The sequence below is a fragment of the Temnothorax nylanderi genome, unplaced genomic scaffold (genome assembly GCF_030848795.1).
Source record: "Temnothorax nylanderi isolate EJ_2023f unplaced genomic scaffold, tnyl_v1.0 TNYL_tig0037_pilon, whole genome shotgun sequence".
Classification (NCBI taxonomy): domain Eukaryota; kingdom Metazoa; phylum Arthropoda; class Insecta; order Hymenoptera; family Formicidae; genus Temnothorax; species Temnothorax nylanderi.
Window position 1 is genome coordinate 1 of NW_027249099.1, and position 130,482 is coordinate 130,482.

At 42.4% G+C, this 130,482-nt stretch overlaps 16 protein-coding genes and 1 long non-coding RNA gene across 39 annotated transcripts; 10 read left to right on the forward strand and 7 right to left on the reverse strand.

The window, feature by feature from the left end:
* The first annotated feature begins 1,569 nt into the window (after window positions 1–1,569).
* On the forward strand, window positions 1,570–3,103 carry LOC139771198 (uncharacterized). Its single transcript, XM_071703776.1, has 4 exons — window positions 1,570–1,877; window positions 1,985–2,144; window positions 2,231–2,415; window positions 2,495–3,103. The coding sequence occupies exons 1-4, from the start codon at window positions 1,592–1,594 to the stop codon at window positions 2,890–2,892; spliced, it is 1,029 nt and encodes a 342-aa protein (XP_071559877.1). The 5' UTR covers window positions 1,570–1,591; the 3' UTR covers window positions 2,893–3,103.
* A 12-nt stretch (window positions 3,104–3,115) lies between these two features.
* On the reverse strand, window positions 3,116–5,414 carry LOC139771197 (putative nuclease HARBI1). Of its 2 annotated transcripts, XM_071703775.1 has the most exons (4): window positions 4,245–5,414; window positions 3,810–4,162; window positions 3,580–3,733; window positions 3,116–3,513 (listed from the first exon to the last, which is right to left on the reverse strand). In XM_071703775.1, exons 1-4 carry the CDS (start codon window positions 4,574–4,576, stop codon window positions 3,132–3,134), a joined length of 1,221 nt encoding a protein of 406 aa, XP_071559876.1. In that variant the 5' UTR covers window positions 4,577–5,414; the 3' UTR covers window positions 3,116–3,131. The 2 variants fall into 2 exon arrangements, with proteins under 2 accessions (XP_071559876.1, XP_071559875.1); XM_071703774.1 differs by having other exon boundaries at window positions 3,116–3,733.
* Window positions 5,415–13,194: 7,780 nt separating this feature from the next.
* LOC139771217 (U3 small nucleolar ribonucleoprotein protein IMP3-like) lies at window positions 13,195–14,462 on the reverse strand. The gene is made up of 4 exons (XM_071703830.1): window positions 14,071–14,462; window positions 13,577–13,891; window positions 13,423–13,495; window positions 13,195–13,335 (listed from the first exon to the last, which is right to left on the reverse strand). Exons 1-4 carry the CDS (start codon window positions 14,205–14,207, stop codon window positions 13,312–13,314), a joined length of 549 nt encoding a protein of 182 aa, XP_071559931.1. The 5' UTR covers window positions 14,208–14,462; the 3' UTR covers window positions 13,195–13,311.
* Window positions 14,463–14,644: 182 nt separating this feature from the next.
* Window positions 14,645–24,946, forward strand: Htt (huntingtin). 2 transcript variants are annotated; one of them, XM_071703791.1, is made up of 15 exons: window positions 14,645–14,951; window positions 15,026–15,209; window positions 15,367–15,645; window positions 15,721–15,862; window positions 15,934–16,506; window positions 16,579–17,177; window positions 17,257–17,570; window positions 17,652–18,959; window positions 19,036–23,074; window positions 23,143–23,348; window positions 23,460–23,634; window positions 23,714–24,127; window positions 24,224–24,384; window positions 24,469–24,556; window positions 24,624–24,946. In XM_071703791.1, exons 1-15 carry the CDS (start codon window positions 14,866–14,868, stop codon window positions 24,720–24,722), a joined length of 8,667 nt encoding a protein of 2,888 aa, XP_071559892.1. In that variant the 5' UTR covers window positions 14,645–14,865; the 3' UTR covers window positions 24,723–24,946. The 2 variants fall into 2 exon arrangements, with proteins under 2 accessions (XP_071559892.1, XP_071559894.1); XM_071703793.1 differs by having other exon boundaries at window positions 15,029–15,209.
* Window positions 24,947–25,594: 648 nt separating this feature from the next.
* On the forward strand, window positions 25,595–28,566 carry LOC139771212 (uncharacterized). 2 transcript variants are annotated; one of them, XM_071703810.1, is made up of 5 exons: window positions 25,595–25,790; window positions 25,860–26,059; window positions 26,472–26,811; window positions 26,955–27,470; window positions 27,920–28,566. In XM_071703810.1, the coding sequence occupies exons 1-5, from the start codon at window positions 25,767–25,769 to the stop codon at window positions 28,238–28,240; spliced, it is 1,401 nt and encodes a 466-aa protein (XP_071559911.1). In that variant the 5' UTR covers window positions 25,595–25,766; the 3' UTR covers window positions 28,241–28,566. The 2 variants fall into 2 exon arrangements, with proteins under 2 accessions (XP_071559911.1, XP_071559910.1); XM_071703809.1 differs by having other exon boundaries at window positions 25,595–26,059.
* Window positions 28,567–29,658: 1,092 nt separating this feature from the next.
* Window positions 29,659–41,484, reverse strand: LOC139771210 (probable sodium/potassium/calcium exchanger CG1090). 2 transcript variants are annotated; one of them, XM_071703806.1, is made up of 9 exons: window positions 40,772–41,480; window positions 36,359–36,766; window positions 35,427–35,658; window positions 34,946–35,058; window positions 34,508–34,683; window positions 34,193–34,419; window positions 33,797–34,114; window positions 33,488–33,721; window positions 29,659–33,393 (listed from the first exon to the last, which is right to left on the reverse strand). In XM_071703806.1, the coding sequence occupies exons 1-9, from the start codon at window positions 40,790–40,792 to the stop codon at window positions 33,194–33,196; spliced, it is 1,929 nt and encodes a 642-aa protein (XP_071559907.1). In that variant the 5' UTR covers window positions 40,793–41,480; the 3' UTR covers window positions 29,659–33,193. The 2 variants fall into 2 exon arrangements, with proteins under 2 accessions (XP_071559907.1, XP_071559906.1); XM_071703805.1 differs by having other exon boundaries at window positions 33,797–34,419; window positions 40,772–41,484.
* Window positions 41,485–42,693: 1,209 nt separating this feature from the next.
* On the reverse strand, window positions 42,694–44,555 carry Ttc1 (Tetratricopeptide repeat domain 1). Its single transcript, XM_071703829.1, has 4 exons — window positions 44,012–44,555; window positions 43,661–43,837; window positions 43,398–43,583; window positions 42,694–42,961 (listed from the first exon to the last, which is right to left on the reverse strand). The coding sequence occupies exons 1-4, from the start codon at window positions 44,306–44,308 to the stop codon at window positions 42,782–42,784; spliced, it is 840 nt and encodes a 279-aa protein (XP_071559930.1). The 5' UTR covers window positions 44,309–44,555; the 3' UTR covers window positions 42,694–42,781.
* A 2,518-nt stretch (window positions 44,556–47,073) lies between these two features.
* On the forward strand, window positions 47,074–55,213 carry LOC139771209 (endoplasmic reticulum metallopeptidase 1). Its single transcript, XM_071703804.1, has 14 exons — window positions 47,074–47,872; window positions 48,059–48,611; window positions 48,692–48,819; window positions 48,928–49,059; window positions 49,140–49,260; window positions 49,356–49,661; window positions 49,778–50,011; window positions 50,129–50,305; window positions 50,438–50,622; window positions 50,729–50,884; window positions 50,980–51,185; window positions 51,256–51,368; window positions 51,557–51,732; window positions 51,812–55,213. The coding sequence occupies exons 1-14, from the start codon at window positions 47,870–47,872 to the stop codon at window positions 51,974–51,976; spliced, it is 2,655 nt and encodes an 884-aa protein (XP_071559905.1). The 5' UTR covers window positions 47,074–47,869; the 3' UTR covers window positions 51,977–55,213.
* A 4,936-nt stretch (window positions 55,214–60,149) lies between these two features.
* On the reverse strand, window positions 60,150–64,252 carry LOC139771219 (uncharacterized). The gene is made up of 3 exons (XR_011717885.1): window positions 64,112–64,252; window positions 62,584–62,822; window positions 60,150–62,444 (listed from the first exon to the last, which is right to left on the reverse strand). It is a non-coding gene; the product is annotated as an uncharacterized lncRNA (long non-coding RNA).
* LOC139771213 (EF-hand calcium-binding domain-containing protein 14) lies at window positions 64,131–74,217 on the forward strand. Of its 12 annotated transcripts, none has more exons than XM_071703818.1 (10): window positions 65,799–65,927; window positions 69,318–69,353; window positions 69,897–70,432; window positions 70,905–71,127; window positions 71,429–71,565; window positions 71,655–71,876; window positions 72,111–72,293; window positions 72,384–72,512; window positions 72,581–72,782; window positions 72,869–74,217. In XM_071703818.1, exons 3-10 carry the CDS (start codon window positions 70,304–70,306, stop codon window positions 72,940–72,942), a joined length of 1,299 nt encoding a protein of 432 aa, XP_071559919.1. In that variant the 5' UTR covers window positions 65,799–65,927; window positions 69,318–69,353; window positions 69,897–70,303; the 3' UTR covers window positions 72,943–74,217. The 12 variants fall into 12 exon arrangements, with proteins under 12 accessions (XP_071559925.1, XP_071559915.1, XP_071559921.1 ...); XM_071703819.1 differs by having other exon boundaries at window positions 69,926–70,432; XM_071703814.1 differs by lacking the exon at window positions 69,318–69,353 and having other exon boundaries at window positions 65,782–65,927; window positions 69,926–70,432.
* A 424-nt stretch (window positions 74,218–74,641) lies between these two features.
* LOC139771214 (zinc finger TRAF-type-containing protein 1 homolog) lies at window positions 74,642–82,661 on the forward strand. 3 transcript variants are annotated; one of them, XM_071703826.1, is made up of 7 exons: window positions 74,642–74,791; window positions 77,095–77,378; window positions 80,342–80,580; window positions 80,888–81,099; window positions 81,365–81,525; window positions 81,705–81,907; window positions 82,032–82,661. In XM_071703826.1, exons 2-7 carry the CDS (start codon window positions 77,118–77,120, stop codon window positions 82,057–82,059), a joined length of 1,104 nt encoding a protein of 367 aa, XP_071559927.1. In that variant the 5' UTR covers window positions 74,642–74,791; window positions 77,095–77,117; the 3' UTR covers window positions 82,060–82,661. The 3 variants fall into 3 exon arrangements, with proteins under 3 accessions (XP_071559927.1, XP_071559928.1, XP_071559926.1); XM_071703825.1 differs by lacking the exon at window positions 74,642–74,791 and adding an exon at window positions 76,166–76,631; XM_071703827.1 differs by lacking the exons at window positions 74,642–74,791; window positions 81,705–81,907; window positions 82,032–82,661 and adding an exon at window positions 76,122–76,631 and having other exon boundaries at window positions 80,888–81,507.
* On the reverse strand, window positions 82,651–94,438 carry LOC139771208 (atrial natriuretic peptide receptor 1). 3 transcript variants are annotated; one of them, XM_071703800.1, is made up of 19 exons: window positions 93,633–94,438; window positions 91,819–91,987; window positions 88,912–89,077; window positions 88,482–88,556; window positions 87,751–88,030; window positions 87,430–87,539; window positions 87,121–87,309; window positions 86,719–86,939; window positions 86,154–86,393; window positions 85,820–85,946; window positions 85,527–85,735; window positions 85,193–85,349; window positions 84,848–85,007; window positions 84,611–84,771; window positions 84,364–84,530; window positions 84,024–84,170; window positions 83,754–83,946; window positions 83,325–83,598; window positions 82,651–83,161 (listed from the first exon to the last, which is right to left on the reverse strand). In XM_071703800.1, exons 1-19 carry the CDS (start codon window positions 93,700–93,702, stop codon window positions 82,878–82,880), a joined length of 3,399 nt encoding a protein of 1,132 aa, XP_071559901.1. In that variant the 5' UTR covers window positions 93,703–94,438; the 3' UTR covers window positions 82,651–82,877. The 3 variants fall into 3 exon arrangements, with proteins under 3 accessions (XP_071559901.1, XP_071559902.1, XP_071559904.1); XM_071703801.1 differs by having other exon boundaries at window positions 85,199–85,349; window positions 93,633–94,437; XM_071703803.1 differs by lacking the exon at window positions 88,482–88,556.
* Window positions 94,439–96,951: 2,513 nt separating this feature from the next.
* On the forward strand, window positions 96,952–102,888 carry LOC139771199 (calcium-independent phospholipase A2-gamma). 4 transcript variants are annotated; one of them, XM_071703777.1, is made up of 9 exons: window positions 96,952–97,691; window positions 99,459–99,879; window positions 99,958–100,327; window positions 100,421–100,633; window positions 100,815–100,838; window positions 100,955–101,163; window positions 101,276–101,474; window positions 101,703–101,903; window positions 102,031–102,888. In XM_071703777.1, the coding sequence occupies exons 1-9, from the start codon at window positions 97,639–97,641 to the stop codon at window positions 102,282–102,284; spliced, it is 1,944 nt and encodes a 647-aa protein (XP_071559878.1). In that variant the 5' UTR covers window positions 96,952–97,638; the 3' UTR covers window positions 102,285–102,888. The 4 variants fall into 4 exon arrangements, with proteins under 4 accessions (XP_071559878.1, XP_071559879.1, XP_071559881.1 ...); XM_071703780.1 differs by lacking the exon at window positions 96,952–97,691 and adding an exon at window positions 98,765–99,180; XM_071703779.1 differs by lacking the exon at window positions 96,952–97,691 and adding an exon at window positions 98,766–99,100.
* Window positions 102,889–103,145: 257 nt separating this feature from the next.
* Window positions 103,146–104,225, forward strand: Rpl29 (ribosomal protein L29). Its single transcript, XM_071703785.1, has 4 exons — window positions 103,146–103,243; window positions 103,484–103,543; window positions 103,756–103,820; window positions 104,058–104,225. Exons 2-4 carry the CDS (start codon window positions 103,507–103,509, stop codon window positions 104,175–104,177), a joined length of 222 nt encoding a protein of 73 aa, XP_071559886.1. The 5' UTR covers window positions 103,146–103,243; window positions 103,484–103,506; the 3' UTR covers window positions 104,178–104,225.
* Window positions 104,226–104,243: 18 nt separating this feature from the next.
* Pmvk (Phosphomevalonate kinase) lies at window positions 104,244–105,509 on the forward strand. Its single transcript, XM_071703784.1, has 4 exons — window positions 104,244–104,569; window positions 104,821–105,026; window positions 105,113–105,262; window positions 105,335–105,509. The coding sequence occupies exons 1-4, from the start codon at window positions 104,436–104,438 to the stop codon at window positions 105,457–105,459; spliced, it is 615 nt and encodes a 204-aa protein (XP_071559885.1). The 5' UTR covers window positions 104,244–104,435; the 3' UTR covers window positions 105,460–105,509.
* Window positions 105,510–105,642: 133 nt separating this feature from the next.
* Window positions 105,643–110,007, forward strand: Dcp2 (decapping protein 2). The gene is made up of 7 exons (XM_071703781.1): window positions 105,643–105,806; window positions 105,885–105,989; window positions 106,107–106,254; window positions 106,388–107,035; window positions 107,136–107,298; window positions 107,388–107,658; window positions 107,876–110,007. The coding sequence occupies exons 3-7, from the start codon at window positions 106,211–106,213 to the stop codon at window positions 108,106–108,108; spliced, it is 1,359 nt and encodes a 452-aa protein (XP_071559882.1). The 5' UTR covers window positions 105,643–105,806; window positions 105,885–105,989; window positions 106,107–106,210; the 3' UTR covers window positions 108,109–110,007.
* Window positions 107,050–110,986, reverse strand: Ho (heme oxygenase). Its single transcript, XM_071703783.1, has 3 exons — window positions 110,671–110,986; window positions 110,045–110,243; window positions 107,050–109,871 (listed from the first exon to the last, which is right to left on the reverse strand). The coding sequence occupies exons 1-3, from the start codon at window positions 110,768–110,770 to the stop codon at window positions 109,412–109,414; spliced, it is 759 nt and encodes a 252-aa protein (XP_071559884.1). The 5' UTR covers window positions 110,771–110,986; the 3' UTR covers window positions 107,050–109,411.
* Between the last annotated feature and the right edge of the window lie 19,496 nt (window positions 110,987–130,482).

Sequence of the window (130,482 nt, forward strand, 5' to 3'; positions counted from 1 at the left end):
TATATTTTTCTCGTACTTGAAAAACACACTTACCTTAATGGGATTCGAACTCGGGACCTCTGGATCGTGAGCCAACCGTCTTACGTGGTAGACTACTTCTTAATTTGATGTAAGTGTTATATATAGTCTACATGTGTCATAACCAGCACAAATATATAATTTTTCAAAAATTCTTAAGAAACAAATTTAGTTTTAAAAAAGTAATAAAATTTCAAATCGGATATACGAATATAATTTTTTCTTAATGTCGGGTGAATGTCAGAAACCAGTGCCGGCTCATTACAAATAGGCCTATTGACAAAATAATAGAATAATGACAGTCTTGATGTGTGTATTAACCATACTCACGACATGAAATTGCACTCGAAACATATTCAGAGCGCGTGCTCCGTCTCTAACTAGTGGGAAATAGTAATCGAATCGATGTCGAAACTATGTCAAATTGATGTCAAAGAGTTCAAATCGACATCGATTCGACATCGTTTCAACAACGATTTGATTGCGTAGGGGAGACCGGGGCTAAACCGCCAGTTTTTTTTCGGAGCCGATTTTTAACAACAAAATAAATAATTGAAGTTAAATGTGGTATACCACTGTAAAGAGTGAACCTTTAGCTACAAAATTTATTAAGGAAATTTTTATCTACGTCGCTTTGTTTAACCGGTATAGAGCAAAAACGACAACGGTGCAAAAATTGAAATCTCAAAAATGCCGGGGTTGAACCGCCACCCCCCCGGGGTTTATCCGCCACACTGCATTTTCAATACATATACGTACATGTAATCCTGAAAAATGATAGGATACATTTTAATAATTGTTTTTTAAGAGAAAAATATAAAAATTTATTAAAAATTTTTATGCAAAACATTAAAAAATAATTGTTTTACCTATTCCATAAAACAATTTAGGCACGTGAATACAGAGGTTAACCAAATCGTAAACTCCCCAACGGCACGTCACATTGTCAACGCGGGCAACCACGGGGAATACGCGTGACGGCGTTCCGGTGCCATAGGATCAGCGCGGACCCTCGAGCAACCTAACCAAGCCGCGTTTCTCGCGGGGGAGCGATACATAGCGACAGGGGGGTTAGAAAAGCTCGCGGTGGAGCGCGACCATTTTACCGACTCGACGGCGTCCTCGCGCCGATTCCTCGACGCGCCGACGACGACGACGACGACGGCCATGACCACCACGACGACGACGGCCACGACCACCACGACGACGACGGCCACGACCACCATGACGACGACGGCCACGACCACCACGACGACAACGGCCACGACCACCACGACGACGACGACGACGACGACGACGACGATGACCACCACCGACACCACCACCACTACAACGGCGGCGACAATGACGCCGAGACGATGCGGCGAACGCTGGACGATGCGGTCGCACGCGCGACTGTCACTGACACAACGACCAACAACGACGATTTACCGCGGCCGGGAGTCGGGACGATCTACAGCGCGCGCGGCATGTCAACTCTCGCGCGGAAATCGCGGGATCTCAGAGCCGTGCCGTGCCTCGCCGTACAGCCCCGTCTACAATCAGTCGGAAGACGTAGTCGGATGTCGCGCGCATGCGCACAACCGTGATTTTTACGTGTCGGCTGTCGTCGAAAGTCGGGCGTCGTTGTCGCTCGGAAGATGGCCAAGTCCCATCTTTTACGACAACGACATCAGTTTTAACCTCCAAGATGACGGAAGAAAATATTACTGTTGATGAGGTTATTATCAATATTGTGCGAGATAATAAATGTATTTATGATAAAACGGACGCTTATTATAAAAACAGTAATAAAAAAAAGGATATATGGAAAATGATTGCTTTTCAATTAAAAGATGTTTATAACGTGGATATGTCAGGTAAATATATATTATCAAAATAAATCAACCTGTTCTCTCAAATATATTAGTTATACATTATTTATCTATAATAAAACAATACCAAACCATGTATCTTTTTATATAAGCTGAAAATGTCGAGAAACGATGGTCAGCACTTCGAGACATGTTTGGCCGCGAAGAAAGGAAAAAAAAACTGCCACCATCAGGATCAGGATATAGCGAAAGTAAAGAGTGGCATCTGTACCGACCACTACTCTTCTTATCATCGCATATTGCTCATAGAAAGTAAATAATTAACCAATAAATTATTCTTTATGTATCATATCTTGTGCATCATATTTGTGTTATAAACTATTTTACTTTATTCCTAGGACACAGGGATCGCTCATAAGAAAACCGATAGAAGGTTCGAGCTCTCAGCCAGTACGCTTGCAGCAAGTTTGTTCCCAGCTTGAGTCATCAAAAGAGTATGAAGCTATTCTGGAAGAAGAGATATCTCAGGATATGTGTAGTTCTCCAATAATTGATCACGCTTACGGTGAACCACAAATCATCGGTAAAATGATTTCTTTTTAATTTGTTAATCGTGAAACACATAAAAAGACATTATTTGACATTATTATTTTTAATTTTAGATAATAATGCTCAATATCGTCCAGAGTCCGTAACAAGACCACTATCTAGTTGCAGTAGTACCAGCTCGTTTTCGTCAACTCCCACAAGTTCAAGAGCAATGATTTCATGTATGAAGCCAACACCAAAAAAAATTGTGCCTCCAATGGACGATTTCGCAAAGAGAAAAAAAATGAAAAGTACTCAGTTAGACGAACAACTTTCAGAGGCAGGTACTGTAATATCTGATGCGATGAATACCGTATCAACACTGATTACAAGTACAGTAAATAAAAATAAAGAAAAGGATGGGTATATGCTTGCAATAGAAGAAGGATTAAAACATGTGCCCGGAAAATGTAGAACCCAATGCATCATCGAGGTGCTTCAGGTTATCCAAAAATATGAAATTAGAGAGTAAGATTACTAACAAATTAGAAACTAAAGTTTTGTCACAAAACATTTATACCAAAAAGTACAAAATTAGAAAGTATGATTGTCAATAATGATAAGATTGTTAAGGGAGAGAGAGAAATTATAGAATAAGTTTTTTTTACCAAAAAGTATATACAATTTTATTAAAGATTTATGTACTATTTTTAAAGACGCAATAAAGATATGTGCAATGAGAAGATTAAAGTTGTAAGCCAAGGAATTTGTTTATATCATTTCCCACTGCCATGGAATGCTACCGTCATCAGAAACAAAGTATTGGGCTAAGATGTCACGTTGCCTCATTGCTGCAACCGAACCAATATTCGCACCAACTCGTCCTACTCGATTAATTGCAGAATGTTGTATCGAACTTCGCCAAACTCCTTCGATAAGTTCACCATTAGGACCTTCCCGATCTATAAAATCTTCTTGTATGTAGCGATTGTTTAAATAATTTGTGCTTATAATAAAATTATGAAGACAACATGTGGCTTGTACAATTGCTTCAACAGTTTCTAGTTTGAAACAAATTGATCCTTGGAAAATTTGCCATCTTGCGACAAGAATTCCAAAGGCATTTTCAATTATTCGTCGTACTCTTGATAATCTGTAATTAAATATACGCTGTTGATTATCAACTAAATTTCTCCTTGCATACGGTCGCATCAAATACTTTTTTAGAGGAAATCCTTCATCACCAACAAGAGCAAAGGGTACAGCAATGTTAGTATGTGGCAAATAAAGTTCTGGTGGTAAAGACACAGTATTATTCTCCAATGCGGTACTCATTTCAGTGTTAGACCAGATGCCGGCATCGTTCAGTGAGCCTAAAGAACAAGTATGTATATAATTATGAGCTAAATATATAATTTTAATTAATTTCAAATAGTTTAATCAATTTACCGTAATCGCCAATATCCAACCATGTAAAACGATAGTGAGCATCACAAATAGCCATTAATACAATGCTGAAACTGCCTTTATAATTATAAAAAGCGCTACCAGATCTTGGAGGAGCTTTAATTCGTATATGCTTGCCGTCAATAGCCCCTATGCAATTTGGAAAATTCCAAAGAGAATTGAAGTCATTCGCTATTTGCAACCACTCATTTTCTTCATTTGGGCATCTCAGATACAGTGGTTGTAAAACATCCCATATTGCCTTACACACTTCAGGAATAATACTGTACATGGTTGATTTTCCTACACGAAAATGCCATGCTGTGGTTGCAGCACTATCTCCATGAGCAAGATAACTAAAAATAAGAAATAATTATTGAATAAAATGCGCCCTGATATTATTTACAAAAAATATATTACAAAATTTAATATTATAACCTCAATGTAAGAGCGAGACGAAGTTCTGTCGCCAAAGGAGTTCTGTGACTCCTCTTTTCGAGCTTCGGTTTCAATAAATTGTGCAACATGTCGAATTGTTCAACAGACATCCTTGTGAACTTGAATAGCTCTTCGTGATCACTTGCTTTGAAATATTTAAATAAATTCTGATGAGCTCCAAAATTGTGTCTCATTTCTACGGAAAGATGAGGTTTTACCCACCATCTTCGAGAGAGCTTATGTTTTTTCTTTAAAATTGTTCGTATTCTTTGAATTTGTGTCCAAGCCAATAATAAATTATTATAAACCGCAACCAATTTAGTAATATCCATTATGATGTCCACAATTTCGACTCCAACCAAGCATTAACCTATAAACCTCCTATCTCGAACTGATAAACCACCGTAACGACTAACGACACCCAACTCGATTGTAGATTGGTATGTCGAACAAGCGGCTACGACATACGGCTAGCGACATCCGACAAGCGTCTTCCGACTGATTGTAGACGGGGCTTACCTCGCCGACGTGCCGTGAGCGTAAGCGATCTCGAAAACAACGGTCCGCCATCTTTTCGGTCGGCCAAAACACCCAAAAACACCCGTTTTGCGACGATACGTGCGTACCATTTCCCTCCTACACAAACTGACGCACGTGCAAGGGAAGACAGAATCACGCTCGAGGGAAACCTAACCTGAAATCGCCGTGAGCTGAAGTCGTGCGCCCGGCGCGCCACAGTGACGAGACTGGCGGACCAACCCCGGGTGCTTACTGGCGGATAAGCCCCAAACATAAGTTTCAGGTTTGATCGCCCACGAAATATTAGACATCAACGATAATGAAAAAACTACACTGGATTCGTGTTCAGCATGCATTACTCTTTATAATCACGTACCGCGAGATTTGGAGAGCAAATATTATTGCAGATATTACAATATTTCCACGCGCAGAAAATTTCACTTTCACCTTCCGAAAACACGTTTGCCCTCGTAAAAATCATAACACGGCAGGTAACCTGCCGAAACTCCGTTGGTCACATGGGTACCATAAGCAGCGTTTACAATGTTAATAGCGAGTTCGCACAATATACAGGTTCCGAGATATTTGATTTGGCGGTTCAACCCCGCTGGCGGTTTAGCCCCGGTCTCCCCTACATCATGCATGATTCTTAATTATTCGGCGAAGTTGTCCCAATATATTTTAAGAATATGTTATATTAATATATTTTAAATGTTTATAATATTTTTAAAATAAATTTATAATTAATTAATAATATAATAATAATCATTATTCTCACTAAAAAAAGTAACTTATCGTTACCATAACTCGTTTTTCTCATTAAAAAACGTAATCCCCGGCAACAAATTTTTCATATAACATCATATATATATAAATGTATATAATCCTTTTCTAAAATGGACATTATATGATATATATATATATATATATATATATATATATATATATGTATATATAATTTATATAAATTTATATAAATTATATATAAATATATATATAAATATATATATTAGACCGCATACTTGGTTAATGTATAATTTAAAACACAATAATTTTCAGTTTTCTTCGATTCAGGAAACAATTTAGTTCTTTTCATCTCATAAGTCGAATCGATATCGAACCGATATCGAATCGTTGATAATGGACAAACATGAAAAACATTGAAAATCTTGAAAGAAAATATTATATTATATTGCTACATGCTACCAAAACAGATTGTTTGCAAAGTTATCATAACATCGAAATAACCTCGAAATATTTGAAACTATCGATGTTCAACAACCTGCAGAACCGCATCGATGAGATCTGATAGGATCGATATCGAATCGACGTCGATCCGATGTATCGTTTCTCACTGGGCAGGGGCCGGTCTATCTATATAAGTCTATGGGCACAGATTAATAGATCTGTGGTTGTGGTAAATACATCGGAATCCTCTTGGCCCTGCCTGCACGTGTATAGTTAGATTGTAATAATTCGAGCGCTATATAAAAGCATCAGTTTGCCATTCCACACATTGGGCCATTTATAAACAGGTTTATTCGTATTTTCCTATTTCTAATATATACGTAATATATACATTTCACGTGATTTGACGAATACCTTCAGCGTAAATTCTAACGATCGATATTTGTGAGTGAGTGGATGTGTGAGCGAGGGGATGTATGTAAGCGGTATCATCAGAAAATAGTACATCTTGTGAGTATTGACTTGTCTATCTACAGCCAGCTTCTCGCTTGCAAAGAATACACGCGTGTCTTTGTGGAGTAATATACACAAAAGTATATTACAAAAATGGCCCCTAAACCAAAATTTACTGTCGATGAAATTTTCGAGAAATTACAAGATTTGAATTTCTTTGATGATCGAGGCCAGGTTTTTGGATTATCTAATTCGATCTGGAAAATTGCTGAGAAAATTTTTAATGGAGAGATGCAAAAGAAATATATATATCAATACGTGTCGCAAGACAGAAATGGTCTTTGCGAACGATTTCGCAAAAAATATAATATCATTGAAGATATATTATCAAAAAATTTAAAAAAAAATAAAAAATTACTTACAAAAATTCACACTTCCACGAATGACCCGACATTCGTGCACAAAAAAAAAGTAATAAATAAGCGTGCAACTTCTCCGTACAACCTGCGGAGCAAAAAACCAAAGCAAATAATATGTAATGATGAAATTCATGATAATTTTCGTTTTCCAAAATGAAAATTATGTATTGTTTTACTTTCCTTGGCAGAATATTCGCCATTTTCCTTGCATGTCAAAAAAGTTATAACTTCTGCATTCCCTTTTTTCATAATATAATATTTAACTTTAATCCGTTTTCCAAAATGAAAATTATGTATTGTTTTACTTTCCTTGGCAGAATATTCGCCATTTTCCTTGCATGTCAAAAAAGTTATAACTTCTGCATTCCCTTTTTTCATAATATAATATTTAACTTTAATCCGTTTTCCAAAATGAAAATTATGTATTTTTTTACTTTCGTTGGCAGAATATTCGCCATTTTCCTTGCATGTCAAAAAAGTTATAACTTCTGCATTCCCTTTTTTCATAATATAATATTTAACTTTAATCCGTTTTCCAAAATGAAAATTATGTATTGTTTTACTTTTTTTGGCAGAATATTCGCCATTTTCCTTGCATGTCAAAAAAGTTATAACTTCTGCATTCCCTTTTTTCATAATATAATATTTAACTTTAATCCGTTTTCCAAAATGAAAATTATGTATTGTTTTACTTTCCTTGGCAGAATATTCGTCATTTTCCTTGCATGTCAAAAAAGTTATAACTTCTGCATTCCCTTTTTTCATAATATAATATTTAACTTTAATTCCGTTTTCCAAAATAAAAATTATGTATTTTTTTACTTTCGTTGGCAGAATATTCGCCATTTTCCTTGCATGTCAAAAAAGTTATAACTTCTGCATTCCCTTTTTTCATAATATAATATTTAACTTTAATCCGTTTTTCAAAATAAAAATTATGTATTGTTTTACTTTTTTTGGCAGAATATTCGCCATTTTCCTTGCATGTCAAAAAAGTTATAACTTCTGCATTCCCTTTTTTCATAATATAATATTTAACTTTAATCCGTTTTCCAAAATGAAAATTATGTATTGTTTTACTTTCCTTGGCAGAATATTCGTCATTTTCCTTGCATGTCAAAAAAGTTATAACTTCTGCATTCCCTTTTTTCATAATATAATATTTAACTTTAATCCGTTTCCAAAATAAAAATTATGTATTTTTTTACTTTCGTTGGCAGAATATTCGCCATTTTCCTTGCATGTCAAAAAAGTTATAACTTCTGCATTCCCTTTTTTCATAATATAATATTTAACTTTAATCCGTTTTCAAAATGAAAATTATGTATTGTTTTACTTTTTTTGGCAGAATATTCGCCATTTTCCTTGCATGTCAAAAAAGTTATAACTTCTGCATTCCCTTTTTTCATAATATAATATTTAACTTTAATCCGTTTTCCAAATGAAAATTATGTATTGTTTTACTTTCCTTGGCAGAATATTCGTCATTTTCCTTGCATGTCAAAAAAGTTATAACTTCTGCATTCCCTTTTTTCATAATATAATATTTAACTTTAATCCGTTTTCCAAAATAAAAATTATGTATTGTTTTACTTTCGTTGGCAGAATATTCGCCATTTTCCTTGCATGTCAAAAAAGTTATAACTTCTGCATTCCCTTTTTTCATAATATAATATTTAACTTTAATCCGTTTTCAAAATGAAAATTATGTATTGTTTTACTTTTTTTGGCAGAATATTCGCCATTTTCCTTGCATGTCAAAAAAGTTATAACTTCTGCATTCCCTTTTTTCATAATATAATATTTAACTTTAATCCGTTTTCCAAAATGAAAATTATGTATTGTTTTACTTTCCTTGGCAGAATATTCGCCATTTTCCTTGCATGTCAAAAAAGTTATAACTTTTGCATTCCCTTTTTTCATAATATAATATTTAACTTTAATCCGTTTTCCAAAATGAAAATTATGTATTGTTTTACTTTCCTTGGCAGAATATTCGTCATTTTCCTTGCATGTCAAAAAAGTTATAACTTCTGCATTCCCTTTTTTCATAATATAATATTTAACTTTAATCCGTTTTCCAAAATAAAAATTATGTATTTTTTTACTTTCGTTGGCAGAATATTCGCCATTTTCCTTGCATGTCAAAAAAGTTATAACTTCTGCATTCCCTTTTTTCATAATATAATATTTAACTTTAATCCGTTTTTCAAAATGAAAATTATGTATTGTTTTACTTTTTTTGGCAGAATATTCGCCATTTTCCTTGCATGTCAAAAAAGTTATAACTTCTGCATTCCCTTTTTTCATAATATAATATTTAACTTTAATCCGTTTTCCAAAATGAAAATTATGTATTGTTTTACTTTCCTTGGCAGAATATTCGTCATTTTCCTTGCATGTCAAAAAAGTTATAACTTCTGCATTCCCTTTTTTCATAATATAATATTTAACTTTAATCCGTTTTTCAAAATGAAAATTATGTATTGTTTTACTTTTTTTGGCAGAATATTCGCCATTTTCCTTGCATGTCAAAAAAGTTATAACTTCTGCATTCCCTTTTTTCATAATATAATATTTAACTTTAATCCGTTTTCCAAAATGAAAATTATGTATTGTTTTACTTTCCTTGGCAGAATATTCGCCATTTTCCTTGCATGTCAAAAAAGTTATAACTTTTGCATTCCCTTTTTTCATAATATAATATTTAACTTTAATCCGTTTTCCAAAATGAAAATTATGTATTGTTTTACTTTCCTTGGCAGAATATTCGCCATTTTCCTTGCATGTCAAAAAAGTTATAACTTCTGCATTCCCTTTTTGCTTCCTCATAGAGGAAACTTTGTTTTCGTAAATTCGTATATGAACCTTTGATTGCGTATAAAGTTGGATCTAGTCAACCAAATTAAATTCTGCGCGAAGCGCAGTAAAATTATGAAAATGCATTCTGCGCGGAGCGTAGTAAAATTGTGAAAATGCATTCTGCGCTAAGTGCACCCTTATAGAAAAATACACTCAACCCATAGAAAAACCCTTAAAGTTGGGTGTGATTTCGGACCGCCAATAGAAGGTTAAATGATGGTTAACCTTCTATTGGCGGTCCGAAATCACACCCAACTTTAAGGGTTTTTCTATGGGTTGAGTGTATTTTTCTATAAGGGCAGTAATTATTATGAAAATGCATTCTGCGTTAAACGCAGTATACAATAAAATGTATCTATTATAATCAGTTTAAATAACAAACAGAAATCAACAAAAAATATGCTCCGTTCAACAACCTGTATTATATTATTTTTTAGTGGACTAGGCCTACAGGGGAAACCACTTAAAAAAAAACGCGTCAACAATAGTACCTCATGGGTGACGAGGAAATCTATTGTCGTGATTTTACAAACATAAGTTAACTTTAAACCTTAGTTTACTCACTATTCATCTCTTTCTAAGGGGGACAGTTAGAACATCTCAAGTCTCAATAATTAAGACTTCAAAAAATGATGTTTTAGGACAATAAAAAAGTGTGCAAGTAGAAACTTGCACATTGCTTCCTCATAGCTTTTAAGTGTGCAAGTAGAAACTTGCACATTGCTTCCTTTTTTAATTGTGCAAGTAGAAACTTGCACATTGCTTCCTCATAGTTTTTAAGTGTGCAAGTAGAAACTTGAACATTGTTTTCTCATAATTTTTTAGAGTGCAAGTAGAAACTTGCACATTGCTTCCTCATAGCTTTTAAGTGTGTAAGTAGAAACTTGCACATTGCTTCTTCATAGTTGCTTCCTCATATTTTTAATTGTGCAAATAGAAACTTGAACATTGTTTTCTCATAATTTTTTAGAGTGCAAGTAGAAACTTGCACATTGCTTCTTCATAGTTGCTTCCTCATATTTTTAATTGTGCAAATAGAAACTTGCACATTGATTCCTCATAGTTTTTAAGTGTGCAAGTAGAAATCTGCACATTGCTTCCTCAAAGTTTTTAAGTGTGCACGGACCCTCGATAATTAACAATAAAAATTAAATCTGGCCAAATAACATGCGTTATTTATACGTGATAAATCAAAATTCGTCCGGACGAAGATGTAAGAAGAATTAATAAATAAATTTTGATTTTTTTACGCACAAATAACCGCATTGACTCTCGGTCAGATTTAATTTTTATTGTTCTAATTAATAATTCATTTATAATAAAATATCTCTGCGATAATTCCGCAGAAATGGATATGTGGATAACATGTGGATATCTAATGGATATCACTGGTGGCTATTTGATAGATATGGATATGTGGATCACACGTGGATATTTAATGGATATCGCTGGTGGCTATTTGATAGATATGGATATTTTTATATTTAATAGATATCTATTAAATATCCACCATAGATATGGACTTATATGGATATATGTAGATCTCCAGTGGATATCTATTAAATGTTATGCTCTGGTGTGGGTTACGGGGGGGGGGGAATTCATATATCTGCATTTTGTTGCACGATATATGTTTCGTTTCAAGGTTGTACGGACAACTTAATTCACTGAGTATCTCGTTAAGATTAATCGATAGAATAGAATACGTTAACGAACTTGTACAAAGAACAGTAGGACTATCAGAAAAAAAAGAATTGAATTTTTCTTTCGAAGAGGGAACAAAGTCGCGAATAGCCAGTCGGTGCGAAATTCTGTATGTAACAGTATATCTCCACGTAAGACGAATTGAACAATAGATAGTAATACGAGTATCACATGTTTGATAGGTATGAGAGGCACATTATTATATCTCGCGAGTAATGGATTGCGAGTTAATGGATGTCTCGGCTATTGATAATTAACAGCCGCGCAAATGTATTATATTACTCGTTTCCCTTTCGTTTTTCTTTTCGTTTCGTCTTTGCTACTTTCTTTTGTACGATATTTCACTGCGAGCCTTCTATACATCGGAAATATCACGTAAGCGCGTTTTGTACTGCAAAAAAAAACGTGCAATCACGACTCACGTTTCATTTCGAACGAATTGAATAAAAATTTCACGAGGCCGGTGTGGCGGATACGCCGCGAAGATAGATAAGAATTCGGAGCAAAAGCAAACGTAAACGTTTCCGTTTTTCTTTTCCTTCCGTGAATAAATGCAGCGTGTTATACGGAGAGATTTCGCAAGGCAATTATGTAAATAGTTGACGGTGGAGGAGGAGAAGGAGAAGGAGGAGGAGGAGGAGATACTTAGGGACCTGAGCCGACACATGCCCCCGTTTGATCTGTCAATTACGTTCTAGAAAAGTGCGAGGGAGAAAAAAAAAGGGAAGAAAGAAAAAAAATAGTGAGAATGCTCCGAGTGCTCTCTATAACGTAATAAACGATTATTTAACGCGGCGGCGATGTCACAGAGACCAGCACAGAGACTGCCGATTACTATAAAGATATTAACATGTAACATTTGTATCATAATCATAATAAATACTAATTATCATTATAAGTATATGAATGAGTGGCTGCTCGGAATGCACGTGGTATGATTCATCGATGCTCCATCGTTTTTCTTCGTCGTTCGACGACACCGCGTCTCCTAAATGCCGATTCTGAAGTGTTCCTGATACCATCATATCAATTCCGAGACATGTGTTCTGTTTATCAATTAATCGAATCTTATCTCTCTAGTGTCAGCGAATTATGTAAAAATGCATATTATTGTACTCTTGTTCCTTTTTGCCGACTAGCGCTAGATGTGACCATCTTGATTTTCAATTCCACATACATCTTAAATGCGGTATCTTCGTATTATAAGCAAAGACTGAACACCGAAATGCGAAGACTAAATAGTAAAACTACATTATAAATCCGATTGGTTCGATCGGTTTTTATCTCAGTTATTATAACTTGGCGACGCCAAGTTGGCGTGAGACACTGCCGTGTCTCTTGATACTGGTGTATAGCCGGTAGTTTTTATACAGTTTGTAAAATTCCTGGTTATAAATAAAAATCGCGAGTCGGATGTGTCGCATCTGCGTTAAACCGAAGTAGCAAGACCCTTCGCGTTTACGATTACGCGAACGCGTTCTTCGAGCGTTTACGTTTAAGCGATTATTATGTTCAAGCAACTCGTACAAAAAGTGGTGACGACTAATCCGACTTTTAATCAACTTTATCTCATTACAACGAATCTATGCGTACTTTATTATTTCAAGGTAAAGCATGTGTGTATTCGTATCCTTTTGTCAAAATCCTGATAACGAGAAGAAAACGACCTCTTATCTATGAAACAACGATACGAAAAAAGAAAACCTTCCTTTTTACGAACAAAGACGATGCTGTTCAAGCCCATGTTGAAACCAATATTCCTTGAGATATGTCTATATACAATCAATACGTTTACGAACAAAAAATGAAGAATAATTAGTCTCTTTATTAATAGATTTATATATATTGCTGCACAAATAAATTTCTTTTTTTTATAAAAAACGTAGAATTTTACTAGCAAGAGCATTCAGTCGACGTGTAGATTATACTATATCAAAGTCATCCCTCTGTAAAACAAAAATACGTGTATATATAATTACCAAATTATAATTTAATTATAATAACATATAAGAAAAGCTAACAGGAATTCTCACCTCATTGTTGTACTCCAATACGTGTTTCTTAATAGCAGACGTGTCTACCCATGTCACAAAGTCCTCTAAATTTCTGTAAAACATACGATCGACATTCGTTTCATTCATTTCTCCAATATTTGCGTGATGCGAGTGGAGAGTACAAAATGTTTACCTTGTTACCAAGAACGCAGGGTCTTTCACGACTTCCACCCCGACTCGAACATGGCCCTGCTCTATCAATTTCGTCGCCATCGGTATCGTCTGGCTCATCTTGCTGCGCACCATAACGACCGGGAGCCTCCGTCTGCAGAAGCAACTGGCGGTTACCTTCTGGGTCTGCGACAAGTCCCATTTCGTGGAGATCAGGCCCATCATGTACAGCTTCTCCAGCAGCACTGCGCCCTGCTCGATGCGGAAGGGATGGTCAGGCTCGACTTCCTTAATCTTCCTACCCAACTCCCGTATGTCCCGCGACAGTTTGTTGTATCTACAATCATTTCGATAAATATCAATGCATTTACATTACATTTTTATTGTATTTATTACATTGATAGTATTTTATATAATTTATATTCTACTGTATGCTACTACATATTTTTTTATGTTTTGAATTTTAGAATTTTTACATCACGTCATGATATATTTATAAATAACAATCCCACGTACACCGTATAGTCCGATCTTTTCTGAATGCAATAACGCTTCAGGATCTTAACCTCGTGGAGATTGTGGTCGGCCTGCCACGACAAGAAGTCCACCTTCTTCAGCAGCTTCTGCTCGTGATATTTCAGTTTTCGCACCATCGCGATCGATCACCGCGGAAGCCTCCTCGCAGAGCAATCCTAACTTTATTTAAAGGGAAATCTTCAGACCCCCGGAGCTGGCACCCGATTTGTTTTTGACAAGCAAACAAACACGTGGAGTGGAGTGGATGACCCAGATTGAGGGAGATCCTGCGCACGCGCGGCCGATTTTACACGAGGCCGCCTACAGACCGACGATCTATAATTCGCATCACGGATTTCTGAGTCCTATTTACAATATAATTTTATATGCCGTCTATTTTGACGTATATATGATATATGTATTACATTCATGAATATGTGACCTCTCCCCTCCTCTTTCTCGCCGAGGTAAAGGTTAAGGAGAGAGAGGGCAAACCCGTCGGAGCTTCCTTGTTCTTTCTATAGCGCGTAAACGGAGCTCGCAACAGTCTGCACTTCATACCTTCCATGGTTTATGATGATGGTCATCAGCCTGATCAGCCAGCACGTAGCACTCACTCGTAGTCTGATCAGCCAGTACGTAGTGATGTAGTTCGCGGTATTTGCGATGTGTGTCCGTCACGATCTGTCATAGACCAGCGGCCAGGAGCGGCAGCAGGATGTCATTCACCGGTCGCACGGTGATTTGAGGCGGCCCCCTCGAAGAAGCCGGGAAAGGTCCGTTCCAGGATCCGGCATGGCTCACCTGAACGGGGTGCTGAAGGCTGTGGAGACGCTCAACGCGCTACGGGAGTCGGATGCTCCGTCGGATCCCGGGGCGAGGTATGAGCGGTAAACACATCTCCGGCGACATGAGAGAGATCGTTCCTTAAACATGAGTTTTCGCTCTTGAACAGTAGGAAGGAGAAGGTCTCCTGTTGCGCGATCATCGTCGAGGGGATATGCTCGCCGACTGTCAGGCAGAACACCAAGTTCCCACAGATTCTAAGTGCCACTATCGAAACGCTGCTGGCACTCTGCAACGATGAGGAATCCGACGTCAGGATGGTCGCGGACGAGTCTCTCAACAAGATTATAAGGGTACGACACTTTGCGCCTTCCCATTTCGTACCTGTTATTAACCGGAGATTGCAGATGTTCACGGACGAAGCACGAAAGCGAGCATATGTGGAGAAATTAAACACTTAAGAGCGATCTATTGGGCAGATAGATATATTATTGATACGTTCTTTGCCAGGCGATGGTCGACAGTAACATCGTTAAGATCCAGATAGAGCTTTACAATGAGATAAAGAGAAACGGACCTGCACGCATACTGAGGGCTGCGCTTTGGAGATTTGGCCTGCTGAGTCACATGATACGCCCTTCGAGGGGTAAAGCTTACGTGGCAAATCTGATCCCATGTATAGTGATCATCGCCCATCGGTCAGAGGATACTGTGATTGAAACATTATCGCAGTCGTTACCATTAATTTTCAAAGTATTAGGACCATTTATGACAGACAAGGATGTCAAGGTAAGAGTCTCGACATTGTATAATTATACCGGAGCTACTTCCATGAGCTTGGGAGAACATTAAATCTTGTTTCAGAATTTACTGAGGGCGTTCTTTGAAAATATCTCCTCTCCTCAAGCAGCTTTTCGTAGGGCGGCAGCTAATATGATTCTGACAACGTGCATAAATTGCAGGAAGCCACAGTTCTTTTTAAATTATGTGATGGATTATACGTTAGGTACGCGCTAAGTAATTACGCGCTGCATGATGCAGAAACGTTCATTTATTAATAATATTTATCTTATCTAGATATAATAACGTCAGGAAGAAACGCCGACGATCATTCCTCTGCTGTTATAGGCGTCTTTGGATGCCTGAGAGTGATTTTACCTTACATATGTAAACCCTCGGAGCCCCAAGATAGCGAGACACAACAGATAGATAACTTGTTACACATTTATGAATTGTGTTTGCACTATACAAAATGGCATTCTGATCATAATGTCATAAATGCAGCTTTAGAGACTTTGGGGCAACTCCTGAAAATGCCGCCAAAGCCGTTGGTGTCTGTTTTATTGTCTTCGAAGGGTATAACGCAAAGCAGAATAATGTCGAATCAAAACGCATGCATTCCATCGCTGGGTCACATGAGCATTTCCAGCGCAAGTACTGCCCATGGCGGAAATTCGGATTCCATTTTAAACTTGCACGAGCCTGATATTCCGGAAATTACTCCAAATGCAGAGTGGATCGCAGATACGGAAACGACATTACCAGATACGTGTAATCCACAAACGCAGATCGAGTGTACGAGCGACGTGACGGAGACGAAAGAAAAGATGTTAGAGAGTTATTGTCATCTGAAAATCGAAACCACTGACAGTAAGAATGAGCATGTAAACTCACAACTCGCGTAACAATTTTACATTTTATTAGCTTTCAATGTTTTTTTAGACGATATTGCGGGAGAAGGTAGCGATGCCGAAAGCGAGATCGAAAAGTCCGAAAAAGCGCCGTATCCAAGCCTGCAAAGTGAACACTCGAAGGAGGAAGATTACTCCGAAGAGACTACTTTCTCGTTCGCTTCCCCTAAGAAATCCTCTCTGGATTTCGCGTTGTACGAAGCTGATGTCGGGAGTTTTACCGACTCGGATATGCCCGTTAAGTTTTGCTGCCGTTACTTGGTGTCGTCCTTTTTGTTGGCGGGCAAACCCGGGCAATTAGTATCGGACAAGTTATTTCGCGTTAGCGTAAAGTCTCTCGCTCTGACATGCGTGGGTTACATTCTCAAACTTTATCCGCACTTGTTCACTATGACTGTGGCCAAAGAATCGAGCTGCAATGAGACAAACCAATTGATTGCAGACATTTTGCTATTTGCCAATCACCCAGATCCTCAGATCAGAGGTAATGTAGCAGTGGTGGTTGGAATCTTTTTAAAGTCTATATTTGTTCAGTACGGCGGCTCCTTTCGCAACTTTGAGACGGAATGTCTAGCTCAACAAGGGCATGGAAATATATTGTTGGAAGACATGATAAAGTTACTTTTAAAAGTGAGTCTATACGTTTTATAAAGGACGACACCAGTCTCGAGAGTTTTTAACTTACCATCTGTTTCTGTCGAATGTACAGGGCTTGAACGATGATTCCGCGACAACTTGCCGTCAAACGTTGGACGCGTTGAACCTCTGCTTGCCAGAGTTACTAGATTCCATCAACAATGAACACGGTCTTACCATCTTAACTGCGTTGCCAAAACTTATGAAAAGTCCATATTTTCTCGTGAAAGTAAAATTAGCGGACTTGTTGAGCAAGTTATCGTATATTACAATAGAACACATAACGGGACAATCGTTATTCCAAGAACACTTTATCGACGTTATAATAGCGTTATTAGGTGATCAAGACCAAAGGGTGAGACACGCCGCATCAGACGCGATTGTTAAGTAAGATACACATTTCTAGTTGTACAATTAATTATTTACTCGATTTACAATATCGTTTCACGTTTCTTTTTGTTAATTCAGGAGTATTTCGCGTTTATATTTCCGACACCCTCAAGAGGATACCATTACGAGGAAGGCCACGCAATACACTCAACAGTTTTTAAGCGCGGTAACGTCAAGTATCTCGGAACTGTCGTCGTACCAAGATAAACATAAGCCGTTCGTGAACACGTCCATCAAGCCCTTTGTATTTCTGAATTATTATAACGGGACGAATTACGATTCTAGTCTGGAATACTCTCTATCCCGTATAGTTAATATCCTAACGGAGATACTGACGGTGCATTCGTCGAAGTATCTAATATACGGATGTTGCGAGACCCTCTTCTGTTTGAGCGAGGCATATCCTACTACGGTTTACGTCAGAGGATGGGACTGTATCCTACCAAAGACGTTGCTGAAAAAATCTAAGAAGAACAGCGACCGATCGGACACTAATGACGTTAGTTTCGTGAATGAGATGGTTTCCTCCCCGATGTGCAGCGGTCTCTTGTCACTGGCATTACCGCTATTAACGTCGTCGGCCATTAGCTTAGATTTGTCCACACATCGACACTTGATCCTCCTCGCTGGCAATCTGACTTCCGGGTTAGCCGTCTGCAACTTTAAGACCGGCAGTGATCCGATGAAACTTTGGAACATGTGTAAGGACAGATACATGGAACTGCTGATGACGCACATCACGAGAGTTCTCAATATCTTCGTTCACGTCATCGACGAGGTGCAGCTAATGCAGGCAAGCGCCAAGCCCGTGTTGCCGTCCTTGTCCACGCAAACGTTGTCGCCCAGGAAGAAAATCATGTCGGAGCAAAAATCGAAGGAGAAGGGAGAAAAGATCGGCGTCTTGAAGAGCGGGAAGGAGCAAACGGGAACGTTCATCGGCATGCCGCATTATATGAGGATATATGATATTCTTAAGGCGGCGCATTCCAATTATTCGGTCACTCTGCAGCACGAGGCCAGCGAGATGTACATTTCCCTGCTGAACGCGACGCTGGACGTTCTCTCGCAGATCCTTGAAATCGCGTCCGTCAACGATGCAGGTAGAATAGCGGAAGAGGTATTATGTTACCTAAAAACCACCGTCGTATTGTCACCAACAGCAACGGTTCAATGTGTGCAGCAACTGCTGAAATGCTTGTTCGGCACGAACGTGTGCGCGCAGTGGAGCGAGCTGGACGTGCAGAAGAATGTGGAACGATGCGGCACGCTGCAAGATGATGCCAGGGGTTTTTATAATCAGTGCTTTCAACACCCCGCCAGACAAATGGCGAACACGATCAAATGCATCGGGAATAATTGCAGGGGCGAAAATGAGCCGGATAACGGGTAAGTATTATCCCGACACTTCGATAGTTGTACCGCACGCAAGTTGACACGTTGATGTCTTCTCTTTCGCTTCCAGGTGGATAGGATTGCTGCGCAGAAAAAGCGACCGTAAATTTTCGTCGGTGTTTAAGACCTTGGCGCGATCCTCGGACCAGAAAACGTCCGTCGCGTCCTTTATCCGGCTCTTCGAACCGATGGTTATAAAGTCTCTGAAGCAGTACACTGTTACGAGTAACATCGCGCTGCAGTGCCAGGTTCTGATGCTGCTGAGTCAGTTGGTCCAACTGAAGGTCAATTATTGTCTGCTGGACTCCGACAAAATATTCATCGGATTCGTGTTAAAACAGTTTGAATTTATCGAGGAGGGCCACGTACAACAAACCGAGGATCTGTTGCCGAGAATGTTCAATTTCTTGGTGCACCTGTCGTACGAGAAGAATCATTCCAAGGTGATAATAGGCGTACCGAAGATAATTCAGTTATGCGACGGTCTGATGGCGAGCGGACAGCCGGCAATCTCGCACTGTATACCCGCGCTCGCGCCCGTCATCGAGGATATCTTCCTTATTCGTAATGGGAGCTCGAGCGTGGTCGAGCAGCGGGAGTTGGAAACAACGAGGGACGTGCTAATAGCCATGCTGCTGCGTTTGGTGGAATATCACGAGATAGTCGAACTCTTGGCGCTATGTTTGGCCGAGTCCAGATTTAGCGGGGACGGTAATGGCGAGGAGAAATGGCGAAGATGGTCCAGACTAACAATGGACACTGTGCTTCCAATACTGGCCGCCGGGAAGCTCAGAGTAGAATCCGAGAAGGCTCACGTCGCGTTGGTGAAACTATTCGCGGCAATCTCGCCCACAGTCTTCCGGCCGGTGGATCCGCTCCTGAAGATACTGTTCACCGCGTCAATATCCGCGACCGCTCCAATCCTCAAACTGCAGCGCTGGCTAGGCATGATCAACGTCGTACTGCTCTCGTTGATCTCCTGCGCGAAGGAAGAGGCGATGCTGGCGCGTCTCTCGGACCTAAGCGTATGCGTATCGGACGTGTCGCATCTGTGGTCGCCACTTCGGAGCTCTTCCTCCCGCGAATGTGCGGATCCGTTGAACGCCTCGAGCGTCCAGTCGCGCCAAATGCCACCCGAGCAGGTATTAGCCAGATTTATATTCAAGGTGATCAATCTGATAAGCACAAAGGTGTTCAGTCTGCTCGGTCTGATAAATCACAAGTCCGCGGATCCCTTCGTCGACTTCTCCGATTACACGGCGGACGACAATTACCTCGTCCATCAGTTCGCGTTCTTCCTGCAATTGTGCATTCATATGTTCGAGTCCGGCAGTCATTGCAAAGTGGCGAATGCAACGATGCAGATGATTCAGGGGCGCAACGTGTCGGATGAGGAGAAGTTGCTCATTGACGACTTGAACTATTTGATGCTCAGCATCGGGAACGTGTGCCCGACGGTGACGTGCCAATGGGCGTATTTGATGATCCTGTTAGGATATAACGAGATGTCCTTCTGGTCGAAGGTATTGGGCACCAACAAGTCCGATCATGTCCGGGCGAACGAGAGGAAGATGCGCGATTGCATCAATACCAGTACAAACATTCAAATTATTAGAAGAGGCGGGATTATATTATTCTGTGATTACATATGCGAGAATCTCAACGACGTGGAACCGCTAACGTGGCTGTTGGTGAATCACATAGAGGAGGCGATAAACATCGCCGTCGAATCTCCGGTGAGGGATCTGTTGACCACGGCGATACACAGGAATCCGTCGGCCAGCGGGCTGTTGGTGCAAGCCGTGGCGACGAAGTGCACGGATTTGTCGCAGCCCAGTTTCATAAAGCGCCTGCTGCAGTGTATCGAGGGCGCGCATCACTCGCAAAGCGGCGCGGTTATAATGACCCTGATACCGCGGCTATTGTCCACCAAGTATCTCGCTCTGTCGAGAATGGCAGCGAAGATCGCCAGTCGCCGAGTAGAGATACTGTTGACCACCAGCGCGGAGGATGTAAAGGACCAGTTATCGAAGGACGACATCGTGAAGATCATGGACATCTTGCAGACCACCAAGCTGGCGAGGAAGCACGGCGGCTTGGTCAGCCTACTGAACAAGCTGGCTGTACAATATTACGATCTGTCACCGTTGGAGCTCGACCAATGCAGACCGTTCAATCCATCCACCGTGAAGAGCATTCAGTTGGATCGGAATTGGTTCCTGTCTCAAGTAAGACTGCGATGCTGCCACGCGAGCGCCGGCAACAATCCCATGGAATTAGCGCAACTATTGAAGGATCTGGACTTGGACGATTGCCTGAGTATTCTCTCTTGTAAAGAATTCAATCTGAAGATCTTGAAGCACTGCGTGATATTGGGAGCTCGACTCACCGTCGAGAAGTGCCAAAAGTTGGAATTCGGAAAAGCGCAGAGCGAGAAGGATTTTGATTTCGATGCTAACCCTCTGTACGTCGCTGCCAAGCAGTGTTTGTTGGAGCATATTCATTATATCTGCGAGTTCGTGCCGAAACCACATCAAATTTACAATCCGGAGGCGGATAACAGCAGCGGAAAGGAACTGAAGTACGCTACGAGATTCTCCGAGCTGCTGAGCGACGCTCTCTATTGGGAGATCCTCTTCACGATAATCCCAACTGTCAAGATTTACATGAAGACGTTACCGAAACTGGCCAAATATAACGTGGCGAAGATTGACATGAAATTCGAAGAGGATATCGCAAAGTTCTCTATCCTGTGCCTCGAACTGGCGCATTGGATGATCTATTCGGACAGGAAGGGTACTCATAGATTGCGGCCGCACGACATGGAGCTCGCGCTGAGTTGCGCGGCCGAAATCCTGCGGCACGCCGCTCCAAGTAAGATTTTCGGTGAGAAGAACGCGCGTCACACTTGGGTTTGTTCCGCGGCGATCTCTCTGACGAGAGTCGTGGAGAGTATTCTGACGACGGTGGACCCCTTGCCGACTATGGATTGCCAAGCGCTGGAGCCGGCTCTCCAGGACGAGGATACGAAGGACTACGCCCGGGCGTGCATTCAAATGGCGTCGATAGTGGCCTGGCTCGAGAAGTGTCAGGCGGATGGCACCACGAGGAACATACCACCGTATCTGTTTAACACGATAAAATCGCTGGTTATCAGCATAAGTCGCCAGGCATTAGTAAATTCTTACATCTTGACGCCTCCGCTGGTGTGGAAACGCGGCTGTCACATCGTCGGCTCGGGTCCCACCAAGTGCTACTTTCCACTGATGTCGTCCGAATCCAATCTGCTGCAGGAGGTGGACGTCTTGGAGCAGTTTATCTACCGGGTAAATCTACTGGGTTGGACGTCCAGGTCGCAGTTCGAGGAGATTTGGATGGCGTATCTGAGCGTGCTTAACTTCCTGCAAAACGAGAACACGCCCTCGGACGAGATCGCGGCTTTGATCCAAGCGAGCAGCCTGGCGATTCAAGCGATAACGAGATTATTGCTGGAAACCCTGCTGCTACCGTGTCCCGGCAATCCCGGCGCCAGCACCCTGATCCACCATCCGAGAGATCCCCAGCTTTCCGTGCATAAGACCAGTTCCCAGAAGCTGTTCGCGGTACAGGAGCTGCTCCTGTGGAAGTATGAATACATGAACGACGCGGAAAATAAAAATGGCTTGAAATTGGACCACATATTCCAGCGGGGCAACGTAGAGAGAACCGCGGTTTTCGACAGATATATGTACAGCCAACTGTCGGTCTCTTATTTGTGGTCCCTGTGCAATCTATACGAGGACAAGTTGAACGCCTCCGTTCTCGACTTGAAGAACAGACGGAACGACGCGCTGATGTCGGCCTCCCTCGATCTAGACTCCTGCTTGCGCTTTCTGATCGAGCACTACACCATCTGGACGTCACCGCAGGCTGACACGCCCGTACAGCTGCTGACGGAAATCGTCAAGTCGATTCTAGCGATCTCGGAACTCTTCCTCGAGAGATCGCAGTACCAGTGGATGCTGGACGTGTGCCTGGAAGTTTCGAGGGTTCATCCAACGGAAAATGCGATCTTGCATCAATACCTGGCCGTCTCTGTGTGTAAAGCCGCCGCCGTTCTAACGCCTTTGGTACGCGCAAGAAATTTCATTTACTAAAGAGAGATCTTTCTTGTTTTTAACTAACATTATATTCGCAGGACTTGGACACGTTGGATAAAGTGAAGCGCATAGTGGATGTTAATTTGAAGTCGGTATTCCTAGCTTCCAGAGTATCCGCGCTTCACGGTTCTTTATACCTGCTACAAAGTGCAGTGCTGGCCAAATGCGAGGAGACGATGAATATTATACATCCCCTAGCCATTGAATACATACAGAAGCACATTGACTCGCAGGATTCGAATAGGTAATTCGAGATGAGGTCTAATTTAACTTTATTTTCTGAGAAAATATTGAACACATCTATTAATTTGTCCGATACTATTTTGTGGCCTAATTCGTTGTCGTTTCGACGCAGCATTCTAAGTCAGAGCGAGGAGCATCAGGGTGTAATGTGGGCTCTGGTGTTCTTCCTGTTGGAGCATGCGGAAGATACACCGCCGGACACGGAAGCGCCGGCCGTGTTGGAATTAGTCCTCTCTCTAGTCACATCCCAAAATATTTCATACGGTTTACATCAAACTCTACTGCAGGTGTGTCACGGCATTCCTCGCCTTTTGATTAATGTATAAGTAACGCAAATATACGGAGAGTATCAATTTGTTTTGATAGGGTCTTGAGAGGCTTGTGGCGACGAAGAGCGTCGTCGGCAAGGTCGCCGAGCAGATCGTGAAAGTCGCGATGGACCGGCTGAAGCAACCCAGCCCCCTGCTTGCGTTACCGGCGTTGCAACTTCTGCTGACGTGCATGTACACGGAGGCGGCTGATCGATTGAATCAGCCTGGCGTCGAGGAACCGTTGCCGGATGTGGAACCGGAGACGCTGGTCCGATCTATCGAGCGTACCTCCGCGATATTCGACAAGATCCGCAAGGGACATTCCATGGAAGTGGAGGTGCTGTGCACAGTTCTGTCCTGCCTCCTCGGAGACTTCTTCCCGCCGTCGGAGATCCTCACCAAAGTCATAGGGGAATTCCTGTCCCCGCAGCAGCCGCATCCGAGATTACTCTCGGCCGTTGTCTTCAAAGTTCGTAAATTTGATCGAAGATCTCGAATTATAGCGCGATCGAACTGCGAGATAAAAGCGAATGCGAATGTATGATCCGATCTGATTTTGCGCCAGGTCTGTGAGAAAGCGTGTACCTGCACGGAAATGGAGCTCCTTCAAGATTGGGTGGTCTTCAGTTTACCGAATTTCATTCAAAGCTTACCGATGGCAATGTCGACTTGGTGCTTATCCTGTTTCTTCATAAGCGCGTCAACAAACCATTGGTTGAGAGCTTTGTATCCTTTTCTCGCCGACGTAACTTTATAATTTTCTTTAGGGAAGTAGGGAAGTAACACGATTCCTTAGCTATAACATGGTAGATTTCCGTACGTCCAGTCAAGGATAGGAAAATACGAATATGAAGACAAGAAAATACTGTGTATAGCGGCTTCGGATTTTTACCACAAGGTAGGTTACCTAAATGTTATTTATCTACTTTGGGCATCTATTTTATTTAATGATCTATCGATTTCAGCTATCCAAGGAATCTCAAAAGAAAGCATTCGTCGAGACTTTCGAGGCTGCCGCGAAGGAACCTGGAACTCCGTTTAGTGATATTCTAGCCTCCTTTTAGATAAGTGCCGTAGTCAGGAGATACTCAAAAGAGAAGAGAAATCCTATCGTACAGAATATTAAACTCAGACTGTAAAAAAAAATCGATGTACAATCACTGGTGCGTTGGCGCGCTACGTCACGCGTGTACATTTGTATGTATAATGATATTTATTTTACATTATGTCCCGTCAAAAGAGAGATATGCAACTTGTTTTACAATAAACAGTATTTTTTAAGCAAAAATCGTGTTGCATAAATGTTCACATAATACATCCTTTTCGACGATCATCCACAGAAGCATCACGTTTTGCATATCGTCGAATTGAGAGAAGGTACTTGTTGATTTCAAATTTCAAACAAGGTACTTTTTGGAATGTTTTCTCTTATATAAATAATACTACTTTTTTCCTGCAACAGATCGTTATTTTCTTGGTCACGAGTTTCTGCCGAAAATTAATCGCGCAAGTTTTATGTCATCCATTATAATCGAAAATACACGCGAAAGATGCACATATAGATGTATTATTTATATTGCGGTTTTTTAGCTCTGTGATATTTTTATCAATGCAATAAACCAATCGTTTGTATAGAATTAATGCGACATGTCGCAGCGTATGTTAATATTTTAAAGGCAACGAATTTTAATTGATTATTTGTAGAGCTTGAGCACGTGCAATAATAATTAATAAATAGCGGCGTTCCGCTTTTCCAAATGGATTTAAAAAATACTCCACCCCCAGCATTAAATTTCCTCGGATCTCAAATTTTTGTGATGAACCCGAATCAAAACACATTCGCATCGAAACGCGTTCGTTTCTTTTTTTCTATGTGTCACGTGTGTGATATACAATCTTTCGTATGAGCTATATAATTTTTTTTACATTTCTTTGCGCTCGCAATTTTAAACTTGCGAAGATATTAGTAATCAAGGGAGCGGAATTTATTATACGATCTTCGAGAAATGGAAATTATGTGCTGGTGATGGTATTACGAGTCCAGTTCGAGCTTTCCCGGTGGAATTTCAGTGTCATCGGATGCAAGAGTCCTTGGCGGAGCTCGGATTATGCCACTGAATACGGCGGATACGGTAAGTTTTAAGAGGCTCAAGTTTCCGACGGTTCTCGCAACTCGGTCTCGACTACAACTTTTATTTCAGGAAACTATGGAGCTGTACAAGAGAATGCCCGGATCGTATCGTCACGGTGAGTTCTGCTCTAATTGTGGACAAAACGAACGCGAGGACGTGCCGCGCAGTATCGCGATGCACAAGAGGAGAACGAGGAATTATGAGAAGCATTGTCCCTCGTGTCACTGCCCGCCTGAGAGGCGAAGATTTTCTTCACCTGGAAGACTAAGGTGAAGATATTCCCTCTTCTGGTGCTCGGCTGATTAATAAAGAATAGCTGTAAATTAGTGATTAACTATAAATTTGACATAAAATCTGCCTTACCTCTGCAATTTTGTTCTTCACGCACGAGGTAGATTTCTTTATTTAGTGTCCTCGATATTTTGGTCTTTATATCTTTTCTCATTAGACAGTGACCCCGAATGAACTATTCTGAGCGGAAAAAATGCATTCCTTTTTATTATTCAAGAATCTGCACTCATTTTTAACGTTGCAATCATCATGGCTTTATTGGGTTTTTAATTCCATTGTTATAGATACTTGCAAAAATAATTAAGCTTTATTAATTGAAAAAAAACAGTGCTTTCTCCAATTATTAATTTTCAATGAGAGAATGAATAACTCTTTCTAATTGGGTACGAGGTTGCCTTCAAGAACTTCGGAAAACGTGGAAGCGATGATAAATCGATGCGAACGCGTCTTCGCGGAGCCGATCAGTTCGGCTATTAAAAAGTCGCAGAGCAGTCCTTTGTCGCAGAAGCTATGCTGGCGCGAGTGTCAAGCGGATGTTCATCCTTGTTATCCCAGAAGACCGCCGCAGGCCCGCCATCAGCGAAGAATCGACCACGACAGACACCTGTTCAAGATGAAGGGAGACGCCGCGAACTTGGAACTGACCAACGAAGATATCGCAGCTTGCTCCAAGTACGCGATACCCGTCAAGAGTTCGCTGAAGAAACACAACCGTTGCAGACAGCCTGAGGTAACGTTCACTCTTCGATAAAGAATTATTCTAGTAGTCTATATAATTCCAGAGAAAAGGAAAAGTATAATTTATTATAAAAAATGACCGAAGGGGATGTTCCGTCGTCTCGATCGTTTTCAACTTTAGCTGATATCTTCTAGAGATCGCCAGACGAGCAGGAATGCTCCGAGAGCGAGGCGTCGATGAAGTATACCCCGCACGTTCTCCAGTCGAGGAAGTCGCGCGTGCCGGATCCCGGACCGAGGCGTCGCTACGTCGGCATCGGGGACGGCGAGTACATCGCGGAGGTGAGAAACGAGAGCGACGTCGAGTCTCAGGAGATGAGGAAGCTCGTTCTGGGCCTCGAGGACCTGGAGAGGCTGAAGCGAGGCGACGGCGAGGCGACGGTGACGATGAGCGAGGACGACAAGAGACTCGAAACCCGGAGACGGAGACCCGACGTTGCGAGAACGACGAGATCGAGAAAGCCCGGGGACGTTGCCTCTCGTTGCGCAGCGAGCAAGTCATCCGCGCTGATCGAACAGTCAATTAATGGACCCACGAAGGAATCCGAACTTGATGGACCCGCGCATCAAACGAAGCTGGATCTCCACACCGCGAAAACCCGCCTTTTGGAATCGATCGACCGTATGCTCGGTACCATGGACAACGCGAAAGTACGTATTTAACGATATGCATCTTAACTTATTCGTCAATCTTGCACATACGCGTAGAACATGCACTTATCTTTTACTCGTTTATATCGGGAAAGATATGCAGAGTGAGGAAAATTCCCAAATATAAAATTCGGAAACAAAACGTAAGAAAAATAGATAAAGATTGATTTTAGGAGAAAATATAATGAATGTAACAAATTTTTTTTATAAATATCAATGCCGATAATTTTTTAACGATATTTTATAAAGATATTTTATAAAAATATTTTATAAAGATATTTTATAAAGATAATTTTTTAAAGAAGTTTATGATTTTTTACACGATTTAATTTCTAACTTTGGTTTTTCGCTTCACCTTCTGCATATCTTTTTCTCTTAATTTTACAAAGAAGATATTACGACGGTCGAATATGCCTGCATCGGTGCGATAAAATGTTTTCTGTTGTCAGAACGACGCGCCTGTGCAGCAGCAGGAACAAACGGAGCAAGAGACCGTCGAGAAGATAACTCGCGAACTCCAGGAGAACGGCTGGCAGTTATTGCTCAACGGTTTGACGATCCGTAGAGACTCAGTGGACACGAGCAGGCGAATCGTTCGTTTGGAATGTCTGAATCACATTCGGCAGCAACTCGACAAACTTTACGCTCTCGAGTCAACTTTGGACAATTGCCCGCCTAAGCTGCAGCCACTGTCGAGCCGCGATATGCCGCGCGACGAGGAACGTCAACAGTTGCAGCATCAATTGGAGCAGAAAACTACGGATTCTTGAGCATGCCGAGAACCCGCACGCATGCTTTGTTCAAGTCTATCTAAGCACCATCACAAATTCCGAGGACCCACGATTTCGTCGATTATGCACAAAAAATGACATATATTATATTTTATATACATATATATATTTTTTTTATGTATCGTGGGTGTTTATAGAATGCTGGGACGAAATAATCGGAAAAGGGCGAATATCGTTGCGCCGTTAAAGGTGCAGAAGTATATTAAAATGTCTACGAGCGCATGTGAATTAATTTAAACGTATGAAATTTGATAAAACAAATACCAACGCAATTCATAAAATCCGGCGTTATTGCTCACTCATAATTTTCAGAGTTAAAACCATGGCTAGCCGTTCCCTTCGGATCGGAGATTTTAATTGGTAGCAATAGCTTTATTGTTGAAACGTTTTAAGTACATTAGAGTACATAACTAGTCTACCTTCCTCTCGCTTTCAAGCTAAACAAGGTATGTGTAATATTAAATCGTTTCCATTCGGTACATAGCTCTCCTTGCGAAAGGTGGCGCATAAATTTATTATGTATAACATATATATAGATATATATGTACTTTAGGCTCTCTCTATCTCCCTCTGCGTTCACTACGTACGTATACTCTCAATATACATACATATATATGTATATATAGTTGTCAAATTTGTATGTTGTGTGTATGTGTATATATATATATGTATATTTAAATATATAAATATATATAATACTTATATATATATTTATATATGCGACACTGGTAGAACAATTATTTACATAACATTGTAATAAGCTATGACTAGATATATATATGTATATTGACGCGTTAGGATATAGTTCTGGAAACTTGAATAACGATGGAAAGAGACACAGGTCGGAGAGATCCCGGTAATGTTTGTTTTTTTTTGCACTTTGTACGACAACGCGTGAACAGCGCGGAAAGGGAGAAGGAAATCAGGAAACTTCCCTCGACTAGCTGAAAAGCGGTATGGGCAAAATAGCGAGGCTATCACAGCGGCAGCCGATATCGTTGTATTCGTTGTACATCTACTTTCTTCATACTGTATACAGTTCTTTTTTTCTTTAAATATGTCTTATGTGCCTATATAATTATGTGTCTCGTTACAATTATGAATATACTTTCGAAGCTGCCATCGGCCGGCTGCGTCTGCCGCTTGCGTCCTGACTGCAAAGAAGAGAGGCAGGATCGAAATGCGAAAAGCGAGGCGTCAAGTAAGATCACGGAGAAGAAACTCATCTGAGAGACAACTTATCGTACGATGGGGGGGGGGAGAGGGGTGGGCTCTCTCCTTCGCGATTTAACAGGTACGAACGTATTCGAACGTATATACGCGACGAAGACTGGGATAATACTGCGGGTAGAGGAGAAACGGCTGTATAAACTTAATTAATCAGGTAATAATGTATATATCGGTAATATATATATATATATAGTCTTCTAAGTACACAATATCGTGATATAAAATCTACGTATTACATCCCGGTATATGCCTATCGTTAACGTCGCCTGACGTTATCCTGCCCTGCTGCGTTTTGTACAAGTGTACTCGATGTGTGTGTGTACGTGTCTGTGTGTAAGGATAGATATATCGTCGTCGGCCTCCCCGTGCGATCCTCCGGGAACCGCTGGAGGTAATGGGGAACATCGTAGAGGACGGGCGCGATTCACGGGAATTACAATTATAAGAGAGAAACGTCTAAAAAGGTACGTTATTGACTTCGATTACACGCTATTAAGGACACCCTCGAATTGATCGACGTTCGGACGCGTCTCCCGAGAAGCGGGAGACAGGGAGAGGGAACGCGCGCGCGCCCCCCCCCTTCTTCCCGTCCTCCAAGTCGCCCCGCGCTCTTCTAATTACTACTAATAATTGCCACAGGTGAATTGACTCTAAACGACACACCGGTTCCCCGAGCGATCGTCGAGCGTTTTTCGGGCCGACGGTTTCGGGCTGCACGGTAGAAAAGAAAGTCACCGGAAATTAGACGGGTAGACTCCCCCTAGCAAACTCTAAGTCCTTAACGTTTTTTCATTCGTTGATGCTCGAGGTGCGGACCCGCGGGGTCCTCGCGCGGCTCTCCACGTCAGGGGCCGTCGCGCGACGCCAGGTGTTTTCACCTCCTTAAGATTTCCCCGTGAATTTTGTGTCACCGCTAGCCGTTCGTGAAACCTAAGGGTAACTATATAGTACGCCTCCGGGCACACGGAGGCCAAAGAAATCCCTAAAGCGCACCCCTGACGATCCTCCCTCTCGCTTCTCCGTGCGCGCGAAGCTCGTTCGCCAGGTTCGCTGGTTACCCCCCCCCCCCTCGAATTATGCGACCGACGCCGCGGTACGGAACCCGCGAAATCGACGGCGAGACTGGTCCGCTTTTAATGAAGATCTAAGGCGCCTTTTTTTTTACTGTCGGTCGGCGCTTCCTAAATCCTGGAAGCCGTGCGTCGATGCGTCCGACGCCGAGACGCTCGTAGAGTTCGGGCTACACTTCCGGTCTCGTCTCGGGGTCAAATAAAGCAGGCCTCGAAGTACAGCCCAGTCACTTCGCCATCGGCACCGAACGCATCGCGAATATAGTATATATATTATTACATATTATAATAATAGTATTTATATGCATAAAATCGCTCTAATGCGCTAACAATAACGGACAAACGTAGTGAACAAACACGTTGAACGGTCAATAGTCATTACGATCTAAGCTTCTTCGCATTATATTATATTATATATATATATATATTATATGTATGCTAAATTTATATAATCACACTAAAGCGTCTGCGCGATCCTTGCGATTTCTTACAGATTTCATACCTGCGATCGTTTAATCCCGATTAAGCAAACAGCCGATTAAGGATGCAACCCAACGAGCTGCATCGACAGAATGTTTGCTCGCAGGATTCTCAAATATGAACATATACGAAAAAGAGAATTTTTTTTATTGACTATTCATTCATATTGACCTAAGTTTTCCGTTTTGTCATTCAAATGAATTTTAATATCTTAGGCGATATTTTCACTTTTAACATCTCCACCGTATATTTAATATTGACACTTTAATTTATATATTGCTATAATATTCGATTTTTTTTTCGATGCAGCCTCATCTCTTGCTATTCCTGCGGGAATTCCGTCGGCTCGTCATCGATACCGATTCCGGCGCGCTCGAAAGATCAAAGGATCCCGGAAGCGGAGGTACGCCGATTGTTACCGTGGGTGGAGGTTCCTCTTGCCCGTCTAGCGATTTTACAGGTGACCCTTTTCGCGAATCGGTCTCAAGGAACGCGCAGTATAATAGTGCTGGTTGTAGATACTTTCATTCGGATAAGGCTGCGTTAATTATTGTCACTTTCAGCGCTCGTTCGCCATCGTGGAGAACCGAATTCTCTCGCTCCCTCCCCCTTCCTTCCTCCGGCTCCTTTGGTCGCGGAAATGAAATTTCGCTTGCTCCATCCGTTCTCGCGATTTTTCCGCGCGCGTCGAGGAATGTGAACTTACTCCCGGTCACTCGGGAGGGATAATTCGCTCGGTTCTTTCTTCGCGTGGCGCTTCAAGACATTTTTCTTTCCCTTTCCTTTTATTTTTGCTGCTCTTTTGGAAAAAAAGTGATTTTACGTTTACACTCACGCTAACAAGGGATCTCCTTTGATCTCGCGAAGTCTCGTCTCTTCCGGTTACTTGGATGGCGGCAAAAGTACATTTTTAACGAAACCCGAATTAAATATATCATAATCACCTTGCGTAGTCTACCTCTCGCGTCTTAAGAAGCGCGCGAAAATATTTCCTCTTATCTCACACATTTTACGCAGTACGTCGCGCTCCGATATCGCGATAGAAAATACATTTAAAAAATATACAAGTAGGTGTGTTATATCCATCGTGTCGGACAATATAAGGATCGCGCGTAACGTTGCGACAACAGTCCCAGAGAGATAATTCTCTCGCCCGCTCTCGTTAAATATTTCACGTTCGTAACAGCTTCGCAGTGATATTGATTTCCGACGATTCGCACAGCACCGTTAACAGTCTTAACATTTAGCTGCAGATATGACGCTCCTAAGATCTATTCTAACAAGCCACACCTCTACTCTGGATCTTTTTACTCTAATGTTTAGGATATAAAACGATTAATTGTCAAGACGCATTCCTCTTCCATGGTACTCAGGCATTTGCGCGATATGGCTGATATAAAACGTATCACATCTTCTTTTCTATATCGATTCGAACAAGTCTCGCGCGACGTACAACGAGGTCTGCGACTAAGAGTTGAGATTTCAGAAGCTTGGAACTTTGCGACGATCGTTTTTAATGACCGATTTCTGATTTTAGTGAACAACTGTCGCGACATTGCCGCCAATACGTCATCGAACGGTAATTACAATTTAATACTAATATTCGTATTGTCTGTCCGAAAACATAGTTGCTTGGGAAAATTCATAAACTTCCTGTACTTTCACCCGAATTGTGGAAAATTGATCGGGGACTCGTTAGTCGAACGGAAGCAAGCAAAATACTCTTTTGTCACTTTCGGTAGCACCAATAGGATACAATGCCTGTGTACTCACGCGCGAGCACATATTGTCTAGATTTTCTACAACAGCCTAGAAAGAAAGAAAGCTCAACGACAAGCCCTTTGCTCTTACCTAAAATCTCGAACGGTCGCTTCAACAATTTCACAGCAAGCTAAAAATCGTGCTTCTTTCCGACATGCAGCTACCCAGCTACCTTCTAAGCTCTTCTGTCTCTCGCTGTCTCTTCGTTATCGAGTAGGAAGAAGAAGAAGGGAGGAAAGGGACGTTCGAACGAGGTCGCTGAGCGTTTTACGACGATTTACGACCGTGCGTGCGTCATCGTTCGCGAGCCAATCGGCCGGAAACTCTTGCTCCGGACGATCGTTCCGCGTTGAGCAAAGCAAAGGTCGGAAACGAACGAGGCGTCTTTGCATTAAAACTTGCTGGGGCATACTGGCGGATTCATCTCGCCGAAGACGTTGAGCTCATAGAGCGACGCGAACATGATGAATATCAAGTACCAGACCATCAGGACCATGCCGTATCGTCGGTCCAGCTTCCAGCCGTTCAGGTGTGTCGCCACCACTAGGAATAGCACTGTCGATAGCAGGGAAACGGTGGAATATGTCAAACCTGATAAGAACGAGATGTACAAATAATATAGGATACAAATATGTACATTCTGTAGATAAAGAGATTTAAAAAATATATAGATAAATCCGCGTACCTCTGCTGGTGACGTTTACGTGCGAGCCAGGCTGTATCATAGCGGTCTGTATGAACCACGGAAGACCGAGGCATACTAGGATGTCGAAGACGTTGCTGCCTACGGCGTTACTGACCGCCATATCGCCCAGACCCTCCTTGATGACCGCCAGCGAGGAAAGAGCGTCTGGCACGCTCACACCAGCGGCAACGAAAGTCAACCCCATCACAGTGTCGGGAATGCCCAGAGTGCTGCCTGTAAAGTCGGCCACTTTGCTAAAACTGCACTCGAAAAAAAAATAGCCGCTCGAGGTTCGAACGATAACGTTACCTATGATCGTGATCATCCACACCATTATGTAACTGTAGAAACTGATCCAGATCATCGATATGCAGAACGTGAAGGGATACCAGCTTCGCCACTTTTCTTGTCGGCAGTCCGGCATTGTCGCCCGGCACATGAAATGGATAGGGTACACAAGGCCCCAGGTAAACATGGTCCACTTGCTACCGTCCATCGGCATCACGAGAGGCGACACTTCGTTGGGATTGTGCTCCTTCGCTTTGTAATACTCGGGCTGCCTCGGTGCTGGCGGCTGCTGTTGCTGCTGGCGTGGCTGTTGCTCGATCGTTTCTTGAATGCCGTTTCCTGGAAGAGAGATGAACGATGCATTCAGATTTCTAGAGAATACACGAAAGATATGAATTGACAAGATTATTTGATTACCTTCCTGATTCTTCATTTGCTCGGTGACCGGCGAGTTGGGACCGGTATACGATAATCGATCCTCCTGTAAGGATCTGTAGCTAACCAGGGCGCTCTCCTCGGCGGGTTCATCGTCTTTCGGCAGGAACGGAATATTGTACGATTTCGCCCAACGTTCCAACTTAACATTGAACGAGAGCGCCACGCAATAGACCGCGTACATGAATAACATGAAGAGAGACTCCATCCTGAAAGGCATTTTTATTTCGTCTGTGAGATTCCGCCGGTCGGTTTCCATCTGCGATCGGACGCATGCAGGTGTGTAACGATGCTCACCAGGATATGGAGTCGTTGTAAATCGTGCCGAGCATCACGAGGATCGAGATGGCGTAGAAAAAACAGTCTCGGCAGAGAGGCCACCAGTTCAACTTGGAGGCCGTCGCAGTGCATAGGCCGCAGATCGATATAACGAACATTATATTGAAAACGGCGCTGCCGATAACGCCGCTGACCTGAAACGCGACAAAGAAAGATTTGATTGCCGAACTCTGCACCGTTAGTCAACGAGGACGTCCGGCTCGCTGCCGAGGCCAGATCCACGTAATGCGATAACGAGAGTGGTTCCCTTCACAATGAAGGAAAAACAAATAAAATTTACTCGCACATCGGATTACATAATGTAATTTATATGATTCACGATTCAGGATGTTTAATAAACGCAGCGAAGCGTACGAGGCGCGATTAGACGACCGCGATTGCGACCACGATACTCACTCCGATATCGTCCTTGGCGAAGAACACGCCGATGATGACCGTCGCCAATTCGGGCGCGGAAGAGCCGGCCGCCATGAAAGTGGCACCGGCGACGTCGGGAGACAGTCTCAATTCTGAAAAAAGAAAGAGGCAATATGTTAACATGTTTAAAAAATATATTAATATGTTTAAAAAAGAGGCTCAACCTATTAATAAATTAATTGAAAACAAAGCCATCAAGTCATGGCTCTAAGTCCCTTTGTTTTCAATTAATGCATTTAAAATAAAATTGCAAAGAACGTCTCCTCTGTCTCGTGAACGCGTCGAACGCATAGGGAATCCAAAGCGACCGTCTCTTAATAACAAATCTCGCGGCAGATCCGCGCGATGAAATACGATCCTCTTATGCAAAACTATCTACGCGTAATGCTGTAACCAGATGCGAGTCAGTGGTATTATTGATTTCAACACGTTCGCCGGAGGGGATTTTCACTCGCCTCACCTTCGCAGATCCTGTCCAAGCTCGAGACGAAGTAATCGTCGCAGACAATCGCGAGGCCCAGGAAAGTGTAGATAGCGGCCAGGATGTGTATTATGAGACCGCCGTGTTTTCTGGCCTCGGGGCCCATCAACGGCCGCGGAAATTGCTCTATGGCGGGCGCCGAACAGTTGGTCCTTCGCGGTCTCACCGTCGGATACGGATACCTCGTAGTCATCTGGGTGGTTGGGGTGGCCTGGGCCATTCGTGGCGAAAGAAGATTAAAAAAAAAAAAGAAACATTCGTTATTAATCTTCATCACTTAACATCATCATTCATTATTAATACAGATTGATCATGTCTTTATAATTCTTTCGAACGATCGAGATGTATCTTCGCGGATAAAGCCATCGTAATGTCGGCACGTTAATCCGCAATTATATGCAGTATCACGCCTGACGCAGGTGTTATGCAATCCTGCATCACGCACCGTGTATCGCGTATCTGGATTCTGATCCGGGCGACAGCTTCTAATCTTGTTTTCTCAAGACGTTACCATCCATCTGCGCCACGAGATATACAGGGTGCCTCCGCCGGAATGTACAAACCGCCAGTAAGCGAATTATAGAAATCGATTGGAGATCACGGAAGATTAGCATCGGATTGCACCCATGATATAGCTTCACAGAGCTTGCAAGCGTAACGCAACGAAATTATGTCACAAAGTCTTTCGACTTCTGCGGTTAATCTACCGTCGCATTTTGTTAACAATTGTATTGTACAATATTTCGGCGTGCTGTCGATAGAAATGCAATAAAGCATATTGCGCACAGCAAGTCTTATAGTCTATGTCTATGAGTTTCTTTCGCCAACAAGATCTGTAGCTTCGCAGAATCCACGTTCTCCACTTGACTGTCCGGCTGTATCGCGACCGGGAGGCCTGCGGGAGCACTCACCGTGGTGGTGTCGTTTCGACCGTGCCTCGGCGGTGGGGTCTCGGGACTCTTCTTCTCGGGCTCCTTGTTTTTCGCGGATCCGTTCGACGCGTTGGCTTTCGCGCGTCCGTGCTCCTTCGGCGGCGCCTCAGTTTTGGATCCCTCCGTCGTCCTCCTCGGCTCCTTCCCAGCGACCGTCGTCGTTTTCTGTATCGTTTCCTCCTCCTCGGTAGTGTCGATCGTAGACACCGGCGGTTCCAACGTCCACTGCGCGGTGCTCGTTAACATCGTCGTCGTCTCGGCCGACGTAGGCGCTTTCGAGGAGGAGACGTACTGCACGAGGACGTAGATCAGGAAGAGGCCCAGTCGCAGAGGCCACCTCCTGCGGCGCGCCTGCAGATTTCGCGGCCTGCATCTCACTGCCTGCAACTGGAACGAATTAGTCGTAGATTAGCGCACTGTTAAATTCGCAGTGTCAAATTGTACTCAATTTGAATCATTTTTTAAGCATTCCTATAAGCCACTGTTCCTGCCACTCAATATGCTCGTCAATTTAACTAAACCAGTGAAGTTAAAATAATACTGGTTTTGTGTTAAGATAATAAATTTCGACACACGTGGTAGTTGAAAATAACAAAATGTTATTTAACTCAAGATACTGATTTTAATTTCATCCTTTAATATTCAACAGTGCGTCTCTCCCCTTTACTTTCATATATACTTTCGCCGATCGTGTATTTGGTAACAAACAATCTTAAATCGGAGCGATCCAGGCGCAATCTGGACCATCATCGTTCCCCTATCGATTCCGCTTCTTTTTCTTTTCATATTTTTTTCCCCCTTACACACGCAGTTACGAGGGGCTGAGGTCTTCGAGCTAATTAGAGAAAAAACGAGCCCTACATAAACGCCGATATGAGGGGCAATTTAGAGATCGTATCGGTCGTAAGTTTTTATTCCACGTCACATCGAGTTAGCTCGCGCGAGGACACGAACGACCTTCGGCGACGCGATGTCCCGTCGCGTGGAACGGCAACCCCCGTCGCGAAAGAAAGCGCCCTATCGGCTTTATCCCGCGTTTCGTACCTTCGCCGGGGAGGTCTTTACATCGCTCACCCTCCTTCCCGGAGTCCCCGGCTCGGCTTATATCGACGTCTCTCTTTAAGTGGCTTGTTTTCAAGCCAGCCCGATCTGGCCGCGGCCGTGTTTAGAAACACAGTTCCACCTGTGCCGCATATTATTTCATTAGTCCCAGTCTACAATAGGTGTTTTAAGCCCTGAGTCTCCTAAGAAATTGACCAATCACAGTCAATTATTCACCTCAAATTCAACTGTGATTGAACAATTTCTTAAAAGGCTTAGGGCTTAAAACACCTATTGTAGACCGGGACTTGCGATTATCGATGTCGCGTGGGTCGCGTGCCCCGGCTCGAGGGGGATTTGCGGCGCGGCGCGGCGTGGGCGTCACACACGCACATACGTGGGTGACATATGACACGGCACCCACCGTTTAGGCATGTGTGTGCGTTTGTGTACACATATACGGCGCCTCTAAGTAACAAAACTGCCGTGTGCGCGCGTACTGTCATCAAATACAACGCGGCTGAATAAATCGATGATACCCTCTCTCGCATGCGTAAACTATACCCCTCTAAGAAAAGCATCGCCCGCGGGGGTTCTCCGTTTCGATCGCTCGTAAAGCAAATTCCCGACATATCCGCGATATACGATCACTCCCCCCCGCCTCTCGGACGCGTTTATTAAAAGAGAATCGCCGTGGAAATATGAAATCGCGCGTGTTTACATACCACGTTTTCCCATCCCGTGATTTTATCGCGCGGGCTCTCGATATTCGCGATGTGATTAATAAACGCGGACGTTAATTCTCTCGCGAGAGAGAGAGAATAATTTACGCGAGAAATACGCGTAATGAAATACGCGATATAACAGCCCGATACATCATTTTCCGCGGAGCCGTAATTAGAGCTGTCCCCGGAGTCCCCCGGTGAGCTCTCCGAGGGCCCCCGGGATGATTTCCATCGGCGTGCCGCGCCGCATACGAGGCATAATTCGCCGCGTTACGCAATCGCGACGGGCCGCGATTCATCAGAGATCAAAGACACGCGCGTACATACACGGACATCCGGTGTGCGGCTGAATACTAATTTGAGGGTGAGGCGAGGGGGAGACGTCGGGGGCGCGACAGCGCGCGGCACGTGTAATCCCGTAAATGCGTACATGCAACTAACGAAGGGATTCATGGGGGAGGAGGGGGGGGGGGGAGTAAAAGTGACGACGGCGCGCTCGAGCGAGCCGTTAACGGTATCGGATTGTCTAATTGCCGTCGGCGAAATTAATACGCGTCCACATATACGGGGTGTCCCATCCGCGCGGTATCGAAAGGGCCGAGCCCTTTTTCCCGGGAGGGTGATGGGGGACAGGGCGGGGGGGTTTAATTGTCACCGGTCTAGCGACATTTATTTCACTACGCGATCGATCCTCGAAACGTAATATTTTATCGAGGGCTTATTAAATTGTCGATGAGCTTCGTTTTTCGGGTCGCGCTCGTTTGCCGCTCCAAGACCTCGCTGGAAAGTTCTCGACCCTTCGGGCTCGGCTCTTTTCGACACACCCCGTATGTATAGAGTGGAATGACGAGCAATTTTCGCAATGTGATCCGCGCAATCGAACGACTACGCTGTAAATATAACTTTCGAAATCAGATTAAACGCGAAAGTGGCGTTTAATGAGCTTTTCTCTCGAGTGCGAAAGAAAATAAGCCATTAAATAAATCCTTTTTCTCTCCCCGCCCGACGAGGGGGGGAGGGGGTGCGAACCGCTTACGCGATTAACATTTTGCGCCGATTATCAATTTGCGCTGGAAATTCATGTGATAAATAGCCGCGCGTGGAAATAATTTCATCGCGCTCCGTAAATAATCGTAATCGCAATAAAGCCGCGTCCGTGTTCCGACGGCCGTGTCAATAATGTTTGCAGCATCCGTCAATAGTCGAGTGCCCGACAAAGTCGGTTACTATTGATATTAATTACGACAGGCAGGCGCATTCAATTCCGAATCGAGCTATTCTTTTATTACGAGAAGCAACTTCCGCGCGCAATAAAAATTTCCGATTGAAATAAAAGCCTCCCGTAGAAGAACTGACGTACGTTTTAACGAAATAGTAACCCCCCCCCCCGTACAAAAGGAAATATATATAAAGGTTCAATAATACTCCTCTATCTCTCTCTCTCTTTTTTGCACAATAAAAATCCCTCTCTTTTACGTATAAAAATATCTGGTCGAGATGAAAGCTGCGACCCGCCTGCCTTTCTTTGTGAAGACGCGCACGTGTATGATCCGCGGATTCAGGAATCGATATCCTTATAGACGAGACTCTCAGAAAACGCGTTAATTAACGATGTTTTCACGGCACACGTATCCCTTTACAGAGGTCCCTAATTGGACGCGATACACCAGAGCGTTGGCGTCGAGAGACACGACGTTGTTCCAACATTGGAAGTCTTCGCCTTTGCGGCCGTTCTCTCGCGTGGAAGTTGCGCTATCGGTCTTTACTATTATAAATGTTTGTACGTGCTATTTGCGGGAGATTCGCACGCTATACAGACATTACAGTTTCTCATAAGACGGAAATTTTCACGATCGAATGGCGAGAGGGAGATGGGAAAACTTGAAACGTTCATTGTGACTCGAGGGACTTCCTTTTTACTTTTATTACGCCGAAGACGTAATCCGTGTTACGGAATTACCGATTCTTTGAAATCTTGTTTACAAATATAAATATTGCCCTATGTAAAATGTTCTTTTTAAAAGCGAAACAAAACATAATATTTCGTCACAGTTCTCACTGTCTAAGCCTTATTAGCGATTTGTTTAACAATAGAGATTGTTAAATCATGAATAAGATCTTCTAACTAAAGCAAACAAAAAAATCAAGACTCGCACATCGCCTTGTCGCCCTTTTGCATTTTTTATCGGATAACTTGGATCCGATAAAAGATCCACGAAGAACAGATCTTGTTCGTCATCCCAGTCACATTCTTCTTGCACTCGCAATACAAACATTTATGCGCTTGCAAAATGCAGCCGCCCTATTTTCGACGCGAAAACCATAAGGGCGGCATTCTCTCGTTAGCGAGCCGGAAATCCTCGTTCGCCAAGAAACCTGCCGCGAGGAAGCGCGTCTCCGGATCTTTCCGGAAGTCGTCCTTAAATTCCTCGCGATCGCCGCACCGTGTGGGGACTGTGGGGTTCGCGATATGCCGACGGGACCGAGGGGACCAAACGAAAGGATATCGCTATCAGGATATACTCGCTGTCGCTTCGATAACGAGCCTGACAGCGAACCGGTGACCCGATTTCCATCGCGGATTCCCGACGGGCGGGAATCCGCGCGCTCCATCCGTCCGGCTTACCCCTTTATCGCCGTGCATCATCGTCGCCGTTCGCCCGTACGTGTATCGCGAGCACCACCGCTCTTTCTCTCCAGCCGGAAGACCCTCGGGTGTACCGCCGGTGTGTGCGGTGCCGCCGGATATAGGTTGCGCGCCGCCGATAACGAAACGAGGGTGGCGACGGTGCGCCCGCTCCCGCCGCGAGCTCTCTTATCACTCGTCACGTAATCGCGTATCCCACGGAGAGACGAGGAGAAGGAGAAGAGGAGGAGCGAGAGAGGGTGGGCCCGCGTCTCGCTCGTCCGGAGAGTACTCCGGAGTCCTTCTCTCGTTCGGCGGACTCCCTCCGTCCGCCACGTTGCCCACGATCGCGCTCGAATTATCGATTCGGACGCGAAAAGCCGCCCGCCGTCGCCGCCGCCGCCGCCGCCGCCGTCTTCGTCCTCGTCGTCGTCCTCGTCGTCACGGCGATGTTCCTTCGTCGATGTACCTCGTGTCCCGTGTACGGATCGCGCGCGTGTCCCACACCGCGGATCAACCGGGGCACCCCGGTTGCATGCCGCGCGCGCACACGCACACGTATATTTACGCCCCGCGGCTGCGACTCGGCTCCGCCGTCTCCCCCTCGCTCCCTCACCGTCGCCGTCGTGGCCTGGCCTCGGCGTCGTCACGGTGCACGGCCATCCGTGCGTGTGTGTGTCACGTATCTCTCGCCCTCCCTTGCCGAGCTCTCCTCTCCCTCTTTCTCTCCCTCCCGCCCTCGCGCACCCCTCCTCCGGCTCGTGCTCGTGACGCGCGGACGACACGCCGCGGCGCCGCGTTCTTGGTCCCCCTCTGCCCCTCAGCCCCACGGCGTCCCTTTACGGTATCAGCGCTCGCCCGGGGTGGCCGCTCTCGCCGCCCCCGCGCGATTAAATATCACGATCTCTCATCGATCGATTTTTATGCCGTCTTTTTTATCGATATTTTCAAGCGCGCCGAGACGCGCGGATAAATGTTTACGCTCCTCGATTTCGCTAATTTAACTTAATCTTAATTATGTTCGTTATTACGTATCGCGATGATACGATGTTATTCGGACACGACTCATTGGCGCCCCGAGGAAGAGAATGGCGCCCCCGATTTTGACCCGCGGCGCCGCGATGGCCTTGCCCACCTACGCGCACGCTTTCGTCCCCCTCTTCTCGCTCAGCCCCCCGTCCGCTCCGACGATGTACCGGCGCTTCCGTCGACGGTGACGTCGAGACGCTTGCGCGTCGCCGATGATACGTCACCGATCCATCCCTCCTGATCGTTCGTTGCACTTGCTCACTGGGGTGAAGGGGCAGGGGAGTAGGGAACCAACGTTATTTTTTTAGATATCGATATGTAAAAGTTGCTGCAATTTCGACGTACTAAATATTCCTTATGAACATTCTTCAAGTCCGAAAGAAAATATCGATCGAGTATTTTTACCTCCGCCGTTTTAATTCCGATATTATTATAATTATGTAATTTTACGTTTTAAAACTGTCAATCGAGATCGAATAATAATTTCCCGTAATCTGCGACCGAGGTCGTTCGTTGCCCCCCCCCCCCCCCCCGAGATCGTTCAACCGCTTCGCGGAAAAGAGCCGCGGCTAAAATTATCGGCTATTGCGATATAGCTCGGTATTATTGAACCATAGGCTATATCCGGTCTAGCATCGGCGCCAAATATAGCGGGATATCCGACATTGCGACTTGCGATATATGTTGCTCGTTGAAGCCTCGGTTAATTCGAACAGAGATATATTTCGAGGTCTAGCTGCCTCGCGCGATGAGCCGTCGAAGTGGCTCTGTATGTAAAATCTGATGAGATTTGTTTCACAATTTGGACGATTTGTACTTTCTCCCGTCGACATTTCATTAATATCTATATTCAATTGTAGGAGCTGGGGATGAAATCCATAATAGGATCCGTGTAGAATATATAAATATATCTTAATTTCTTACAGGTAAAGGACACATTTTATCCAGTTTTTTTTATGAATAAGAAACATAACTAGCTTGTTACATGGGGTTCTGATGAAACTTTACGGAATAACCACCACTGTTGGAATCCTTCTCCAGCTCGAAGTTATTTGTGGAAAGGCCAAAGGGTTTCAAAACCATGTTCCCTAGATCCTTCAGTTTGCCCAACATTTCTGCCTTCAGCTTCTCGTTTCTCTCCTCGATTAGCGGAGGTAACCTCTGAAAGACAAGCAATTATGATGTCAATAAATTGTAAAAATGAAGTCCTGCATTTTGTAGTATCCTTTTAGAAGAAACCTGACCTATGACAAAACTTGGATTTTTAAATTTTGACAATTCTAATATCTATAAACTATTTATTACTAAAACTGGTTCGAGGTTGCTGTTTTGAAAATTGAAGAAGAAATCAAGCTTTAGCTACAGGAAATTTACCAATCTCGTATTTTTCAAAAAACAAAGAAATAAAATTTAATTTATTCGTCGTGAAACAAAGATGAATTAAACCAAAAACTGTTTTATGAAATACTACTTATTCTTTTTTTATAATACTTGAATATATCAAAATTTTAAACACGTTTTCTCTAAAAGTTGATCTTTGTTCTGCCAAGTTTCCTCAGAAAGTCACACTTTAGATAAGCAATAAATTACACATTACCCTGACAGCGTGATTAGCTTCTGTGTGACTAGAATCGAATGTCAATACTTTCTTGAAGTCCTCTAACGCCTCATCCAGCTTCTCTGTCTCTTCGTACAACTGTGCTCTTCTTATATACGCCTTTACGTAACTTGAATTTAATTCGATGGCTTTGGTACAATCCGATATCGCCGAATCCTTCTCTGTCTGGAAACAATGACCACTTTTAATAAGGCATAAACGCACCAATATCTTATCTATAATCTTGGGTCTCCGACAATCACCTGACACTTCGCTTTCGCCGCTGCCCTATTCGCATACAATATAGATCTTTCTTTGCTATACACTAAAGGACAAGTCTGCAATCCCTGCGTGTACCGCGATATCGCCTGTACGTATTCGCCGCTTTTGAAAAGGTCATTGCCCACCTGCTTTAGATTCTCTGCTTCCCCTTTCAATATCTGCAAAAGTAGACAGATTACAGTGCATGAAAATTTTTTCAGAAAATGTTGAGTAAATCTATATACATAATTGTTTTCAGATTAATATAACAGTAACGTTTAACTGGGGTGTGAAATCAGGACAATAGAAAATCACAGAAGAGAGGTCCTATTTCAAAAACATTGTGGACACACCTCTTGCTCGCATTCCGTCAGTAACAGGTCTCTGTCCTTAAGGAGCACCTCGTCCACGTCCTCCGAAGGGGGATCCGCGTCTTGTGCGTTATCATCATCCTCGTTGCGTTCCTCGTCCACGATGTCCCACGCGTTGCCCCCGAGCGTGCCCGTCGATCGCGCGTTCTTCTTGGAAGAGCAATCTGCCGCTCGGTCGCCATCCGCTTGGATACAGGAACCTTCTAGATCTCGGGTGAGCTCCTCTATGACCTCCTCGTTGGGCTGAAGCTTCGGCGATCTGTCATTCGCACTCGCCATCGTTATTCGGTGTCGCGGGGGGCGTTAAACGAACGGCATGAAATCTCAACCAATCTCAACTCTCAACGGAAATGAGATGTCGACGTGACGATACTTGATACGCGTGTTGTCCGCGCGCGCCGCGCACATCAGCTGTGCGACGAAAACAATCTGAAATTTGCACCGAGAGCGACAGCAAAAAGAAAATGCATACATACACACGTGCGCGCGCGCGCGCGCTTACGACTCGACCTGACGTTTGTCGCGAAGTGTCTCCCGCTACGAACGATAGATCGCGTCTGCCGTTCAATCTTCAGCCAACTTCGCTCGGCTGCCTTCCGTTCCTCGCGGAACTGCACTTTCTGCACTTGAGGAAAAGGCGGAAAAAGATGAAAGATACAAAAAGTTCGGCTACAAAGCGCGAAGCTTGTACTTATTTTTACAGGAAAATCTAGGTACGGCAGTTTTATAATTTTACGAAGTGCGTACCGAAATTCATCGAATAGAAACGCTTCAATCGCGATTGCGTGAGAATCCGATATATTTAATTGACAAATTTGGACAATCGCATATACGCAAAGATTGCTTTACATAAAACAGCAAAAAAATTACTTTAATGACGAGAACGTGATATAAATATAACATATTTCATCTTGATAGAATAATCATTAAAATCGCTTTTAAACACAAGTATTTTTAGCATCTGCTAAAAACACTTATTTTCACATCGTTATAATGTATTATTATCATCACTATCCCGGAATAAATGTGGAATATATGTTTTTTGTCGAGCAAAACGCTCATATGTCACGTTAACGTGCAAAAATTTTGATGTCTCATCTTCAGCAATTTTTATACCGTAAATCCAAGACAAACTTGCATAGGTGCATAAGCATATGCATAAAGAAATAGATTGGTCTATTTCCTTATGCGGATGTATATGGACCAATCAATTTTTTTGTGCTTATGTTTATGCGCTGTGCAAGTTTGTCTGGATCTTAAGAATTGCTGAAGAACAAACTTATACGAGTCCACGCGCCTAAATTTTTGTTTTTCATAGTTGAACTTTTTATAACGCGCACTACAAATGCTTCGAAACATTTCTCTTTTCCTTTCTTAAATTGTAGTAAAAGAAAGAAGAAGGAGAAGAAGAACGCTTCGAAGCATTTGTTGCATCAAATGTAAGTACTGCAGCCTATATATGTATTTCATTTTAAATGCAGAAAGTATATAGTATGTATTGCAGTCTAAAGAGAACAGATATCAATACATAATAAACATTATCAAGTTCACATATTTAAAACAATAGAAGAGGAAAGGGCTAGCGAACAACAAAGCTAGGTGTATACGTGCTTAAAATATATATTGTAAATTAGTAACAAGGATGACAAACGAACATTTTTATAAGGGTCGACAGGAGACACGGTGGAGAGCCGTGAACTACGAATCGTAAAATTCGTATTACGGCCTAAATAATGAGAAAATCGCACTTTAACTGCGATATTCGTAATCAGCAGCATCGCCTTCAAACTGCTACAGTTTTCCGAAAATGCGCAAAGATGAAGATGAGTTAATTACATATGTAACTAAGGCTGCGGTCCTCCTTCTTCTCCTTTCTTTCAATGAAGAAAGAAGAAGAAAAAGAACGCTTCGAAGCACTTGTAACATCAAATGGACCGCAGCCTAAATCTTATAAACAATGAAATCGAATGATAAAGATATCTCTCGTAAGCATGTTGAAGGAGTTTACATCCGACGATCCAACGATATGAAGTGAAGTCTTTTGTGGTTTGTGGGCCACGTGGCTTCGCGAGTGGAAGAGCCAGCGTTCGAAATCTGATATTCAAAGAAGGTCGTTAAATCGTCTTTAAATTGACCAAGAGAACTGTATTAAAGAATCGAATAAGAAAGTCATTCTTCTTATTAAAGAATTGAATAAAAAAGTCTTATTCTTATTCTCCTTTCATATTAAATATAATTAAATTGTTGTTGCCGAAGAAAACTAAGTACAGTCGAAGCGTTCAATTGTTTTTAATATTCTATATTGTAAAATAAATTAGATTTTATTTTAAACCAACATTCTCATTCTACTCGAATTTTTGACTGCAATTGACCTTTTCTTACGTACTTAAGCTTAAAAGATAAATATAAGCTTTTTACACTGGCTTATCTCTCGCTTTATCTCGATTCCTGATATTACCTCTTATCTCTTGTTTCGCGGCATGATATTTTTACGTAATTTCTGCAACGCGTATCTTTATATCTATCTATACAAATACTCTACATATTAAAGAGTAATATAAAAGGCGAGATGCAGAATTCTCGATTGACCTGTATATATTTGCGTTATTGTTAAACTCAATTTTATTCAACTCTTTTACTTCCTCGTTTTTGTCGCTCGTTCCTGAGTAATTTTACTCATCCGGATTTTCAAGACGCGAGACCGTACAGAAGTATAGCTAACAATCGAGGAACGGACGGCCGTACGTGCGTGGGGCGCGTTGTTTTTCCGATCGGCGGGATAAAAAATCGGCGAGCGCGTAGGCCGGGGATATTGCCGCGCTCAATTCGCAACAATTCGCAACGAGCGTCGTAAGTCGCCGCGGTGCCGTATGTATATGTATGTCGTAACTGTATAAATTAAACTGATTAATGATAATATGATGCGCGATATCGGCCGAAAGTCTACACGTCGAGCAAGGCCGCGGCGCAAATAGAGCGCCCGATAAATCGCGGCGCTTTAAGATATTGCAAAAAAGTGTCCGGTCCGAAGTGCGCGCGCGCGGAGGGTAAAGGAAAAAGGGGGCCGCCTCTCTTTCGGCAAACATCAAACATCCGCGGGGCGAAATTTCTAGGCGTGTACGCGGTGTACGTGCCGCGCCACGACGCCGCGGCCGCGAGTTATTCGCCCGAGTAAATATTTCAGCGCGATGAGAAATTGATTGATCGATCGTGTCGAATCGAACTTGATGGCGCGAATTAAGGAGACGATCGTGGGAGAAAGGAGAAAGAGAGACGGAAACTAAAGATGGCAAAACACGTAAGGGATCGACTGAAACTGGAACAAAATTTTATTCATTTTTCCGGGGTTTCCGGTCTCCGAGGTAGAAAAAAAAAGAAGATATCGCAATGTTGAGGTTTTACACCTAGGCCGACCGAGCCACTTAAGAATAGCAATCAATAAAACGACGAAGGAGGGAGGAGGACAGAAGGAATCGAGTGCCAACGGAGGGAAGAAAGAGAAATCGAGAGGTAGATAAGGACAGAGAGAGAAAGAGAGGGGATGCTGCTATATATACGCGCGCGTTCGACGCGCCAGCGCCACGTCGCTCCAGTTTCTGTCGCGCGAACGCGAGACGCGAGGATCGCGATCAGGCGGCCTGGCCTAGTGTGCTGTGTGTACGGTCAGCGGTATGCCCCGATGCGGTGCGACGCGCGCTGAAACGTTTCCCTGATGCGGCGAGCGAGACCGCGACCGAGCAACGCAACGCGGTGGTGTTCCCGTTGACGCGACAGCCCGCTCGGCGGACTCCGGCGGTTATAAAGTGCCTTTTCTGTCATTAGCGCCTTCGCATCGGTAAAATGGTGAGTCCTCTTGCCCAGGCGACCGCCGTTCTATTTTCCCCTTTTCTTTTTCTTTCTCCCCCCCCCCAATCCCCGCTCTAATCTCTAATGCGTTCAAGAAATTTCGGGGAACCCGTGCTGTTGTGCAAATGCCAGAGCCCAGACGCTTATTATGTAAACATTCGCCGCGATTATCGCGTGTTTCAGTTTCAGAAAGACGGAGTGAGACTGAGACAGCACACGAAGAGAACGTCGTCGGCCGAGTTACCTTACGAGAACAGAATCGCCTCGAGGAAGCAAGATGTACTGCCAAACGATACTCAGCATCTCCTCTTCGTTCTCACGTATTTCCTCTTCGTTTCCTTCGCCATAATCGTCCTGGAGAGGAATCTGCCTGACCCGGTTACCATCGACACGGAGGGACTGCACCCGGGGAGATTCGTCGCCGAGCGAGCTCGCAATCACGTGGTGAATCTCACGTCGATCGGGCCCCGCATCGCCGGCAGCTACGAGAACGAAGTCCTAGCTGTTAGATTTCTAACGACAACGATCGACAATGTGATGAGAACGGCGCACGAGAATCATAAGATTCTTCTTAACGTTACAAAGCACAGCGGCGCGTTTCCACTTAAGTTTCTCGACGGCATGACTAATGTCTACAGAAATGTACAGAACGTCATTGTCAAAGTCGGACCTCGCAGGCCTACAATGCACAGCTTGCTGCTTAATTGTCATTTCGATTCGTTTTTAGAAAGTCCAGGTAAAGAGCGTGTTACCGTGTCTAATACGCGACGCATCTCATTTGCATGCATAATTATCGTTTATGTCGAAATATTTCAGGTGGTTCTGACGACGGCGCCGGTTGCGCTGTAATGCTAGAGATTTTACGGATAATAACTCAAAGCCCGAAAATATTGAAGCACAGCATTATATTCTTGTTCAATGGGGCGGAGGAAAACATATTGCAGGTATATTAATTTGATATCTTATCTCGATGCTTCTGGTTTTATTGATTAGTTCCGGAGCTTATTGATTAATTCTGTGATAACGTATTCCGCACGCAATGTACTTTCTAGGCGTCCCACGGCTTCATAACGCAGCACCCTTGGGCAAAGGACGTACGAACGTTCATAAATCTAGAGGCATGCGGTGCCGGTGGACGTGAATTATTGTTCCAAGCTGGACCTCACAATCCTTGGATTCTCGAGGTATATATTATCTCGCTATGATTTTTTCTACTATTTTTTTTTGCATTAAAATTAATTTCTTATTATGGTGTGTTTCTTAGGTATACGCCAAATCCGTACCGTATCCTTATGCATCATCGTTGGCTCAAGAAATATTTGAGAGCGGTATCGTACCTGGTGACACGGATTTTCGGATATTTAGAGACTTCGGAAACATTTCTGGTTCGTAAAGATTTGTAGATTGTGATATAGTTGTGTCCCGATAAATTTGTCGCTATGGAAAATCTTCACTGACGTATTTGTAAAATTTCACACAGGCCTGGACTTTGCATGGTCGAAAAACGGTTACGTGTACCACACTAAGTTCGATAACGTCGATCAGATACCGCTGGGAGCTTTGCAAAGAACCGGCGATAATATTCTCGCTTTGACACAAGGAATAATATTCGGAGACCACTTATCGGACGCGGATGCGCAAGAGACACGTGGTAGTCTCGTGTACTTCGACTTCTTGGGCGCATTCGTTATTAGATGGCCACAGTACATTGCCAGTACAGTTAATATCGCCAGTATAATTATAGCTGGGTACTCTATCCATTTGAATATGCAGAGTGCACGTAGAAGTAAGAATATATAATTATTATTTAGATCCGTCTGCGCCAGTAGACCTGAAAAATCGGTTCTCGTTTTCTCGAACAAATCTGAGTAATACAATCGAATTCTGCGTTATCGGATACAGATATTAAGAAATGGATGTACATGAGACATGTGCTGATTTGCATCGGGGTGATTATGGTCTCGTGGTTGGCATCTATGTTTGCTTGCACGTTAATCGCCCTGGTCCTGACCAAGCTGGGAAAGGTGATGAGTTGGTACGCGAGACCGGCGTGGCTATTTTTCTTGTATGTTTGTCCAACCATTTTTGTGTCGATGATCGTGCTCCTGCAAGTTGGATCGAGGCAGAAAAAGGCAAGTGAATAGAAATATGCTGTGCAACAATTTCAATTCTCAAGTAATACTTGCGGGTATCGTTTTGGATATCACCAACGGATTTGCAGCGTATAAGTAATTAATCTACGATTGTAGGAAGTTGGCTCTGCATGGATTTTGTATCATATGTACTGCGACGCGTATTCCTTGATATGGATGTCGATTCTCTTCGTGTGCGTGTTATTTGGATTACGCTCGGGCTTCATACCGCTACACTGGGTCTTATTCCCGGCAGTTGGAAATATCGTGCGACACAGTTTCTTCAGCAAATTGAGAGGTGAGGACAGTCACAACATTGTTCTTTATGAATCTCTTTTTTTTTCACATGCTAACACTGATAACCTTCTGTGTCAATTATTTTAAAAGTATTCTAATCACTCGACTGAATGTATTTTTATGAATTTTGTAGACTGGAAATGGCTTTGTTACCAATTGGGATCGTTGAGTTTGTCTTATATACAGTCGTTTTATTTAGCGCTCGGTGCTCTCTATCTCTTCATCCCAATAATGGGACGATCCGGTGGCAGTATTAATTCCGAAGTTGTAATAGCTAACATGCTGTCGATATTATTCTGCCAGCTAATTTGCTTCACGGTAAAATATTAATAGCTTTAATTCTATTCGCACGACGTAATTTAAACCTTTTAATGTTGTACAAACTTCTCTTGATGTCTGTTATAAAATATAACAATCTTTTCAGTTGCCAATAGTGCTTGTAATAAAGAACGCAGAACGAATTATAAGTGTGATTGTTGGAATTTTCTTAATCGCTATTGCTGTGTTAATTCTAACACCACTTGGATTCCCTTACAGTGGTGATCCGTTGTCGCCTGCTCCACAACGATTTATGATCGCGGTAACATAGTTATCTTTTCTTGTCTCCCGAAAATTTTTGTTCGATAGAAGATAATGTAGTAGGCTTTGTATGTTCATTGCATTTTTGATTTACAGCATAGTCAACGCCAGTATTACAGTGCAGATGGTAGTGGTAGGTATTCCGGTACGGGATACTGGTTAGTGGATTTAGATATGAATAGTCCTCAGACATTAGAATCAATAGTACCTGAAGTAGCTGCCGCGACGCCAACAGTCAGGGATTGCGAGAAGGAATTATACTGTGGTTTCCCATATTTATTGCCGGTCACAACTTTCTTGTGGTACATATCGGAATCAGTAGCACATTATTTCGAATATAAACGCACGAACTGAGGAGACTCTTTTTTACAGGAAAACTACCTGGATACCCGGTCCCGCTCCGCTCATAAATATTCCGACAAATCTCGAGGTAATTTCGAAGACTGCGAAACAGCGCATCGTTAATTACACCTTTAACGTTACAGGTAAGATATTAATAAGTTTAAGGGCCGGTAAAAGTTTAAGGTCTAATGTAAAAGATAAACAAAGACATATATATGATTTTTAACTATTAGTTAGGTTACCAACAGGTTGGAACAACCGGCCCTAAGTAATTTAAATTTTACGTGTCTTCGCGAAATAAAGATCAAGTATTACCCTTTGAACTGTTTAGGTCCCGACCACATAGGTATAATTTTATCTCCGTACAAAGGTGTACATTTAGAAAAATGGTCTGTACTCGATGAGAAACCATTGCAAGGTCCAATGTGGAACGACAGAGAGACTTATTTTATTTATTACGCATGTGCCTCAGATTGCGTGCCATATACATTTTCTATCGAACTGAATGTAAGTTTGCAAGAGACACGTGCTTCTCTTTGTCCCACCGTGTTATGCAGACTTTTGCATTATGGATTTGTGTGTTCAGGTGTCTGCGGTGCAAAAAGGACCATGCTTGTCTATCGCATTGGCCGGACACTTCCTACATGGCGAACACCAAAGATCTCTGAGATTTAAGAAATTTTTAGCACAGTTCCCGTCGTGGACTGTCGTCGCTCCCTGGACAGCGTCGTATAAGTTATGGGAGTTGTAACGAGGACAGCGGGACAATTGAATGCGGTAAACGTGACTAGAACATAAAGCAATATTGTCCGGGTCGTCTCTCGCGAATTAACGAAGCAGCCTAATAAAACGGTACTATGCTTTTGGAGTACGAAACTTAATGCCATGGCGATGTAATATCGCTTGAATACTTAGACTTAGCCTTCAACACTTCCTAGAATATTACGATTTGAGAAGAGGTATCGAAAAATGTTTAAATGCGTTGGAGAATGGAACGAAGAAAGACGTTCTCATTCTGAGTTTATATATGAATTTTTTACTTGCATATTATCGTTAATAGAGACCACGAGTCAAACTAGCCTAAGACGTTGATTCAGATTTAAATCATAAAGAGATATCTTAAAATCATACATAGAGAGATAATATAAAATATATATTTGCCTGGGCGCTTTCAAAGGTGATAACTACGATTATTTTTCGTAGGAGCGTACGATAATATTGCATATCATAAGCTTTAGACTGATTCCATGCATTGTCTTTCGATTTTATACGTTTCACGAGGAATAGATATCCATAAAAGGGGACGTATATCATTAAAATTTAAAACTCGAATTATATGATATATAGAAACTGTGATTGCATGACGTACGCTCTCTTAGTACGCTTCAAATTTACTGGTCAAAATATCAGTAGTAGTTCAAATTGCCATCTCAAACGAGATGACTAGAGATCAATGATCGCATGATTAGTGCGCGCACATTAGTGTGTATTATTGAACACGTTCTACAAAAGTTGCGCAAGTGCTGTCTAAAACATTTGTAGACTATTTCGTGCTTTAATACCTTGTAGCATGCATAAGTGCAAGAGTTTACGAATCAATCGTCTATATCTGCTGTTCGGTACAAAGTACAGATTCGTCCACGAACACGTCAAACTTCCTTCATAATAGACGGTATAAATAGGCAGTATAAATGGCAGCACGCGCGAATAGTACTTTACATTTACGTACTTTAGATATCGCGACGAACAAACGTTGCTCGAGGTACAAGATAATCAAATACGCATTTTAAAGAAATTTTATATTTCGAGTACTATATGATAGGACAAAGGGAACGAATTTCAAATATACACATATATAAATACGCACATACGTATGCAGGATATGCTTAATATGTTTAATTCCATTTCTTAAGTTTGAGTATTTCGTTTTGCAATCAATTTCAGTAGTCTTGATAAATATCAGCAGGAGAGCTCGCTATTTGTATTCCTCGTAATCACAATCTACGAACCATTCCTCTTTTCCCTAGTTCTAAGAAAAAAAAATCCACTTTTAATAGCATATCAAAGAAGTTGGAGACTTGACATAGATTTCTGGTATGAGTTAATTTTTAGTAGTTTATATTCACGCGCCACTATCTCTTTTTTACTATCTCTTTACTATCTCTTTACTATAATGAAGGTATCAAGTCTATCTTTAAACCCTTAATTTTTCGATTTCCTCTCACTCACTAAAAATATTTCTTTTCTTTCGTTAAAAATATTTTCGACAATTACATGTCTGTTAATGCACACTATCTATTTCACGATAACGCACAATTCACTAACGATACTTTACTAAAACTTTACATAAAGGCATCTATCGCACATGACAATTAAGAATTAATTATTATTCCAATTCTTCTAACATAATCTTAAGACAGTTCCTCTTCTCTATCTCTTTTACAATTCGCAACTTTTAATATCAACTTTTTTCCAACAACCGAGCACCTTCGTCATTTAGTGAACACAAAAAGTTATCTTAAACTAAAGTTCATTAGCCGAACGTACAGTTTCGATTTAATAATTAGAAATAATAGAGAATACCGCTTACGTAATAAAGTTTTTTTTTTCCACGAGTCCCATAGACATATCGCGGATAGCTTAATACACGCCTACGCCGCAAGTTACTTCACGTAACTTAAGAAACTTAACGAATTGTTCACTTTACGATGCTTGACAAAATAGTATATTAATATAGTTATATTGTGAGACTTCAGCGAAATTTTTCGCGGATAGGAAGTTATATTAGTGATAAATAGTACAACGTGATTTATTAAATAAAAAAATAATAGTTTTATATAATATATTATTAAATATATTATAGTAGCGAAAAAAGAGAGGCAGTAGCAAAATATGTGATTTTAACAAAGATTAAACATTTTTAATATAAAGCATATTGGAAAACGTTTATGTAATATATTTTTGTATCGCGGTTCAAGTTGTTTCTCTTATTATGTTTTTATGTTTTAATTTATAACTAATTAATAACTAATTAATAACTAATTATCCGTATTAGGCTGTGGCTGTTTCATCTAATTGTTCGTTAATTTGCCTGCAGTACAAGCGTTTAACGTTAAGCCAATGATAACGTTAATTTCTATTGCACAAATTTACGATTGCGATTCTACTTAATTCTCGTGCACAAAGTTATACAATAATACTAGACCACTTTTAATATCTATGTCATTTGTTATAGGCTCAAAATGACCGAATTATTCATTCGCTTTGTTTTGTTTTCTTCTTTTAATACGTCCACGTATCTTTATATCTTTATAAAGATATTTTTATATATTCCGTAATTTCTTAGGCGATCGCTATGGTAATCACCATTACGCTATTATCACTATTAACGCGAGATATGTAGCGCGCTTGTTAACAGAGTCTTTATTTTATTGTTAGGAGTAAAACGAAGTTTCTCACCTCGCTCCTCGCTCGTCGAAACGAGCGAGGATCCTAGATTAACGGACGTGCAATCGTTCTTCGAAACGCGTTTGGAGAGGCGTTTTTCTTTTTTTTGCTTCGTATCCTGAATCATACAGATATCCGTACTTCGGTAACTTCGTTTTACGCCGAGTAACCGGCCAAAGGAAAAGGATCCATCCATTGCGTGACGAGTGTACAATTGTAGTTGCCTAATAACTTTGTTTCCGTTATAATGCGTGCAGGGCGACACACTAGCGATAAAATGACCACGAATGAACCCGCGTGTCGCGGGATTCAATTCGAGGAATTTAAGCGTTCGATAAGCGGTGCAGCATATTGATAGTAATATATATTGTTTTTCGCCCCCCCCCCCCTACCAATTTATTTATACACAGGCGTATGTTCCTGCTTGCGTTATATTAAATTGTCAATATACATATATTGCGACATTGTTACTTGGCAGTTGTTGTTACATGATTAAGAGACTATATGAAAGAGGAAATAAAGAATTAAATTTTTTGGAGAATTACGCCAACCGTTCCCTTCATTTTCCTTCATCAGGTTTTATTAGATTCTCCGTAGCGACGACAATAAGTAAATCCGTCACTAATAGGAATCGTTAGGTATTGATAAATTAATCCATCAATCATACGAGCTAAAACTGTCTATACTGATGCATTAATATACCCGTTGTTTCTTTTCACGATTTTATTACACAAACTGAGCGTCATCGGTGTCCGTTACTGTTACGCGACTTTTTGCGTTTCATCAATACGGAATTGTCTTCGTTATCCAACGAATCTTTTGTTCGCCGAATCAATTTCCTGTTTTCTGAACGGCACTCTTACACGTTTGTTACGACGATGACGTTATTTCACGAGTTTCATTCGCGTAACGTAGATCACACATAGGATATCAAAACGATCAAAGAGAGAAGACGACATATTTATCTTTTCTGTCATGTCCATAATTCAAAAGAAAGAATTGAATATGATTTAATAATCGACGTAAATTAATACGTGTGTATTAACGTATTAACGTTAATAATTATATATGCTAATTATTAATATTTAATCATCAAATTATAATGTCCTCACTGATGTTTAATTTATAAATCATATTTAATAAATAAATTATTATTATTGATATTTAACATGTTTAAAGATTTAAATGTCAATATTCAAGCGCGTATAATATGCTCAAGCGTATTATATTAAATGTGCATATATATATCTAATTACAATATATATATTCTACTTAATTATAATTATCAATACGTTTTCGAGACATCTTATCGAGGAATTGTGAGGGAAGAATTCATTTTCGTCGGGAGTCTGTGCATCGGGGTTTTTCGGCATTCCCCACAATCAGATAGAGGAGGACCGGAGATAGAGGACGGGCGAAAGCTCGGTTCTCTCGCGTTTCGTAAGAAATGTGTCAATATTGACGCACCGGCATCCTGTAAGGCGAGAACGATTTCCTAGTTAAAACGATCCGCGGCCGTCGTGCCGTCGCACTGATCCCCGCGTCGTGCTCGGCACACGATTGTGATTGCGCGTCGCGATTTGCGGCCCGTGTGCGTTGCCGGCGGGAGAGACGTGGGTTCTCAAAAATCACGGGTCTCGCAAGGTGTGATATAGGCCGAATTAGAAGACTATTACTAGAGGAATATTACCCGCGAGCAGGAGGAACGTTCCGACAGATTAATTCGAGAAATTCGCGAATGTGTGCCCTAAAAAATATCGAGCTTCAGATCCTCGGGTAAGTAAAACTGTTCTCTCTACGTGAAATCTTTCTTTCTCTTTCAAAACAATCAAGTATTCATACTCGGGACGTATTTGTAGCGTTAAAACACGGCTTCCACTTGGGATCCATTCTCGTACACTGTTTTCGCAGAAAACCGGCCGTTCTCGATCGACATCGAACGCATTCCTTGTCAGATCCCGAGGAGTATCGGGCGTTTGTGCGGATTTACAAACATGCTGACAGTGTTATTGCGGTATCACGGGACGTTTGATTTCCCCATGTTGTGCCCGATCGCGATAAGCCGCGGAGCCTCGGGCGTGGTACCGTCGCGATAAAGGGAGAGACTTTTTCAATACCGAGTCTCTCCCGCGATTGAAAGAAAAGAGTGAAAAGAAATTCGCCTTGATGCGAACGAACTCTCTTTCAATCCTTTGCGATTGCGAGTTTTGCCTAATTATAACATATCTAATTGATTCGCCGCGATCGGGACTCGAGTTGGGAATCTCAGAGGCGACTCTCGATCCCGGCGATAGAAATGATCCCCCGCTCTGAGGCGACAAGCTGTCGCGAGGCCCGTTTTGAATGTTCCGGCAAAAACGATAAAAATGTTACATAAGCGCACTCGCGCCCGGCTTGCGTCTTGTTGCGCGAACCGCGTCGGCTTATCGCGACCGATCCGCGTGCACGAATTAAACGCGAGGTGTCAATTGGTACCGCCGCGCTCGGGGTGTGGTGCTCGAGGAGGACCAAGTCGCTAATTGGTATCTAGCGATCAAAATTGGCCCGATAATCTCTTCGTTAATCCGCACGTTTGATCGCGGACGAGGTGTCGTTTTATGAATCGTTTCTAGAGATCCATAAAATGACTCACGTAAATCGCGGAGTGACTTTGGTAATTTTCGCGACGTTTTCCTCGATCACGGCGCGGCGTCCCGTCCAACGAAGAGGCGGCGTTCTTCCCGTCGGACTGTTTAATTTGGATTTAATTTCGTCATAATATGAACAGAGTGAGATTCCTGTATTCTATTCCCAGGAGATACGCCGTGGACCCCGCAGAGGAAACGCGGAGGAGCCGATCGAGGCGGCGTGGAAGTTTTTCCGTCGGCGTTTCGCTAATTAGAGACACCGCGCAATTATGAGCGCCCTGTAAAACGACTTGTTGACCGCAGGTGTGTCGTGTTATCACTTAAGTCTCAACTGGAGTTAATTACCGCCCCCGTTAATTATTAGCGCGCTAATAACGGCCGGCCAGGACGTACCTTTCCGTCCGAGCAACGATCGACGTCGATCTCGGGGGAGAAAATCGGGACGTCTCTCTCGCGCGATGTCCTCGTTCCCGATTCTAAGTTCCCGATCATCGCGAGATCTCCCTTTGTCCTTTCGCATATGTGTTCTCCGCTCGCGTTGAACCTCCGCGTCGATGCGTCCGTCGCGCCCTACAAAACTGTAGCCGCTTGTTCTGCAATTAACACGCGGCTGGTTGCCTCGGTTATAGTAAAACGCGTTCCACAGAGTCCACCTCATTTGCACGGCCTACTTCTACCGAGATCTCTGCCCTGCTATACGCCGCGTTCCTCTTCGCCCGTCAATGTTGCGCATTGTTCCGCTGTGGGAAATGACGAATCTGGAAAAGCGATTCCGAACCCATCTTTTTTCTCTATTAATCGATTACACACCATTACCCTCAGAACTTTTGGTGGAAAAATGTCTCAGAACTTTTTATATTATTAATTGGAGTTTCTATATAAAAATTTTAAGACTTTCTCAGAATTTTTCAGATTTTTTTACATGAATTATTGAAATGTTTTTAAGAAAAATTCAGGCAAAATAATAATAAAATATTTCAGATTATTCCTGACACATTTTTGTAGAACACTGAATAAATATGAGAGAATCCGCGCAATTTATTAGAAATTTTCATACATACAGATATTGAAATATTCTGAAAATCCTCATCCAATTATTTCTGAAAGCATCTAAGAAATTTTACATATTTTTTCAGAATTTTTCATAAATCCGAAATAGAAATAGAGAAATTTTTTCATCAGGGTAAGATGTAATAACTCCTACAGTGTCATTACATTTGTCAGAGAAATTGGCTTTTATATCTGTATATTCGCAAAAAGTCATCGTGAACTGTTAAATATTAAAGGATGAAATTTAAATCAATACCTTGAATTAAATAACATTTCGTTATTTTTAACTATCATGCGTGCCGAAATTTATTATTTTAACTCCATTGGTTAAATTAACATTGTTTTAATTAAATTAACATACTGAGTACAAACAGTGGGACCTATGGGAATGGTTAAAAATGATTCAAATTGAGTATAATTTAACTACGAAATTAACAGTGTAGCGACTTTGGGAAGTCTCGCTTTCGAGACCACCAGCTACTCCCCATTTCCACCTTGTCTTCTTCCTATATCGCTCATATGGTATGTTCGCGCCGCTGTTCGCAGTTGGAAACAACCTGTTCCGATTGTTTCCGTTTAATCTTTATCGTTTCCCGCGGCGCGTCGCGCGCCTACGAGAGGCGATAAAGATTTAACGACGCTCGCGAGCAATACGCGCGAAATGACCGCGTAAAACGCCTCCCGCAGCCTAAAAATACGCCCGAAAGCCGTCCCCCAAACGCTCGTCGACGTTTCCTCGTTTCATCTCGCACCCGCCGCGCCGGCCGGACTTGCGAAAACCTATCGGCGAATTTTTCTAATTAAACGACCCGTACCGGCAGAAGAGGAGAGTACACCCCGGCATTTATATTTATATCCGCGGCCGCCGTGATTGGCAGCCGAATATTCCGTACACCGGATGGAGAAGGTGGAGAACGCGCGTAGGCGCGTTCCATCGCGGCGGTCGTTCGCGTGTGCGTGTCCGCGCGTACGTGTTTCGCGTACGAATTAATTGTTTCTCCAGCGACGCTTTTTTCCCTCCTTTCCTTCCCTCCTCTTCTCCTCTCTTCTTCCGTCCCGGTGAATACAACACCAAATGACGACGACGACAACGGCGGCGATGGCGAGAACAGTGGTGGTGGTGGTGGTGGTGGTGGTGGTGGTGTTGGTGGTGGTGGTCGAAGACGATGGCAGCCGTCGTCATTGTTGATGACTTTCTCCGCGATGGAACACCGCGACGGCTCCTCGGCGTGTCTGCTAATCGCCTGCCGAACGACGAAGTTACTTAGATCGACGATCGAAGAGTTTATTTCCAAAACTGTAGTATCTTCTTGGAGGATTACGTGTCGCGAGGCACAGATCCTTCCTCCTCGAAGATCTCTCGAGGCAGTTCTCGTTCCGGTGACGCGACACCCGCGAGGTGAGTCTTCCAGTTTCGATATTTGGCCGGAGAAAAGAGGAAGTAATAAAGATAAGTGATAAAACCGACGTAGACAAGAGGAAGTACTAAAGATAAGTAATAAAATCGACGTAGACAATAAAAGACTCGAGATTTAAATATATGTTGATCAAAATTACGACGATTCAGGAAGAATTTGTACGAATTTACTCTTCATCTCTGGAGAAAGAAAATTTCATTGAACTTCTTCCCGCAACGGTATGTCTACCCAACAGAAATACGTATGCGCTAATCTGTGGTAATTTAACATCCACGAAATTTCGTTTCAGCATACAGTTTTACAGTTAATCGCAATAGCCGATCGCATACACCGTTAAATATTAAAAGATGAAATTAAAATCAATACTCTCAGTTAAATAACATTTTATGTATGTTTAACTACCATGTGGGTCGAAATTTATTATTTTAACACAAAACAATATTATTTTAATTCCATTGGTTTAGTTAAATTAATGACACACTGAGTAGGAGCAGTGGCGACTTATAGGAATAAATTAAATGACTCAAATTAGGTATAATTTGATACTATGAATTTAACAGTAAAATATCGCCGTTTTGAAATAAACTTCGAATATGGATAGAATATAAGCGCACCTTCACCCAGACTCGGTGTCTCGTCACGCGTCGATAAAACGTGTCTCTTAAGCGCGATTGGAGTTGCGTATGCAGGTATGCGTCGTGCGGCTGTAGTGCGCGCGCTAGACCTAAACCTTCTGCAGGACGCCAAGTTTATACAGCTGTTCGATAACGTCCGGTACCTTCGCTACCAGAGAAACGAGTCTCGGACGAGTGTGTACCTGTCAGAGGAAGGCGTCACGATATTTCATTTCCCACGAAAACATTTTTCTCGTGTCGCCTCACCGTCGGAAAGTCGCACGAGGATTCGTCGCGAAATCGAGTCGTCAAGTCGAGCCTCCGCGTTGAACCTTGGAGATCGGGACAAAATTGAGCCGCATCCCGCAACACCCGAAGGATCAAGATAAACGGAAATTTCGGATATTCCAACTCGCCGTTACGTAAAAAAAGCGAGAGATACGTCGTAAGAGATGCGCCGCGATGTAAATTCGTCGCATTCCTGATCGCGATGCGCGAGGAATGATCAATGCGCGATGCAATGACTCGATACCGCCGGCCGATGTCAGAGACGAGGAATTTTCCTATATGTTCGAGGGACTAAGAGGGAAAGAAGTTTGCCTCGGAAGGAAAAGTGAAAGAAAACAGAATTTACGATTCTTGTTGGCTTCCAGCACCAAGTATCGGTGATCGTTCTCCGATCAATCTCGCGTCCTACATTCGCGTCCCGCGGAGCATCAATCTTTCAAATAATTTACCGAAGATTGAAATCGCGCGATTAATGATTCTGGCGAATTTTGCGGTTTTTGCGAAACGACGCGAGCTGAATTTGATAAAGAAAACGACGAGCGTGTGGCATTCGCGTGCGTCTGAAGCGTCGAAATTCGAAACCATATACCGGTTTCAATATCCCTTCGTTCGTGATGCCACCATGGTGGAATGATAATGACGACGTTCTAGGTGAAGATGCGCGGCAAAATAAGCCGCGAACGCGAACGCTCGCATATGTACACAATGGGTATGATGTCACCGGCCGGTGCTCGGTATTTGGTACACGGGTTACGCGTGATTCGCATGAGGAGAGACGCCCCAGCCGTGCCGATTTGGCCGTCCGTTTCTTCGCCATATCCGGTCACCGACGGCGACACACGTGACTCCGGCGGTCGCCGCGAGTCCGCCCCGATACCGGAAGTCACGAAGAGCATTAAGATCCCCGCGAACGTGAGCGGCGTTTTACGCGCGCGAGTGGGACGCTCGTTCCGGCGAAGTCCATCGAAAAGCGCGTTTCGGACACGCTTCCGGTTGAAGACATCGAAATTATCGCCTTGGCGGAAGTGTTGCATTACGCACGGATTGCGAACCATCCTCCAATGGTCTTAATCCGAGTGAAAATTTTCTATAATATTATAGTTAATCGACTTTGTATTCGTTAAACAAGTCTTTTCTTTTCGATTCGACGAATAAATGATTAACGTGAATTGTAAAAGAGATTAATTATCTTACGCAATGTAATTTCTTAGATTTACTTGAATTCTTTCATCAACGATATACCTACGAGACATCGAGACAATAAGTAAAAGATTGACGTTACTGATTATAACTGCGCGAACGATCGCGTCAATCTCGAGGATTTCTAGGAATGTCGCGGGTGCACGAGACTGTAGCGGGATTCATTAACGCCTTCTGGCCCCCGTCGAGGCGACGGAAAGTGATGATCCGCGATGGAGAACGGCGCGAAGAGAGAAGCTCCGGCCCCTAAACACCTCGACTCCAACCAATGGTGCTGGGACGGCGCAAGAGTTCGAACCCCCCTCCTTAAAGGCCGCTCCTGGTGTAGACAGGTACACGCCACGTCCTTACGTTCATGTCTCCTCGAAGGTATCGACGCCCACGCTACCAGTTCTTCGGCGAGAAGCCTTCGGCTTTTGTGTGCAGGTTCTGGTGCCTTCGGCGTTCGTGCGTCCGAGTGGACCCCCGGGTGCCCCGCCGCCGTTATCGCTATTGAATTCCTCATCGTGGTATCTCGAGTTGTGAACGTATCTCCCGACTGTCTCGCTGTTTATCTTCGTAACTCTCCTCCCTATCTGTATGGAATTAGGAAAATGATAAGTGTTTAGGAAATAGCTCGATCACAAACATCCAAGGCGCCAAGTCCGCCAGTGAAATTTCAAAGACTGACGCGGGAAACAAATAATTTGAGTCTCCGGCTTCTCAGAAACTTACTAGTTTTCTTAATGATATAACGATGTGTTCTCCAGTTCGAGAACTTCCTGGAAAGCCGGAGTTATAAATTCAGGAGCACACAGCCGTTGTGCGCGTCTTATTACAAAAGTTTGCACCACAAACGGCAATCAAATGACGCACGTAGCAGAATTCCGTAACGTTCGAATCGCGCGGTAATTTCTTCCGTTCAGCCCTTTTCGCAGTACTTTGGTCTTATCTCACGAACTTTTCGGCTGCGCCTGAAAGTGTACAACGAGAAAATAATCTGCGAAATTCACTGTAAATTGAAATTCCTTATTGTGAGTTCGGAATTGTACGTGATATCGTTGTCAAACAGTTTTGGTTCTCTCAGTCTCTTCCAGTGTCACGCGCGATTACGTTTCTTTTTTGTCAAAACAATAGGATTGGTGAACGGACCGTTCCAATGGAGCAACTTGGCCATCGTCGATCGAGTGAGTACAAATTAGCATTAAGACTGTCGGGAATCCTGTCCAGACTTTTATTTATTTGCTCCTGCTAATACTCGATCTTTTAATATAATTTCGACAGTCGCGAATGTGCAAACGTCTTTCTTCTCATTTGGATATGTTTAATTACTTTCCGAAAATACGCGGCACGTAATAAAATTCTGCGCGAATTATAAGCACAATTGCAGTCACGCAATTTAATACATTTTTTCCCCCGATTTCTCTCTTCTTCTTTAACTGGACGTCTAGAAGGCAAGATGTCGGCATAGCTGATGTTGTTTGAAATTCGGCTGTGTCACATCCAGCCAACCAAACGGCCAGATGACGGCACGCAACGCGACGTTTTCGCAAATATTTGAATCTAATGAGGCATAAAGGAATATCCAAGAGAGTGCAAATATATTTTCTCAGCGCTAAATAATCTCATTGCGAGCGCAACGAGGACAAAAGAGACCCGGGGGCTCTCGAGTGTTTTTGCGCACTACGAGTTTACATATTTCATAAATATGACACGTTTCGCTATATCCGATGAGGACCTTCTCGTCGTCGATAATTGTTTAAGTAATCTTTTTTTTGTTTGCATTTTATTTTCAGAATATTTACGCTTTTCCTGCTCCTCGCGATTATTCGACCAAATTCCTTTCTTCGGAGTGTGAAGGAGATAGCAGCACTGTTACATTTTTGAAAAGCAATATAGCGACGCGTTGGGGAAAGAAAGAGAAAAGATAAAAAAGCATAGAAAGTACAGTTACAAAGACAATATCTTGGAATTTCTCAAAATATATCTACTGTTAACAAATATGATATTCAGATTCGAATAATTCGACGGAACAGCCCCTCCGACAGATGTCGTTCGGCTGTCGCTTATTTTCAGCTGCGCAGTTGCACTTTCTGTATTGAGACTTTGAAACTGGAGGAGACAGAGAGAGAGAGAGAGAGAGAGAGAGTGAGAGACTAAAGAGAGAATAAAAGACAAAGGAAAGGTAAGGAAAGAAAAACCCGAAGAAAGTGCAGAAAGTGCACATGTGAAAGGAAACAGATGTGAAAGGGAACAGATTTACCTTATAGGTTATGTTGTGACAAGTGCGAGGTGCGAGTACGTGAGCTGCATTTCGCTTCGTTCTGACTCGCGAAATACGATAAGGAATTAGCGCGGCACGTAGAACTTCCGCCGAAGTGTGGCCCGATCGAAGGTACGCTCGTTTGCTCGGTAATAAGAAGAGGACAATTCTATCGGGACGCTCGTTCGCGCGCGGCGCGATAATAAGTCGTGGAGGTTATGACGTTACGTTGCGCTCGGCCACGGCCGTCCGACGGTCACGGGGACTCGTGACACGCGACGCAAGCATCCCCCGGCGAGGATGGAGAAGCCGAACCCGAAGGAGACCATCAACCTGCTCGATCTGCTGTCGGAGAGCGATTCCGACAGCACCGACCTGATCCTCGCGCCCCAGAAGAAGAAGAAAGTCAAGCGGTAGTAATTACTAATTTATTTGTCCCGCAACCGGTCTCGGTGGATTTATTCGCCTAATGAGATTATCGCTACGCGGATGGCATCCTTAAATTACTAGCGTCGCGACGGGCGGTATTTTTCAATTGCAGACGGCACAGATCGCGGATGTTGTCCAGGAGCCGGCACAGCGACTCCTGCGGATGCGGCAAGTCGGATATGCGGATCATATCCTTGTGGTTGGCGGCGGTATTAATTACGTTTTGGCTGATCGCTCTATCTTGGCTGGCGGCTATACTGTACGGCGAAATTAAGAAAATGGATACGTCTATAAAGTCAGGTAAACCCTATCTCTGTAGTCTGTATATAACTTTTTTTACTTCTTGGTAAGTAGCGATTAGCTGTCGGAATTAAGCGAGGAAAGGTTCTAATTAAATTTGTTTGCCTCCGATATGCGTACGTTAATTTACGTTTTCATTACCTTTCGTCATCTCTCCCTCTCTTGGAAACTTTAAACCCTGTTTCTAGGTATCGTTAATTGTTTGCGTCGATGAGATTTATATACTTGCAAACGATTAATGCGAACAATTCGTGTGTATTTTGAAGATTGTAATGGACAAACATTTTGATGACTGTTACACAAATTTAAGGATGACAGTACTCGTTAAAATTATCACATAATCGTCGTGTATTTATGTATTACGTACTTCTACTGTATTTTCCGAATGCCTAATATAAATCTGATTAAAGAAGAGACAAACTTTATTTATTATATACACTGATTCAACGTTAATGAAATGCGCTCATCTGCAATTATTCACCTTTTGATTCTCAAGTACCTAGTATGTAATTATTTTCTACAAATGTTTCCCTGATACAGAATTCATCATCATTATTTATTTATCAATAGGAACAAATTTATTGCAATGCACAACAATAAAAAGCTACAAGAGATTAAATATTATATAGAATGTGAGGGAGACAAAGAAGTATATGCAAATGTTGAGGCACCAACAATACTGTTGTTATGAAGCCTACCAGTAGGCTGAGGGTGAGAGTATCATTTTTTATCTCTTCTTTTTTGTCTCTGTAATTTACATAATCGCTACTAATTTATCCTACTCTTTTAACTACCCCGAGTGGAATTGTTCCGGAGTATTTAAATACGGTCGTGATAAGAATAATCGAATCCAATTCGCAGCCTTATCAAATTCGCGTTGCTCGCGACGTTCGAAATTCCCTATGTGCCGTGACGGTTCTTATCAGGGAAACCCCTCCAGCGCGGGGGTCCGGCTTCGCTTCAGTCGCCCACCAACCCTCGGCGAGTCGATATCGGACGACGGCGCAGCTGGCGAGAGAGAGTGCCGCGTCGCGACGCCGCCGCTTCGCGCCGTTTCGCGATACCGCAGAGTTTCGTCGACGGCTTCGTGAGTGTTATCATCCTGGGGCACCGTCGTGTTGTGGTCCCCCTTCCCCCCCTGTCTCCCGATCCGCGGTTCGTTCTTCGAGGGTTCTCTAGCCCTGAGGAAAAGCGAGACGACGCCGCCGCCGTCCGCCCGTTTCTGTCCGCCGCGCGGTAATCGATTAGAATCGCTTCTATAATTCATCCCCCTCGTAGGTCAAGTTCTGCATGTTCTCTGTGTGAGAGCTCGCCACCCACTCTTCCCGTTCCTATTCTTCCTCCTGCTTGAATTTCGAGGAGCGTCGCGTCCTCGTTCGATTGTCAAATGTGGACCGCGAATGCGTGGAACGTGAACGCCAGAGGGATAATTTCGGATAAATTAGAAAAAAAAACGATCGAAGGTACTTAAATATGAATAAAATCAATATGATATAATACAATCCTGAGGATTAATATTTCATATTGATAATGGAGGTGTCTCGCAGATAAAACATGAAAAACATCCACAAATAAAATATACATGGAAATCGAAAGTAAAAAAAAAAAACGATTGCAAAAATATTTTTGATGTCCGGATGAGATTAATTTAGGATATTAATTTTCCAGGTAATGGAGAAAAAGAATTTTTAAAAACGTAGAAAATAGGCAGAATTAAGGACACGGAGCACAAATGCGGATAAAATAAATACGGAGGCGATAAATTAGATAATGCGGAAAGCGAGTGACGACAAAATTGATTTGCACGCTACGAGGAGTCTACGAGGAGCGTAAAATCGTCCCTGGCATTTACATAGATTTGCATTTGAAATCTACGGAGAGGCGGCCGGCGGCCCCCCGACTTTCGTCGGATTTATTCGTCAGGGAATCGCGTCAACGCGAACAGGATCGGACACACTTGGTGCCGACAGAAAATTCACTCTATTTCCTTTTTCTACTTCTTTTTTTTCTATTCACCTGAAGAGAGATGTTTCCCCTGATTAATGCTGAAGGCGAGACGTGTCGTCGCGTCGGTACGAGTCGCGCACGCGAGTCGAGTACGCGAGTACTCTACCTTCCTGCTGACGCAAATGCAATAAATATTTGAGTAGACACGCGCGTCCGGAAACCCCGGTATCGAGTCGACGTCGCTTCCGCGGCTTCGCGTTCCTCCCTCCTTGAAATGTAACGAGCCTAGTATGTTGTAACAGCCGCTTCTTTTCGCTTATCGCTTCACTTAATATGCTTAATAGTCGAGACCTGTATCTTTATTTATCTAAAATTAAGAATTGTAACACACGTGTTAGAATTCTCAGTGTGTACCTTTTTGAAGCAGTCGACTGTGGGTTTTTTTAATGTAAGAAGCGCCGACGAAGAAAGGCTGTTGCTTCATCGCGTTATTAAATAATAATCGACAGGATTAGTCAGCTATTACTATTACGCACAAAAGTTCTGCGTGTATCGGCGCGAGGACGGATGGCCAAACAACATCCGCTTAATTAGCGAGACATCTGATGTTCGTCATTAACGCCGATACACGTAGCTACTTCCTCCTCTTCTTCGTCGTTGCGCGTTAACGCAACCTCGCGACGCATTCTTCGAGCTACACGCAACGCGCACGAAGAGAATTCGAAAATACGTGACTCCGCGGAAGATTCGCCCGCGATAACGTGCGCAATCACGTTGATTTAATTACATACCGGCAGGAGAGGGGAACTCAGTTGTGGCGATTAAGTGGAATCGATTATTATACAGTAATCGAGTTGTCTTACTTATCGTTATACACGGCGAAATCACGCTTGTTTGGTCGTCGACTCGCGAGATATGCATAATCGGCATATTTGCCTTTCTGTACACATCGTAAATACGCCGAAACTCCAAAGTCGCCGTACGTAAAAATTTTATATCGTGCAGTTGTATAAAATCAATTTTCCAGACATTTCTATCTTGTTTTGCAACGGTCCTCTCTCAATAACTTGAGCTGATACTTTTTAGTCTGGAAAATTTACTTTATCGGTAGCCTAATGTAATGAATAACATAATACACCTCGAAACTCGAAACTAGCACGAACGACAAAGTCCTCTTTTTTTCCTTGCACATCGGTATCTTATCGAATTCAGGGCCGCTAGCGTAATCGTGTCGCGACGCATTTCCATCCAGACGACCGAGTCGCGTCGTGTCGAATTAACGTCGCGCCAGAAACCCTTGAAATTGGATTTTAAATCGCGTTGAAATAAGGACAGATTATTTAAGGGACTCCAAACGACATAATTGTTGAGCGAATAAACTTTCGACGTTTCGTAGTGGCCATAATAGTTTCATCATTCAATAATAACATATAATATAATAGTAATATCAACTGAGATGTTGACGGGTTAAATGTCGTGATAATACTTATCATCACACGTAGATTTTACTCAGTCAATTGCGAGCCAAAAAGTCCAATTACGACTGACATCATGAAGAAGACATACAATATTAATAGCTCATCGGACTTGCTCTTATCTAATCGATTTTATTATCAAAAATTAATATCGACACCGCACATTCCTTTTTCCTTCCGTGTCTGCTTTGCATAGCTCTGTTTAAAGCAGAAAACGAAATGTGTGATTCCAGGTCTTCGCTCGCGAAGTGAAATGTGACTCCTTTATTGTTAAAGTGGATCATCAAATTACCTTGGCCAGAATCAACAAATTTAGCTTAAATTACACCTCCTCTATCGTATCAGATTATCACGAACAAAACATTATTGGCGCGACAAAACATTTAAGATACATCTCGCATCCGTTGTTATCGCGTTTATCGAACGAGTCTACGAGCAGTAAATACAAAGAGGAGTCTTGGGAGGGATTAACGCCACGGCAACGATTGCTCTTATCAGTCGGCTCTCTGCCTTTTTCTCGCCGTCGAGCAATTTCGACGAGGACGTTCTTTCATTTGAGACGTAATAGTCACCGTATGTCGTTGCGTATCACGTGCTTTCAATTCAGAGCCGGCCTTTCGATCGGTGCGTGTGTACGTACGTACGTGCGTGCGTGCGTGCGTGCGTGCGTGCGTGTGCGAACAGCAAATGCGGCTGGCCAGGTGCCGGCCGGCTGATAAGAGTCTCTTGCCTCAGTGACGAATGTGTCGTTGCGACGTTCGACACGCAAAGTTCTCCACACGGTTTCTCGAAGTCCGAACCGTAAAATAACAACGATCCCCCAACTTTCACGACGCAATCAGGTGACAACGCGGTCCTTTTCTTCACTTCCAGTTCCTACTTCGAACCGGTTCCTCTCCTGTTTTTTTGTGAAATTGTGATGTAAGAGCGCGTCTGGGTTGTGGAGTCGATTTGTCTGCAGTGACATGTGTTATTTATCGTGTATTGCGATCATCGTTTCATTACGATAACAAATCGTTAATTAAACTTTAATCGACTTAAAACTGGCTCTTCAGATAGGCAACTTTCGTAAAGGAGTGGTCCCCCGTTAGGTATCTGGATTTATTGAAATTATTCGATTAAAAAATCGACATCTAATGAATTAATCTGCAAATGTCAGTGAGATAGAAAGCTAATGATAGGGTTGTCGAGAAACATTGATTAAGATTAGTATTAATCGTGTAATCTTTCGTGTAATAATTAATGCTGTAATCTTTCACGATCCAGCGGTTATCTTTATGTTCTTTGCATAATATTAAACATTATAATATCTTGTTCTTATCTAGCAATTTGCTCAACGGTGTATTTAACATTAATTCGGAATTAATTTCCTAATCAGAAGAAATTGCCTGAGAAGTTCTGCGAAGGCATCTATTGACATCTCTTTTATATTAATGTGTTTTACATCGGCTATATTTTTTTACGATGTCTGTGCTAATCAGCCTTCAAATTTAATTATTGTCCTCTCTGAAACTTCACGTAGACGTTGATCGCAACACACCAACTTCGGCCGCGACACATCGTTCAATTCATTTCATTATTACACAATTATTCGCAATACAAGACATTTATCCGCGAAGTGCAATTAATTTTAGGAATGCAATTAATTAACGAGTGTGCATAGGTACGAGACACGTTTAACGAGAGCCGTGACTTGATTAAAGTGCGCCAACCAAATCCTGAAAACACAGCGAGGAAGCGTCGGACGAAAATGTAGACCGAAGCGAAGGTTTTCGTGCCGATTAATTTCCGAGCAGCCGCACCGTCCGGGCTCGCATATCGAGAAATCGCGCAAGCTTCTCCCGCGAGTGTGAGCGCCGGCGGTCGAGCAGTTGTTCGCTGATAACCGAGAGATGATCGCGCGCGATCGCGGAGCGATTCTGCGAGCTCGCGGCGATCGTGCGGTGCCCGTCGGGGGGAACGTCGAGAGTGAAGTGTGTTAATCGGGAGGCGGCTCGCCGAGGAAAACCCTTGAAAAATAGGCGGCGCGGTCTTACTTGAGATGGACTCGGTGGCGGTGACGGTGCCGCTTCGTCAGCCGACGAAGAAGATGAAGAAGCGGAAGGAGCTCGACGCCCTGGCACCGGCGCACGCTATCTCTCGCCGGAGCTCCGGGAAACGCAGCTCGCAGGTGATTAAGACCAATTAATTTTCGACGTCGGTCTCCTCCCCGCGAGGAACAACGATCCTTGAGTCTGCGAGTCGGTGAAAAATAAGTTAATAATGGGTAGCAAGACTCTCTTCCGAGTACATAATGTATAGATAATGAAAAATACATTTGGCACCGGTGTAGAGAGAGATGATTCTGGGAGCAAACACGAAGACAAAATCCTCTCGAATTCATTTGTGTGTCGATGCTTGCATTTGTTCTCCAAAAACGAGATAAAAGTCATAAACGTGGATAATATGACTCGTCGATTGGAAGTATTTCACTAATGTGCCTGAAAACGACAAAGCAAAATTATGTCAAGAAGCAAGATAAGAAATGATACATGAGTTATGAGAAAAAATTATGACTGTAATACAAATGAGGATTACATCGCTATTTTTTTCACTGCTGATTAATTGGAATTATAGCTGCTTTCTCTTACGTTTTTTTGTAGGAATTATTGACGGACAGCAGCGACGATCGTTCGGAATACTGGAACGTTTCCACCAGAAATGGACGCAAGTGCAGGGGAAGGAGGGGTCGCGCTTGTCCCGGGTTTCTTAAGGCCTGCAACGCCTTTTTGGCATGTGCCTCCGTATTAGCGACCGCGAGCCTGATATGGTTGTTCATCGATGTTCGTCAACAGCTTACCGCCCTGCGAACCGAGTTAGACCAAGGTATTGGTCGAACATCCGCGAAGCCCGGCATTAAGCGGTCAAATCAAGTCAATAAAGAGCGAATATTATTTGTACCTAATTCGAAAATGCGAACAAATAAGCACGAGCCTGAATACCGTTATAAATATACAAAAATTGTTTTTATATTTAAATGTTGTTTTATATCTAAAGGTTTAATGCGTTAGAAAACCGATTTCTGCAAATATTTTTAATTAGAACCTTTCAGAATTTAGAATTCGTTATAATACCGCGCGATTTTATTTTTTTCGCACTTTTGTACTTAATTTCTTGTATGTTATAGTGATAGCGGGCAGCGAGGGTGTCCCGGACGCTCTGCAGAAATGCCATTCATTGTCGAGAGATCTCCAGAATAACCAAACCATAATTTTCTCCAGGCTGTCCGATCTCAAGCAGCAGATAAATAATTTCACGGTACAGGTAAAACCGCACAAGTAACATCGATAATTCGATACTGCAATACTGTGGCGCGAGATGACTCACGACTTTCCGGATCGATACTTTTACAGCTGGCACACATTCAGCAAGATTTGCATAAAGTGCAGGAGTACTTCCAAGCCGCGCCCGAAATGGCCAATTTGCCGAAACGCTTGGACGAGCTGTCAACTAGCGTAGCAACATTTGGCAGTCAAATAAGGGATCTCGGGGCCACGGTGAAAACCCTGAAAGAGACGAACATGAGGGTGCAGGATGCACAGACCACCATGCAACAAAACATCAGCAGTATTAAAGTAAATACGAATCGATATTCGCGAACGGAAATGAAAATAGTTTGATTTGTTCAACATTCGTCGTACGATGTTGTGTAAAATGAGTTATAAATTATGTGATATATGTAACTAATATACATATATATTAGTTATATATAATTCACAAATAACTTTATATCCATAATATATCCATGAATCAATGAATAGGTGAAAATAGATGAAAGAATTATTAATAAATTTATAACGTTCTTGTAGCACACCCTGGTAGAATTGTCGAACGTTACTCAAAAGCCTCAAATACTGAGCACCGACGAAGCGCAAGTTAAGACTGACAAACTGAACCTCACAATATTGCATTTAATGAATAATTTAACGCATGTTAACGAGACCTTATCGAGCAAATTACAATGGGTCGCCGATGATCAAAACAAAGATCGCGTGAGTATGGTGTAACGATTTATGGCGTATAGATTTTGTAATAACATTTGAAGTATTAAATAGTCACGTCTCGTTTCTTTATCGTTGCAGAGAAACTTAGTTTCGCTTCAAGAAGCGACGGCGGCTATTAACACAACAATGATGTCATTGCAAGGAGAGTGTGTTAAAATGTCCGAGCAGGCTTCCGTTCTAGCATCGATTCAGCAATTGACAGAGAAGGTGCGTATCGAATACGAGATTCTATTGATCGGCATTTTGATATAATCGTTAATATCTAATTAATACAGATGAACGAGATACGCACAACCGACGTGGAACTAATTGGCAAGTTCAAGCAATTGGAACAATCGTATAACGGGCTGAAAAACTCTACCAGCATAATGTTCGCGACTGTGTCCGAGATGCAGAATCAACAGCAGGTCAGCAAGATCAAGCTACCGGAACCGTTAAACGGCGATATAACAACGGAGACCGATCGCGGTGCGACAGGTGCGGTAAAGCCATATACTTAGGATCTCTCGACATGCAAAATTTCCAGTTGTAGAGATTCGTAATTGTCCCTATATCGTTTGCAGATGTAGGTGATATTGCTCAGAGAAAGAATGATAGATTGCAAATGTGGCGGAAGCACAGTTTCGGCGAGAAGTGAAAGAACCTGGAGGAAACTCGGGCTTGAGAAGAGACTTTCATGGACGAAAGTCGCAATCTGAGAAGCTGTGTATTTGTAAATACTAATAAATTAAGTACACGTTACACATGTACATAGGAAGATACTATTTATGGTATCGCACGCGTTTTTGGTGGAGTCAATAACCCACTTTGGCGTGCGATTGCGTTGAGAGGAGATTATCGTGAGCGTGCCGTGGCCTGAAAGAAGCTACTTAACGCCGAGCAATAACTTAAAGCGTATAAACATTATTTAGGTAGTGAGACGAACGTTCTGTATTCGACTAGATTAGATACGTCAAAATTTCCTAATAACACTAACCACGACGTAGCGAGGAAGATATTTCAGAAATACTATGGAAAGTACAAAGTCGACAGCCGTCTCGAAACGCATTCTCGGTTGTACAACGTTTAGGAGAGAACGTTTATATTTAAGTAACGGCAACGTATACCGAAAGTTTTCTACTCTTCTACATTTTGTAGCGTCATTTACGCTATATTGTACATTTTCTGACGAAACAATAGAAGACTCTTCAGATTGCAAAGAAACTCATACATATAAATACCGTGATTCAGGATGTATGTAAATACAACGCAATATTATTTAACAAATAACAAACAGTGTGATAAAATGATAGAGAAGTAACGATTGCACGATTCTAATTGCAAAATTAATTAAGTTTGGTTCGCGCGACTGACACACCAAGACACTGGCGGTATATGTTTCCAACTTTTTCAGTTCAGCAACACGTGCACCATACAGTTGGATGTACAGTTAAATGTGTGATGGTTAAAAATGTTAGTCTTTCTACAGCGAGTAACTTGCACCGTTGCAGATAGTATTGTAGTAGCTTGATCAAATTTTTTTCTAACAAAGAACGAGCGTTATTTTTGTACGCATCGAGGGTGACGTTTGCGAAAAAGGGACAAACCGAAGCAATGAGCTTTCCGAAAGTTTCTCGGCTCTTTGGTACACGCGAATGAATTGTTTTTCATCGAACCCTTTATGTAACTATAGACAGCGAGTGTACACGAGAATTATGCAGTATTCGCATGTAATTATTTTGCACAATCATAAAGAATCTGGACGAATGTATCTCAATAGCGTGCGAGAAATCGTTGAATGTAGGTCAATTTTTTAAAAAGTTTTTTGGCTAGTGCATTTATGAACTTAAGAAGATAATTACATGCGAGTATGCGATATAAATCGGCTACGACAATACCGAAATGAATTAATAAAAAAAAAAGAAGGAAGGTATTTGACGAAGTTAATGTTATTTCTTGTATCCTCAGCGTATCATCGAGCACACAAGTCCGACAGGTTTATGAAGAGGCTGATCACGATTTATATAAATTCATTTTGTTATATTTTCGATATTCGTGAAGTTCCATATGTCTCCTCTGCTATCAGTTTTCCATTTCCTTAAGCTTTCAATTTAGGAATCGAATGGGAGATCTCGATGTTAATTTTCTTTTTGTTTTAAGGAACTGTTTAAGGCGTGAATTTTCTTTTGTCGACTCGCGTCTACCTCTCACGCCCGTCTATTCGAGAGGCACAGCTTTTCCCGACGCCCTCGTGGCTCCCGAGATCGGCGTGTGTATCTCGGCGTGCCCCGCTCGCGTGCCTCTGAGCCTCCCGCGATTGGTCGGGCCTCGTAATTCCGTGCTGTGCATCTGGTGCAGCAGCTGCGGCATGTCCCCGTAGTTCGAGCCTCGTCTCACGCGCGGACAATTCGGTCGCGACTGGATTCCTGGAGTGCGATCCGATCGCCGATCGACTGGCCACGTAATTCGCGAGAGTTCGACGCCCAAATACGAGAGAGTGCCTACGAGTAAGTACGAGATCACGTCCAGCTGACATCGACGCGCATTTTATACGCGCAATTTTATCCAATGTGTACGCTCGAGTCTCCGACTTTTTTTATATAGGTCGTTTATACGTCTCGTAATTTTTGTATAATTCGAAATTTGTTATACTATTTAAAATGTAATTGTGAACAGAAAATTCTTTGATACACCTCGGAATTGATTTGAATTTTACGCGGATCGTTTCTAGCGACGAATTGAATATTAATCGCGGGCGTCTAGCAGTCGCTTTGTTCCGACCGAACTACGCATTACTATTGTCCGGGAAGCCAAGCTCGAAGGTCATATGTCGTTGGGCGATAAAGAAAGATAAAATAGCTGGTTTAGCCATGCCATTTATCGACAGAATTTTGCCAGAATCCGCGATTATTTTTTTTTTTTTCATCTCGTTAGAACATCAGCATTTTGATGCTGACAAAAGTAATGATTTTTTTCGGAATGAGTCACGAGTCATGAGTTGGCACGAAGCGTTGGAATAATCGTTATCTTTTGTGGGTAGCCGCGCGAGATCGATATATCGCCTGATTAAGAGCGTGAACCAATTAGCCAAAGTGAATGAACGAAGTGAAATCGGGGAGGGAAGGGGATTATCGTCACGGAAAGTACGCGTTTCGATCGACGTAAACAAAGCGGCGGCGCGCGTCCGCTCGATCAGTGACCCCGACGATCGCGCGCTTCCGATAGCCCCGAGCGATCGATCGAGGCGCGATTTTATTGCGCGGATTGAGATTCCATTCTTCTAACTCTGATGACCGCTATTCGAATCGAATTACGCCGTCCTGAGATATGCGCGGTATGCGGTTTTTGTGCGCGTGTATATGCGTGATGTACGATCGCTCCGACTCCTTGGTTTAGCGCTCCGTTTCCTGTCCGGAGATCGCTCTTATATTCACGTGGAGAGGGGGAAGGGTTGCTGCAGAGTGATGTACTCAACATACTCATCTTGTTTACGTTCCCCACGCTTTCGAAAATCGTTCCCCTTTTGCTTTCCGAGGCACGAACTGGGAATTAATCAGGAATTAATTATTGAACTAAAAATACGTTGAATATGCATGTTTTTTATGCTATAATAAATAAATAAATGAATATATATACATATATTGATAAATAAAGAGATATATTTATTTATTTATTTATTATGTACACATATATCCATTTCATTTTAAAACATATATTTCACGTTTTGTCCTCCGAGGCGTTCGGGTTTTTCAAAACGGAGAGTTTTCCGTCCTCGAAGTCTTCTGCCAAGTGCCAGCCCTTTCCCTTCGCCGTCGTTTTAAATCCCAGCTTTAAATCCCACGACGCGCATAAACAAAGCAGCGTGGCGTTCTCGATCACTGACCCCCGCCAACGTGCGGCGTACGCCCTCCACCTTTCACCCGCTTCTACAGCCCACCGCTCCTCGCTCGCGATCGATCGATCCCCGCGGATTCCCGCCGTCCCCCGCTTCGTTCCGGAGCTACTCGGAGCTACGTTCACGTTCCTGCAGTTCCTGCACGCGACTACCGCATTCCCCCGCGCCGCGTCCCTCGCCGCGATCGTCGCGACGCTCGATCGATCGATCGACGTCCCTTCCTTCCGCCCCTGAGAATCGATTGTTCCTCCCCCTCCACCTTTCACACCCATCAACGACACAGCGATGTGCGGATGTGCGCCAAACTTCAGGTCTTTGGTCGCGGAGAGGTTTCGCGTGACATAACCTCGTTCGGAAGCAGTTCGGAAGTATCCATCTCCACGAAAATTATGCGATCGCGTGGAACGTGCGTATGAAAGCACGGCTGGGAAGTGTACGAAAGGGTGACGAAGGTTCACATTTTTATCCACTATACTTGCTAAATTAATTTAGAACGCTATATACACATGCATATGCATATAAATATGTACACATGCATGTTTATATGCGTGAGGTTATTCGTACTTATATTAGGGCTACTCCAAAAATTGTTAGCTTCCGGCGGTATGTCAGCATCCGGCTGAGCACGCTAGAGTTCCGGGCGCCGCGTCCCGCGAGCCGCGAGCACGCGAGTGCGCTCCGAAAGGGCGAGGAAAAAAGGGTCGGCGGGGAAGAGAAAAAGAGAGAGAAAGAGTGTGCGAGAGGGCCGGACACTAGTGCGCGCGTTGCATTACGTCAGGTCAGGGCGAGAGAGAGAAAGAGAGAGAGTGTGTGAGAAAGAAAGAGAGAAAAAGAGAGGGAGAGAACGCGCGAGGGAGAGGGAGAGGTGGAGGAACGGCGTCTCTTTACATCTGCGCATTTCTCGCGTTCGTTCAGGGGAAAACTCCAAAACAAGCAACATGGCGGACCCGAGCAACGAGCCTGCATCGTCGAGCGGCGTCGCGGAGCAGGTAGCCGCGACCGCGGCGGCCACCGCCGTCGCGGCCCCGCTGCGCGAGGAGCACGACAAGCCCGAGGACTTCCACGAGCCCGACAAGAAGCGGCGCAGGACGACGCGCGCCGAGGACGCCGCGAAAACCGAGCAGAAACTTGAGCACCGTCTGGGTGGCATCCTCTGCTGCGCAGTATGCCTCGATCTGCCTCGCGCGGCCGTCTATCAGGTAGGTCGGGCCCCCCCTCTCTTCCCCTCCTCCTACCTCTCCACCTTCCTCTCCTCCTCCACCTCTTCCGCGGGAGGCCTGGCGTAACGGAGCACCCCGGAGCTCTCGTGGTCTCGTTATTGGGAAGATAAGTAAAAACCTGGCCCGTGTGTCCTCAAATTCGACGATCGTCCCGGGGATTCGCGATTCGCGACGCGACGGACAATCGCGACGTGCGATCCACCACCTTCCCCCTTCCCGCGATGGCCTACCCCAGTCCATCGACCCGTTCCGTTCGGATGCCGAGTTTCAGAGCGACGAGATGCGTAAGCGAGACGGTCGCGCGTCAATCTTGCTTCCCTGACGAAGACGAGTATGAGTCCAGGTCGTTTGTCGTGGATACCTTCCGCGAGACAGTCGCCAGGCGCAAGACCGCTTACCTAGAAGCCTCTCTCTTTCGGTAACGTCGACCAGGTTGCAACGGTTGCAACGGTTGCATCCCATTCACCCCGCGTTGGAAGAAGTGCGACCGAGTCGATCAAAAGCTGCGGATATCTCGTATAGAAACGTACGACCTACGCCTTTAATTCTGGGAGAAAGTTTGTGCGCTATGCAGAAAACGGAACTTCGCGCTTTTGCTTTCTTATTGTTCACAGCGGACTCTCTGGCTCTCTGGATCTTGCATCTTCTCCTCTCTCAACTTTATCCCTCTACTAAAAATTCTTTCTCTCTCTCTCTCTCTCTCCGTTTCCATCTTTTGCTTTTCCCTTTTCTTTCAAGCTCGTGCGATCTAGGTGTGACTAACGAATCATCTCTGTCAAATAGTTGCATTTTTTTTCTATTTTGTTACGGCAATGCAGATATGAGTCGTGATGTAACGCATCTCAGTACCAAGCTGGACCTCCCCCCTTATGTTTCTCATCTCTACCTAGTGTCGATAACGTTAAAATATACGCCGAAATATGTGGTAGCAAGTATGATGATAACAATAATCGTATAGTCCCCCTGTCTCTCATAAACTGAGCTTTATACACAGGTCGAATAATGAGTTTGTCTATCGAGACAAGACGAGACATGTTAAGTTTTCCGCAGGTAGGTGACTTTATATTTTTTTCTTTATATTAAAGGAAACGATATGTGTCTGCTGGTGTATCCAATCAGCGGATCTCTGTGTGGCAAACTTGTATATATGATATACGAGAAGAGTTTTCCTTTACAATTACAGATCGACTTGATATATTAAAAAACCGTAAGACGCGTATGCGAAATATCTTTGCCTCGAGAAACCAGGTGTTTGATTTTTATTTAAGAAAGAGAACACTTTTTCCTGATACTATATAAAAAGTTACACGCAGAATTTTCCATGTGGCGCATCTGTTACGCTTCCGCAGTTGTTTACACTTATCTGGCCTTTTGTTTTGTAACTGCGAATATAATAAAACGCGGTGTTCATATAATTTCAACTACTGGAGAGATACAAGGAATACCTCGGAATATCCCTAAACAGGTACCTTAGACAGAGTGTGAAGCAGCATTCTGGACTTGTGTGTATGCATGCAGTTACTCATACTCGTTTAGAAACGTTGATCGCAAGAGGGATTACACGGTAAACTGTTTGTAGATATTCCCCAGAGAAATCCCGTCGGTCCCGTTAATTTTTATTTTTTCTTTCATCTCGATATACCTTTCTTTAGAGTATTGACACACGCGAGATACACGGCGTAAAGGGATTTATAATAACTATTGTAACAGTGAGGTTGTATCGCGCCTATCTTGATTATTCTTAATGTTAAAACGGATAATATGTGTGTAAACTCATAGTGTAAAGTTTCCTGTGCAGACGCACGTAGACGCTTTCATTTGTGACACAAAGACTTATCCATTGTATTATTTCAGTTGTAAGTCTCTACAAACGTCCCCCGCACCCTGCCCCCGCCCCCCTTTTTCTTTTACATAGAACCCATCGCATTTATAAAGAACGATGTTTGTTTCTATAGCTATCACGGAATATAACGGGGTCGGTGACCACGTGTTCACTTAGTGTTCTCTATTAAATCGGTTTAGATAAAATAGAGTGAAGTACTTAAGATTCTAGATCTCTGTAGTTGTTTAGTGTATAATATATAATGATACTTGAACCTTACGAAACGCTATGTTTACTATAAGAGACTATCGAGTGGCAGGGACAATATTCAGAGCACAATGAGAATATAAGGGCCTTTTGTTAGGGCCTATTGTTAGATTAATGCGAAACCGATGCCCAGTTATAGTCAACAGCGAGAGAGTGAGAGTGAGGGAGAGAAAGCGAATAACAGAAACAAAACAAAAAAAGATCTGTACAAACTGTATAGTGCAAGATAAAAATAAATATTCTTAAAGGTTATTAGTTAGTTATTTCGCATAAAACACCCCCTTTTCACTTGTCCCACGTGTCATCATCCTCGTTTCTTCCCGTCTGTGTCATCGATATGTATTGGCACCGTTAAAAGTAATTCCTTAGAGACTACTCGTGATAATTTAAAACAGATCTCGATAAGTATCTTGATAAGTATATCTGTGATTAATGAGTATCCGTACGATTTTGTGTTTCAGGTTTAAACGTCAAAGTGATGGTAATATACATGGCATTAATTTTTTTGGTTCTCTATTTGGGTTTCTGGGGGTTCTGTAGTGCGCACAGATAATGCGAAACGGAGAGCGAACGCTTTGCGCAACAAAACGTTGTGATAAAACAGAAAAGAAATATCTTTGTTGTTAATATGTACATTGAATTAATAACGTCGGGTATGTTACTCACGAAAAGTCGTTGAAATTTGTGATTTAGAGAGTTGCATACATCTTAAATAGTTAATTCATTTGTAAACGTATAACGTACATGTACGAGAACTAGGTGTTTAGCCTTCTCTTATATATGTAAAAAATAAAAAAGAAAATTTAACAAAACACAAGAACGTTAATAATACATGCTGCAATGATGTTCACAGTGTGCTAATGGACACTTGATGTGTGCTGGTTGCTTCACTCATGTCCTCGCAGATGCCAGGCTGCGGGACGAGATGGCAACATGCCCCAACTGCAGAATCGAAATCAGCAAAACCACCGCGTCACGAAATCTGGCAGTTGAAAAAGCCGTGTCTGAGTTACCTGCCGAATGTCAATATTGCGCGAAGGAGTTCCCGCGAAATTCCTTAGAGCACCATGAGGAGGCTATGTGCGAGGAAAGGTAAATCCGTAAGGCAAAACTTATAATCTCACATGTCCGGGGATTTTTTCATTGTCATCTCTCAACTAATGCAACTGATCTCTTTACAATGTAATTACAGGTGGACTGCGCAAATAGTAGTAGAAGGCAATTATATTTGTGTGCACACAAACATAACGTCCCTAAAATTTCCTAAAATTTAATATGCATCGCAGATTAGAAATATATGTTTTAAAGCCTTAGAGTTTTCTCACAATCCACCATGCTCTCCTTGTTATACGACTTGTATTTATGTGTGTGCTCATCCAATATCTAATTACTTGTACAGGATATCTAGTTGCAAATATAGTAGAATCGGTTGTCCGTGGCGAGGTCCGAATCACGAGATCCCGGAACACGAGGGTCACTGCGCTCATCCTCATCGTACGGGTGCGGACGTGATGGAGGCTCTGCGCGAGATCGATGCCCGCACCTTGGAAGAACGTAGGCTCTATGACAATGTCTTTGATCTTTTGTCCTACGAGAAAATCACGTTCAACGGTCTGTATCAATTGTTAAGCATTATTATAACGTTAGGCAGACATATTAAAATAATCTATAGATTACTAGAGAGAAAATGTATGCCATATGATTTTTTTTCCTCGCAGCAACGGACAGATTACAATTGTATAAATGATTCTTTTGGGTCACGATGTTAACTTTAGCTCTCTTGACTTGTCTTTCTATTGTATCTTCTCTTCCTTTCATAGCTACAGACGACGCTCGAAGGATTTATCAATTATCTGTAAAATTTTATCATTTGTAGACTTACAGATGAAGCCGTATCGTACTGACGAGTTTATTCATAAACTATTTTACGAAACCTCACGATTTGGCGCTTTCAACAATCAGTGGGTAGTGAAGGCCAGGATCAATAGCAATCAACGCGATCCTACTCAAAGTTCAGAGCGAGACATAACTTACCAAGTACGAAAAACCGCATGTCCTTACTAATTTCAGAAAGAGCTTTAAGTATGGCAACATGTCATTCATATACGTGTAACGTGCACATGTACGCGAGCTAAGAGTAAAAAAGATTATTGAAATATAAATCCGATGTACGATGTACACACTGCGATCTAAGTATGAAAATATGTGTTTCGTAGCTGATACTAAAGACAAAAACCACTTATCCGCTACCAGTTTATTACTTGATCTTGAAAGGCCCGTTTGGCGATATGAAAGTCCATCCGAGAATTCACAGATTCGAGTTCACCGAGCAGGAAAACGAGAGCCCATATTTTACATTGCCGCTACCGGACACGGCGGAGTGTAATAGACTTCTCGCTGCTAAAGCCATCAGTTTTAGGTAAAGGACCGATTTTAGAACGCGATAGAGCTCTCTCTCTCTCTCTCTACTGCAGTTACTTTATTACAATATAATACACGATGAGTGTAACTTATATGTACAACGTGTAATTTTTCGTTTGCAGACTAATAATGTTCCTGGCGTCTAAGTAGCTTACAACGATAATATCTATTGTCAAGATTTTGTCACAAATGGAATCGATTGACAAGACCTTCTAGATATAATGACAAATAAAAATATAGAGATCACAGAGATTTTTAATCGTTTACAGTAGCGATATTGATCATGGTAATGATAACGATAACGAAGGAGAATCGGAGAATGCTAATATTGTAATGTTTTAAAAATACATGTTGAAAATACATATGTATAAAATTAAGACGATGTGACATACACAAAAAGCACAGTACTATATAAGTATTGGAAAAATTAGTTTGAATTGATTTATATTTCTCTTTTACATCAAACACTTTTACATTAAAAGGAAAAAAAGAAGAAACTAAAGACTAGAAAGTAGTTTTATGTAGATTATTGTTAGATGATAAATTATTGTATTAGTGTACGTACCAATTTTGTGCAATGTGCTTGTACCCCCTCCAAGGTAAAGCTAAATGATCAGTATCGCTTAGATGATATTAATTTAATACACATACCCTTGTCCACGAAGAGCCTATCGTTTTTCCTTTATTTAAATAAATAAGACGCTATCGATGTAAAATTCCGAATAAAAGGTGTAATTGTAATAAGACTAAAACTATTTTATTATACATCCAATTCATACTGATGTAGCGTTAAGTCATTTTTACACATCGAAGAACGGCACCGAAAAAAAGTAGCGCCTCTACGGTAATTCTTATGGATCCCTAATTTTTTTGCGCACATTTTTATACCTCAAGTGACGCGTGTGGCACATTGGAAATTCCTCCTCGTTGCAACCCTAAAAAGGTTGCCGTACCCTAAATGTTAATCATTATAATTCCGCCAAGTTGATGAAGGTATTGTTACTTGGTTTCGGGCCGTTCGTATTATTTGGCGGAAAGATTAGTGGATTCAAATTGTTCTCGGGTTGGCTGCTACTGAGCCTGCGATACCTCGGCACGGCCAACCTGGAGTCGGGCTCCGAACAACCGGTCAGCCAGTAAGATGTTACCCTACCCTTTCCCTTCAACTCCACCTCGCCTCTGAGCTCAAGGTCGAACGTCCTAAACTTGTCCAAGATATTCTTCGTCGCCTCGGAGACGTGTATTCTCAAAGCTGCGAGACATAAATTATAATTAAATAATTATAATTAGTTACTTAATCCTAGTTACTTTATCCTGTGAAATTCAAACGACAGAAATTCAATTTTTAAGACTCGGAATTTTTGTGAGTTTTTTTTTCAATTGTCATTGTCGCTCTAATGTAGGATTTATCTTACGAAGACCGGAAGATTCCATTCGAGACGCCGTGTTCACGGTGTCGCCGAAGAGACAATAGTGCGGCATCTTTTGACCCACCACCCCGGCGCAAACCGGACCGCTGTGCACGCCGATCCGCACGCTCAGTTGAGTGTTTTGCTTGTGCATTATGGTGAACGATCTGACGGCATCCAATATCGCCAGGGCCATCAGTCCAATCTCTCTTGCATGTTCGTCGCCGTTTCTCTCCGGAAGACCAGACGCTACCATATACGCGTCTCCTATAGTCTCCACCTGCGAATCAGTCTCAATTTCAAGATAATTTCCTTTCTCAAAGTCGTCCCAGCGTCTGTCGTTAGAGTTTGAGCAACTTTGGCGCAAATGCGCTTCTTTTTCCTGGAACGAATCATTTACGCGCGCTTACTTAGTCTATTTTGTTATACGTCTACCTTGTAAACGTCGTAGAATCCGATAATACTGTCAAAGGTACTGTACAAATCATTCAGAAAATCCACGACCTCCATAGGCGTGCTCTGCGCGCATAGCACCGTGAAACCGACAATATCGCTGAAGTAGATGGTGACGCACTCGAACTGCTCCGGTTGCACCATTTCCCCGGCCATCAGCTGACCGGCGACCTGCCTTTAAAAAATTCGCTCTATTAAAAAAGGGCGAAAAGCCGAAGAGCTCAATAAAGTGACGGTGAATGATTCTGATACCTCGGGAGCACTTGGTACAGCAGTTCCTCGCTGCGACGCTTCTCTAAGCTCAACTGCTCGGTCTTTTCCTCAACGAGCGCCTCCAGATTATTGGCGTATTGCTCCATCCGCCGTAGAAGATCGTCCATTAAATTCTCGCAATATCCCCTGAAACGTGGACGCAATTCTTTTGTAGCGTATTTATATCTTACGTTTATTATATAATTCCTGTATTTATTGCGATGGTCGATTCGGTCGTAGGATATCAAGATATAATATAAATATATGAAAAATATATAGACGTGATGCGAATGAGTCGCCTGTGTGCCATGATTAATTATAAGATTTTAAATGAAAATACTTCATGATTCCTCGTATCGTGCCGCGAATCGCGTGGAAGCTAGGCCGTTCGTCGGGAACTTCGGTCCAGCACCTTTCCATCAACGACAGTATGTCCGGCGGGCAATCCTTCGGCGTGACTTCCGGCCTCAAGGGGGGATTCTCCGACGCTGATACCCTGCTTACGATCTTTGCAGCAAAGACATCGGAGTGATAAAGAAATCGCGCTAAAATTAGAATTAAAAGGACAGGAATGAAACGGATCGCACCTCTTGCGCCGTCATAAAGGTCCTGGCTACCTCGTACGGACCACCGCGGACCACTATCTCCTCCAGAATAATCGCGAAGCTATAAACGTCGCCCTTCTGCGTCGCCGCGCTACCGGGTGTTACCGTTAATGGCAAGAGTTCCGGGGCGATCCAAAGCAATTCTGAAAATGTAGACGAAACGTCATATTGATGCCCCACCTTTAATATATCGATTTATTTTCTCTTTATGCAACTCACTGGTGTAATAGCTCTCGTCTATAATCATGTCGGAGGGCGTGGTGAGAGTTTTGAGGCCGAAGTCCGAGATTTTTAATACGAAGCGACCGTCGATCAGGCAATTACACGATCGTAATTTTCCGTGAGCGGAAACCTCGCTGGCGTGAAGATAAGACATTCCCTGCGAGGAAGCAATCTCTTTGTCGTTTTCGCGTCACGCTTTGATGCGTGACACACCAATTAATATTACATTGATCGATTATAGACATAATTAAGTTATATAAAGTTATAGTTATATAAAAATGGTTTAAATGTATCGAAAATGTATATTTAAGAACCTAGGAGAAACACAACTTCTGCACCTGCCTCTACCTTGGCGATATCGTGGATTAGGGACATCCGAAAATTCCAATCCAGCTTGATCGCCTCGTTCTCAAGAACATCCTTCAACGATCCTCGGGGACAGTATTCGGTTAGAATTAAAACAGTCGGCGACGGCGAACAGAGGCACGCTCCGATAAATCTAGCGAGCAATTCAATTTATTAATAAACGACAAGAAACTGCAATGGCAGCTTGAAGTTGCGTCAGCGATGTTATAACGCTGATGCTGAATACTTTATGCTATCGAAGAGATCTTGCGAACGGTCATCCTCTAATTGTTTACGAAATGAAAAACACGGGGGAAAAATTTTTAAATACCTCACGGTGTTCTCCGACGTAACGTCCCTGACCTGCTTGATTTCCCAGAGCAATTTCTTCGTCACGTCGACCACTTTCTTCTTCGTGATCTTCTTGATGGCTACCCTCTCGCCCTTGTATATCCCGATAGTGGTAAAGACCGTCGTAGGCGGCAGAGATTCGCAACTGATCTGCGAACCGCGACGTATCCTCTGTTCCAACCCATAATTCTACGATTAAATAATAAATCAAATCAAGTAATCTCTTGTCGCGCTCTCCATGCACGTTGCGCGTAATCCTAATTTATCGCTCACATTTGCGTCGGACATCGCTTGGTGCAGATTTATCTTCGACGAGAACTGTTTCCCAACTTCCAGAAGCAATTCCTCGGGTCTTACGCGCCAGGACATGTTATTGAGATCGGCGGACAGCCGCAAATGTCTGTGCAAAAAAATTTCATCGTGTCGATTAGTATAATTTTATATTTCTCACAAATTAATTATATAAATTCTAAACAATTTTATATTAATGTCTTTATATCGGTGCTTTTAATATTTTCTCTCATTTCTTTTATTTTACATACTTACTGTTTGTGTTTATACAAAACTCGGATCAAATGTAAGGTCTGACGAATCGCGTCGTGCATACCTGTATAAAAGACACGCGGCTGTAATAGCAGCGAGCAAAAACACGGCGAGCGCTATGCCCGTGTAAGCTACAAACGTGTAAGCTTCTCTCCTCGATGTGCAATCCGGATCGTTTCCCAAAAACCCGCACTCCGGAATATCTGGCGGGGGTCCTTCCCTTCCTCCGGGCCAGTGGATTTTTTTGCCAGTCATAGGACTGTATTCTCGATTTAGTCCCAAATAATGAGCGACCACTTCGAACCTGCAAAACACCTGTCAATATCTTTCAACTCATCTTTGACGATTTATGTGATATTTTATTAACATATAATGTTAATAATATTTTAGATCGGCTGAATTGATCCTCTTTTCGTATCGTATTTTTATAGAATTTCTTTTATTTTCTCTAATGTTGAAGAGAACTACTCTCATCCTTGATATAACAAGATAATCTACGATATCTTTATCTAATTTAGAAAAAAATGTCTTATAGTTTCCTAGGCGTCTACTCATTATAAATTCGCAATTTGCTTCTCGACCGCCAACGTTAAAGCCGCGTCGAACGGAATACATAAATTTTCAGTGACCTTCCGGTAATGGGATCTAAATCAAGGATGCTGTAATCCGCGTCACGATCTCCATTGTCGTCTATCCTGACGTGACCCGTAATCCCTATGAAGTCTCGGTCCCACATTCGCCTCGTTATAGATATGCCGTCCCTGATATCGCCACCTTCGGCCAGGGTCTCATTCAGCGCGATCCCTAACAAGTAAACACCGTCGTAAAATGCTCCGACGAAGAAATTCACCTGTGCAAAAAGCGAGAAGTTCATTTCACCCTGAGTATCAATTTTCTTGATCGATAATTGCCCTTGAACCCTCGAAAAATCGCGACTTTCGAGTTTCGGATGTCATTGTGCTCTCAAGATTAGATTTGGAGAAATCTTTTACATTGTCACATTGCAGAACTCTATTTTAATTGGACCTCACCTCTTCACCCTCCGGAAATGTGTAATTGTAATTAGTTTGCGCGCGTTGCCTGACGTTCTCAGCGAAATCCTGAAATCGCGGACTGGTCGGCTGAAGGAGAGACACCCTCAGCAGAGCCTCGTAAGCCTTCCTGGCATTGGCATCGTCCTCGTCCCCCACCTCCCAGTCGTGATCGCCCCAGTAGGAACCCTTAAAAATTATTTGATCGCTTTTATATTGATGGAGAAGTGTCACGCGTGATATAGTTTTGCTGTCACGTTGATGTATGACGGGTTTACGATATTATTTTTTCATTTTTTATGGCCTTACGTGAAATATCTCGACGTCGAGGAAAGCCCAGTCCCCTCTCGTCATGCCCAATTCGTGCGCGGCCAGCATAAATCTCCTGACCAGCGTTCCACGAACGCTGAGTATCACGACTGTTAACAAATTGTTATTTTAATCGTCATTAAGAACGTTTCTGAAGCGTTTCTGAATCGCAATTTTTCTAGAATCCATTTTAATGACAATTACAATAAAGATGTATCTATTTATCATTTTAATAAATTCAGAGTCAATTTCTTCCGAGAGAGAATTTAAGTCAAGTCTTCCGGAACACTCTGCAAACGTAAGACAAGAGCGATCACTCACTTCTCGCGTACATACTCGCGTCGCGCAGATAAAGGTGATACGACTCGTCCTCGGAATTCCCGTCCAGCTCCCTCACGAATTTCAGGAGCCCGTTCTTACGCAGACCGTACTCCAGATTCTTCCCTACCGTCAACGAGAACAGGTCCGACCTGTCCAGTATCAGCGCGACGTGGGACCAACCGAACTCCTTGAACACGCTGGCGAAGACGAGCCGCAAACGGCACTGGCAGTACGACATCCTCGTTAAAGTGGGGTACTTGCTTTTATCTTTGAAAATTCCCTTCGAGAAGAAGGTGAAGGATACATTAGCGCGAAAGATCCTGTCGTTGAAAAGATCGCTACGAGAAAAAAATATCTGGACTCTACCGTGAGACTTCATCTTTTGTCAAAGCAATATGTTAAGAAAAGTAAATAATTTATGATAATATATCATTCAAGTAATTAGGTGGGATATGGTGATAATTATTACGAGAAACTTGTGACGTACATAGTTATTTCGAGCTTAATGAGTTTTACGAGAGAGGGTAAGGTGACATTATTATGCAAGAGTATTTATCTCTCTCAGACTGTCCTCCGTCCTCCGTAATTAGCGAGCAGCTAATTAAGATATTAATAATGCTATATTTTAAAAAATTAAAATGTCAGACAAGCAACATCAACTATCATAAATGCTTAACTCGCAGCAATTGGAAAGAAAGAAAAAGATTCTATGAGACTCTTTCGCTTCTTACCGACGTTTCATTCTTCCACTTATGGATCCTTCCAAGGATACCGGACGTGACTGACAGTTCGCCCTCCGAGGGAGGCTTGGTTCGCAAGAAAGTGATAATCACGTTTCACATATAATTTAATATTAACGTTGACACAATTCGGAGTAATATCAAAATGTACGATGCGACATCAAAATGGGACATTAGAAAATAGGGGTGCGAGATGGGAGATTGATCTAATTTAACGCAATTTCACGAATTTACAGTTACAGCATCCCTCTACTCGGGTGGTCTTCAAGGACCATCGTTGCGAGATTAATTAATGTCAAATGCCGAGGTTACGGCAAATGTAACGTTTATGGTAAATTAATCGCGCGGACGAAATGTACGGTGGAGTTGATAATTAGATGCTGACACGTGTACCTACAGCGCAAAAGCAAGTGCGACTCACTTGATCACCCATGCCAGTGATAATTGGGCTGTTCCAGTAGGCCGCGAGACGTGCCACCGGTTCCAGGGCGAAGGCGCAGGCTGGCCCGACGAATGCGATCACATTGTCCCGGAAATGCATGTCCGCCGCTAAACCGGGTGCTCTCGCCCCGCTGCAGGTCGGATAACTGAGGAATTCGAAATTCGAACCGAACATTTGTCGTTCGAATGATTGTCGTTTTTCTCAGTCTTTTAGCACAGTTATAAGCATAACTATTATATTAGAAAGAAATCCTGGCTGTGTAGAAATTAGACCATTGTAAAAGTTGGAAAAAATAGAATTTTCTGAAAATTTATGTACATGTATTATTTTTGTTTTATTACAAATTAGGAAATAAATTAGATTAATGAGTAGTACACTGTAATCATGGTCTTCTCAAAACGATGGTTCTGATATAACTAAAAAGTTTTTCAACCAGATTACTTCAAATTTGACATACATTCTATATTTGGTCACGAAGTGATCAAAGAGATTTTTGAAATATTTAATTCTTTTTTATTGACAAGATAAAAAAAATTGCCTGTGAAATTTTAATGTCGCAAGTTTTGGAAAAGTGTATTATTTTCTTATATCGACAAATTTTAAAACCTTTGCTATGCAAACAGATAATTATAAATATAAAGAAAAGAAAAAGTTTTGATATTTCTTTTATTTCAGCTTACTAAGGGCTGGATGAGAGATTTCATTTAATTTTTAAAAAATCAATAACTTCAATATTTCTTGATCCCTTTGTATGTAGATGTATAGTCAATAATATATGAGTTTTTAATATTAATACACACGTGAATGTTCACGTTGCTATTTAATCGTTAAACGAAAAAACCCTGTGTTTATTTTTCGAATTCAGCGGTTACAGCAGTCCAATTCCCGCGTTAACGTAGAAATGTACAATCCTATCCTGCATTGATAATGGAAATGTACGCGTACATGGTTAATATCAATCAGTGAAGACGCATAAAGTGGACTATATGATGGATCGCATATGTATCACGTATTAAAACGCAAACACAGTGCGATTGGATTACTGGGGGTGGATAGCGAGAGGGATAAGCCGAACGTCCTCACCCTCTCTCTCTCTCTCTCGTGTGCAGTTGCACGTGACGCACGTACCGCGTCCTTGAGAGGGCGAAATGCGCATTTTGGTGCGAATATTGCTCGTACGCGCAATTAGCGACGAATAGCAACAATAATCACGGTGCATTCGACGCGTTGGGAACGGGACGCGTCGCCGGCCGCGAGCAACAACTCGAGATAATGGCGCATTAATTGTGCCCGATGAATGGCCAATGATTGAATTCCCCGAGTACGATCTGCGCTAATTGAAAATGTTGAGAATGCGGCGCGGCGCGCAGATATGCCGGTTTCTCCGGCAAATGTTTACAATGACAATGCGGACGGTTGGCGAATCTCGGTTCGCGATAGAAAAGAATTTAATTTCCACGTCGCTCGCGTACGAAACTGTCAATAAATCAAAATAAATGTTGGAATTTTCGTCGGGGGTTAATTCATGGAAATAAGGATTGCAACAGTGATTGTAACACCCGCGTAACATATGTAATTGTCAATAAAATCATTTTCATCAAAAATTAATTAATTAAAAAAATAGTTTTACATCACAGTTAATTAAATGCCGTTATAAAGACGCGGGACTTTGGTGTCAGTACTGAAACGGTGATTGCAACGTGATTCACGCTCAATGGATAATGTAATTATTAACGAATTATTGGAATTTTTGTCAGGGATTAATTCATTAGAAGAACGGCCATTTTACGTCGCGGTTAATTAAATGCCGTTACAAGGACGTCTCGATGCCACTATTAAAACGATGATTACAACAACGTGTAATTCGCGCTCAACAGATACGTATATAATTATCAACGAATTGTTGGAATTTTCGTCGGGGATTAATTCATTAGAAGAACGGTTATTTTACATCGCAGTTAATTATAAGTAACTGCCGTTATAAAGATATATCTCGATGCCATCGCTAAAAGAGTGATTACAACCTCAGTGTGTAATCCCCGCGAAACAGATGATATTACACCACGTAACGTAGACATAGGCGCGGCGGTACATACTCCGTGTATGCATATGAATACATTTTTCATACGACCGTGTATGGAGGAGAGAAATGGATGATCGATATAGCGAATGTCGTACGTAAAAATAATTTTCTGTCGTAGATAATTCGTCGTTTTTTTTTTCCTTGCCGCCGATCTCTCGTGAGGGTTGCACGATTTATATCACGAGCGCATCTTTCCATGCAAATGCCTGTTCAATTGTATCAATGTAATGACGCAAAAGGGGTGCACGTGAGCAGCGAAACGAATTATAACGCGCACAAAATGTAACTCGGCGGGAAATAATATAAGATTCGCGTATCACGGTGCAGAAAGTAATGACGTTTCATCCGATGTGAAGGAATGTCTTTTATTTACGTTTATGACATCACAGTCATTGTACGTGACTACCTCTAGACATACTCGTAATCTCGAATATTTTTATCACGTACTTTTTCCTCCTTCGACGGCATTTCTTTCCACCCGTTGTCAACGACCGAAACGACAAAAAAATAAAAAAATCACCAAGCGAAAATGACAGGAGCACGCATTACGAACAGCCGGTCCATTAAAGGGACACGAGGGAGAATTACGATGGCGAGACACCCCTTACGCGTCTTTCATCCGGTACATTTTTTTTCGTTATCGTGCATTGAGAAGATTGGACGTCGCGATTGTTAAATTGACTCGACGGACGAATTTGATAATTGTCCTCGCTGTTTCGTCAGTTTTGATTGATACAGCGTCTAAAATGATGGACGATCCTCCTCCCTTCGTTTGCCGACAGTAATATTGGGCACAAAGTTACCTTCCTTGAACTTTGCGCAGCTGCACGTTGTGAACATTCAGGAATTCGTTCACTTCTTCCAAAGCCAGGTCGACCGCCGGGCCACATCGCTCAAGATCAAACGGGCTGTCGAGATGGGATGCCATGAGTACGCCCACGTTATACACCCGCAGAGGATTTCCGTAATCCACTGCGAAGTGGATCAAAGGACGTGAGATTCCGTCGTGTCACGAGTGTGGATATCGACAAGCATTTTGAACGCTTAATCAAAAATAATGCTGTGTTTGAACACGGGCTTGAAATCGAGGACGAACAAAGCCGAGAATAATAATCTCTGCAATGCGACATTTGCAAGAGGTATGTCGCTTAAAAAAATTCCAGCAATTATTTCAAAAGCTGCTCATAGATATCGCTTGAAATATGTAAAATTACAGACGCTTTAACTCGAATAAAATATTTCACAATAAGTCAAAATAACTTTTGTAATTGAAAAGCTGCGACTGTGCTGGAATAACTTGGGACTCGAATTGGTTCGCAAATTGAAACGCCGGGGCGTTAATTTGCGCAACTACGCAGAAGAAATGCTGCCGACGTGTCGCTATTTGTTGAAGAAATCACACAGAAAATACATTCGTTTTATTCATACGCGCGATTACACACGGCAGAAAAGCCGAGAGGGGACATAGAATATTGAACTACAAGCCATGCATATCCAATGAGCTCGTATTCCCGCCATCGAAACATATAGAAATTTCAAATGAACAGATCGATAAAGTCGCGCAAAACACGCTTGACCCTTAAGTGCGCAGCTTTGCATATTATGCAAAGCGACCCGAGGTGAAAATATATGTCATACAAATGCTCAAAAGGTAGCACTTGTAGCATTTAATTATATTATATTATTAAAAAGACCAGTGCTCCAAGAGCTGCTTTTTGAAGAAATACGACTTTGGAGCACGTGTAATACGTAACTCGAACGAGCTGCAGACTATGGAGCATTGAGAATATGATGCGGAGCATTCGTAAACGGAAAAGAACAATAGAATTGAGCATGTGTCGCATTTAATGATGACTTGTATGACTTAGATTTTCACCTCGGGGAATTTTCGATGCTCCGTGTGTAATCTCCCTTATGAAGTTCGAACTGAAAACGCGCGGCTTTGCACACCTGTAAAGGGCCTTCTTTCTTTTCTGAATGGGAAGGCCCCCCCCAGAAGGTCACTATTTATTGAAAAAATATTCAGAATGCTACGAAATTGCACATTTAAGAGTTAACAATTGTATTTATTAAGAGGTAAAATAAAACGTTGATACGTAAGTTGCATATTGAAACATTTATCGTCACTAATATTGAACAGCATGTCGGTAAACTTTTGATAAAAGAAAATCGATGGACGTGGATGTTCTTTAAAAGTAAGATTTTACTAATAAATGTGTGTATTTCTTGAAATGTACCTTATTATCATCTAACAGGGATATTAAAATTCGTTTATATATATTTATAAAAATGCATCTTATACTAGCACTTAAATAATTTTATTCCAGAGAAAATTATCCGTTTCTTTTCTTTTACGCACCAGACATAGTATATTATAATACTTTGCAACAGCAGAGAAAAAACAACGCGAGCGCGTATTTAATAAAAGGAAATTATTATAATAAAAGAAAGTAATATGTGCGCGCGTATATCTCGTGTTAAGTTAAAAAAAATTAATCAGATAAAAATTGATCTGATCTCGTTCGAAAATTGTGGGATTTCGGGGCACTTTGCGCAATAAGAAAGTACATTCCGACGAAAAAGAAAAAACATCTTTGTGAATAAGCAAACGTCTTACCACTCACGAGCCACGACACTTGCGAAGCAACAATGACCGACAGCACGAACGACCTCGTCTTCGCGAACATAACGAGGCGAATAAGGGTTCTCTCGAATCGCGGGGAGAGAAGGGCTGGGATCCCTGCACACGCAGGGTGGTGGTCACGTGTGTGTCGTGAAAACAAAAAAAGAAAACGGAAAAGGGAACGATCACACGTCGGACCGCCCGCTGAGCCACGTCTAAACTTTCGCGGGGAAGGATTCAGCCTTATATAGGGGTTGATACAGTCCCACGGAGCCGTGGCAATGCGCAATCCGACGCGCCCCTCGAAGGTATCCGCGAGTAGGAAAAAAAGAGGGAAAAAAAGAAAAAAAAATGTCACGGCACGCGCTAATTATGCTTCGTACGCGTAGATACGAATCGCGGGATGAAAATAAGTAAATTATCGCGATTCTCGAATCTCGTTCCCGACGCTTTTCGACCCCGAAGTCGCGTGGGAGGTGGGATTTTTGCCCGTAGATCAGCCGAGGTTTCGAAATCGATCACCTCTCAAACAAAAGAAAAATGTCTTCCAATATTTCTTCCTGGATTTCGCTCTCCGGTGAACACGTGAAAGAGGATCTCGTGCCAATTCTCGCGAAAATAAATATGCAGCGAATCTGAGCCTCGATCGGATTTCCAATGTCCGACGGCAATTGTACCGATTGTATACGCGTGATATGCAGGGTGTCGCGGATCCGCTTTACGGATTTCTCAGGGCTGAAAGTGATTTTTTCCCTACTAGCGCAACCGCATATGATCTGCAGTACGCTAAGGGCGGCTCGGGCGGATCTGATCTGAAGCAGCCTGTACAAGCACGCATGCCTGGGAAATCCAAGATGCGAATCCGCGTCGAAAGTACATCGATTCGAGATAGCGCGGCTACCGGCGGATGAGCCTTTCAGCAGAATGAAGTGCATTGTGGCGCGTAGCGTTAAACCTCCCGAGGGATTTTCTGTCGGGTATAGCGAACACGCGAGGTTCTATTATAGAACTTCTATAGCGTGTTCGACAGTGAGGATAAACGTAAAAATTGTGGCCGGACTGATTTAGGAGTGTCTATGATCCTCGGGATCTCTTTCGCCAGAAGAAAATTCTAAAAAAATATAATAGAACTATTAACCCTTTACTATAAATCGTACGAGTTTCGCCCTAAATAAGGCACCGCACAATTTTTCTGACCTGCATTGATTTTGAAAATATCGTACTTCTTCTTCTCCTTATAATTTCTTTTATTACTACAAACTATAATTAAGAATCATAGAAGAATGGTGTGACGCAAAACAGATAGGTCTATCCACTAACGGATCCTGATAATGGAAGGTGTTTGTCGGCAAAATTTAGTTGGATATTTTTCTTATTGTTAGTATCACGCTTACCTTTTACTCCAAGATTAACGACGAGGACGTGGTGAAACTTCTGATTTTGCTTTAATACTTCATGCATTTTTTCCTAGATTTTTAAAGCAGATGCAGCAAAACTGATTTTTTTATTTGAAAGAGGAGTGTTTTAATATTAAAACACATTCCCCTGGGACAGACCCGCCAGTGGATTTATCCATTTAGCCGTTTAATAATGGATCGTGAAACAGATATATCTACGCGGACGGTCGGCAAAGTATTGATTATAAATATATAAATCATTAAATGATAACAGAGAGATATTCCAGATACGAAATTACGATCTTATAGCAATGGCCAGTGACAATATCATTATTAATATCTTTATCATTCATCTAATATCATTATTGTCTTATAATAATTATCGTTTATTTTTGTTATAATTGCGTAATTTCTGGAATAAAGCATCTCGGTACAATATCATAAATATCGATTCGAGGGAACGATACGATACGCAATCGCGCACCCGGAAATCCTGTTCCGTCCTCATCGAGACGGACGCGTAATCCGTGAGTGACGCGTCATTACGGCTTAACGGGGTCCGTAGCGAGCCAATTTTCTGTCAAAGAAAAATGGCGCGATACGACGATCGAGCCTCCGCGACTCTCGGCCAGTCAGCCAGCAAGGTCATCTGGGCACGAGCCAATCGGGATGACTTCCTTGTGTAGCGAGCCTTTCTCGATTTACGGCATGACGTCGTAACATCACCCGATCCACGTGCGAGCCAAATCATGGTCTTCCGAGAGACGTGTTTGTTCGCTCGAAAAATGACGTGCGCACAAGTACTTATTTGTCACGGCGAGCAGGCGACTTATGTTAGACGTAATAAACGTGATAAACAATCGTTATAAACAATCGCATTTAACTTTATATACTATATACACTTGTTTGTTGTTTTTTAGAAGCGCGCAACTGTTATTTTAGTACGTAACCCTTTTTCTTAGGAATTTTGGTAGCTGTTTATTAACTCGTTCCTGTACTAGTTCCCTCTTAATTGCCTTAATCCTTAAGTGCTTTGCATATATGTAAAACAACTTCTCGATATATCGTGTAATCTCTCTTATGAAGTTCGAACTGAAAATGCGCGGCTTTGCGTATCTGTGAAGGGCTTTCTCTGGCCTTCTTTTCCTTCTGGATATAGGAAGGCCTATTATTTATTTAAAAAGTACTCAGAATGCTACAAAAAATCGGGCATTTAAGAGTTAAAGATTAAGGGAATGCGATAAGTACGTATTTCAATATTTATTTGTAAAGCATTTTTCGCTGCTGCTAAATAAATGAAGAAAATTGAAAGTCTCGTAACTATTTCAATGCCTATCCTAATATCGTATTTTCGAAAAATTATTATGCAACCTGATATAATATTATTGACACGATATTAACTATTGGAAGTAAAATCGAGAAAATTTCGGAAAACTGGAACAATCTTTCATTTCATACCAAATTATTTTTTCATAAATGAAGACAGGAGTGTGGAATTAATCGCACGACTTTGCTTCTTATTTATATTTAGTAATTACTGCAGCAACGTTTCTTATGTTGTTCAAGAGAGCGATAAAATGCGACGCTCGCATGTTTTGGCATTACTTAGGCTGCGTTCGGGGAGCGCGCTATCAGCGCTATTTGCTTATTCTATCCTTGTTTTATACCTGATGAGCGATGAAGATAGAATGATGCAATAGCGCTAATAGCGCGCTCCCCGGACGCAGCCTTAGTATCGCTATTGATACGCTACTGTGCTATTGATACGATTGATCTGAAATGAATCATCGGACGGGAAAACAAGGGCGTTAGAGTCAACGCGCAAATGTCAATGCGCAAATAATCTACCATAATAATTATAGTATAACAATCAGATCGCACGTCGCTAAAGTCGGACGAGATGCGAAGTTAATTCGCGAGAGTTGTGGACGAAGCTGTCAAAATCGCGCGCGTGACAGCGGACGCACGTGCCTCAATGTTTACGTCGCGCTTGGTCGTCTTGCGTGAGGGAAGCGCGCGCCGCGGGATAACCGATATTGGAGTATTGGACGCGTACGGAAGACCGGACGTAAACAAACATATCGTGATGAGATCGTCTCTTGACTCAGCTTCCGAGAACCTGTCGGCTCCCTTCACCCTCCGCCCTTCGTCTTCGCCCAAATGTCGTTGCACCGTGGTAAACGAAGGTGTCGCGCGACCACCTCTGGTTGGCCCGCCGGCGTCGTACGATCTTTATTTACGAGGCGAGCTGGCAAACTCGCCGGGACGTCACGTGTTGCACTCGTATAAGAATTGAAACGGCGCCGGAGTCGCGTTTAGTATCAGCGCGAAACTTCTAGACGGACGCTGCGCCGGAACACGATCATATATATTTCTCTTTCTTCTTCTGTCATCGCGAAGATTGATTGGATTCAATTCAATACATTGATTTTCTTGACAGTTTCGGTAATCGAAACATCAATTTCGATCCTCTTTCGAAACATTCGCGGAGAGAGGATAGTTGAACGAATTGATTTTGCTGACGTTTGATTGAAACATCTCCGAGGAAGAGGAGATAGAGAGTGGCGCGGGTCGATATATTGATCTGCGCTGCGATCCTCACGATGTCTTTTAATAGACACGCGACGCGCTGCCGAAAGTGCATTGTGTTAACTAGGTGAGTGAGATCACGCTTTGATTTACAATAAAGAACAGAACGTATAGATTGTGTGACAAGTGTATATAAAGAAATTGATTTGTTAGGAACGAGCGTAAAATTAACCCTAGATTTTTTTGCCTAAATAAAATTAATTTCGTTGAAATGATTCTGAAATGACTTCCACCGATATAAAACTATGCGATTGATTCGTCGAGTAACGCCTCAACTATTTTTTTATGGACAGAAATATAATTAATTTTTATTTGTTGACGTGGGAAAGAAATTTAAATGGAGACAACGAGAATTATATAGCTCGAAATTTTGCTGCAAACAATTCTGTTAATTATGTCCATTTCAATCAATGCGGATTAAACTTGAATCTCGGTTTAGCCTACTCTTTATCATCGTCTAAAGGAAAAGATGAAAAGTAAAGTTAAATCGAGGATAAAGTTAATCTACATATTGGTGGAAATGGACATTAATCCGATTAAATTAATTGAAACTAAACGAAATCAGCCTAAACTACATTGGTAAAAATGGACATTAATCCGATTAAGTTAATTGAAACTAATCGAAATCAGCCTCAACTACTTTGATCGCGTGCGTCATATCGCCAGTTGTAATTTCATCATAGCGAACGAAAAGCCGTTGCACGGAAATGCATTGTCGACTTAAATAAGTAGCTGAGTCATTTATGGTATCTGCTATTCGCCAGTAATGCTCCTCCATGACGTTATCGAAATGTCGGCACGATAATTGAATTAGCAATCTTCTGGAAAAAAAAAAGAAAGTCATATAAATGCGCACAGACGCAGGCGAATGAGCCACGGGTCAGGTTAGACAACTCGAGAGAAGAGGCCTGCGTTTTAGCTGAGCTTCTTGCACGGTTCGTCTTTCCTCTTTTCCTTTTCACGTTGGAGCGAAAAGGAGAAAAGATGAACTGTGAGAGAAGTTGAGCTAAAACGAACAGGCCCTAAAGCCCGTATATCAGACTACGGGTTGGGATTGAGATTGGATTGAAATTTAATCAATCAGAATAAAGAAGGGCTGATATCAGGTTTAGTGAACTTTGCTCTGAATGGTCAAATTTCAATCCAATCTCAATCCCAATCCGTAGTCTGATAAACTGATAAGGGCAGACGTCTTCTCGTTCGATCCAGTTCGATCGGTTCGATCCCTCACGCGATCAGCTGACTTTGACAGCTGTGGAAAATACGTCGGCGACGGCGCGTCGAGCGGCGACGGAATTCCGTTTTCCTTCGTTGTCGCGGCACTCCGAATCCGAATCGATATTCAGCGAATTCAGTTCTCAGTCTCGTACATTCTCGTAGAAGCTACGCGCGCGTATAATAATTGCGATCGCAAGATGGACGGAGACGAGGAACATGCGCGTTACCTGAACGTCAACGTTCTCGAACAATAAAGAGGTTATACTTTCGACTTCGGTGCTTCTTTATTCCCGAGAGTGAATTATCTCGACCAAAACTCCGATTAATTTTATCAAATGGTACCTGTACCACCTCGCCGCTAGAATTATTAAACATTTTGCTGTTTGACATAAAAAGAGATTAAAGGGAGTTGTGCCGTTAAATGACCTAGCTGCTTTTGATCGGCGATTCTGCCAATCAAGTTGATCGGAGTTTGGAATCGAAATCACTTTAAAATTTATTTCAATGAGTTTGCAACAATTTGTGCATTCACGTTTTGCAAATGCAGAAAGATGAGATCAGTATGCGATTATACTTGTCAGAAATGCAGAAAAAAAAGAGTGTCTTTTGATTACAGGCAACTTACGGATAGCGCGGCTGGCAAGGACCCCGGTGGAAATGTAACGAGCACCACAGACAGATTTTTACGCTCTATAAATGATTTAAAGACAGTCACAATGTCCATGCAGAATCAGTGGAAGCTTATATCGCAATTGAAAGACTATCTGAACAGGGCCAACTACGAGAAGAATCAACAGCTCGTTGTCACCAAGGATTGGCTGGATAGCCTGCAGAAATTAACCTATTCGCAGCTCGAGACGATACGAAAATTGGGATCATCTTCGGGATCTGTCAACACCACCGATACCGACAAGACCTCGAGTGCAAAGCACAAAGACAGCAATGATCCGGAGAACGTGAAGCTAACGTTAGTGTCCGAGCAAGCAGAGTCGGTCGCCGATCCTGATCCAAGAGCCGTCCTACCGAAAACACAACAGGTAATTATTTTTAAACTGGACGAGGCAATAATAGTATTTATTGTGCTTTTTGTGCGAAGAGTTAATTTCTCTGCGCAGCAAACCCGTGAGCCAGGACAGCCAGGCATCCCCGACAAAGCGGAATCGAAGGATGGCATAACAATGCTGCAAATTCTCTCCACGTTGTTCCCCAAGTTATCTCCCAAAGCTACGCCAAGTGCCATCGTCATACCAAAGTGGAAGGTGAACATCCACAGCAATATTCCGAAGCACAGCATCGTCTCCCGCACGCGTCACGTCTTGAACAGCATCGCGTCGGCCGAGTCAAATGCCTCGAAGTTGCGCAGACTGGATGATTTGTTGTTGCACGTCGATCAGTATCCAGAGGCAAGACATTATGCGATTAAAGAGGGAGCGATTCGAATCTTATTGAGGACTCGTCAAAAGACGAAGGATGAACAAATTAAAGGTATACAAGAGAAAAATAAATTTTGAATGGCGATGCGTCACCTTCTACCATTGACAACGGTTACTTATGGTTACTTCAACGTGATTCTTGCAGCATCTATTAGAGAAGCGCTGGCTGTAATGGGTTACGTCGATCCTCTGCCTGGTCGGGGTATCAGAATCCTGTCGATCGACGGCGGCGGCATTCGCGGAGTATTGGTTATAGAGATGCTGAAGAAATTGGAGGAACTCACGGGGAAGAAGACTTACGAAATGTTCGATTATATATGCGGCGTGAGCACAGGAGCCATTCTCGCTGCTGTATTAGGTAATTGCTTAATGTAGGATTCTAGAAATATTCATTGATTAGTCTCTTAATAATCATTAATTATTACAAGATAACATTAGAAAGAATTATTAATTTTTATAACATAAAGAGTTACTAATTTTTCGTTTGTAACAAGTTTGTTGTGTGCGTCCAAATTAATTTGTATGTCATCTATATGCAGTATTGCCAAAGGATGTTTTGGAAGGTAAACTTTTACGTGGATTTACAGCATGTTTCGCATGTGGATGGTTCCGCATGTAAAAAGAATGTCTTGTGAAGTTTTCGTTTATCGCAAGCTTTATTGTTCACTCGCTATTGCAGGAGGACACAAGAGAAAGTCACTGGATGAAGTTTCGTCATTGTACAAGGAACTGAGCACCAGGGTATTCACGCAGAGTGCTATAAAAGGCACGAGCAGTCTAGTCTGGAGTCACGCGTATTACGACACCGCGTTGTGGGAAAAATTATTAGTGGAGCATTTGGGCGACAAGATTCTTATTAAGACCACGCGCGATCCAAATGCACCGAAGGTGCGTAGATTTTAATATATATTGTCGAGCGAAAGAAAATGCATAATGCATGACTTGTACAGGCGAGGTAATTTGAATGTAGAGAGGCGTTCAACCGTGTCTGCATTTTTAGTTTTCAGCAATATCCGCCGTGGTAAATCACGAGCGCGTTATGGCTTACGTGTTTAGAAATTACACGTTGCCGCACGGAGTGGAGAGCCAGTACATGGGGTCTCACAAGTACAAATTGTGGGAAGCTGTGAGAGCGTCAGCTGCTGCACCGAGTTACTTTGAGGAATATAAATACGGCGATTATCTTCATCAGGACGGCGGTAAGCTACGCGACTATTCCGGCGACTAAGAGCCAGTTGTTCCAACCTGTTGGTAAGCTAAATAATAGATCATATATATGTCTTTGTTTATCCTTTACATTAGACAAAGATAGGCATTGATTTATCTATTGGTTAGCTTACCAATAGGTTGGAACAACCGGCCCTAAACCGTATAAAAATCGAATAAAAATTTTCGCAATGTCATCGAGAACGATTATATTGCTTCAGGTATTCTGGTAAATAACCCGTGCGCCGTGGCGATACACGAAGCCAAACAGCTGTGGCCGAATAATCCGATCCAATGCGTCATATCATTCGGAACAGGTCGAATCCCACATCGCATCAGCGAAAGCGAATCTCCAGCGATAGCACTCTCGAGCTGGAGAGAGAAGTTTTACAAAATTCTGGATAGCGCCACCGATACAGAGGGTAATGCTAATATGATATAACAAAGGCGATCTAATTAACTGCATTGCAGCTATTTGGAAATAAATTAAGGAAATATGTAATTGGTAAAATTGATTGGTTTTTTGTAACATCAATCTCGGTTTTTCAGCTGTACATACGATGCTCAACGATCTGCTACCCGATCACATTTACTTCAGATTTAACCCTTATTTAACGGAAATGTTATCGATGGTGGAAATCCGACCCGAAAAGATCAGTCTGATGGAACAGGATGCAAGGATGTACGTACGTCGAAATGAAGAGAAATTTCAAAAGGCTGCTACGGCTCTATTGGAGAAACGACAGATCCAGCAAAAAGTCGCGGATTGGATTGTGTTGCAAAGACAATTATTCGGTTTATAAAGAGCGATACTTCAAATATCGATATGCATTCCGTAGTGCGATTTGCGTTTGCAAAAATCACACGGATATTTATAGTACAATCTTTTGTACCTCTCACATGTTGTGACATCAATCTAAAACTTTTCAAATAATACCTTCTCAATAATGCTTTTGAATAGTACAACAGAACAGTGCAATAGACATATTTTAAAATGTGTTGCTATACTTTGTATTATGCTCGTTTATGTTAGTTTTTTTTTTGTAACTAGTTAAACTTTTATTTAAAGTAATTAGTTCTAATAAGATAATGATTTGACATCTATATAAATGAGAAGTTTATTTTAGATTAATGTGGAATCATTATTAGTATTAGCATTTGACTGTGATATACTTTGTAGTACATGAATACGCTTAAGATTAATCAGTATAATTCTATATTTTGTTGTGCACATTATTCTGGCAATAGTGTAAAATTGTATATTTTTAAGTCGACAAGAGCAAAATGTATCTTTATATCTAAACAACTTGTGAATGTGTTAAGTATTGAGTGTTTCATATATTTTTCTTCACTGTAAATATACGTATGCATGTATGCAAAATTTTCAATAAAAACATCACATTTTAAGTGTGTAAAAAATTAAATAAAAATTGAAATTAATTAATATAAGAATTGAATTGCTTAGAATAATTTTATTCCAGAAGAGTTGAGAAAAACTTTAACATACTTGGTATTTTAAATACACATTTTTTTAAAGAGTTTGAATATTCTTTCTAAAATATCTCTCTTTGCCTTTTTTATTATTTTTAAAAATATTGTATCTATATTATTTTAAATGGTATTATTTTAACAAAATGTATAAACAGTCTTGTTCAAATCACAAAGGATTGTTGTCAGAGTCGTTTGGCGCTAGCGTCGCTACATGGTCCATTTTCATCACGTTCGACCACGTTTCTTCCCGCTTCCGTTTCCGAAAGCTTGCGTACGGTTTTTCGAAGTTTTATTATTTTCCCTGTTAAAATCCATTCAATCTGCTAAAATCGAGATATACTTAAAGAATCGCAACTTTTTTTACTTATTACTATACAAAATCATTGTACTTTCTTACGTGTATTATGCATGAATACTTGAGAGATGATAGTTTCCTTCACGATTCCTAACCTCAATCTCAACTACTAATATATTTACAGCAGTGTTTTGAAATAATGAAATATTATTACAGGTAGGAATAAGTAAATCCAGAAGATGGCCAAGTCCAAGAATCACACAAATCATAACCAGAGTAAGTATATTTTACAATAAATTATCAGAAAATCTAGAGAGTTGTATCTTTATAAACAGATGTTTCACATAATTTTAATGCTTTTGAGATAGCATTATAAAATATCAAATTGTATATATTAAATGTAGTAAAATATTTAATGTAAAACTCTTTAGATAAATCTAACATTTCAATTATCACTGCTAAACTGTTGATTCTTGTATTATTTTCAGACAGGAAGGCGCATCGAAATGGCATTAAAAAGCCAAAGAGAAACAGGCACGAAAGCACACTCGGCGTAAGTTTTATCGACATATTTTATTGTGCTTTTATTCATTCCTCTATTTTGTTTCATGGCCTTTTAACGTAACGCAAAAGAAAAAGATATGTAAAATATTGTGCAAGAGGAAACGTCGTTTAGTAAATAATATCCTCTACGTGTCTTTAGTGTTTAAAATAACTTAAAGATTTTCGTGATGTCCATTCTCACACGTATCATAAAATCCTACATTTATCTTTTGCACGCACTTTTCAGATGGATCTCAAGTTCTTGAGGAACCAACGCTTCGCGAAGAAACATAACCTGAAACCGAAGGCCCAGTTGAAGAGGGCAGAGCAACGAAAGGCCCTTCGTGAAGCTAAGAATAAGACATAATTTCAGCGTAAATTAATGACTCTGTCAAAATAAATTGGAAAAAAAACACTTGTGGTTAAAAATCAGTTTCACCCTCTCTTTAGTTTCGTAATTTCGTATGTAGTTCGATAGATGAACAGTGAATTTCTTTAAAAGTGCAGTAAGTGGAATGTAGGTGATAAGTACAGTTCCATACAGACTTGATATTTCATCGTTCCGGCGTTTTTTTTTTTTAAATAATTTACGGCACTTATACGGCTCGTACAGTTATACGTCAATATGGCCACAGACCGGACGCTGGACGCGCGCGACGTCACGAAAATCGCGAGTACGACGAAACCGGAGAGGATTTTCTTATTTAGCGGCAAGAGGAAATCTGGAAAGGACTACATCACCGATATCTTGTACAACAGGTACCACAACGATATTTCGTCATTATTCGTAGATAAAATAACGCAAGTGGCGTTACTCAGCAGAAAATTGACATAAAATTAACATAAGGATGAGACGATATAAAGCTGTATTAAAAATACATTTCTGTGTTTGATAATTGAGAAATCGATTGTTATTTACTTGGATATATAGTCCATGTTTCTCTTAAGTAATATATATTATTAATATAATCTTTTCTTTCTGAAACAGCACTTGTTTACGCAATTTTCAGGATTGGCTCGCAAAGGAGCACGATTATACGCTTATCGGGACCTATAAAATCACACTGGGCGAAATCTCTGGGTCTCGACATCGATCAATTACTGGGACATGGGGAATACAAGGAAAAGTATCGGCTGGAAATGGTCAAGTGGGGTGAGGATATGAGGAGGAAGGACTACGGCTACTTCTGTCGCGCCGCTATTGACATGTATAACGGTACTGCGAGCCAAAGAGCTCTTTATATGAAACATCATGACTGTTTAATTTCTACGTAAACGTGTATAAATGCACGTATTTTCCAGCGCGGGACAAGTCGGTGTGGATAATAAGCGACGTCAGACGAAAAACCGACGTCAAATGGTTTATAGAAAACTTTGGAGACGCCTGTAGGACCGTACGGATAGTTTGCCCCGAGGAAGCCAGGCAGAAACGTGGCTGGGTCTACACGACAGGTAACAATGTTATAGCGCCAGAGAGAATCCAGCACTTTCAAGGGTTTACAGGACCGAATTTAATCGCCGCAGGTATAGATGATTCAGAAACGGAGTGCGACTTGGACGATGTAAATAACTGGGACGTGGTGCTGGAGAACGATGATGACAGCGACGTAGAAGCTATGCTGCGACAGTTGTTGGGCCTCGTCAGCTAGCAAAGCTCTTTCTATCCTGTTAAACGTGCAATAAATAAATTCGCAATTTCTCTTTGTTCTTTCCTTGGGGGGGAAAAAAAAGAAAGCAATGTCATGTACTACAATTTAGTGACAATCTTTTATGCAATATAATTGAATATAACATTCTTGTAATATGAAAAGTGTCGCTCGACAAGATTTTGTTTATTCCCTCGCAATAACGTACGCGATGTGCGAACGTTTCGAAATGCTTCGGAACGATGCAAAAGTCAGGACGAAAAAAATAATAATAAAAGAAGGACGCGCGGAGCCTCGTGGTAGATTAAATGCCAATATGGCTTCTGCGTGCGCGGTGCTGGTGCCGCTAGGTTAGTTCCGAAAAAGCATAATTTTTGAAGTTATTTAAGCTTCAAGTATTACGTAAATAATATTGATCGATTTTGCAGGATAATTGTGGATCCAGTGTATACGTTGCGTTGTCCGCTTTAAAGTAATACCAATCCAGACGAGATATATCGGCGAATGTGCCACGACCTATAGAACAGGTCAACGTGAGTAATTATTTAAGTAACTGTTTAGCGTATTATCGTGCGGCACGGTCACGTGTTGCGCTTGCACAAATTTGTATCTCGATTAATTTCACTGATCCTGATTTTTTTTCACGCTAGATTTTCGGGGCCGATTTTTATATAGCGTATTCTTTGCTGCCGTTCACGCACGATTGTCAATAGCATCAAGGCCGGTCGATGATTAGAAACCGTCGAATGGAATAATGGAGCACAAAATTCCGTCTGGTATTCTTGACGATCTTAGCAGGTCGGTTTCCATCGAAGTAATATAATAAGAATAAGATACTTGATAGGAAATAGTCGAATCGCGTGTATTTGTGTCTTCTTAGCGTCAGTTTCGTCATATTTACACAACGGATCTAACGTATTTTATCTTGCAGTCGATTCATTATCAATGTGCCCGAGGAGGAGAGGAAGGATTTGGTGCGAATTTGCTTTCAAATCGAATTGGCGCATTGGTTTTACCTCGACTTCTACTGCACGGAGGAGAATCCTAAGCTGAGGTCGTGCGGCATGAAGGAGTTCGCCACTCACATATTTCAGCACATACCATTCTTGAAACCGCACGTGCAGCATGTTGATGCTGTGCTCGAACAATGGCGAGAGTACAAGCAGAATGTGCCGACGTTTGGGGCAATTGTGCTGAACGAGGACACGACCAAGGTGCTTCTCGTGCAAAGCTACTGGGCGAAGAACAGCTGGGGCTTTCCTAAGGGAAAGGTCAACGAGGATGAGGAGCCGTTTCATTGCGCCATACGAGAAGTGTTGGAGGAGACCGGTTTTGACATATCCAACCTGATAGATAAAAACGAGTACATTGAATCTGTAATAAACGATCAAACAGTGAGACTGTACATTATTTCGGGTGTGCAAAAGGATACGAAGTTTCAACCGAAAACGCGGAAAGAGATAAAGAACGTCGAGTGGTTCGCCGTAGCGGATTTGCCCAACACAAAGAAAGATATGACACCTAAAGTGAAAATCGGCGTTGGGCCAAATGCATTTTTCATGGTGGTACCGTTCGTCAAGTAATTATTTGACATTTTCTACAAAATCCATATATTTAATGAAAAATTATGTTACATGTGTGTGTGTGTGTGTGTGTGTTGACGTCGCTCTTTTGTCCAGGCGGATAAAGCGGTGGATTCAAGAGAAACAGCAACGTGAGAGAAACGCCATTGCAACTGTACGAAGACAAAGGCATAAATCGTTGGGAGATGTCGAGACGGTTTCAAAGAACAAACGGCAACAGCAGTCGCTTTTCCATCACTTTTCTACTTGCCCGCCACAAGTAGATATCTTGTATTTTTTATTCTGTTTAATTTTTATTTCTGTTATAATCTATACTTTCATATGCATTGTCACGTGCTCCGTTTACAGAGCGAAGTTCCTGATTTCAAGATTGGCCGTCAATCGAACACTTCCCCGGCACGCAGTCGCCGTGGTGTAAATGACAGCAAGAAAGATGCGTCGAAAACGGCATTTAAACGAAACCTATTCGGAGATCAGGAGGAGGATCGATCACCTACAGTTAAACACTTGATAGACAGCCCTGCTCAACCGTGTTCATTTTTAATTGATCCTGCGATTCAGTCAATCAAATATAATGATTTTACTTACAAGGCGCAACCTTTGGAAAAAGAAGCAAAAGGTACGCTAAGTTTACTTATAATCTAAATCTTACTTCTATTTAATTTCTATTTAATTTTCAGATCTCGCTTGTCACAAATAATATATTTAACGAGATATCTAAATTATAGTAATAATGTTTATTTTTTAATATATATATATTTTTTTTTATTTTTTCAATAATAATCCGATATTGTGATATCGGATTTACTATATCGGAATTGATTTCTCTCTTTCAGATTCTCGCAAGAAAAGTCTGCCGGAGGGAAACATTAAGTCGCTGCTGTTCGGAGAAGCTGCGCGCAAATTGCAAAAAGATTTTAAAACCATTCCGCCGCCCCCCTTCGTAAGTCCGTCGCCTTTAACGAAGAATTACATGGGCAAACAAAATAATTCTACCTTTGAATTTCGCACAAAGATTTGGGATAATTTTAGTTACGATATCCAGGCGATACTAAAAGTTTTAAAGTAGCTACGTGTATGTACAACAACTCGGAAGAATGGATTACCAAAATAGGGAAAGTGCAGATATCGATTTGAGAGTTATTCCAATCCATCATATTAACCATCTCTTATCTTTGCTGGTCAATTGTGCGCGTTTAAAACGTGTAACTATCTGTTCGTACGTTATCGTACATTGTTGAGCGATATTTAGATAATATCGATAAATTTAAGTTTGACTTAAGTTTTAGTTGAAAGCTCTCGAAGTATATGCATTTTTATTGTTGTGTATATTGTATATATGCCAGCTAGCACAATTTTGGGCGTTCATAATTTGTGCGTTTGCAGAGCGCATTAGTAGCGTTATCGCATTCTATCTTTGTCGCTCATTAAATGTAAAACAAGGATAGAATGACGCAATAGTGCTAATAACGCGCTCCGCGAATGCATCCTTTGGGTCTGTTTTCTGTTGCTGCACTGGCTGCACTAGTTCAAGACCTGTACATACACTAAAGCGTGAATCTCGTATGTACGTTTCTCACGCTTCAATGGGTCTGTTTTCTATTGCTGAACTGGTTGCACTAGTTCAGACTTTATCTTTTTCACTCCACATTGGAAGGAAAGATAAACTCTGAACTATGTAGCCAGTTCAGCAATAGAAAACAGACCCAATGTATACGTACACTTCTCAGACTAGTGCGGCTAGTGCAGCAATAGAAAACAGACCCTTTATATCAGGCCTGGTCTACTTCGAGCTCCGGAGCCACGACACTTTTCTCCCTTTTCATCCACGGAGAGTGGATGGAAAGGGAGAAAAGTGTCGTGGCAATGGAGATTCAAGTTGACCAGGCTTGCTTAACATGATGATAACGATAAATTCCATGCAAATTCGAGACATTTCAAATTTGCTGTTATGGAAAGAAACTGATTATAGAGGAAGATCTATCAAAGAGAAATATTAAGTCGCTCTTTTTTGTGGAAGCTATAGGCAAATTGCAAGATTTTAAAAGCATTCTAAATTTGTTTTTGCTTGATTTGAAACACAATAGATAAAATTTGTCGATCTTACCAAATCTTGGTAATCCAATATTTTCGACATGATGGTAAACTGTATGAAACAGGACATCCTTAAATCATGTACAAATAATAGTAATAATCCATATTTATAACTATATAAAGGCGAGATTATAGCGCATAAGTAACGATATTATACATTTCGATTTTGATATCAGCACTTTTTGGCCGAGCGAAAGTCTATTGTATATTTTACTTTTTTTTCTTTTTCTTTTTTAAGTAAATTGACGTTAAACTAGCGTTAATTAAATTAACGTTTATTAACGTATAATGTATTTGTATAGGATATTGAGGACGATAATCAGGACAAAGAGTACCAGTAAAACTGGGCCGATAAAATAGAATATTTTTTCAAAAACGTGACTGCCCGTCTGCACACTTTTGATAATTTCGTTATTCAATTCAAAGACTATTTTACTTTCTTCGATAAGTTTATTTTTCGTGTCCTCGTCCAGCGTCTCCGCGATTCTGTTCATCGATTCGCGCAAGTCGCGCTTCAACTGAAATATACTGTTCTGTCCAAAGTCTGTGACGTTGCTACCGTCGTTCGACGGTTGCGCTTTAAAGGGCGAGATCTTTTGCACGAACTGCCGCTTTTTCCGGAGAAGGATACCGCCGCTGAGGAGACCCATGTAAAGGTGATAGATATACGCCATCAGTAGAGTGGGATCCGTGTCCTCCACTTCTCTCAAGCGCATCAGATATTTGGCGACGCTGTCCCTGAAGTTCGTAAAACATTTAAGTTTAAGATTTCTCTTTGGTAATAATTACCAACTTACTACTTGTCAAAGACTGATATCTGTATTACTCATTGTAAGCGGAGGAGACATAACATAAAGCGATTTTATTTTCACAATCACTGTCGTACGCTACTGTATGCGCGCATCATCTACCTAGGACTATAGTTTTTCCTCCAGTCCTTTCCCAAGTAGTGGTCAAGATCGCGCTCGAAAGCCTCCGTACGTTGCAGCTCGCTGAGCGGAAGTAATCCAATTTTGGTGTTCCTTAATCTAATCATCGCACCCTCCAGGTAGCGAAAGACCTCGTAGAAAACCAGAAGCCCATCAGCCCACACGGAATCGTCGAGAAACCCTAGTAGCGCACAAGACTATACGATACAAAGCTGAGCATTATAGTCGTCACATTGTGGCGATCATTGAACTAGATTTTCTTTGTTGCGAGAAACGCGTCAACAGAATATATCCCATATAGCATTTAGATATATAGAGCACTTAATGTCGAGTCACAGGACTTATTATACGTATGCTATTAATATATTTGCCAAGTAATAGAAGACTTAGAAAATTAACAATGACCACTGAAGGCACAAAACAATGGTCGCTGTATATAAAAGTGAAAGAACAAAGCGTTGTTTATCAGCTTTTGTTGTCTCGCGGAAAAATCTTTGTTTTGGCTGTAGTACGTAATCGAGTGCGCAGTTTGTACCGAGAACTCCAGGTGGGATCCCTCGATATCTACGATATCTCGGGAGTTCCCGGCGGGGTCTCGCGGTCCTTACCGAATGCCAGCTTCGCGTTCACCAGGGCATCGCTGATCGCGTGTATCCCCCGGGTGGCTTTTGCCATTTTCTTGCAAAAGTTCTCCTCCTTATCCGGCATTTCGGAACGGGGCGCGCGATAACGGGGAGCGTAAATCGGAGCAGATGCGTTTAACGTGCGTCGAGAGACGTGCGTGGTGCCAGATGGGTCTCACACCGTCATACCGCCGGGTTCCCGCGCACTACCCGCGGCCTGTCACGTGAAAATTATCGTCGTGAAAACACTGCGCCCGCGAACGTCGACGACCATCCCCGGCCGCCCCTGCGCACTGACGCGGTCACGTGGCCGCCTCGAGGTCGCCGCGAGATGTCGATTTTGTCCGTCGGCGCGAAACCGTGGCCTCGTTCGAGCCGCTCCCACGCCGGACTAATTAACGCCGCCGCCTTCCTGTCGCTAATTTTAGTACCGAGGCACACGGATCAGCTGTTCCTTCGATTTTCCCTATTTTTTTTTATTTTATGCGGTTGATCGATTCGATTTCTATGAAAATCTCGTTCCGAAGCGCGGAGAGATCGAAAAATTGCGCGATCGAATTGTGCTCGGACAGTTCCAAGTAGAAATGCTCGAGTTTCATGTTCGGATGAAGCTAACGATTCGCTAATCCGTTCAATCGAGTCGAGGATTCGGCTCGAGAAATTCGGTCAAGGAAAATTCGAGCAAAAATACTATTTATTGTAAAACGGAAAATAAGAAGTCGAACAAAAAATAAATAGCCTATTTTGGACCAGAAATCGGATCTAATTGATCAAATAGCTCGATAAGAGAAGATCCTAAAATACATTCCGAACTCTGCATCGAAAAAATCAGTTTCCTCTTCGGTTTCCTCTTGTATAAGAAACACGAGTGTTTATAATATTTATATCAGCTATTTACAAAATAGCAGATAAATTACTTTGCGTTAAAAAAAAAACTTTGAACTTTTAAGAAGATTTCTAGATAAGAGTGGATTTTTTATCATTTACTATTTTATAGCTATAACATGTTTAAAATTACGTTATTTTATGAAAAACGCGTGAAGTCAGTATTTTAATGAAGTTTAAAAATTAAGAGAGTCAAAATAGCCGCGAAAAGTCAGTGTTTAACAATAAATATCGCTAAGGCTAAAGGATCAAGAATTTTACAGTTTCGTAATTTTGCAAACACTCGGTACGAATTAGCGAAATGAGAATTCTTTAAATTATGATATATTTCAGGGTAATTAAAAAGGAGGGAAAAAAAGGTTCACGTATCCTTTTCTTCACATTTGAAATACAATTAAACGGAATATTTAATGGTGGAAAAATAACTCGTGAGTCTCGTGATGTAATCATAGAAAATAGATCTATGGAATTAATAAATTACATAAATTGACGTAAAAGAAGAATAATCGACTTTCCAATTCAACTCTTGCTACTTTTAGATCCAGCCATTCATTTTTTGCGTCTTTGCAAAATTATTCCCTGTAATTTTAATACATTTTATACCGAAACAAAGTGGATCTCAAAATCATCGATCAATCAATGCTGATTGATCGCGTACGCGCGATAAAAAATTTATCTCTTCCATGCTTTAAATTTTAATCGTCCTGCAAAAATTTCTGTCCTCCTATCTCTCTCTCTCTTCTTCGAATCGGCGCGACTGATTGTATTTTACGTGCGGAAGGGTGCGAAGAGAAATGCGGAAGAAAGTGAAACATGGCAAATCGCTCCTTTGGAAAACGAGCAGCTTCCGACGAGACGCATCTTCGGCATCTTCGCCGCGGCGCGTCTCGTATTCCGGAGCGAGTGTTGGAGTGTGCGCGCGTACATTCCGCGGTCACCTCGTCGTCGCGCGGCAAGGAATCCGCGCGGACCGCAAGATGTCGAGCTGTCGCGCAACGTAGCAGGGGAGCATGACTCGCGCGTTGGTCGGCATCCCCTCGACGCCCGCGTTCGCCCGCAATATGACGTGGGTCGTGTCGATACCGGGGCTAACCGGGGAGGGGGGGGGGGAGGGGGGCGACGCGACGCGGACGCGCGCATGCACGGCCGCGTACCGCTCGTACGTATATATACGTACGCACGCACATGTGCACACCCACGCACGCCCCGCGGACGGCGTGGTGGAGCAACGGAGGAGTCCGTTGACCTTCGCCGAGGACGTGCCCATGTCCCCAGGCCGGGTCACACTCGAGTCTTGCGTTCGCAGGGGAACATGCTCGAGCGGAATCAGACCGGACACGTGGCGACTCGCGCTCGATGAGCGCACCTCGGTGGAAAGGAAATGGGCGCACTCCTTCTCTTCCCACTGCCTCCGCAGTGGCGGCTCGACGTGTCTCGTACCCGTGTAAGCGCTTTAAAGAGATATTAAAATTAAAAGTAAATTTGATAAATCTTAGAAATTACAATTGTACAAAATATTTTGGTAAGTTATTAATTAATTATCGTAAATCTTCGATATATAGAAGGAATGATCTATTTTTAAAATTCGTATTTTGTGTATTTCGAGATGTAGAAACTGAATCTGCTTGAGGATATTGCTGCTCTCTCTTGCTATTTATGTAATTACATTTTAAATTCAGACGTTTCATCGTTCGCACAAGATATAGAAATTATTCTCTTCTTTATAATTCATATAAAGCAGTGACTCTCGTTCCCGACTGAGAATTATAATAGTGATGATATATAAACGTATTAATACGTAAGATTATATAACGATATATAATATATAACATATTGTGTTATAAATTTTATATATATAAAGCAGATGATTAGCAGTAAAGATAAATCTTTATTCTCAAGCACAGTTATATAAAAAACAGATTTTTAACAGATTTCATGATTTCTTGCCTCAAGATACATAAAAATTATTTACGTAAATTTCAAAAAAATTTCATCATGTATCTATAGCAATGTTGCTTGTTTAATATTAATGGAATTAAACACGATTATATGAAGAAAATCGGGATGGGAATAATCTTTTCAGCATATTTTAAATTTTTATATCTCGAAGTACATAAAATACGTGAGTTGCAAAAAGAGATTGCTGAGGTTGTTTCTGTATTAAAGACTTATTATAAGTTTTATTAGGACATACGTTATATTGAGAAATAAAAATAGTTTAAGCTAAATATATTGAATACAACATAATTAGTACAAGTCAGATTTAATATAGTTTTAAGTATGAAACTTTTAAGACGCTTCTCGAATGGCAAGCTCAGACGAGATTTGAGCAAAACTTAAATGAGATTTATCATTGACATGCTAATTATATTGAGACTCGTCGAGTCCGTCACTGCGCGATCCCCCGCTTCCTAACGGCGATTCACCCTCTCTCTTTCCCCAGGTTCTGCTGCTGCTACCCTGTTTCCAAGTATTTGTCAAAGGCGGTACAACGCCGCGGGAAACTCCACCCAGACCGGTACGCGGTTTCGCGGCGGCCGCTTCCTCCTCAAGTAACGAGATGCGCGCGAAATCCATTGCGGCTCGGCCGGTACTCTTCGGTACCGCCGATCTTTCTGGACACTCCTACGTTACGCCCTTTCGGCATCGCGAACTGTCGCGAGCTAGCCCACGAGCGCAAAGATGTATTATTCATCGGCTTAAGCCGAACCCCGATGAAACTGAGATAGCGAAATTCAAATTACGGTCTAGAATCAACAGGGAGTACCCACAGCGTCATTCTCGTGAAATCGAGAATCATTTTTCTCGGCAGGAACGTCGAGGGAAGAGATCACGTCATCTTTACAGAGTCTTCAACGAGCTACGAGTATAATTAAGCCTGAAATTAAGATTCTGCTAACATCTCCCTCATCTCACGTCTAAATTTCCTTTTACAGCCTTTATTATATTATCTTGCTCTTAATTTGTTATCTCACAATGAATTACTTTTCTCGCGAAACCGCTTCGTGCGCCCGTCGGATCTGCCCCGGTCTTACCGAGTTCTCGTTGCGCTCATGACGCGCGATAAATTATATTACACGGCGGGGGAGGAGAGTTATGTACCTTCGCTCGGAGGTGGGAGGTGGGAGTCGTTCGTCGGCAGGGCCGGCCAGGGCGGGAGGAGAAGGGCGTTTTATGCTATCCTGTTACCTCGTAGCTCCGAAGTTGTGCCGACTGCTGCGAATCCCTCGGCGGCCGCGTGGCCGATGGAGCTCCGCCGTCGGCATGCCGGCCTGATCGCCGACGAAATGTATTGTCACTTGATTGTCAATCGGCTTTTTACCGAGTCCGTTATTAACACCGCGTTACTCTTATTATAGCCGTAGAACGAGTCTAGATGCGGCTTGAGGAAATAACCGTCAATTTGCGCTGGGATCGGCCAGGATGCCCCCGGCCGGGATCTTCCAGGAACCGACGCGGTTCACCCTCGCGAATTTACGCGGATTATCGCAACGAGTCGTCGTGAAAATCACAACGAAGACCACGTTTGGTCTGAAATATTATTTGTAATAATATTTTCTCACGGATCGGTTATTCCGCGACTCTCGCGGATACTGCATCCGGAATGTTAAGCGCGCGGATATGTATAACTTTGATTTAATATGCAAGGTTAATCAAACGCGAATATATAAATTAGCATATTAGCCCTAATACCTTTGTCTATTTTTTTTTAGAGTTTGTTATAAGCCGCAATGCCTCGCGATGAGGAGACATGAATTTAGACAATATTTTATTTGTAATTAATTATGGAATTCTCGCCCCTTTTTTTTTTAACGGGGAGGTCACAACCGCGAAATTATTTGGATCGGTGTCACGCGACTTTAGTGAGTTTCTGTTCTCCTGCTTCGATATATAAAATTTTTCAGGGAAAAGCTTGTAATTTTGGTAGATTTAACGAAATGTCCAGACAGACGTGATGTAAAAAACATCGAATCGAGTTATAGAATTCTAATCGTTTATGAAATTATTACGATAGATATATTTTATTGGGTATTATATCGTACGCAATGTGTGCGCGTGTGTGCATATGTAATAAAATATAAAATAAAAAAATTATTTTATGGTTATAAAAAACGTCGAATTAAATTTAATTAAAATACAGATATATAATATTTCGCTTACATAAAAATATAGAATATATATGTATATACAACATATAATATTTATTAAATATATTAGATTACATGCAAAAAACGAAATCATAATTGACCTGCTGTTTCTTGCTGTTACATCGAGCAACGTTATATAAATATATAAAACACTTTATATATTTATATGCTAATTCTTGTGCGTTAATTAGAGAGGGAAACGACTTATACAGCACCTGAAGATACTGTTCTGTCTTGCAAAATAAATGCTCGAGAATCGCGAGCGACGATTGCTCGGCAAGTGCATTTGGCAAATTGCGATCGTCGCGAATGTCGCACTCGATGTCGTGTAACTTTGCAGCTGCATTCTACGTGAGTCGCTTCGAGATTCGCGAAACGACGTAAGAATGGCTCGCGCTTTCGATGGTCCCCGCGGGTCGTTATTCTAAGCGCGGCTACGTTATACAAGATGGTCACACTTGACTGAAGTTACCCAGTCGACGTCACTAGGAGATCAGATTCACTGAGAAGTCGTTGTATTGCGAAAACAGGACCAGAGATCGGCATTAATAAAAAGTACACACCTTTGTCACCGTAACGTGAGAATCTCGCGATCGTCTCGGAAGCGCGATATGCTGCACGGCGAGAATTTTTCGCGCCGCCTCGCGCAACGCCTCGCCGGCTATTTCGCTATCCCCAAAATACTATCTAATGTCTGTTTATCACATTCAGTAGTATAATTTAACAAACGTTAATACAACAATGACAAAAAATTAAATTATTATGTAGAATATTTGTAGAATATTCCTCGGGAATGGAAATTGCATCGCGTAGAATACGCGTCTTAATTATCATTGAGATCATGATTGTCGTGCAACAAATAAACGCGCACACATATCAGTGCGTACGTGTTACGTTTAAAGAGAAATAAAGGATAGCGAGGTACACAAGATTAGAAATATTAATATCCATATGTCTAAAGAAATGGTAGAAATATTTGGATTTAGTTTCCTTCTTACGAAATTACTGTGTCTTACTTCCATTAGTTTCGTTCTTCTCATTCGTATCATTTCCGTTACATGAATGATTTCTTGTTATTTTTCTAAACAGTAATGGGTCCGCGAGAGGGAATACGCCATTATTACGCCATTGCGGTTATCTAACGTCGTCGTCGTGAGGGAGAGAAAGAGAAAGAGAAAGAGAAAGCGAAAGAGAAAGAGAAGAAAGAAAGAGAGAGAGAGAGAGAGGGAGAGAGGGAGAGTGAACGATAAGGGAACCACCGCCTCCAAGCCCTCCGCGCGAATCTGCTCTCCTGATGAGCAAACTTACCGTGCGCGTCGCGTGACACCACGCTCTCAACTGACGCGCTGCATCACACACGTCTCACGTCGTCATTAGCGACGCACACCCGTTAATTAGTAGCGCGCAGCTTGAGCTCGGCGACTCGCGTATGGTCGACGTTGAGAAGCGTTTCAATCGATAACAACATCTTCGCAGATGCCACTGCAACTCAATCGCGAGAATAACAACAGAGCGCATTAAATATGTTCTCTCTCTCTCTCTTTCTCTCTCACTAAAAACAGAATTCTTATACTTGACATTTCGGAGAGCTGTTATTTGTTGTATAGAAATTATTACTTTTTTTTAGCTAATAACGAAAGGCGACATTTACGTGGTGGTAAAGGTCAACCAAGCAGTAAAAACCAGTTCTATTCTTACGCCGACTATAGTTATAATAATGAGACGGAGGCGCCAGACGTGCGGGCCGTGTCTCGCGCGGAGGAAGTTCTTGGCCATGTCTGATCGGCGGTCGACTGAAGCGTACCTATACGCTCCTCGCGCATTATTCTCGCATATCGCATGTACGATGCGAGACCGTAAACCGCGTCTACCCCTTAGCCGAAGATATATTTTATCGCGAAGGCGGCGATCGTCCACGTCGCTGTCCTCGCGATAAGATATCAGCGCGGCACGATATTCGCATGTATGCACACGACATGCGAAGGAAGGGCACGGGAATACCGTCAGGCCTTCGAATTGGCGAACCGCGTAGCAAGGCAGCATCTCCGGCGAGGAAGTGATTCGCAAATTCGCATTATCCGCACGCCTTCTTACCGCGAGGCGCAATGCGCATACCGCGTTTGCTCGCACGTGCCGCGTGTATAGTCAGCCTCACAGATTCATTCTCTTAGAAATCGAAGGCGGGACACGTCTATTATCGAGCGCACATCAATAATTATTAATCTTTCTCTCTTTCGCTAAAAATAGAATTTTTATAGCCAATGTTTCCACATCTGTTATCGTTACGTAGAATTATTACTTTTAGATGACAACGAAAAATGAGATTTACATAAAAATAAAGCCGCAAAGGTCGACTAAGCGATAGAAATTATTCTATTCTAATACCAAGTATGCATGCACATAATAACGAGGTGAAAGCGCCAGACATAACGTCGTGTCTTGCATAAGGAAGTTTTTGTTTAATCGGTCGATGCGAGCCCATAAGGCGCTCCTCACTTCTTAGCGCCTTATTGTCGCACATTGTGCATATATGCAGATCATTTCTACTCCTTAATCGGTGGTCGCGCAACCGTTCTCGTCGTCGTCATCGTCTTCGCGATAGCATATCGGCGCGGCGCGGCGCGGCGCGGCGCGTCAACGTCCGCGTGTATGCGCGCGGACGACGCGTGCATACGAAGGAAGGGCTCGGAAATACCGTCAGGCCTTCGAATTGGCGAACCGCGTAGCAAGGGAGCATCTCCGGCGAGGAAGTGATTCGCAAATTCGCGGTGTTGCGCCTCGTCTTCCCACGAACGCGCGCCGGCGCGGCGCATCGAATCCCGGTGAAGTACCGTACGCCGAAATCCCGTTCGTCGGCCCGATTTTGAGTTGAGTCATGCCAATCGAACTTTCGAGACGAGATTCGCGAACGAATCGCGTAGAAAGAAACCATAGAGGGAGGGGGGGGGGGAAACGCGGAGGCGTTATCATGGAATCTCCCCCGCGGTTTCCTTCTACGCGATTCGGTCGCAGACTCGGTCTCGGCTAATTCACGGTTGATTAGGTATCGAGCTGTTGTCTAGGAAAGCTGGACTGCCTTCCCAGAAACAAGGAGAATTCGTTTCATTCGTTCGTCACGCTTATCGCGAATTTGAGAATATACATAGGATTCACGTAGATAATTGATCCATTTGCTAATTATCTAATAATTTTCCGAATTAGGAGCAAGATGAACAGTATTATTTCATAGCATATTCCTTCATAGCACAATTGATTTCTCGTTACGAAAACTCCGTTCCGGGCGGTCGCGCTGCCAGAGAGTCTTTGACAGTCGCAGTGCAGTAGATACAGAAAGAATGTGGTCAGACGCGCCTGAGGTGAGGAGTTTCAACGTGATATGCGCGCGCGGATGAATCCGAGGGATGTGCGCAATGTTCGACAACGCCGAGATATTATTAGGCGAGCATAAACGTGGTCACTTCGTTGGCGCAGTACCTCTCATACGCCTCGCTTTTGCGGATCAACCGAAAATTTTCGGGACTTATCGAAAGACAACGAAAGAGAGTGGCGTGAGAGCGGGGAACGATACAAACGCGATCCGAAAGAACTACGTTTGAGAAGATAATATGCTCACTCTGTGATCGAACCGTCCTGGGGACGTCTAACGAGGCGGTCTAACGAGGAGTATTATAGCTTGAGAACCGTCGTGGTGACTAGATAAGTGACGTCAACGAGACGACGCGTCTGGAAAGCCACGTAGGGAATAACCTGTTGAGCAATATCAGCTTGCTCGGGATCCGGCGGTCATAAGAACGAGTTGGCGTGCGCCTGATTCCGCCTTGTTACCGGTGCAGTGGTTCCCCGAGTACGTTGGCGTCCCGCGACAGTGACATATCTGGGCGTATTGACGCGAATTGCGTTATCTAACGTACGCACACCTCGCAGAAGTCGTCGCATTCTATAAACCTTGAGAGTACATCTAAGAAAATCGAGACACAGGACGCAGTTGCGTGTCGCCCGACGAGAATAAAAAACGCGTTTTCTCCGGACTTAACCGTTCTTAAAACGCTTTAATTTCGAATTACGCGTGAAAATGATCGGTGCAATTAAATCATCGTGTAAATCCTTCGCTGTGAAGTCCTGGCTTCAACATAGAGTGGAATTTGCGATTATCGAGAGTACGGTACACACGATCTGGCGATTGGATAAGCGTTATTATAGGTCTCGTGTCAAGATCGCCGCGATAAGGCGGACGTATAACATTGTTATCGCCGTAATGCGACCGATGAAAAAAAAAGAGAAAATTTGTTCGAAACGTTTAGATTGTATGCCAACCACTGCGCTTTGGAGAACGCGAGGTGGGGCAAGATTCCAGCGGGATAAGTGATCCCTCACGAGATGCTCCGTGTCATTTAGCACACGTCGAAACCGATCGGGTGTGTAGCCCGGGTCTCGCAATTAAATCTCAATAAGGATGCGCGGGACAAAGAGGAGGCGCGCGCCGGTTTCTTCGCGCGGGGGATCATGGAGAGTGCCCAAGTTTCCATCAAGTAAAGCAATCTAACAGGAGAACGTAAACGGGCGTTGGTGGATTGCCGGGTATCCTTCAAACCGTCTGAGCTGAGCTGCGGTTCTCATGCTGAACTCGCGGGCACCACTTTCGCGACGTCGAAAAGTCGCGTATAAATAAGTACAGACAGAACGTTACTTCACAGTTACAAAAATAACTTTGGATCACGTAGTTAATTTATATTTATGATAATTATCCATAATTGATCTTCGAAGATAGGTAAGATGACATTTATATTGCAGATATATATTTTCCAGGGAGATATCATAATCCTGAGCTAAAATAAACTCTCCTGATATGAATAATAATTACGTTTATATAAGTTGCCTGGAAATGGGACACAAATTTATTATTTGTTTAAACAAATTATTATTCATTATAAACGTAATTATTATTCATATCAGGAGAGTTTATTGTAGCTCAGGATCATGATATCTCCCTGGAAAATATATTTTATCCTGATTTTTTATGTTTTAATTCCTACGTCTCATTACAATATGCTTATCGTGTTCAGATTTTTTTTCCGTAATGTTATGCGAATCACGCGAATGTGCCGGCTATTTTTTCATTTTTCATCGAGCGTCCTAACGAAACACACGCGATTGCGGCTGCATGACACTCTCGATGCATTTCGGCACGCTGGACAAGTGCGATCGATATATCAGTTTAACCGATACCGCGTGTATATTTCATGTTTAAAAAAACGACATCCTTTTACCTCGAAATAAAAGGACGGGTGCGGTCCGAGTATACAGGATGTTACTAAAACGCTCGGAGTAATAAATAATACAAATTTAACGAGATAATAAACTTAATAATAAATTTAATAAATTTAATAATGGCGTCGAGTTCGAAGATACGTGTTAATACACTTTCGTCACGCGATGTGTGTAATCGCGTTTTACATCTCGATTTCAGAAGTGAAAAGCAGCTGAAGGGTTTGCCCGAGCGTTTTGATAAAATTATCGGTATATAAAAGCGATATACGAGTGTGGCGAGACCCGCCTGTCTTCGCCGTTTAACAATTGACAGATCGACCTCCCGGGGCTCAAAGGATTTAACCGCGCGTGGATATCAAAACGTACGCGTCGCAGGGGTTTCGCGTGTGGTATGTTTTTCTTTTTCGCAGTAAATGACTGGCAGGTCTCTTTCTGCGTATATCTCTCTCTCGTTCTCTCTGCGGATATGTAGATCCTCTGTGACGGTGGCACACAGTCGTATATCGTAAGTGGCTGCGGTATTTGGCTGGTCAGATCGATGAGGCGCCGTCGTCGTGGCGCCTCGTAAACGCCCAGCCTCTGCCCTCTTCGATAAATCCTCGTCCCTGCGCCCGTTTTGTTCCTGGCAGTTCTTGTCTTGCGCCGCGATATTTCTGTCGATTCATTGCTCGAATCAATCCTTTCGCGATTAATTTTTTGTAATCTCACGGTGATCGATGGAAAATATTTTCCAAGTTTCCCGCGGAAACCTGCTACGTTTATGATTTACCTCGTCGTGTTATTTATGTAACGCGAGCATTAAAATACCCGTGAGAAATTTACGGCATTCGTTACGTTATGAATCGTTCAGTAATTTTTTATTCCCCTGTAAGCCCGTTATTTTTTTTTTATTCTCATGCCTCGACGCACATTTTTGCCCGGTCGACGCTGTAATTCAACGCGGCGCGATATTTTTATTGCCGGCCTTGTCAACGTTGTCTGAATATTTTATATTCTGCGTGGAAAAACATGAATTTTCGATTTTCTATCTTATTTACTACAAATTGCTCGAACCGCTCGTATCCGGTAGTCGATTCACGTCTCTCGCGCTTAACACCCGAAACACGCCCGAGTTTGATTCCGCGCGAGTCTATTAACGCCGAATACTCGTGTAACACGACGGGATTAAAACTCAGATGAATAGCCGCATTTAACACTTAAACGCGCTGCGCAAGCCGATAACTTTGTACTCTGCCGTACATACATTTTAATCAGCGGAATAGAAATTTTCTATTTTCCAGCTGAGAATATTAGATTAGCAGCTACGAAAGTTTGTAGAGTTAGTTAATCACAGTCGAGGAAAACTCGACGAACGAAAAATAACACGGAAAGCGAGAAACATTTAAATGCAACTCGCCAATTGGTTAACAATTGTATATTTAAATCGCGGGGTCTTTCCTAAAACATCTTAACTTTGATATTTTGCTTGTAAGTGTATTCGATCTGGGACTCTCAAATTGGTATTGGTATATCTGTCTAGAAACATCCCGGTATCCAATATTGATATACATTTTCCCAAACGGTCTGTGATGTCGATACATTTTTCCTGATATCGTTATTGACATACGCTTGCTGGGAACATCTTATACACGATGTCATCGCGTTTATTTTGAGAATTCGATTGCGAACCGAAACAAATTGTTCGAGGAATATAATCGGCTTGTTGCACAGCGCACCTGCGAATGCGTCTTATCGCAAAGCGAGTTAAATCACAGAGTCGAGGAAGCGCGAGGAGAAGGCGAAAGGAGAAAAGGAAGGAAGGGTGAGTCGCGACTAATGGAGGTATCGCGTCGCCCGGTGACTCCGAGGCGTCTGCGGCGCGAGACGCGAAGCGGAGGAGCGATTCAAGCTGCGCGATAATGACCTCGCCATGCAAATATAATACCTCTTCGTCGCGCTCTCAATAAGCATATACATATACATGTATTACCGAACGGCGAACTGCCGAACGGTGAAGCTGCTCTCGTGTCTCGCTACGCCTCGCCAGGCGGCCGTCGTTCACGGACTCCTTTAATTAGGATTTTAATTGCGTCTCTCTTTTCCTTCCCCCGCCCCGTCTCGAGTGCCTTGAGGAAATCCACGCGCGGGAGCAAGTCTTGAAACGTGATTCGTGCGTCTGATCGCACCGAGCAATGGGACTATATTGATTCACCGTCGTGAAATTTCTTAGCAACGTCAGAATAATGTCGTGGGCGTTAAATTGTGTGCCCAGGTGCGTTCTCAAATCGCGGTGTCGTTATAAGCCTATTAGTGGCGATTAATCGTTACCGGAAGTGCCCTATTTTCCGTTTCCACTTGATAATACCTATAGGTAGACCTGTATCACACGAATGCAGCACAGCCTACCGAGCTTAATGCGGCTTTTGTCCGACGACCGAGCCGTCCTACTGCCCCTGACAGCGGGCATCGTAGTCCCGCAATCGTGTCGCAATTAGCACCGAGATTAGCGAGGCGACGCCCGGAGCGATAACTTCTCCTAGAGATTATCCTCCCTGACGCTTATCCGCGCTACATTGGAAATTATTAAACGTCGCTAGAAAGAAAACGTACTTACAGGATCAAAATTGCGCTCGAAATATAGAGAAGCGAGTATCCTGTGATTTGCATAAAGATTTCGGTCAGTTTTTGATTACACAAGGACAATAGCGTCGATGTGGGTTAACCGATAAGCTTTCACGTCAATTACTCAAATCCGCATGAAATCTGACATCCAACTTGAATAGCTGCCCGGACTCTCGCTGATTATCGGCGAAATTTCATATCCGATTGGGCGACGCGATGCGGACAATCAGCTTAGTAATAAGAGCAACGAGATTGTGCGAGAGATTATTACGCGCTGAAAATATATATATACTCCAGAAATACATGCCGGAAACTGGTAATGGTTGCCGCCAGGTGTAAGCGATATAATTATTGAGCGGACTCGCTCGGGCGGTTACGCTAATCCGCGAATTAATTCGCCCAGAAGTCGCGCATGATAAGCGCGATGCGATCTCGTCGTTGTTCCCTACAGCAACCTGCTGCACCTGGTGCACCATACGGATCCGGATTGCCGAGCGACGGAAATCGCGGAGGAATTCCGCGGTAGGTAGGTAGTAGGTACACGCGAGCGCGTAGGAGATTACCGGCGACTCTCCGTCTCGTACGAAACCGGCGAGGGAAAAATGACACGGGAAGAAATAAATCGCGGCATCGAGAGCACGCGAGAGCGTTGCACCCGATGCGCGCGAATCGATTCGCTCGTTTTTTCCCTCCCGCCGAAGAATCGGGTTGATCCTTTATTTTTTTCCACGTAACGCCTGACGTAACGCAGCTCGTCGGTGGACTGGAAATTACGGGATATTCGGTGCGCGCAATTAACGCCTGGCTCGCCCTGTAATCACGCGATCGCGATAAATTTCGGTGCGCAACGAGCACGTCGACTCGTTTCGCGCCTCCCGTGTTTGCCCCCGCGCAAGACGGAAGGCTTATATGCAGATATCCCCCGCGGGAGGGGATTCGTTCATTATTGGGTATTAATTAAAATCATCTGCTCTGATTAGCTCGCGAAATCGATGTCGTTAACGGCGCCCGTCGCTACTTTGTCGGCGAGAGCGGTGGTCCGCCTTTCGCGCGACCAGCTGCAATCAATTTCGCGAATGCGTCGATCGCGGATGCAGCGGCCTCGCTGCAATAGTATTCCCTGCATGCGACATGCAGGTACGATCAACGTGCTACAAATTAATAATACAGATCACTGTCTCTCTATTCCCGGCGGAGAACCGAAATACCTCTTTCCCCGAGCGAGATTTTTTCTCTCGGCGCTATCTTCGTTCTCGCATATTTTTAATTTTCATCACCGGATACCGGGGTAATTCGATCTCGAATTAAAATTCAATTAAAGCGATGACACTCGCAAGTTCATTATTTCCGAGGAGAAGAACTTCGGAATCCCCTATCTCTCGAGGGATTTAAAGATTTATTATAGTGTCTGGAGTTTTTCGTTAAGCAAAAATAATTTCAATTTTTAGCATAAGGTAACGGGGGAGGGGGGAAGAGAAGCCGATGCTTTCTGACGTTCAGTATCGATTAATCGCAAGATATTCCGTCAAACTAAGGCACCGAATTGCAGCTGGAGAACGCAGGTGCGTAGACGCAAGTATTGGACGTAAGAGTTAAAGGGATGCGGCGCGAAGGAAGATCGAGCTTCTCGGAAGAGGAGAAAGGCGCAAAGGGGGTTGCTATACTTCGGTTTCTGATGTTCTCAACACGGTTAGTAAGGGGCGCCGGTCAATACTAGCACCGCGCAGTATAACCAGGGCTGTAAAAAGCGCGTCCCACGCCCCGACTACTACTTCATCTTGTAAGCGACCGTTACTGCGGGATATCTCAAGAAGTATGATATCGCGGGAGCTACGCTTAAGCCGAGAATCTCATCTGCAAAGTGAGATTGCCTGAAACATGCTCGGGGAAATTCAAGGAAAATTCAAGGCACGAATTTCTGCATTTCTTTTTTGGTAAACGACATAAAGAATATTTTTTAAATATTATTTTTTTGGATCTATATAATCAGTGAAATTTATGTGTATGTGTACGAGTATATCACAATTAATACAACAATTATTATAAAATTCTTTTCGTAAAACTTTACGAGTTATACCGTGAACGATATAAAAAGACAAAACAATATGCCATACATTTGCGCTAACTATTACAAATTATAAATTATCATCTGCTTTCTGTTGTCACATTAAGAAGTAAGAGAACTGACTAAAAAAAAGAGGTTTATTAGAGAATCTACGTTGAAACGAATACAATTTCCTGCAAATGGTTGAAGCCTCAGAGCAATAAATTTTTATAAAATCTATGACTGAGAATATCTATTAATTTGCATGAGGTATCGCATTTGCAACACAACTTCGTATTACGGCATTGAGAATCGTGAGATGTAGTGCGGAATCGAAACTATTCGACGGATCGATGAATCGGCAACCGCGATCGCACGTCGCGGGGAACCTCTTAATCGTGAGTCGCGTCACATCAGTGTCAGAGCAGTGCGATGTATGCAAATGTATCGCGTTGGGATTCGTACAGACTCGGAGGAGGACGGATAGGGAGAGATAGCAGAAAAGCAGATGCAAACTGCATTCGTTCCGGAGATCTCCTCTCGTCCCTCGTTGCAGAATTGCAATCTCTTGCAAACCGTTATCGCTATATACCGTGTTGCTACCGCCCAAAAGTACAGTTAACCGGGTAGCACAGACGTAATTAGTAAAACGTATAGATTGCGCGTGTACGTGACCTGCACCGTCGCTCTTTTATCGCCTTTCGGCTCAAATATCGTTCACGTCGAGTCTTGATGGATAATCAAAAAGGGATCGATAAATATTTAATTAATAATTATCATATTTAATTCGTGGATTTTTGTTCAAATGAGAGAATGTAATTTCGACTAATTATATTATTGAATAAATTACATTGGATTCGAAATTGTGACAAGTACCTACTACGTTGCAGATTCTCTTTTCAAGAGTCTCGACTCCGTCTCCAATTATTTTAGTTTGACAAACTTCGAAGAGCTAGGGTAAACTTCCGCAATGCGTGCATAGATTATGTAATCTCATCGCCGCTTGAAGCGGGCCTTATTAAAGTATAGTTACGCTTGGTGCATCTCCAAATTTGGAGATGCTAATTTCGATCTCGTTCGCGCGTTCTCAATCTCACTCGCGTTCTCGATCTCGCGTACATAATGCGCGACTTACCGGATCATATTTCTGGGAAAAAGATTAAAGGTATATCTGTCGTAGTTCTATCTATAGGATAGAGTAAGAGCATGCTACCGATCGTACACGACCCGATAAAAAATGTATCAATCCCCCTTTAAAGGCGCGACACGTGCTCAAGCGGCTGCGAGCATCGCGCGCGTATTACTCGAAACTTAAATGCTAAAGAGGAGTTTAATGGATGGCTTTAAGAGAGGTCGACCATTCTCGAAATTGCATAAATTCAACTTTGCGTTTTAAGCAGGCGGCGTAAACGAGTTTTCCAATAAGCACGGGCGGCGACGCGTCGGAAGATACAATTGTCTCTGTTTTCTTTAGTAGCACATAAATTTTCCGCTTTAATAATACATTCTTTTCTTAGTGAAAATGTCAAGCCGTGCGACATATATATATACGTATATATATAATTATAGGACAGGCAGACTAAAAATAATTGGCTTTTCTTCGATCGTGACACAAATAGATAAAAATCTCATTTCTCATTTAATGTCTCTATATATTTTTTAATTGCGCTCAATATATTGTTTTATTTGCATCTCGTTTCATATTTTTTATTTTTAATTTCCGTTATTATGTAATTCCGCGCAGTCACACACGATACCATGCAAATTTAAATTAAACGTCACTGCGGTTGCATTTCGTACATCACAGAATTGTATTGAAGAAGAACGTAACGCGAGATAATTGAAGAGCTATTAGATTCAATTATGCACGGTGGCTTCACTACGATCTCAGACATTGTCGTTATGTTAGAATGCCTTTGGCGAACCATGCGATGTTTCGGTCGCGTCGGGAAGTATTATGAACGTTCCTGAATAGATAGCATTAGTAGCGTAGTCACGTTTTCGTCCCTGCAAAGCTGCTCAAAAATTCCTGCGAGGCACTTAGACATTAGGTTTTGCTCGCACATCACGTCGAAAAAAATTTTCAGTTAGTAAATTATAAGTTATCTCGCGCTTGCGGGCGTAGATCAAATAAAAGAGGTCCTTTTACGAAAATTGCGTAAAATTGAAAATATATTACAGATACGAAGACACTGAGATCAAGAGGAAATAGTTAATAGCGTTAGGAACTATTTGAGAAATTTAAATTAACTAGCGGAATCTTTGAGATAATTAAACAGGAAGAGACACGGAGCATGTAAAATCTGTATGTAAAATTATTCTCGTTGTTTAGCCTACTAACGTGTTATTACGGGCAATATTGCGGTATTATATCTTTACGAGTAGTAACGAGATGATGTTTTTGTTTTATCGCACACTCGAGCGCTTTTCAAAGCGTTAAAGTTGACGCGTGCGTGCCTGGTTCATTAAGAGATTCCGTCAGAGGATGCCTTTGGTGCGAGAATTCCGGCGAGTCTCGAAGGATCGCACAATGTACGTTCCTCACCGCAATGCGACAAATGAGCATGACTGCGATAAATCGCCTTTTCATAACGGACTTATATCTCGCGTTCTCTCGTACCGTTATCGAACCGTCCCTTGATATTTAACTGCCGTCGTTGCTGCGCACCCATGATCGCCGACCTGCTCGCGATAAACAACCGTGCGCCATTAGGGCTGGAGCATTAAACTTGCATCGGACGAGAACTTGTCTCCTTTCGAAATCGATACACCGTCACGTAGAGAATCATGGATCTGTCGATGTTACACCTTCGATACGCTATTTAGCAAACTCGGGTGTATCGCGAAATTTTTCATTAGTTAAGCAACGCGAACGTGTGATTAATTATCGCAGGTTACGACTCGCTTTTACTCGTCGTTCATCTACGATCTGCTCCGACTTCTATCGACACATTTACGACGTGCTACCTGAACGGTAATTTATCGGGAAGCGAAATCTAGAATTCGGAACACGCGGCACTCATCGGACAAAAGGAAATCAGGGAACAAGAAGCGTGAACGTGAAGGCAATAATTTTTAAATTTAATATTATAATATGAGAGAAACGCAGACAAAGTTTGAGAAGTGATACTTTTCTTCTTCGCACACACGAGCTCCTATCGACGTCCGGGTTCAGGGCGGCGCGAGTCTCGCTCGTGAAAAGCGGAACTCACGAATCCGCTTACCGAAGTTTCGCCCGTGCGGCAGCAACACTTTCCAGATACATTATTCTGGCTGTCGTATGGAGTCAGGAGGAAGGAAATTCTTCGGATACGAGAATGGCAACCCCGACTCACCCCTTCCGTCGATTTTCTCTACACTTTTCCCGGATGCCGACAGTCACCATCTTGTCACCCGGCACATACTAACACAAAGAATATCGACTTTCCGCTATGTTTCTGACAGAGAGAAAAAGAGAAAGAGGGAGAGAGAAAGAAAAAGAAATTGTTTAAAAGGGATATATAGATACAAATAAGTTTTAACTTTCGTTATCCTGCTTCAATATAAAACGATATGAGTTTTAATCTTGTTCTTTTTAGATTAGATTTATATGTTGCTTTCATTTTATTTCCGCAAATGTTTATGGGATTCGTTTACGACATGTGTAAATGTATATAGGTGTATATAATGTGTAAATATGTGAGACGATCCGCAGTGTGTTGAGCTCGGGTCAGTGGGTTCGCTAAGCCCAAATGACTGTGTGGATCAGTCATCCCTGCGGGGAAAGAGATATTTCTTCTGGAACCGATAAATTCGTGAATTTAACCAGCATCAGGCGGGCGAACGAGTGATCCCATTTATATCCATAAAAAGATAGAAAAAAAGTTAGATATAAAGTCATAAATATCTCATAAAACTATTGAATCATTGATATTGCGACAAACTTTCGAAAGAAATTTATTTATAGTTTAAGATTTTTATTAGAAATATTGATTTATTAATATGATTGTCTATTGATACTAGACATTTATAATTATTTATGTAATAAAATAATATCTTAATGACCATATAAGATAACAAAATCAGAAAGTATGTGTAGGTTTTAAAAATACATTTTTTATCCTTAATTCATAATAGGCGTACATTTACATTTCCCACTATTGTTGTATGTTGCATTTAGTCATACTTCATGTTCCCCTCGTTGTACAGCTTGCAAAAGGTGCCACGTTGATTGATAAATTACTAGCTTTACGAAAGCAAAATGGCTGAAACTAAAAACCTGTTTTTTTCCGAGAATCTATTGAGGTAATGCATCACCCAGTTTCCACTTGTCATTAAGTGCATTCGTTCTGTTAGATGCCATCCCCCGCAATCGAGCAAGGTCACGCCAGTTTGGCCATGTAACGATCATTTCAGCTAATTCGTAACTTATCAACTAATAGAATTGCATTCAGGAATATAAATATCTGGTATTAGACGCAATAATTCAGTTTGTACAAATCCCGGCGGAATCTGCGGGGGATAATCGCGGGATAATCTTCAGCCGCGTTCTAATCATGAATACGGAACCAAAACGACGACCGCTAATTGCCCCTATCTATCACTCGCCCCTAACTCCATTACCATCATGCTAAGCCAACTTTCAAGGCGTTACAATATCCGCGAATATTACAATGCCGGGCACGCCCGGTTCGTCGATTGATCTTCGCCGGCATGCCATCCCCAACGTGCGAGTCGGCCGATTCCGTGCGTGTGTGTACCGAGCGCACGTAGGTCCCGATCCTCGATTATCTCTACCCTTCTCGGCGGGCGACCTCCGTCGAAGGAGGAAAACCCAGCTCTTACGATCGCTTCGGGGATACTCCGATCTGA

Bases quoted from the DNA above. Each gene is read 5' to 3' on its own strand.
- Dcp2 (XM_071703781.1), top strand. From the start codon at position 106,211: ATGGAGCACAAAATTCCGTCTGGTATTCTTGACGATCTTAGCAG. The intron at 106,255-106,387 runs GTCGGTTTCCAT...TTTATCTTGCAG, and splicing joins ATTCTTGACGATCTTAGCAG to TCGATTCATTATCAATGTGC. The intron at 107,036-107,135 runs GTAATTATTTGA...TCTTTTGTCCAG, and splicing joins ATGGTGGTACCGTTCGTCAA to GCGGATAAAGCGGTGGATTC.
- LOC139771208 (XM_071703800.1), bottom strand. From the start codon at position 93,702: ATGTTCGCGAAGACGAGGTCGTTCGTGCTGTCGGTCATTGTTGCTTCG. The intron at 89,078-91,818 runs GTAACTTTGTGC...CGAATTCCTCAG, and splicing joins CTGCGCAAAGTTCAAGGAAG to TTATCCGACCTGCAGCGGGG. The intron at 87,310-87,429 runs GTAAGGCCATAA...ATAATTTTTAAG, and splicing joins TCGACGTCGAGATATTTCAC to GGTTCCTACTGGGGCGATCA.
- Rpl29 (XM_071703785.1), top strand. From the start codon at position 103,507: ATGGCCAAGTCCAAGAATCACACAAATCATAACCAGA. The intron at 103,544-103,755 runs GTAAGTATATTT...TATTATTTTCAG, and splicing joins TCACACAAATCATAACCAGA to ACAGGAAGGCGCATCGAAAT. The intron at 103,821-104,057 runs GTAAGTTTTATC...CGCACTTTTCAG, and splicing joins GGCACGAAAGCACACTCGGC to ATGGATCTCAAGTTCTTGAG.
- LOC139771198 (XM_071703776.1), top strand. From the start codon at position 1,592: ATGCGCACAACCGTGATTTTTACGTGTCGGCTGTCGTCGAAAGTCGGG. The intron at 2,145-2,230 runs GTAAATAATTAA...CTTTATTCCTAG, and splicing joins TCGCATATTGCTCATAGAAA to GACACAGGGATCGCTCATAA. The intron at 2,416-2,494 runs GTAAAATGATTT...TTTTAATTTTAG, and splicing joins CGGTGAACCACAAATCATCG to ATAATAATGCTCAATATCGT.
- LOC139771209 (XM_071703804.1), top strand. The intron at 49,662-49,777 runs GTAAGAATATAT...TATCGGATACAG, and splicing joins TATGCAGAGTGCACGTAGAA to ATATTAAGAAATGGATGTAC. The intron at 51,733-51,811 runs GTAAGTTTGCAA...TTGTGTGTTCAG, and splicing joins CATTTTCTATCGAACTGAAT to GTGTCTGCGGTGCAAAAAGG.
- Ttc1 (XM_071703829.1), bottom strand. From the start codon at position 44,308: ATGGCGAGTGCGAATGACAGATCGCCGAAGCTTCAGCCCAACGAGGAG. The intron at 43,584-43,660 runs GTGATTGTCGGA...CATTGTTTCCAG, and splicing joins CGGCGAAAGCGAAGTGTCAG to ACAGAGAAGGATTCGGCGAT. The intron at 42,962-43,397 runs GTAATGTGTAAT...CTTGTCTTTCAG, and splicing joins AAGCTAATCACGCTGTCAGG to AGGTTACCTCCGCTAATCGA.
- Ho (XM_071703783.1), bottom strand. From the start codon at position 110,770: ATGCCGGATAAGGAGGAGAACTTTTGCAAGAAAATGGCAAAAGCCACC. The intron at 110,244-110,670 runs GTAAGGACCGCG...GTGCGCTACTAG, and splicing joins GAACGCGAAGCTGGCATTCG to GGTTTCTCGACGATTCCGTG. The intron at 109,872-110,044 runs GTAGATGATGCG...TACGAACTTCAG, and splicing joins AGGAAAAACTATAGTCCTAG to GGACAGCGTCGCCAAATATC.
- Pmvk (XM_071703784.1), top strand. From the start codon at position 104,436: ATGGCCACAGACCGGACGCTGGACGCGCGCGACGTCACGAAAATCGCG. The intron at 104,570-104,820 runs GTACCACAACGA...CGCAATTTTCAG, and splicing joins ACCGATATCTTGTACAACAG to GATTGGCTCGCAAAGGAGCA. The intron at 105,027-105,112 runs GTACTGCGAGCC...CGTATTTTCCAG, and splicing joins CGCTATTGACATGTATAACG to CGCGGGACAAGTCGGTGTGG.
- Htt (XM_071703791.1), top strand. From the start codon at position 14,866: ATGGCTCACCTGAACGGGGTGCTGAAGGCTGTGGAGACGCTCAACGCG. The intron at 17,178-17,256 runs GTGAGTCTATAC...TCGAATGTACAG, and splicing joins TGATAAAGTTACTTTTAAAA to GGCTTGAACGATGATTCCGC. The intron at 23,075-23,142 runs GTACGCGCAAGA...TTATATTCGCAG, and splicing joins CCGCCGTTCTAACGCCTTTG to GACTTGGACACGTTGGATAA.
- LOC139771210 (XM_071703805.1), bottom strand. From the start codon at position 40,792: ATGATGCACGGCGATAAAGGG. The intron at 34,684-34,945 runs GTGAGTATCGTG...GTCGCGTTTCAG, and splicing joins TCGCCAAGGACGATATCGGA to GTCAGCGGCGTTATCGGCAG. The intron at 33,722-33,796 runs GTAACGTTATCG...CCGACTTTACAG, and splicing joins GTGGATGATCACGATCATAG to GCAGCACTCTGGGCATTCCC.
- LOC139771214 (XM_071703825.1), top strand. From the start codon at position 76,592: ATGAAAGCACGGCTGGGAAGTGTACGAAAGGGTGACGAAG. The intron at 77,379-80,341 runs GTAGGTCGGGCC...TGATGTTCACAG, and splicing joins CTCGCGCGGCCGTCTATCAG to TGTGCTAATGGACACTTGAT. The intron at 81,908-82,031 runs GTAAAGGACCGA...TTTCGTTTGCAG, and splicing joins GCTAAAGCCATCAGTTTTAG to ACTAATAATGTTCCTGGCGT.
- LOC139771213 (XM_071703814.1), top strand. From the start codon at position 70,304: ATGGACTCGGTGGCGGTGACGGTGCCGCTTCGTCAGCCGACGAAGAAG. The intron at 72,513-72,580 runs GTGCGTATCGAA...TAATTAATACAG, and splicing joins TTCAGCAATTGACAGAGAAG to ATGAACGAGATACGCACAAC. The intron at 72,783-72,868 runs GTGCGGTAAAGC...TATCGTTTGCAG, and splicing joins GACCGATCGCGGTGCGACAG to ATGTAGGTGATATTGCTCAG.
- LOC139771197 (XM_071703774.1), bottom strand. From the start codon at position 4,576: ATGGATATTACTAAATTGGTTGCGGTTTATAATAATTTATTATTGGCT. The intron at 4,163-4,244 runs GTTATAATATTA...TCTTATTTTTAG, and splicing joins CGTCTCGCTCTTACATTGAG to TTATCTTGCTCATGGAGATA. The intron at 3,734-3,809 runs GTAAATTGATTA...CTTGTTCTTTAG, and splicing joins GTTGGATATTGGCGATTACG to GCTCACTGAACGATGCCGGC.
- LOC139771212 (XM_071703809.1), top strand. From the start codon at position 25,767: ATGCCACTGAATACGGCGGATACGGTAAGTTTTAAGAGGCTCAAGTTT. The intron at 26,060-26,471 runs GTGAAGATATTC...ATTGGGTACGAG, and splicing joins TCTTCACCTGGAAGACTAAG to GTTGCCTTCAAGAACTTCGG. The intron at 26,812-26,954 runs GTAACGTTCACT...GATATCTTCTAG, and splicing joins ACCGTTGCAGACAGCCTGAG to AGATCGCCAGACGAGCAGGA.
- LOC139771217 (XM_071703830.1), bottom strand. From the start codon at position 14,207: ATGGTGCGAAAACTGAAATATCACGAGCAGAAGCTGCTGAAGAAGGTG. The intron at 13,892-14,070 runs GTACGTGGGATT...AAATGATTGTAG, and splicing joins AAAAGATCGGACTATACGGT to ATACAACAAACTGTCGCGGG. The intron at 13,496-13,576 runs GTAAACATTTTG...TATGTTTTACAG, and splicing joins CCTGCGTTCTTGGTAACAAG to AAATTTAGAGGACTTTGTGA.
- LOC139771199 (XM_071703777.1), top strand. From the start codon at position 97,639: ATGTCTTTTAATAGACACGCGACGCGCTGCCGAAAGTGCATTGTGTTA. The intron at 100,328-100,420 runs GTATACAAGAGA...TGATTCTTGCAG, and splicing joins GAAGGATGAACAAATTAAAG to CATCTATTAGAGAAGCGCTG. The intron at 100,839-100,954 runs GTAAACTTTTAC...TCGCTATTGCAG, and splicing joins GCCAAAGGATGTTTTGGAAG to GAGGACACAAGAGAAAGTCA.